Source organism: Thermobia domestica, chromosome 15, assembly GCF_964235325.1.
Source record: "Thermobia domestica chromosome 15, izTheDome1.hap1.1, whole genome shotgun sequence".
NCBI classification, from domain to species: domain Eukaryota; kingdom Metazoa; phylum Arthropoda; class Insecta; order Zygentoma; family Lepismatidae; genus Thermobia; species Thermobia domestica.
The window spans coordinates 37,648,669-37,770,564 of record NC_137468.1 but is presented as its reverse complement, the minus strand read 5'-3'; the positions used below and the strand labels follow the sequence as shown (position 1 = coordinate 37,770,564).

General features: G+C 36.2%; 1 protein-coding gene across 1 annotated transcript; it reads right to left on the bottom strand.

Moving 5' to 3' along the window:
• Nucleotides 1–11,354: 11,354 nt before the first annotated feature.
• On the bottom strand, nt 11,355–91,139 carry LOC145670976 (uncharacterized). Its single transcript, XM_081739596.1, has 7 exons — nt 90,924–91,139; nt 82,941–83,183; nt 53,418–53,517; nt 47,429–47,572; nt 45,206–45,456; nt 36,925–37,260; nt 11,355–15,395 (listed from the first exon to the last, which is right to left on the bottom strand). The coding sequence occupies exons 2-7, from the start codon at nt 83,103–83,105 to the stop codon at nt 11,481–11,483; spliced, it is 4,911 nt and encodes a 1,636-aa protein (XP_081595722.1). The 5' UTR covers nt 83,106–83,183; nt 90,924–91,139; the 3' UTR covers nt 11,355–11,480.
• Nucleotides 91,140–121,896: the final 30,757 nt, after the last annotated feature.

Genomic DNA, 121,896 nt, shown 5'->3' with positions numbered 1-121,896 from the left:
TAGGTTGAGGAAAAACAACTACTACCAGGGAAGCAAGAAAGTTCGTGCGCTTTTATACTATGGAAGAAAACTGTCAATTACAGGGTTTTAACGGTTTGTTTATTCGGCAAAATAGACTCCATTTGCTTCTACAATCTTCTCCCAGCGCTCAACAAGCTTGTAAATGCCAGTTTTGTAGAATATTTGTTCCCGAGACTCGGAAAACTCAGCAACTGCATTTTTGACGTATTGTTCAGTCTTGAACTGCCTGCCACGCATAAAGTTGTCTATGGCCAAGAATAAATGGCAATCCGAAGGGGCGACATCTGGGGAGTAGGGAGGACGAGATACAAGCTCCCAACCAAGTTCTGAGATTACTTCCAGCGCCTGTTTTGCGGTGTGAGGGCGCGCGTTGTCCTGGTTATAGAGCACACCTCTTTTGTTCACTAGTGATGGCTGTTTCTGGGTCAGTTTGGTGGCTACCGCTCTCAGTTGTGATGAGTACACATCTTTGGTAATTGTCTTACCACGTTCCAAGAATTTGTAGTGCACGATACCGTTTGCAGTCGACCAAACACAGAGCAAAACCTTGTGTTGATGGATGTTCGGTTTTGCAGTCAAAGGCTTCGGATCATTCGGTGATAGCCAATGGTATGACTGTTTTTTATTGTCATACATGACCCACTTCTCGTCACAAGTTATTATACGGTCCAAAATTGGACAGATTTTGTGTCTCGTCAACAAAAATGAACAGATATTCAGTCTTAGAACTTGGCTCATAGCGGTCACCTCGTGAGAGACCCACTGACCCAGTTTTCAGGCCTTCCCCAACTGATGCAAGCTTACCCGAATAATTTTCCTGCTTACCTCGAATCGGTGAGCAAGTTCCTCACATGTTTGACTGGAATAATCTTCAATAGAGGCCTTCAGGTGGTCCATATCCACTGATTTAGGCCTCCCAGAGCAGGCTTATCTTGAAAGGTCTCGTCACCAGTTGAAAAGGTCTGGAACCATTTTTGTGCTGTACATTTACTTATTACACCCTCTCCGAGCGCAACACATATTTTTCTAGCTGTTTCTGCACCATTTGTCCCCAATTTAAACTCGTAAAGCAAACAAGCTCTAAAAACTTCATTTGACACTGACATGATCACGAGCGATTTTTACACCCTACACTGACAAATGCGTTGTTATATTCACCATGGCTGATGCGCCAATGAATAAGCTTTCTCAAACAGTCAAAACTTTCATGCTACGGGGACAGATGTCGCCGCAGCAGCCAAATGGAAACGGGAGTGGTTCAAAAGCGCAAGAACTTTCTTGCTTCCCTGGTAGTACTAGCTGCTGAGTATTTATCGAAATCAATCGCTCCTTTCTTTGATGTCAATTGCGGCTACAAATGATCAGTACTAATCTGAGGTTCGCTGTTGTATTTGGTAGTATTGGGAACGACGGTGAATGCTTCAAACTAGACCGGACATAGGTCATATGTTTTGTCATTTTTGTGGAGGCCAACGATTTCTTGGCGCATATACATTCATTTAATTTCCCCTTAGCTCTTAAAAGTAAAGACCATATTTTTTCGGAACCTCCTTCCGCGATTAGAAAGGAACTGGTTCCATCCCATATTGCTTTGCTCAAATTGTATCCAATCGACAGACTTCGAATTGAATTTGGAATTTGGAAGGTAGAGACAAGGCATGTGACATCTTGAGGAAAAATCACTGCATGTTCAGAGCGTTGTTTTCCATTATAGAAGATATTCTCAGAAAATTTGATACCCACGCCCCGAAAACGCAAATATTTTAAAAGAATTTAGACATCATTCGCGGTAACAGCCTGACGACCAGCTGTTTAGTGAGATTGTTTTGTTTTGAAAAGTACATGAAAATCAGTCGTTTGTTCTTCATTAGTACACTATTAGTGAGTATATTATTGATCAAAAGTAGCGTATACCCGCGTACTTCCTAAATTTTAGGTGGCTATACGATAGTTTCCAAACATTAGAGGTGGGTATACGCCGTATACCCGCGTATACCCTCCATTACATCCCTGCTCTCAACATATGTAATCGTAACATTAAATGTATACTTTAAACGACTTACATGAGACATAGTGATTGCAAGAGGCAAAGATATTATTAACATGTTACAAGGCCTAAAAGAAAATGCCACATTCGTACAAATTAAAATGAAAAATCTTCATAAAAGTAGATAATCTTAATAGTACTGCAGAAAAAAAAATACCAAGATTTTGTTGTGAACATAAAGCGACTAACTTAAGTGTGTTGCTTGGTTGCCTTTGAACAAACACATTTGAAACAATTAGAATAGAACAGAATATTTTTTTTTATTGTCGTTAAGTCTATGATTAGGCAATGGACAATGTCAAAGAATTGTACATGAATGCTTTAACACAGCGTTTCCCAGCCACGAATGGACCGCTGGTGTGCAACGAGGAAATCGAAACAAAATTATTAATTCTATAGCAAACAAATTGCAAGACAGGAAAAAAAATGTATATTTTTGTATTTCACATTACTATGAATTTCTACCATGGAAAAAATTACTGTAATTGTAATATATTATTCTACATCTATTACTGTGTAGCAGACAGTATTTCGGCTCGTACACATTTCCACAGTTAGCTGTTATGTTACGCTTCAATTGAGAGTCATACTAACACCGAGAAACGGAAGCACTTGTACGGTACGCGTCAAGTGAACATTCGTAGAACACTCATTCGCACGTGAATGACAGAACACTGTTCAACGGGTGTGTTTTGACTTCGACGCATCGCAAGCTATGTGATTGCAATAATATGCACCGGATTTGGTTAAAACAGCAAAGTTAAAAGTACAAGACATTTCTTTGTTCGTTTGTTATTTAGTGATCTTTGTTCTTAGTGAAAGGTTGGGTACAGTTTTCGAAAAAGAAAGCGTATTTTTAAAAAAGCTGAGTCCTATATTTCATTGCAATTGTTTTCTATTTTAAAATTAGAATTAAAAAATAAGCATAATGAATTAGCATAGGGGAAAACCAGTGCTCCAGCTTTCATCTCTGTGAGAAGATGGTCAGTAATAAAAAAAAAAAAAAATACATGGTATTTTATATTTGCAAATAATAACAATATCTATGAGTGTGCCGCGAGAATTCAAGTTACACGCGTAGTGTGCCACAAGTTGAAAAAGGTTAGGAAACGCTGCTTTAACATATTACACTAGCTACTTTCATACTTTACAATGGATACATATATATTACAATAAGTTTCATATTCAAAGATATCACCAGAGGACAAATAATTTTTGCGCTTCAAAAAACTCATTAATATTATAAAAAGGCAAAGCCACTAAACCTTTAAACACCTTATCTTTAAATTTCTCAATAGGCAAATAGACTAATGAATATAAGTCGGTAACATATTCATAGATTTTATCACGGGCATCTCTGGCGGGGGGACGAGGGAGATGCGTCCCTCCAATATTTTGAAATACAAAATATTCAATATTTTATTCTAATGTAATTTATATACTAACGACAGAATAACATATAAATAATAATAAATATATTTATTTGGAATATAATATTCAGGCTGTGAAACGATTATAACAGAGTTCTTGATATACCTCAGGGGGTCCGTGAAGGTAAGCAGAAGGGTAAGAAATAAAATCGAAGATAATACACAAGTTGGGGTAGGTAGTATAATTTAAGTCACTTTTTTTATGCCCCCCCCCTAAATTTTACATGCCAGAGACGCCAGTGGATTTTATACCAGCAATAATATAACTGTCTTTAAATAATCTACTACAAGGTGTATTAATTAGTTTGCTCGATCTTGTATTATATGTATGTATATCTTGTCTATATAATATAGTTGGAACATTCTGTGTAGATCAGTACTAGATAAATGTAAAGATTAATTATTGTCATTATCTTTACTTCAACAAATAGTGGCATACAATTTTCATTGAAGGATACACCATTAACTATTCTAACAACCTTCTTTTGTAATAGTAACATATCTTTTATATAACTTCTGTTACCCCAAAATATTAAACCATATGTAGTTATGCTTTGGAAAATTGCAAAATATGCAGTTCGTAGATAATTATGTGGCACTGTAGTTCTTAAGGATCGCAACAAATATATTGTTCTTGATAATTTACGACACACGTGTTGTATATGTGGTTCCCAGGTCAACTTACTGTCTAACATAATGCCAAGAAATTTTATGATGTCCATACTAATATAGTGTAATCTTTAAGTGTAAATGTTATCTGGTTAGTCTTATTTTTGTTTAATAGAAAACCATTATTTCCAAACCATTCTGTGGCTTGTATTAGTGTAACCCTACCTTGCTCGTCTAGGTCAGTCCAATTATTAGCTACGTTCAGAAAAGTTGTATCATCATCGTACAGGCTAGAATCAGCTTCAATACTTAATGGTAGATCATTTATCATAAGAATAAAACTAAAGGTCCTAAAACAGAGCCCTGAGGTACACCATATTTTAGTTCAGCTACTTGTGAGAATTACCCATTCACATTAGACGCTTTGTGTTCGAGCTTCTAAATATTTTTTAAAGAAGTTCAAACAGTTATGCTGGAATTCATAACCTTTTAGTTTTTTTAAAGTAAAACATGGTGGTCTACGCAGTCAAACGCTTTACTTAGATCGCAAAAGATAGCAAGCCCGTATTCTTTATTTTCGAAAGTTTTATAAATATTTCTTATCAACGCATCTATTGCGTCTACAGTAGATTTAGTACAATTAGTTATGCTTTAGAGGTTAGAAATTTTAACTTTCATTTCAATGTTTTAATTGCTTATTATTTTTTGATAATGGCAAGTGAAAAATATTTATTTTATATTGTTCTATGAAACTAAAAATTTTGTGGGTGCTGAAGTCCTGGAGCACCCGCGTAGTAGGCGCGCATGCTAAAGGAGGCAAAATGTTGACCTTCAAAACACTGCGAAAAGGACCACGCGCTTGTGCCCCCCTCCCCCGCCTGTTCGATTACGTTCACAGGTTCCTTCTTACGAGACGACATTGCACATAAATTCAGAACCGGTTCTGGAACCAGATCTCAGGAACCGGTTCCATACCTAGATCCGAAATCCCGGTTATAGAACTGGATATTCTAGAACCGGATCCGTTCAGAGTCGAAAACCGGTTCCGGCCATCCCTAACTTTTTACTCTATTGTGAGACGGGTAAAATTTGTCTCGTTCTGAATGAGATCGTCCACTAACTATAAGTTTCGCGATAATCCTGTAGTAGACCTGCATATGACACCTCACTAACACGCATACCACACAAAACTGACAAACTACACTGTATTACTACTTGAAAGAAACAAGTAAAAACGGATATAGATTTATATTTAAATATAAATTCCCTAAATCATACACACAAACTCAATCACTTCACCCATAACAACACACATCAGCGTACTAATGCAAAACAGTAGTGATGCAGCGCACTAATGATTGTGTTATTATATGTTTTTACGGAAATAACTGTTTTAGATGAAAAAATATTTATATATATATATAAAAAAAACTATGCCCCACCTAGGGCCTCATTCCGTATCTGTCCTCGCCAAACTTGTTGATCGCAACACACACACACACACACAAAAGCAATTATAACTGCTATGCCGTTTATTGCAAACCAAAATCAAAATTTTGCTTTGCGATAACGCAAACCAATACTATTCATAAGGTATTCATAATCATAATTTTATTCCTTTTTTTTTTTTTTCGTTGGAAGTTCTTACTGAATGTGAGCTGCTTAAATTTTTCATAGTCTTTCTCTTTTTTATTTCCTGTCAAGACCGCGTCTGTCGCTTTTCTCTTCCCGAACACCCGCAGCATTCATCCAGTTTCCTTGCATCGTGTTGAATTTCTGTTTAACACGAATAGTTTTAGTCTGTAAGTAGTTTTGGTCTGCTGAGAGCGATGGGCGAGTGAAGGTTGCCGCTCACTCTTACCTGATTCCGTGTGAAGCGCTCTATTCTAGGGGAAAATAGCCTGAAATGCGATGTTTCAGAAGCTCTACCTCAAAATCTATTAGTATTCGCTTAATGTTTAAACAGCGCATTGTAAAATAAATCACTTTTAATAAAATTTATTGTATCAATGGCTAAAGACATTATTTGAGACTGATGTATGAGTATTTGGATAGGCTGAGCCTTGAAGCCTTAATGGACCCTACGTCCCTGAAAGTATCACATACAAAGTGAGTCGAGCCGAGCCGATCTCAGTCACTAAATAAGGCATTTTATTCACTTGGCCATGGTCTATTTGCTTACTAAATTTGGTTCTGATCTGACCAGTAGTTATCGAGAAATAAAGTATTGTGAACCGAGTCGATCCCTGGCTGAGCCCAGTCACCAAATATAACATTTTTGTTCATTTGGCCAACAGTTATTTGCCCACCAAATTTAGCTCAGATTTGGCCAATAATTATCGACAAAAAAACACCACATAAAAAGTGAGCCGACTCAAGCCTGTTCCAGGCCAAGCCCGGCCTCCATATGTAACAATCTTTATTTCCTATATGAAGAACTATTTGTCCACCGAATTTCGTTCAGATCTGGGCAGTAATTACCGAGAAATAAAGTACAACATGCAAGGAGAGTCGAGCCGAGCCGAGCTGTGACCTTTATTTGTGTACGTGTGTAAGTACAGTTTTATAGATATCAAATGATTCTGAATCATAACTACTATTAACCCCCGGATACCCATGATATGTTTTAACTCCGGATTCCCAACAGGGGTACAGGTGTACCCCAATAACAAATTTTTGCAATTAGAAATATCCTTATTTGCGGCATCGATAATATTGGTATGTTAGTTTATGTTTGGTTAGCTTATGTTGGTTTTGTTAGTGTAGGTTAGTTTAGGGTAAGTTTAGGTAGGTTAGGTTATCGAAACGGAAATTTGTTTACATATTATAGAACAGTATTAATTTCGTAATATTTTTGTGGCAGGAAAGGTTTCAATATTGCAATAATATATTGCAATAGGCTCTAATATAACCTCTTCTTTATTTTGCTCTTTACCATAATAAAATACAACAATAAAATACTTGAAAAATATGGTAACATAGATATCCAAGGGGGTACAAATGTACCCCAGTGTAGTTTTAGTCACATACGTAAGCAGATCACCTTACAACATAATTGTTATTAAGGAAATAAGTTTCCTTACAGTCCGGCCCATAATGTAAAGAACGATAGTCAACTTCGGGTGTCTCTGACATAAAATATGCAGAAAAAATAATAATGGGGTACATTTGTATCTCCCTTGGGTATCCAAAGATTATAAAATTAGTTTCATTAAGAATTCTAAACTCACAAATGAAACAATTTTTTAAAATCTCTAAGTATCATTGATTTCGTTATCCCCACTCGTAGTCTTCAATTTCCTGGACATACTCTAAATTGCACCCTGTTTCGGTATCAGAGAAATCTTTATTCTTCTCGATTTTCACGTGGATCTACTGTTGTCTTTTTTCCAATTGAGGTGCTTGCTTTCTCCTTGTCTCTTCCAGAGTCAGTGTATAGAGAAAGTTGAACGGTTTCAAGATACCGACCAAAATTTTCCATGTGCTTTTTCAGTATCATTGGTCAATACAAATTAACTGAGAAACATAGTTAAGTGTTAATTCAAGAAGAACATGGGTACAAATCTCTTGAAATCTATTAGGGTCTAAAACAACCCAGTTTTAGATTAGTGGTTCTTTGCTTCAAAATGATATTGCACATTTGCTAATTTTATACTATAATTGGCACTTGTTAAAATATTTATACAATAATTCAAACATAATTACAATCTATATTTTCAATTGCAAAAATTGCCTAATTACAAAAATTGTTACAAAATAATACTGATAGCTGACTTCTTCAATGGTTTGGAAATTTGATCAGGAAAAGAAATGACAAATGGAAAATTTTTGAAGATGACTATATTTCTCATGACCTACCACACAAAAAAATTTCCTACATGTAACTACTAGATCTAGGGTAAAGAAACTAAATTGACCAGTGAAAGGTTCAAGCTACAAAATGAACATGCAGAGAAATTGCATGTATAATTCTTTTGTCTTCCTTAATTTTAAAATAACAATTGAAAAATTAATAAGTAACTAAGTAGAAAAGGTAGATAGATAAAGTGCATACATAAGTTGAAGAATTGAAGTGTGTAGGTTTGCGTGGCGTAAATTTGATGTCCATAAAATGAATGTCTTTGCTAACACTTGCAATAAATAGTTACAGGATTTTTCAGAGGAACATTCGCTGTGTCCATATTCAGTAATGGTACCCAATATAGAGTTCGTTTCATTCTAGAGACGTATACAACTTACGGGTTCTCGGTATACATGTAATATTCCCCCTCCCCCTGATCACAGAATATGAATAGAGTAGCTGTTAAAACATCGGCATCAAAAGAACCAAATATTACCACTGGTCTATTATCTTGTGTGGATTCTATTTTAGAAATTTAGGTGGCCCCTGGTTATTCTCAAGGTTCAGATGTTGAGTAACTCATAGTACTATATTTAATGCAAATAAGACGTTATGCAAATATCACTTGAAATTCATTTTATATTTTAAATGTGCGTAGGTATAGGCCTGCCAAATTGAAGTCCTGGCTTTTTTCATTGTGTACAGTGAAACTAAGCACCATAAAATCCATTTTCCTCCCTGATCCAGCAGAGAAAACAAGCTACAAATTAAGTTTTTCCAATAATTTGACCCACTGTTCAATTAGGTGCACTGAAATTGCGCAAACTTTCAGTCCCTTATCTGTAATGAGCAGGCAACGAAATTAGAAATTGCGCAAAAGATATTGTGCAACGTTGGCGTCATTACCATAAGTATTTTGACTAACAGTCACCAAAGTGCAAGTCGATTTAGTGAACAAATACAAAGTAATGAATGACAATAACATCTTCAGTTATCGCTATTATATATGTGTGACGGGCGTCGTTAAAGAGGGAGACGGAGTGACATGTCTCAGTCAATAATTGTCTATATCATGTCTAACTGTAAGATTTAAAAACTGTAAGAAAATAGTTATTGGAAAACTGTAAGAAAACAAACATAAAATAAACAAAAATACAAATATTTCTAGAAGTTTCCTTTAAATATCGTGGACAGGTGTTCGACCAATTAGAGATGAGGATTTGTTTACATTTTCGAGTTTTGGCCAATCTCAAACAAGCTTTTTTTCTTTAACATATTTCAGATGTGTCTATCACGTATTTTAGTAACTGCCCTTTCACCTTTCTATAAATGATCCTTATATTTGCATTTGCATCTTATTTACTGATCTTAGGTTCTGTGAGAAAGATTTGTTACAATTATTGTATAAATTGTTACAAGAATGAGTGATCAGTGTGCTAGTTGCGGGTATAGTAAGACAAATAATATAACAAGACAATGAGAAACGAGAACCACAACGAGCCAATCAGGATCGAGAATTAATAGTAAATTTTAGTGAGGAGGGTACAATAAACAAGAAGTAATAAATTGGAGAAACATTAGTGAAACTTTCAAGATGGACTTTATATTGATTAAAACAGAAAAAGGTGTACCTTGTGTACTAATGGGAGGTATTTAAGTATCGTTTCTTACGCCAAGAAAAAGAAGACTCAAATTGGAGGTAAGCTAATGTAGTACATAATTTTTGTGTGTACGTAGCCCACTTTAGTATTTTTACTAGTCAGCCTGACCTATATCTTTAGTAAGTAGTGTAAGCCTTTATAAATTTTATGGCGTTTATACATTGTATTTAGGTGCAAAATTTCACACAATTTCCTGAATCCTGTTGTTGGCAACGTCGCACTGGAAATTTGCGTAATTTCAGAATTTTCTGCTCTTTGTTAATAAGCTATAGATTACAGAGATTATCATCGATCTAATCCTTCGAAAAATTTGCGCAATGTCGTTGCACCGCATCAATTTTAAGTCATGTATTCCAATTCATAACAGTTTATTATTATTATTATTATTATTTGAATAAACATGGCCTCTTTCCACTATCTTATTAACGTCCTTTGTTCCAGACTTAATGCTTCAATCTTGCACCAATTAATCTGATGTCTCGTGTCCCTCACGTGCTTAAAACTGGCATTTCTTTCCCTTTCTAACCTTACATCATCTTTGTGCTGTTTAAACCGTTCTTTTAGTTTTTTTCCCATTTCACCAATATAACAACTATTACATTCACTATTAGTCTCACTTTTGTTTCTTTTATTATGATTGGCTGGGTCCGTCATGACCAACCAGTCAGCGTTCATGTTATATTTAGATGCAATTCCCTCTTGTTTGTTACAGTGTCTGAAGAAGCCAAATTTCAGTCAGTTGGAGAAACTGTCACACATTATTATTTTCTAATAAACGTTGTTTTATTCAGTGAATTGTATTTCTAGTGTAAGTTATTTAAGATAGCAAAGCTATTATGAACCAGTTGATTATTCATTTTTAATATTTTCTCGGAAACTACGCATGGGAATTTACCCCTTAACCATATCATTTCAATGTAATCTATTGACTGATATCTTATAGACAATATTATCTTATTGTCCTGGACAATATTTAAGTTAAACATAAAATTTTTAAAAAGTTTATGATAATTTTAGGCTATATGCCATTAACTACTACTATATATAGTCATGCTACTAGCGTCATAACGAAGAACTTAATGAATTTATATTGCAGTATCAGTTTTACATCAATAAGTAGTATGGTCATAACGAAGAACTTAATGAATTTATATTGCAGTATCAGTTTTACATCAATAAGTAGTATGGTCATAACGAAGAACTTAATGAATTTATATTGCAGTATCAGTTTCACATCAATAAGTAGTATGGTCATAACGAAGAACTTAATGAATTTATATTTCAGTATCAGTTTCACATCAATAAGTAGTATGGTCATAACGAAGAACTTAATGAATTTATGTTTCAGTATCAGTTTCACATCAATAAGTAGTATGGTTATAACGAAGAACTTAATGAATTTATATTGCAGTATCAGTTTCACATCAATAAGTAGTATGGTCATAACGAAGAACTTAATGAATTTATATTTCAGTATCAGTTTCACATCAATAAGTAGTATGGTTCTCGTATGGTCATCATACATCAATTTTTAAGTTTACAAAGAAATTCGTTTTCCTTGTACAGTATTTTTGTTGTTGTTGTTGTTAAACGCTCATAAAATTGTAGAAAAAATGTCAAGTTAAAGCGGTATGTTATGAACTTATGTCTGTATACTTTCAAGTAAATGTTCTTGTTTTTATGTGGAACTACTTTATTACAATCACGGAATAAATTAAGATTACAAGTGCTCTAAATAAATTTATTAGTTATAAAATTTTACTTATAATACACTTTCATATAAATATCACGAACAACAAGTATCATACATAGTTAACATAAACACAGGTACTTTGAATTATTATATTCTTTGACGTCATATTTTTGACTGTTTAGTTATTGATACGTTCCTCTGCCTGTGGGATATTAACCAATGAAGATGCAGGACTGACATGTTTTCTCTTAACACTAGAGTAAGTTCTTTGTATAAATAAGATCCACATATTTCTGGTAGTCCTATCAAATAAAATAAAGAAAATAAACAAAATGAATCCTTGTAGCGAAGCTGTCATACAGAATAAATACGAAAATAATAATGTAACTTCGCCTACTGCCATGATGCCAAAAATCCACGTGAGTCCGAGAAGAAAGAACAAAAGAACATATAATCTAAATTGACGAACTGCTACATTGTACTCGCTCTGATTTTTACGTAAATCAGAATTAGGTTTCCTGCATAGTACATAAACAATTGTTAAAAATATAGAAAGGTTTACAATAAGGGTAAGAACTATTGGGAGTAAAACAGCCAAATAAAATCCTAAATCAACAGGATAGCAAAATGTACTGTACTCATTCTTATACAATGTTGGATCAACACATAACAATCCAAGGACAGGAATTATGGGAAAGCCCCAACCGAAAATAGAAACTTTGAGCAAAAATTTTGACGATCTCCCGCGAGAGTACACACGAACAAACCTGTAATATTGAAGAACTCCAATAATAAGCATCCAGCAAAATGAGGACACAACAATATAGTGTAAAAGTGCTCCAAGAACAATACACGTTGTATCATTTTCAATACCTGAATCCATAGCAACAGCAAGAAATAAAATTATTTCAGCACCAAGAACAGCTGTTAGGCTAAGAAGAATTTTACTACCCAGTCGAAATCGCCACTGTTTGAATGTGATTGCTGTTACAAAAATCCCAACGACACCCATCAGAGACAATATGCAACCTAAAATTGTGAAAGCCTTCAACATGGATATATGATGCTCAGGTATTGGGGTTTCTGGGTATTGGGGTAAATTGATGAGTTGAGCAAAGTGAGTCAGATGAGCACAAACACATACATCCAGACCCTGAGAAACATTTCCGGTGTAAAAACAACCCTCATTAGACCAGTTGCCATGTCCATTGTTTAACTCAAAGTCCCAATATACACAATTTTTTTCATTGGTCGGTTTACTGGTGTTATGGAATGGTTTAAACAAAATCGGAATCGGTTTGGGTAAGTTAGAAGATTCACGTATTCCTGGGATAGACACGCCTATTATTCTACTATTAACAAACATATTCTCGTCAGTTTTATTTGTACGTTGTGACTGATTATCGAACACTTTAAATGGCACGTCGTTGTAGTACAGAGAAATTACTATTCTAATCCGCTCATTATCCTTGAAGTCAAAATCTTGTGGTAAAAAGACGGCAACCTCAGGTTTTAAATCTAACAGTTGTTCTGATGTGTTAATGGACTTCAAAGCAACTAAAGAATACGACGAAAGATCATTTTCTTGGTGAGCGGATGTTGTGTTCCGTACAAGTGCTACTCCAGTTAACTTCTCAGATGTGATATCCGATACGAGAATAGCTACATTCTGCTTAATTACTTGGAGACTACCACCATAGTTATCTAAATTTGTGCGACGAAGAATGGATTCGAAACTGTCCAAGACCATATTGGAAACATTCAACTGTTTCTGAGCAGTAAGCACACGCTCCTTTCTAACTTTTAGAATATTGTTAAGAATCGTAACCACGGTCTCTACAGACTTTTGAGCATTAAGCGAGTGTGAATCTTTATCTATTTTATCAAGTATTAATGCAGCGTAGTAGAGATCAATCGGAGTTATTTCTTCATATTTTGATGTAAGATCAGAAAGATTTTGAACTAGATCATTGTATGTAGTTTGATTTAGATAATACAAGGCATGTAAATTATGTGTTAATTCAGATGGCGATGTTTTACAGAAACCAGAAGGCACGTCCCAATAACCACCATATGTAAAGTTCCCTTGGCAAGTTCTTGTAACTGGCGTTCCAGTTGAATCTATACATAACTGGACAGGTGTAACGGTTGATCCTATCCACGTATAGTTCCAATCTAAATATCCGTTTGGTGCATTAATTTCTGATTTTTCCATAGGTAAACATCCTTGTACGTTACGTACTGAAACAAGGACATAAGGTATTCCGTCTCTCTGAATTTTTCTTACGATAGCATCAAAAAGACGAAAATATGCTTCTTTTCCGGTCCATTTATCATACGATCTATTTAACCATACATGAAACAAAAATGTAACAGTTCCGTTTCTTATATCTAATATCCGTTTCATAATAAAATCACTCCGAATCCATAAATTTTTTTCAAGTTTGTTTAGAACATTCTTGTATATTGAAGAATATGTGGGCTCACATTCATCTACCCAACATCTGTCCTTTCCGTTTAAAGTTACTGCAAATCCATGTTGCTTCTTAACAACTAAAACTTTCCTTGTCGTTACACGTTGGAAATCTGATATGTGAAACCCTTCACACCAATAGTACCCTGTACCATCTTTGGGTTTAAATTTAAAAACGGTTTTCCGTACTTGTAATGTTATGGCTTTGATATTGTCATTATTGAATCCTACAAGATCCGACTTAGTCCACCGTCTGTCCTCAACATATTTGTTTATATCTAATTTCGCAATTCCTTCTTCAGTGTCATCTGTGAAGCAAAATACCTCTGGATATTTGGTAGATGGTTTCCACAAACCATGAAGTCCGTAAACAATCAACAACAACATATCCTCGTCCGAATTGTATTTGAGAATAAGTCGTGTTTCAGGAAAGTTTATTTTACGTTCACAAATAACACAATCCAAAAAATCTTTTTCTGACAGCATAATCCAGGAGCCATTGGGAAATATTGCTCCTTTGTTCAGCGAAAAATTTACATTATTTGCCCAATTTACATATTTAAGTTGATCTCCTGATGTAGACCAATAAATTATCCCATTTTCATGTCTCTCAAGGCCAAACCAACAGGGCTTCTGTTTGTCTTTGTTCCTAGCTTCTTGTGCTAGAAATGTGTAAAACTTATTCAGATATGGCGAGGAAATTTCCATTAATGATGATCCTTCTGGGCAGTACTCTGTAGCTCTGTCCCATGGTACATATTCTTTTAACTCTTTGTATATATAACACTTACTACTCTGTTCAAAGTAGCTACTAGTATAGAAGCCTTTGGGACAATGCCCTTCAATTAGCATATCTTCATCAAGGTGCAACAAACATAGGGCAGGCTTAGATGCTTGACAGTCGTCCATTTTGAGAGTAGGCTCAAGTTTACCAGAAACAGACATTACGAGACAATCTCGATCCAACCTTGGTTCCGCTCCAGCCCACGGTACAAAAGCATGATCCTTTAGTTCTTTGTACGGAACTCCAAACGTATTTCGATCACCAGGTAACATTTTCAATATAGGACCATACGGAAAAGCTCGCCGCGCTTCTAACCATATGGATTGTATACGTAGAACTTTTAGTTCCTTCAGTATCTCTTTGAAAATGTATTCACTGTTGTTTACAAGATCAAAGATGTCTAGAACACTATAAGAAGACCCTGATTTCTGACACTCTTTAATTGTCTCATACCATGAACCAAAATCAGTAATCAAAATGCATATATTAGATATGTTTCGAAAGGGATGTGGACATTTATTGGTACCAGCAAAACTTGGTTGAACGTAATAACAAGATGGATGCCAAGTAACTGATCCAGATTCATTACTGAACACTTTTGATGGATTCCATAAAGCCCCCATTGTTTTATGCAGACTGCACTTTCTGGTAATTAAAGAATAACTCTCGGTAAGACAGAGAGGTTCAGCAGAAATTTGGTTGAGAGAGATTGGATGTCGAATCCAACTGACAGTAGCTGTTTCATTAATCCTGGAGTTTATTACTTTAAACGATTCCTCAGGACATTCGTCTATAAATTTCAAATCGCTACGGTTTTGAATAGCTTTTTGCATCACCTGAAAAGAGAGGAGAAAAAATGTACAAATTAAATATTATTGAAATAAAGCCATAGATATGTAAAGAAGTATTTTAATTGTATTTTTTTTACATAGTACTAGTAGTGTATGGAAAATGGTAAAAAATATACTGAAACTTATAGTTAAACTTGAGGGAAATCTAGTACTGAGCAGTGACATAATCAGAGTTCAGTGTTTGTTGCATTCCTCAGCAGTGCCGTGCTGTGGGAGGGGGCGAGCGGGGCGACGGTCCGGGCGCCGAAGTAAGGAGGCGCAAAATTCAGGAGAAAAAAGAAAAGAAAAGAAGGAAAGAAAAAAGAGAGGAAAAATTACTTGGAATATCACTAGTATATACTTAAATCCTCTTCCTGCTTTAGGAAGTGCTCCGATAATATTACTCATGTTGCGAAAATGCGTTTGTACATGTACACTCATGTCCAAAATGATTGTCGCACATCTATAACTGTCTTCTGTAAGAATATAAGTTGATAATATTTTGCAGGGTACTTTTAATACTGATATTATGTGTATAATCGGGAAATGTATATTTGTGGTAAATTTTATAGGAAAAGAATTATAAATACGAAAATTATAATGAGTAAAATAAAATGTTGCTAAATGGATAAGAAAATTTTATTTTCGTTTTATTGTTCTTATTTACTTCTCTTTCGACATGAAATTTGTCACATACATGTCTTTGCCGATTATACACATACCAACATTATAAGAAATACCGGGCGAATTCGTTATCAAATTATATTCCTAGAACAACATGGGAGATAGACATGACTTCTGGAAGTCCGAAGTCCTGTCATCTCTGAATACAGGGTATGTTAAACTCTACTAATAAAGGGAATCTAGGAAGTCCGGTTTCCTTTAAAGAAGTGATAGCACTTATAAGTAGAAAATTTACTTGTTAATTTCTGTAGCAGTTATTTTTCTTATTCTTTTATTTTATTTTCATTAATATTTTGTATATTGTTATTTTATAATTTAATATGTTTATGTATATTCTTTAATATATTGGATACATCCAATATATTAATTTTCTTCTTTAAATAAATAAATAAATAAAAAAACATATTTATAGATATGGGACAATAATTTTGGACATGAGTGTACATATATAAAATGGAAGGAAAAAAGTAATAAAAAGTGCTCAAAATCAAGGAAAAGCAGGGTTATTTTTGAAAATTTTCTTATGGTTCACGCCAGCCATGGTGGCACTTCGCGGCTGGTCTGTCGACTTGAGTCATATGTACGTGGGCGCCATCGTATACTCTCGTCCCGGGCGCTGATTTTCCACAACACGGCGCTGTTCCTCAGGCCTGAGAATAACTTCATGGCATCTTGAAATTACTTTATGAAGGCAATCTGTTGTTTTGTAGATAATTTGGATTAAGATTTTTCTGCTTTAAACGAACAGCAGCTATAAAAAGGGATGTAATGGGGAGTATACCAACTAAATATTTTTATTAGCCAGCATATACTCACCTTAAATTTACGAAATATCGAGTGTATATAGAGATGGGTATACGCTTTATTTTTGAAAACAATCGAGTATGTATCTTCCAAAAATTTTAGTGTTTCATCACTGGATACAAATCTTAAATTGTATTAAACAGTAAAATCTCTTGTAACCGACAACAAAGAGGCTTAGAAGTTTCTAGATGCAAGAGTTTGCCGGATAATTTGACATATACTATATACAACACTGGTATTTAATGGATATACAGGATATAACATCCAATTTTATATTTCCCAATCAATTTTATATTCCCACTCCATATCCTGTCTGCTAGTCTCTTCAAGTTTCTGTAGGAACTATAGAGAGATCTGGGGGTTTACCTAGAGAGTTGGAACTGTATTTTGATCTATCATGCAAGACTTTATGAGACATTAAATAATAAACGATCCGTTATAGTTTAAAACTAGGGAGTTTCCTTTCTCATTGTAAAACTATGATAAACTTCCAAACTGTGAGCTTATAGTTACTATTAATGATATAATAAATAAATAAGAAAAAGCCAGGAAATTTTAGGTATTACAAATGATCTAATAAATAAGTAAGGAATAATCTTTAATTTAGTCAGGAAGGAAGCTATGTTATTCAGACAGCGAAGAAAGTTCCGTAGGAGCTATAGAGATCTGGAGGTTTACCTACGTGCTTGCAATTGTATTTTAAATTATCGTAAATTATCCTTACATGTTCCAAAGGTTTGACTGCAATCATTATTATTTTAATAATTTTCTATCCCCTTATTTTGGCTAATATTGCTAAACACGTTTGAAATTTACGAACAAAATCTTAATGTTTAGGAATTTTGTTCTATATAAAATTTTGGAAATCGTGCTAAAATGAATTAAATTTAAATTTAAATTTTGTTTTCCCTTTGCAATTTAAAAGCAATTTCACGGTTCTTTTTTTTTTTTTTTAATTTCAGCAGGTATTGATAGTCTTTCTCGTCTCTAAGGAAGAATTTGGGAATCGTTGGTCTATTGGAGTTACTAAAAAAGAATATGGAACATTAGTGCAGAAGCTTGAGCACCCATTAAGAAACTTAAAAATCGTCGCCTATGTCATAGAGCATTCAGTTGGACATGACTGGAATACAGGGTTAAAAGAGAAGATAGAACATATTGTTGCTATACTGAATTCACACACACACACACACACACACACACACATATATATATATATATATATATATATATATATATATATATATATATATATATATATATATATATATATATATGTATACATTTCTCGTTATCTCTTACCATTTTTGATCGATTGAGACATACAGTAACCGGAGATTATAGTAGATTTCCACCACTTCAGTAGAGTCATACGGGTAGGCATGAAACATTCTTAAGGCGGCGAATTCTTTATAAAAAGCAATTCTGACTATCTATTGCTATTTTTATTTCTGCTGATCAATGTTAAAACCGCAAATGATTGATTTCTACCACTTTCAGCCTGAATAGATGGTAAATAAATAGATAAATAAATAAATAAATAAATAAAAATAAAATAAAAAATATAGAAATGGAATCTATTCTTGAGACACTGAACCTATATTAGAAACTACTTTCCGCTTTCTCTTATTCTTTTTGTTCTGATTCCTGTAGTCAGATAGACGGACGAACGGACAGATGAATGGGCATACCCGTTCTATAAGACCTTCTGTTATTTATACATAGCATAGTTTGTAAGTCCAAAAGATTACCCTATATTGAATATATAAACTAAAAGAGAGAGAGAAAAAAAAATAGATTTTGAGTAAAAGTAGACTCTGAGTAAAAGCTTTCGCTAATGCTTCATCAGACAGAATATGGCGTGGTAAAAATGCAAAGAAAACAATTACTAAAGAAAAGAATAGTAGTCAATGAAAATCATATTAATTCCCAGACTCAGAAATCTTGAAATGAAATCTTTGAGTTTAACGTCCCACGATTATGCTCTTTAGGCTAAGGGAGATGGTTGATTAAGGCAAGTAAATAATGACGGAAGAATTGATGGAATGAGAAAGTGAGAGTAAACGGAGGTACCCCGATGAAGCCCACGGGCACGATGTTGTCCATCACAAATTTACTTGTCCGGGGGTCGAATCAGGGACCTCACGCACCAGAAGCAAGCGCTCTTCCACTGAGCCACCGTGCCCCTTCCCTCTCCAGATTCAATTACACAGTTTTCCTAGTTAGATTTAGTCGAAGACGATATTCACATAACGAGTTTGTTTCTAAAAGTAAATGTACGACCACTAATAGGGAAAAAAGGATCTATATATAACAGTAATGAATAAAAATGAATAAAACATAAAAAGTACAAGGTATATAAAGCATTTTTATTTTCTTTTAATAGCAATCAGCGACAATGTGGTTTGAGGATAGTGTCGTTAAAATGTCCTCTTCCGCTTTGGTGGGTGGAATGGATTTAAAAGTTCCAATTTTGCTGCACCAATTTTGCACAAATTTTGAGTAATAAATTCGGAATGTGCACTCAATGTTCTCTTTCAGTTCACGAATTCTTTGTGGGTTATCCTCATAGACCTGATACTTGGCAACCCCATAGTAAATAATCCAAAGGAAAGAGACCACATGATTTGGATAGCGAGTTTATATCACCATTCTCGACAGAACGAATCCGGAAATCGTCTCGTATAGTAAGTCCCGAGTAATTCATTCTATTTGCAGAATCAAAAACATATATATAAACATTAAGAGACGACACCTTTAGGAAAAAACTACAAAAACTACAAAAATATTTTTAAAAACTACAAAAAAAAAAAACACTTTTTTCTTAGTGGGTCTTCCCTCTAAAAAGATGCCTATAAAAGAAGACGACGAGACGAAAAAACTATCAGTTTGAAGATGATCGCTTACCTACTATAAACCTTTTCCGAGGCCGCTATGGGCTACAGAAATTTCTTTTAATACCAACTATTGAGGCTGCTGTGAGCTACGGAGTAATTCCGATCTTTGTCTGAGGCTGCTGTGGGCTAAGACAATTATCCTATTCCGAGGCCATGTTGTGTGTTGAGGAAACATTGAAGTTATTGTATATTGAAAACATTTTAGAGAAAATACTTACAAGAACTTTGTAATTTTTTTAAATAAAACAATTATTATTTTTTAAATAAAAGATGAAGGGTTAAGCTCCGTTTTACATTATTTAAAGACTCTACCAAACCAAACATTGCTGTATTTACTTAAAGACTGCTCTCGTTAACACACTGAAATCAGAGACATTTATTTATTTCAACTTGCTTATTTAATTTATTTATTCATTTCACTGTGCCCAGATTTTTTAATCCAGGATGAGCCTCAGAAAAATCTTAATATATTTGATTGGGACATTAAATATTCAATAGAAAATCTTGAATAAAACAATATATCAAAACTAGTGGTGTACTAAATCAATATAGCTATGTTGATGCTATATAGTGCTATAGTGCTATATGGCTATTATAAAGTCCTTGCTATAAAACAAATTCTTATATTTAAAAAAAAAAATGAAATCTTTGAGTTGTACGTCCCACGGTTATGCCGGATAGGCTAAAGGAGACGGTGATGATGAGAAATGAATGAAATGGTGGAATAAAGAAAGTGGGAAAAAACGGGAGAACCCCGACAAGCACACGGTATTTGTCCGCCACAAGGTTCACTTGGCGGGAGCAAGGTTTGAACCCGGGACCCGATGCACCAGAGGTGAGCGCTCTACCACTGAGCCACCGCGCCCCTTTTTTTTTAAAAAAATAATGATATTGCAGTGAAATAAATGTTAACAAAATGTCATCTATGAATCGAAGCCAAATGAAAGCTTGAAGAGTGGTGACAAATGGCAAATTTGTTGTTTCATACTAGAATGGCGTATAATGAGACCATGTGAGTAACTTTACTTACAAAGTAGCGACTATGAAGTTGTTTCGAGGAATTGTGTACTGGGGTTTGAATATTCAAGACGTATATTTAAGAACGTTTCAAGGTCGCAATGGATGGCGACTGGAATGTAGTAAATAATATCTATGAGGATAGGATAATACTTGATGGCAGCAGTTCGATAATGGAACAGAAAGTATTATATTAGCATTAGTGCAGCTATCTTCTTGCGCTGTCTCCCAAATCAAAATATCGCGCCCATAACAAGTACCCCTATTCACTATTCACAAAGCTACCGCATAAATTTTGAGAACTTTACACTTCAACTCCACATATAAAATTTCTAGATAGGTGACATTTCATGTAAAAATGTGTTGTTTAAAAGTGACATGATTCTTCTTCTTCTAAAACTATAATAAAATAATAATAAGAATTCACTTATGGAGAACATTTTGGATTTGGTAATTAACTTCAAATATGAACTTAATGCTTACCTTACTTATTCAAGAAATAATTAAGATTTGTGATTTACTTTTATTTTCAGTTTCACTTATATTTTTATTTATTTATTTAGTTTTTTTTAAAGGAACCTCAGATGTACATTTAGCATTAATGTACATTTGAGACCATGTAAAGTTACTATAATTGCCACTCATAAATCTTTTTTCAATATGAGTTGATAGAGGTTGTTCAATATCAATAAATGTTTACCGAGCGAAGTAGCTCAAGTGGTAGAGCGTTGGCTTCGCATTCGGGAGGTCGTGGGTTCGAATCCCGCTGCCGACCATCCTGACTGAGGTTTTCCAGGGTTTCCCTCAGTCCTACCAGGCAAATGCCGGGATGGTACCTACTAAAACAGGCCCTGGCCGATACCTTCCAAAATCCTTTCCATTGTTATTGTTGTTGTTGGATATCCAGTGTAAAATGGCCTCGGAGCTGTATCTGGTGATTGTTAAATAAATAAATAAATAAATGGTACAAGCCACCACACTAAACTCTCTCACTCCAATCCCTTAAACTAAATCATGTTGTGCTGCAGTTTTTAATGAAACGTATTTATTTATTTATTTATTTATTGTGAAATACGAATAAAATTATAAGGCATTTTGTGAAAACTTCACCGAAAGAAAACTCGTTCCCAAAGGTTGACTACCCATCGTAGATTTTTCCTTAAGAAATTACTTATGCCGTGTGTTAAGATTATTAATGAAATATTTGTTTAAAAAATAATAACAAAATCATAATATTTTACAAAATTGTCAAAAAGCTCACCTCAAGACTACCAAATACCAACGGGACCCACCAGACGTCAAGACCATTAAAACATGGTTTGAGAAGTTTTTAGCCACAGGAAGTATCAACCTACCGCCTGGCTCGGGCAAAGCACGAACATCTGAGGAAACTGTGGATGAGGTCAGGGAGGCCTTCACTAGAAGGCTAACAAAATCAGCTCACAGAGAGTCATGCGAGCTGAATATCCCATGTTTAACAGTCCTTAAGGTGCTTCATAAACGATTGCGTTTGTATGCATATAAGGTGCAAATCGTTCAGGCGCTACAGCCCGATGACCTACCAAAACGAACTAGGTTTGCAATGGAGATTCTGGAATGGATCGAGGATTTACCCGATTACTTGGGGAGAGTGATTTTTCAGTAATGAGGCAACCTTCCACACATTAGGCAAGGTGAATCGTCATAATGTGTGCATTTGGATTCCGAACCCCCATATGTTGTTCGTGAATATGTCAGAGATAGCAAGAAAGTGAATGTGTGGTATACTTTGGGACGCGACAGAATTATCAGACCATTTTTCTTCATGGATCACACAATAACTGGTCCCGTTTATCTGACCAAGCTTGAACACTTTGCTTTCCCACAACTACTCCCTTTAAAACCAAACATGATATTCCAACAGAATGGTGCCCCACCGCACTGGTGTTTAGATGTTCGTAGGGTTTTAGACCGAACATTTCCACAGCGATGGATTGGACGCGATGGACTCAATCCTTGGTCACCGCGATCTCCCGACGTGACTCCTATGGATTTCTTCGTATGGGGCTATGTCAAAGATAGAGTCTACGCCACACCTGTACGTGTATTCCTGCTCTTCGTCACAAACTTGATAAGTTATCAACTCGATCATACCGGACATGCTACACAACACATGGCGGGAGATTGAATATCGACTGGACATTCTGAGAGCTACTAACGTGGTTCATATAGAAGTGTATATATAGACAAAAAAAATGTTTGAGTTGCTCTTTAAGATGCCACAAACCGTTATTCTCTGGCACTAATAGTTTCCATGCAATTAATATTTGTAATCAGGGAGGTTTCATGTGGACACCTTGTACATTAGTAGACAATCGATTAAAATATATTCAATTCTCAAACTCAGGTAGACAGTTGCTCCCTGCTTCCCTGTATTGTGCGTAGCCCCCCGAAACAAAATCCTAAATACGCCATTATGGAGAGGATATAGAGGTCAAATAAAATACTTCTTACTCTAATTTCACTCGGAATCAACAAAGTCAAATATACGAAAATTATTTAACTATCAAATGCAAACTGCTTTGATATCTTAATTCACTATACACAAAACTTGTTCAGCCACATATTTAACTTTTAAAACGATGTCATTTTTGCTTATTATACTTAACACGTTCGCTGCGGCAGTATAAAACTTTTTTTTTTTTAATCTTAATGCTATACGAGTCACTGTGTGTCTCGCTGCAGGTTTGTCCGTCGGTACATTACGAGTCAGCAGCGACTCCTGCACAGATCTTACTTTGAGCTTTTCTCCACAGATGACGACACGGTGACCGCACAGAAATGAAGTATCGCACGAGCTACCGAACGCAGCGAACGTGTCAAATGCACAGTTCAAAAATTGAAATAAACTTTTTAAATTGAATATGAGTAATTGTACTAGATCTAGTGGTTGTTTAAGAATTAACTATCCACAATTGTTTGAAGAACAAAACCTTACGCAACTTATGGCTTCAATCTTCACCTTTAGTATGAAAATTCTATCCCAAAAAAACCGCTAGACAACCGTATCATCACGAACACGCCTGCATTTAACATATGTACTTTTGTATGAAAGCAAACTCCAACAAGATTAAGAAAATAGTTCACATTCTATTTTCCATCAGTAAGAATTTTTGAACTCTTTTAAAACCAAAACGAATGTTGTTTTGATTTTAAAAAACGCACTTTCTCACATAAGAAAAACTAACAATATGCCGTGCATTCATTATCATGACACGATATTGCACGAATTAAGCACATCGAAACCATCGTATTCCTACTTACCTAATCTAACTACTTTTATGACGTCACAAATACGTCAACGCAGAAGTATAAATAATTATTTTACACACAACTTGTAAGAGGAAAATCATTGTGGCAAAATGAGATAAATGTTGAGGTTGTCACAAAGAGCTTAATAATGAATATCTGTATCATCAAGAGGAAGCTCAGTGATAAATATCTTTCACTTCTAGAGGATCATAACAATGAATATATATGTCTATTATTCAGAGAATCTCGATAGTTAATACCTATATATTCTAGATGATCTCAATGATGAATATCTATAACATCTGAAGGAAGTCATTGATGAATATCTATATCATCTAAAGGAGCTCAATGATAAATATCTATATCATCTCAAGAGCTAATAATGAATATCTATATCATCTAGAGAAGCTCAATGATGAATATCTATATCATCTGAAAAACTTAATGATGATTATTTATATCATCTAGAAAAGTTCAATGATAAATATTTACATCATCTGAAGAAACTCAATGATGAATATCTACATCATCTAGAGGAGCTCAGTGATGAACATCTATAACATCTGAAGAAACTCATTGATGAATATCTATATAGCTCAATGATGAACATCTATAACATCTGAAGGAACTCATTGATGAATATTTATATCATCTAAAGGAGCTCAATGATGAATATTTACATCATCTGAAGAAACTCAATGATGAATATCTATATCACCTAGAGAAGCTCAACGATGAACATCTATAACATCTGAAGGAATTTATTGATGAATATCTATATAGCGCAATGATGAACATCTACCATCTGAAGGAACTCATTGATGAATATCTATATCATTTAAAGGAGCTCAATGATGAATATCTATATCATCTGAAGGAACTTAATGGTGATTATCTATATTATCTAAAAAACTTCAATGATAAATATTTACATCATCTGAAGAAACTCAATTATGAATATCTACTTCACCTAGAGGAGCTCAATGATGAATATGTATATCATCTGAAGGAACTCATTGATAAATATCTATATTATCTAGAGGACCTCAATGATGAATATCTATATCATCTACAGGAACTCGATAATGAATATCTATATCAACTGAAGGAATTCAATGATAAATATGTATATCATGTGAAGGATATCAATAATAAGTATCTATATCATCTAGAGGAGCTTTGATGAATGTCTATATCATCTGCAGGAACTCTATTATGAATATTTGTGTATCATGTAGAGGAACTCAATTATAAATATCTATATGATCTAGAGAAGGTCATGCTATGCTTTACTATTTAACTATATTTTTCTAACCATTTTTCTAACCGTATGTAATTTTCTGTCTACTAAAACACAATATTAATTAACTAAAACATTCTCAGAGCCTATTAAAATATTTCCATCGTGTCTTCCTGTTTCGCAGAATGTATTCGGCTACTAAATTATCGCACACCTGGACAGGCGGCCATGTTCGGCGAATCAGAAATTCCTGTTTGGCCGAAAACTAGTTAAAGGGAATTTATATTCAGAAGGAGATTTTTCCCAGCAAACTCTTAATTTTTTGTAGCTTGATTTGTGCGGTGTTGCCAATTTTTATGAAGGGTTAGGTTGATTGAGGAAACAAAATACTCCATTTAGGGTTAAGCGTCGAAAACATTTTATTTTTCACAAAATTTTAAATTAAAGGTAAGAACTTTTGATTAATTGTTATTCCTTATTAACTGTATTTAATACAACCAGAGAAGATAGGGGACCAATAATGGCTTAATTTTTCGATATAATTTCGGTACTTTACTTATATACTTCGGTTGGTCATTTATATACTTTGATAAGAAAAAAGGATTGTGTGGTTAAACATATTCTTATGATTGCTGGCCACGAGAATTGAGCTTTTAAGGTTCTGCAAGGGTACAAAATTAATCTCAGGAGAATGAAATGTATACTTTTTCTAATGCATAATATTAATCCTCATTGTAGTGGACTAGCCAGAAAATATATAATTATTATTGATAATTTTTAGCTTAATCTTGCTTTAACTAACAATTTAATAAAATAACCGAATCTTTTCCCCAGCACTTAGTATAGTAGATAAAAGGGTGAACCCGTAATGTTTGTTCATCATCCTCTAAAAAATATGTTTGTTATCCAGCAAGTTTGTACGATAAATTTCAAAATGGCTGAAGTTGGAACTTTTCAAAAATTCGTAATTTTCGACCTATTCCACAATCTATATATATAAAAATGAAAGTGACTATGTTTGTAACTTAATGACTTGAACCACCTGACTGGACTCGATCAAATTTTCAACATAAATGAGTTTTGGAGTGGGATGTTTTTTATCATTTCACTTCGAAGACGCAACTTGGGGATATATATAAAAATGATGGATATTAGTGTCGAATCCATAGTTTTCGGGGTCGCTGAGATGAACAGTGACACTTTCAGAATTCATCCCCAATTTCTACTCCTAAGAGCGGGTGGTGATAGGTAAAAATCATTGAAAATTACCTATATTAGTTTCAAATTAATCGTTTATGGGGTCCCTAAGATGATTGGTGATAATTTTGGTGCCCTTTATGCTATTTTCCCCATGCGAAGAATGAGTAGTCTGCTAGTTATTAACTAAATCAAACTTAGCGTGAAGGTAGTTATATACAATGTTTCAGTTGTGCGTTTAAATCAACGTGATTCTTCAAAATATTTTAATATGGCAGCTGTTTTAAAGAAATATATCTTTTCAGGCGGCTTTGTGTCAAAAGATTTAATGAAAATATCTACGGTCAGGGGTGTCCACAAGGGGCGAACGTGATTAAAATTTTGGGGGCCATTTTGTTTTTAATTTAAAATATCTAAAATTGCCTCATTTCACGCAAAGACAAAAATCGTAGAAACTTGTTACTAAGTCAATTAATGCATTATTATTCCAAAAAGCTAAAATGGTCAACCTACAGCAAATCTAAAGATGCGGCTTTCTGCGTGCATTACATGCTATTTGCACACCAAGAAATCAAACTGTATGGACTACAACGGGATACAAAGGATGGCTTTTAAAAATTGCTTCTAGAGATATAGAGCTCCCCAAAATATCAAAACGGTATTTGGAATATCAAATTGCAAGAATACAATGGTTAGCAGGAAATCGAATTGATTCAAGTCTTATGGTGCAAAATAATGAACTTTATAAACATTATCGGGAAGTAATGAAGGTTATTCTTGACTGCTGCAAATACTTAAGCAGGGAAATGCTGACTTTTTGTAATAAAAATTGTAAGATGGGAAAATTAATGAAACTATTTTGACTCTTGGCAGAACATAACCCAGACGCTCGAGTCTATTGTGAAAAAATACATGAGCCTAGATGAAAAGATAGGAAGATGGGCTCCAACCTTTTAAGCTACCTTTTAAGAAACATTTTTGACCTCATAGATGTTATGAGCACACTTGTTGTCTCTACTATTGCACAATGTATTTTTTCCTCAAAATACTACTCTATCAATGTGGACTTTACATAAGTGGCAAGTAAAAAAGAAGCAACTGCAGTCTTAGTTCGCTACGTGCAACATTCTTGGGTTGCAAATTTAGAAGCAAAACCGATGGAGCATTTGTTATCGGTTTTCACAAGTGGACACACAACTGACAGAAATATATTTAGTCGTGTAATTAACTCTTAAAAACATCTTATCATCTATCTCGAAGACATGATTGGTCAAAGTATGGACGGAGGTGGTACATGAGTTGTATGTTTGGTGTTACGTGCCCAGCTTTGCATTAGTTATTAAAAAATCCATATATATTTGTGCAGAAATGAAGAATATGTTTTCCTTAATAGAGGAGCTGTACGTTTCCTTTTCTGGTCATCTCCGATAATCCAAACTTACACACAACTTAGAGAAGTCTGAAGAAAAGACGAACAGAAGTAAGAGATTAAAAAGAGTGGATACTACAGGATGGACAAATAATAACGATGCTCTAAGAACTGTGTTGTCTTGTTTTGATGTCGTCAAACAAATTATTTATGAACTGAGTACAGACAAAGATCCATAAGGCGATACTATAGCTACATGTAAAGGTTTGCTCAAACAACTTATTATGAAGTTGCTGCTGCAATGTATATCTCTAATAAGCTATTTAAAGTTTTAACCCTATGACTATTTGTTTTCAAGGCACCACAGTTGATTATAGAATAGTTTATTCAGTGATTGATGGAATAAAAAAGAAGCTTAGTTCACTAAGGAATGATGAATCGTGGAATAATATATGTTCAGAGATAGACACATTTGGTGAAAAATATGAAGCTTTAAAATAAAAGGTGCAGCTTCCAAAAGGGAACCTTGTCCTCAGTGTTGGGAAGTAACGTAACGCAAGTAACGCGTTACTTGTAACGCGTTACATTTTAAGTAACGTTTCCTAGTAACGCGTTACATTTTTTCCAAAGTAACTGTAACGGTAACGCGTTACAAATTTTTAAGTAACGTACCTAGTTTGCGTTACTATTTTCGCGTTACATTTCGGATGGGTAACTACAATATATGTATATAGTTTTTTTTTTCGGAAACAAATGTTTCTTTCCTGTAAGTGAATTTCTCAGAATGAAACAATCGAGCATGAACTACGTATGTCAGTGACCGACAGTCACAGACACACAGAGAAACAGATAAGTTCGTAGTGTCACTTGCTTTTTTTTTTTTTTTTTTTTTTGAAGATGAGGACAACCTTAGGGAAATCATGTGTACTGATTGCAAGCACCTGGAAGATTTTGTAGTAGATTTTGACAGCTCCAAATCAATACATTCAGTGAGTGAACTAGGAGTGAAATTATACCGGTAGTCTATTTTACTTTGATTGGTGTTGTTTTTATAAAGATGGATATCGAAAATATTTTACCGTTCGAACATTTAAAAGAATACTTTTTTCTTAAAAGCTGAGGATGATGGTTGACAGAATTTAAAAGCAAAGTGTCTGAAGTGTCCCGGCAGAAAATATTTATCATCAACTAGGGTGCCACAATTAACGATTTACAATAAAGGGTTAATATGAATAAACTGTGTTCTGATGAGCAGGCCTACTTTATTACTAGAAAATAGTTTGCTGATGGTATGTAATATTGGAGTTCTTTCAGATCAGTTTTATTATCCTACAGTCCAGTTGATTATAGAGTAGTGTAATGTTTCTCTATATTCTTTATTTTTAATTTTACATAACAACATTGTCGAGTTTCGAATTCAAGTCGAGTTCAGAGTCAAGTCAAGGGTAATATCCTCAAGTCGAGTTCCGAGCCGATTCAGTTTTTCGCATCGAGTTTCGAGTCCAGTCGAGTTTGATAAATGACTCGTTCGTTTTAAGTCGTCTTGAAATCATGGCCTGATTACACTGGAAAACGAAAGCCATGAGAAATGTAAGCTAAACAGTAATATGGATTACTTTTAGTGTTGCTCACGAGAGGGGACACTGCTTGCATCTCGTCTCGTCTCGATAGCGAGACCACAAGAGATTTTTTATAACAAGCTCAGCTCGGCTCGGCTCAACTGAGAAGATGGCTCGAGCCGGCTCACTTGGGGTGAACCATCTGCTCGAGCTGGCTTGGTAGGGATGAGCCATTTGCTCGGTTCGGCTCAACAGAGCCTTGGGCTGTAGCCGAGTCGGTTGGGTGAGCTGTTGGCTCGGCTCACTTCTCGGTTCGGGTCGATAGTGAATGAGCTGTGAGCCGACCTGCTCGAGTCTTTGACAATTCTAAACCCGGGCCGAGCAGCTTTGAAGATATTTGGCCAGCAACCTATAAATTTCAACATTGTTTGGCTCGAGCCCGAATACTCAACCTAGACCCTCAACCCAAATTCAGAAGCTCGTGAACAATGTCCTTGACTCCTAGATTTCACGACTACCGAGGATGGCAATCAACTAGTTTTTTAGTATTCAACTATAAGCCGCCTATCTTTCATTTTTGTATACAGTGTTGTTATAATAATAATAATAATAATAATAATAATATAAGTAGTAGTAGTAGTAGTAGTAGTGTCATTGATAATAATTATGCTATGTAATATACTTGAATGTATTCGACACTACATACCGGATTTGGCTCGAGTCGACTCGAAACTCGACCCCAATTCGAGTTGAGTTGGAGGAAACTTTTGGAGTCGAGTTCTCGGGTCGAGCTCAAAGATGTATGTTTCTAGTCGAATCGAGTGTCTAAGAAAACTCGCTCGCACTCACTCGTGTCCATCCCTACAAGTAACGCAGTACGGCATTTTATTAATGTTACATTATATGAAAATGTTCATGTATCAAATAGAAATTTGTCCTTGCATTTACATAAAGGGATTCAGAACGTGCATTATTATTATTATTATTATTATTATTATTATTATTATTATTATTATTATTATTATTATTATTATTATTAATAATATTAATATTAATAATAATAATAATAATAATAATAATAATAATAATAATAATAATAATAATAATAGCGGTAGTAATAGTAGTACGGAAAATTGAAGTCATATTTTTTCACATTTTTAAAGTTTCGGACCTAAAAGTAACGCGTTAGTAACGCGTTACTTTCGAAGTAAAGTAACAGTTACTTTTTGGGGGCAAGTAACGCGTTACTAACGCGTTACATTTTAAGAGAAAGTAAAGTAACTTGTAACGCGTTACATTTTTATAAGTAACTTACCCAACACTGCTTGTTCTTTACAATCCTCAAGAAATCGTGTCATATAAACCGAAAGTAAAAAAAAAAAAAAAAAAAAAAAGTTCTACAACCATGAACACATTGTATGTAAATAAAAGTGATCTTTACATTAATAAAATCAAGACATTAAAATAAATGTGCACATACCAACAGTAAATTGAGAAAAGTAAAATTATTTGTGGTCACAGCCACTAATCTTTTAATCCTTTAAATGCATGTAATGCCCTTTAAAAATGTCCCAACAAACATGGGCTAAAAAAAATTACTCTTTTTACAGTTTTACAGTTGTGCTGAAAATGAGAAAAATCACACGTTAAAACTTCTTCGCTTGAAAACTATAGGACCTATTATAAAGGGTCGAAGGAATCACACAGGAAGAAGTATGCGTTTTATTTAAACACCCATGTTTTACAATCTTTCAGTACCGGATGAATGAATTATAAAAGAGGTTGTTATTGAGAAAACTTCTTTTAAGATAGAATATGTTGTGTGGGATTTAATAACTTTTAAAAATTATATTGACTGTTTCATTATAGAGAATTGATATAAGTAATTTTCGATTACTAACAGTCATGAAATGATTTTAAAATAACATCTACTTGAATACTGCCAATAATGTTCCTTGAGTAGTTAAAAGTGTATCCCCTTAAGGGTTCGATTCCCAGAGGGATCACTCGGTCGAAAAGTTGTAACAGCTTTTTCGGGTCAGCTATCGTGAGTGAAGTTGTTGCTTGGTTTTCCCCATTTACACCAGGCAAATGCCTTGATAGTACCTAACATGCAGGTCCCAGGCTGCTTCCTTCCCTCCCCATTCTTTTCTTCCTTTCCAGAATAGTGTTCTTGCCGGAAACATCATACTTTATACGTGACGGGCTTAAGATTGTGAATGCCGATAATGACCACACATCTGTATAAATAAAGTAAATGAAAAATGTACAACCACATAAATTTCTTGAAGATGGGAAAGTCAGGGAAATGATAAGCAAAATTAAAACTTTAATTATATGCTTCCGCTTGAAAATTAATAAAAGGGGAGAATCAGGAAGTAGCACACATAATTTGGAAGTTTCCTGAAAAGAAAAAAAAATATATTCTGTACTTAACACCATCTGAGTGGAGTGTAACGCTCGACGACGGTGCACATGAAAATTGACAACATTGCACAAATTAACCGTAAGAGAATAAAAACTTAGATGAGAAAAATCCCTTTCTGTACGTAAATTCCCCTTTAACTAGTTTTCGGCGAATTAGGGATTCATGTTTCGCCGAACATAGCCGACTACCCACGTGTGCGATAATGTCATAGCTTAAGGCTTTTGGCGAAACAGGAAACGGAGAAACAGGCAGGAATCATTTCCATAGTCAGAGCCTACTTACGACAAATAACGGGTGGGATCTTGAAGCCTCTTGCAGGTTCCTTCACAATAATAATGAATATATTGGATAGTGATTTATACGTATTATTATTTATTTCGAAATGATTCAAATGTTGCAATTGTTAAAGTAGTATGTTGAAATTAATTTTGTGAGAAGAGTGTTCTGTAATAAATGTGTCAACTTTACAAGACAAAAGAAATCAAAATAATGTAAAAGTTTTTCATAAAATGAGATAAGTTAATTATTGTTTTCAGTTATTACTTAAAATGATTATTTCCTAGCATATATAACAGTTGTTAAGCAATATTAATATTGTCTTTCTCCACATTGTTTTAAGTCAACAGTATCAGAAAAGTCATTACGATAGGTTATCCGGAATCATTCAATAAAGCGCTTTATGCTTTTCCGTGTAATTGAGGATTTTAAGCGGAAATTAATATGGCAAATATTGTTCAAGACATCTGTATGTCAACCGTGATTTCATTGTCCTTTAGTGTCGTACTTATCAACAAGATAAACTTACTGGAGGTATTGGTTTTTGTTATTGTTACATCAATTTTGTAAGTACTGAATAAGCAGTGTTATGACATTTTAAGAACTTTTTACTTTTCGTAAATAGTGAAAATGCATGCTATAAAGTTAATATAAATTCCATAAGAAATTGAAACCACTCAGGTACTTCTGTTATACACGTACATTAATAAGACAAACCACTATTCTAATTTTCCTAGTATTCTCTTAAAATACAAGCGGCCTTAACTATGGTTTCTTCCTTATTATATTTAATCTACATGTTCCATATATGGTTATTAAGTTAGAACCAGGGATATTCGTAGGATTTTTTTCCAGGAGGAGTATGTGTGAGAGTCGGACAAAAGACCGACATACAAGCGAACTCGCAAATATATACACTTAGATGAATATGGTATTTCATACATAACAACTATTATTGACGCACTTTCCGTAGCTCTATAAATTACACTGTTGTGGGTGAGTATGCAAATGTATTATGTTTTGACATATAATTCCAAGAACCAAACTCTTTCGAAAATTCAGGGAGTGGCAATTGCTCGTCTTGCCCTCTAATGCGGGCGCTCATGGTTGGGACTAAGGTTATAGTGTGACATCATGCTTTCGTTGGTAAGATAAAAAATAAAGAAATCCATCAGTGCCTACTCTGATTATCAGGATAGATAAAAATGTAATGCCTCTCGCTATAATTTTGTTTCTACTAAAGATACTGTATTATCTATCATGATATTATAGGTGTAACCTTACTATACTAATTTAGTCTTTTCTTTTGCAGATTGACTGATTAGAACCATGGAAGCTAAAGAACTGTCATTGAATTTCTGGCAAAAGAAGGTTGCCCTCTTAAGGAAATTCACAATCGTTTGAAAAATGTTTAAGGGGACAGTATGATGGACATCAAAAATGTGTGCCGTTGGGTAAAAAAGTTTTGAAACTGAGAAACAAATTGTAGATAAATCGAGAAGTGGGTAGCTGACAATATCAGTCACAGATACAAATCGAGAACGTACTGTTGAATTCATTCCAGGAAACAGGCGCATTGTAACTCAGAATGTTGCTGATACATTGAACGTCTCGTATAGCTCTGCCCAAGGGATAATTTCTGACTTAGGATATCACAAAGTTTGTACTAAAACAGCTTTAAAATAATGAGCTAAGAAGCAAACATCTTTTTCTTTTCTTTCTTTCTTTCTTTTTTTTTTTTTCAAAATGGTTTTGATCCCCGGATTTGACGATAGCGCAAATGTGTTTAAAATCATGGAGACTATGTTGAACGGTGGGTTTCTGTAGTAGATAGTTCAAGCTATGATCTGTAATATCTTTTGCTGTTATATGTTCATTAATGCATTTTTTATGTTACAGAAGGCATTACTTATTGAACTAATTTTGTACATATTCAGAATATTGAAGATGGGATGTGAATTTCGTTCATATTTAGCAATAACAATTTCAGTTACTGAATGCTGAATGCAGGGAACATATATATATATATATATATATATATATATATATATATATATATATCATACTGATTGTTATATTTGGTAATATTATTTTCATTAACCTAAGCCTTTCGAACCACACTAAGAAAAATCTTTCACCAAAGGAATCTTTATCATTGTGATACCACTTTTACTCAATTATTTTGAAACCTTACCACACACTGAGGAAGAACCAAGTGCGGTTCGAAAGTCTTAGGTGAAATTGATACAATATTACGAAACAAGTAAGTTTAATACGAATAAAGATTCTGTTTGTTAAACAAAAATTAAATCTTACCAAAGCAAATATTATTAGTAGTAATCTATGTTACAGTTTCGGCAACACATCATGGTCTTCATCAGGCATGTTATATTGTTGATAAGGATAAAAGAGGGACTGCGTAGAAAATCAAGATTAAATCCGGTAAGCTAGTGTGTCAATGAAGATACTGATATACGCTGAAACTGTAACACAAATTAGTAATAACAATAAGTATTTGCTTATGGTCAGATTTTATATTGTATTTATGTTATGTTAGAATGAGCCGTGTCTTGTGTTTGTTTAATAAAGCAATATACATTTAAGTAAAGATTGTACAAAATACTGTCACAAACCCGCTAGGAAGAAAGAAGAAAATGTAAGTTGTCAAAGTGACATTAAAAACAACTTTCTGATAACAAACGACCCTACTGATTAAAATAAATTTATAAATTTATACCCTGGAGAAAATATTAAATTGTTATAAGTGAAAACTAGAATGAAAATAAACTGAACCAAAACTGGCGAGCCAAATCATTACCCGCATGCTAACGCCCAATCTTCGGTAATTGGTCATTAAAATAAAATTTGAAACTGTAAATAAACTTAAGTAAAAGATAAACTTTTAAAATAAAAGGATGGGTGGAAGCAGCGAAGTTCATTCATTCCTTCATTCAGTCATCAACCAAACGAACAAGAGAGCCGAACATCTCACAACAACAGCTCTTCTGAAAGAAGAAGGACCATGGGACTAGATGTGGGTTTGCATCGTAAGTTGTCTCCCAATTCTGTCTTTTCATGATATTTGTTGAGCTGTGGATTGGGTAGCATAATCGGTATCACGTGAGGGGATAACCTTTGTACCACCGTACATCTTGATTTTGTAATCTGCAGCTGTTCATAAATCTTTCAGTTCATCAATCAAAAGATCTAATGTTATAATTCAATAGCTGACCTCTTTTAGCTTTAAATATCAAAGCCATTTTTACAGTTAAAAGATAAAAACTTTTGAAGGTTAAAATAATACTATTATTAGCCGCGTGGCATGCTACAGAGGTATGAACCGTTAAGCTCATGATCGCAAGTTCCTCTATTGCGGTTTAAATTCTGCTCAAAATATGGATATACATATATTTTTTTTCTTGCCATTCTTTCAGTCTCATTTATTTCTTATCATCTCTTTTAGCCTGAAAAAGTAACTATAATCAGTAAAACTCAAAAATAAATAAATGGCCCACCCTATTTATTAGTCTGGGAAAAATCTGAAAAGAGTAATTTTGTTCCCCTAAACATTGTTGTATGTGAGCTGCGATTTCCATATAGGTGTTGAAACATTATTTAAAGATTCTATAATCTTATAAATTTGAAACATTATATACTCGTAGATTACAAGCAATGATTTGTAAAAGTAAATAAATAAATATAATAAGAATACATCGACAAACTGGAAAAAGTGATAGTAGACATAAAATTAAGGAAAAAATTGTCTAATGAACATGGGTCGAAACCAACACAGTTTTCATGTTGAGAAACCGATGAAGGTGGATATATAATGCCAATATCTCAAGGTCACAGAAAGACATCGCTGTTGAGTCAAAAGATTTCACAAGAAAATGGAATGACGTACACATGGGAACAGAGCGGTTTCTGTGAAATAAGGATCTTCATACGTATCTGAATTCACCATCTGTCTAGACGTTTCATTGTCGCACACAACCGCTCTGTTCCCATCTGTATGTCATTGCCTTTGTCAAGTGTGACTGTCTTCGTAATCTTATGACCCAACAGCGATATCTATTCACGTTCACGAGATATTCGGCCTTGTATCAACGGCATCGCTGATTTTTCAACGCCTCTCATTCAAAACCGGAGCCGCTTTTGACCAATGTTCATGAGATTTTTGTCCTTTATTTCACGTCTACTATCACCTCCTCCAGTTTAAAAATGAAATGAAATCTTTGAGTTTTACGTCCCACGGTTATGCCGGTTAGGCTAAAGGAGACGGTGATTATGAGAAATGAATGAAATGGTGGAATGAAGAAAGTGGGAGGAAACGGGGAACCCCGAGAAAACCCACGCACATGGTGTTTGTCCACCACAAAGTTCACTTGGCGAGGGCTAGGATCGAACCCGGAACTCCAAGCACCAGAGGTGAACGCTCTACCACTGAGCCACCGCGGCCCACACTCCTCCAGTTTAGTTTGTCGGTTGTTGTATTACTCTGTTCTTATTACCCTGTGTATGTATATATATGTAAACAATTTACTGCATCCACTAAAATAAAAAACATTCATGTGAGTTTCCCAGAGCTGCTGACGAAGGCAACAGCAATTGCTGAAACAATTTAGTACAATCAAACTGCATTTGAACACAGTAACTTGTTATCTATGTTATACATATAAAGCATAATTAATCTAATCTAATATATGTATTATATTAAATATGTGTCAAATCAGATTCTCATATAAATATACAAATAATGATATTCGTACTAACCTCCATGTTGCCACGCAAGAACAAATGATAAATAACTTCAATGCTCCGTCCTTCTCTGGCGACATTAACAAATTTCCAATTTACGTTTGTAGCTCCATCTATAGGTGGAAGTTTATTAAAGACTTCTCCAAGAAAATCATTGCTGATAGTGTCATCCCAAATAGTGTACAATGCATAGTCCATGTTGGATAATTCGTTATCTTGCAACGTAATTGTCGCAACGGCTGTTAACGTATCGTTATCCAATATCAGTATTGGTTCCGATGATATTGTTTGGTTTGAATAAGGTATCCATACCTCGCACCAATATATTCCGGGCACAAATCTTTCGTATCCCTGTCCAGAGAAATTATTCGTGTTATTAGAAAAAGACTACTAAATAATATATATATATATATATATAGAGTGAATCAAAAGTCTGGACAAGGTGGAATAAATCGAGAACTTAACTTCGGATCGAAAAATCAAAAAACACGTGTTTAGTAATATTAAAAAATCTATCTGATGAAACCAAACTTGACCCTATAGACCCACCCCCTGGGGGTTGGAGTGGGGTCAATTTTGAAATTTCTAATGGAAACCCCAATTTTTGATTGCAGATTTGGATTCTACGGCCCAAACTATGTAAAGTTTCATCAACACTTTTCCGTCGATGCATAACATGGCGCAGTAATCGGGGAAAATAAATGGCCCCTAAATACTCCCATTTCGTTCATGAGCTTGGTAGTATTTCGGACTCATGTTCTCGTTCAGTGTCACTGGTTCATTTCTCTGTTTCTTCTCGTCACTGGATAGAAGCACACTACACACAGACAGAAGACACAGAGAAAGGCACACCTTCTTCATTCGGGCTTCGGGCAGTATCAGTGTTGCAAACCAGAAAATTCAAAAGCGGCGAGTAGAGGACAAAAAATAAAACAATTAAAAGTAAAAGGAAAATTGAAGAAAAGTATAGCTATTGAAGTATCTGCTTATTGCACTATGGTGTTTTTTGACTTCTCTGTCTAAGATGAAAATGTATTGATATAACTGTTTTCTAATCGCTAAAATATGACATTCATTAGAGTCGATTGTACCATTCTCTGATAAAGATAAATTATCGGAATGATCCAACCTTGTCGCGGTAGTAGATCTCATCTTACACAAAATAACACATGACCACTGCGACCAGTGTTATCTGACGATTAAAAGATATCAGGATAGTGTAGAATTGGCCCTATAACGTGCAAATGTTCGAATGGTGTGAAATTATCAAAAATAGCCTGTAACTGTCAAGCTAATTTATGTTTGAAATAACGGGTGAACCAAAAGTTTGGCCACGGTAGAGTAACTGGAGAAATACACTTCTGATCATAAAAGCGCAAAAAAACGTATTTAATATGTTTCAAGAAGCTATCCGATGATATCAAACGCAACACTCCGCCCCACCTTCTGAAAAGGAGTGGGGGGGGGGGCATTGATTTTTCAAATGGGAACTCCAATGTTTTATTGAAGATTCGGAGACTGCATTCCAAATAATGTAAGGTATAATCAAAACTTTTTCGTCGATGTGTGATATCATGCTGTAATCGGGAAAATTAGATGCTCCCCTCTTCGTTTATGAGCTTGATATTAGCTCCGACCGTCTGTACAAGGTGCAGTATTTTGAGAAATACGCGTCGGATCAACAAAGTTATTCAATGGTACCAAACACAATACCGCACCCTCCCGCTAGGTGGGGTTAGCTGAAAGATTTGAAATGGAAGCTTTTATTTCTTATTGCACAGTCGGATTCTGCGCACAAACCTGTATAACATTTAGTCGAAACATCGTTGTCGCTGTGTGACGTGGCGCTGTAATGGCGAAATCAGGAGAACTTCCTATATGAACTTTAATTAGCTTCAATGCTGTAGACGTGATGAAAGAAGTATACATGTGATCAAAAAACAAAAGAAAATGTGTGACTATTGGGTTTGTTAGGGTGTTTATCGTTCCTTTTTCGCAGTGGGACGAGAGAGACGGGACCTACAGTTGAAAGTGAGATCCGAACCTCTATTAGGTTTTGGAACCGAGACGTTTCCCATGAACAATTGCCGTCGAAGTTTGTCCGACCGTCGTCGATTATTGGGTGACAGCAGCGAAAAGGGTGTGCTAGTGCTGGTTCAAAGGCGGCTGCCTATTTGTCGGCTTGGCAGCGAACACCGTGACGGCCATCATTTCGCCTGATTTGTGCGAATAGTCGAACTGCGACTCACGAGACTGCTCGCAGTCTCGCATAGTTTTAGATGGGTGAAATTATTATTGAATTCTTTCTTTACTTCTTCTTCTCCTTATTATTATTATTATTATTATTATTATTATTATTATTATTATTATTATTATTATTATTATTATTATTATTATTATTATTATTATCTGCTAGTATTACCTGACCAGGATAGCAGTGCGGTTTTGGGAGGATGGCGCTGCTGTTGTGTTTACATCAGTTTCTTGGCAAGCGCGGTGGGACAGGGGAGCGGAGAGTTTCACTCTGCAGTGTATCCAACGGTTTTTAAAAGTTGCAGTTTGGATGTTATGCATAGCCTAATCTCTTTCCGCTTAATAAAGAACGCCGTAACATGTGTGGTTGTAGTGAACCATTCCTGCAATAATGCAGATGTATTGTGAATAGTGATATATGAATGGAAATTACCAATTTAAGAAAAACGTAGCACAATTGACAATTCAGTGAGCTACTACCGTGTATTACGCAGATTGTATAAAAATTGATTACGTTTTATTCGGTGTCATTATAAAACAGGAGCAACCTGTAAAATGCTGCTCGCTAGTTTGTTCGCAAGTTAGTATGGAGGGTGTATTTTTGTTGTAGCTTTTTGGCTTGTTACCTAAGATGTTCTGCAGGAAACTTCAATAACTTTTGAAACTGTTTGTCTTAACTTGAGCCAGGGGCGGATCCAGGCTGAATGTTTCGGGGGCGGTCGTTAGAAGTCAAATCAAAGTAAGAGTATATTGCAAAAAAAGGGGGGAAGAAAGAGAAAACAACTTTAGAAAAGGAGGAGTAGCTATTGTCTGCAATTTCTAGAACAGAAATGACCACCAGCGATTTCGAAGGTGGACATTTTATTTTTTTTTAATTTTTTTTTAGCAAGAACGCCAATGTAAGTAATTTATGATATTGTAATTTATTGCTTTATTTGACTTGTGCAACGTAAAACAAAAAAAGTAAGGCCTACCTATTTTAGATTTATAATACAAAGGTGAAAATTCTTAGGTTTTATTTTTAAAGTAAAAAATATCCTATTCTGGGGGGGGGGGGCAATCGCCTCGTCCCCTGGATCTGCCCCTGTCGAGCATATGCATGAAGTGGTTTATTACAAACTGGACAAAAAGAACTGTGATAGATTGATTGCAAGTAATCCGGTTAGAAACACTGCTGCTTGCATTTTAGTTCCAAAACCGGCCGCCCGCACTCGTTCGCTGGTCAGGTAATAGTAGTTGTAGTAGTAGTAGTAGTTGTAGTAGTAATAGTAGTAGTGATAGTAGTAGTAGTCTGTAAAGGGTAGTAGTCTGTAGTAGTATGTTTTATTTTTATTTTTAATCCTTTCATCCTTTAATTTTTAAATGTCTATAATGTGCAGTGGCGTATTTAGGGGGGTTGCTTCCGGGCTTAAGCCCCCCCCCCGAAATCTTACTTAGTATAGTAAAGTAAATGAAATATCTTGCAGAATTTTCACATTTCCAGGCAAAGTCCCCCCGAAAGTTAGCAAAGCCCCTCCCGAAACAAAATCGTAAGTACGACATTATTAATGTGTCATCAATAAATTGATCACATCGGACCCTAGACAAGATTAGATTCTGTTGTTCCAATATAATTTCAAAACTAAAGGAGTTACCACTAAAGAGCATTGTGTGAACAGAGTGCACATTTCAATACATATGTACGGTACCACCTTAATTTCGTGGCATGGATGGGGCCACGGTGGCTCAGTGGTAGAGCGTTCACCTCTGGTGCTTGTGGTCCTGGGTTCAAAACCTGCTCCCGCCAAATGAACTTTGTGGTGGACAAACACCGTGTGCGTGGGTTTTCTCGGGGATCTCCCGTTTCCTCCCACTTTCTTAATTCCACCATTTCATTCGTCTCTCTCATAATCACCGTCTCCTTTAGCCTAACCGGCAAAATCGTGGGACCTAAAACTCAAAAATTTCATTTCATTTTCGTGGCATGGAGTCATGGCGTGGCATTTCAGTTTCGTGATCGAACTTTCGTTCGGGATAGACATGAGGAAGGTTATAGGCGTAACCTGTAATTTGGGCATTATAGTGGAGCATTTGTACAAGAAGTGATACCTGTGTGTGAGTGTGTGTATGTGTGTTATTCGTTTCATTATTGTTTTCTCTTCTCACATGCAACGTATGGATGTGTGAATTATAACACGTTTAGTGGCACGTGACATGGGATTGCAACATTGGGATGGCATTGCTCAATCGTTCATTCACATGTTAAAGCGACGTTCACCTGAGCGATTCGTTTATAAGTGGCAGGTCGTTAACGGTGACGGATCTGTTGGTAACGATTCTCGGTCTAACAGCAAAATGTCTTCTTTTTCACCCCAAACAGTTAATTTACTTTCGCCGATTATGGCGTCATATAATGCATCGACGGAAAAGTGTTGATGAAACCTTACATAGTTTGGGCCGTAGAATCCAAATCTGCAATAAAAAATTGGGGTTTCTATTTGAAATTTCAAAGTTGACCCCACCCCAGCCCCCAGGGGGTGGGTCTAGAGGGTCGAGTTTGGTTTCATCAGATAGTTTTTTAAATATTACTAAACACGTGTTTTTTGGATTTTCGATTCCAAGTTAAGTTCTCGATTTATTCCTCCGTGTCCAGACTTTTGATTCACTCTGTATATATATATAGCGATTTTTAAACAATGAATTTAAAAAAAATACACTGAAAATGAAAAAAATAATTCTTTGGTGGGGTAAAATTAAGAAAGGAACTAAGACTAAAAGCATTGGGCTCTCTTCCTAAGGTTGAAGGCTCAAGATTTTGTGGATTAAACATTAAGTAGGCCTAAAAATAAAAGCATTGGGAGCTCTTCCTAAGGTCGAGGCTAAAATTTTTGTAGATTAAACATTAAATGGATCTAAGACTAAAAGCATTAAGCGCTCTTCCTAAGGTTGACGCTAAAGTTTTTATGGATTAAACATTAAATGGATCTAAGACTAAAAGCATTAAGCGCTCTTCCTAAGGTTGACGCTAAAGTTTTTATGGATTAAACATTAAATGGATCTAAGACTAAAAGCATTAAGCGCTCTTCCTAAGGTTGAAGCTAAAATTTTTGTGGATTAAACATTAAATGGGTCTAAGACTAAAAGCATTGGGCGCTTTTCCTAAGATGACGGTTAAAGTTTTTATAGATACCGGTTGAAACTTCCGGGCTCTTTAACTCTAAAGGCATTGTCTTCAGAAACGAAAACAAGAAGAACACCACAGTTTAAAATTGCGTCCTAGTGAAATTGCTTACAATAGTGTGCCACTACCATCGGGTAAAAACACTAGAATCAAATAGCAAGCCTAATTGTTTACAGTATTGTGTGCAGAGGTTCAGTCTTTGACTATGTGTTAGTAATCTTACGGACAAACTTACAACACACGCCACAATTGGAAGAATTTCGGAAGCACAATATTAGACCAGCATCTCAACAAAAAACAAACAATGGCCACCCTTCGTTTCTATTTAGTGCCTTCCCCCGGTTAAATAACTGAGTGTAAGCAAACTGTGGGTATTTCATTCAAATACGATTAGCCGTTGTCAAACTACTAAACTGAAATCGGACGAAGATTTTATAAACACCCTCTATATAAATTGTTGATTTTGATCTTTCGTTGTACAATCTACGGCAAACTGGCAAAAATATCATATTAACAACTGTACATGTAAGGTTGATTTAAGGTAAGATTTTGTTTTTTAAAATAATATAATAATTTGTAAGGATTACCGTAAAATCATGGCAACTATAGTTTTCTTTTTAACGAAAATGGGAACGAAGATCTGAGATATATAAATGGAGGGTTAGTATATATGCAAACGTTACATGTAGGAAGTTGGATGAATAGACATATCCCCATCAGGATATAGCACGAAAAAAAAAATGAGTACAATGAAGCGTAAGTTTTACCTCAAATTGGAACATTACAAACCATTACAACTGCAATTATGCATAAAGCCCAGAAATACATACCAGTGGCCATGCGCGCCGACTACGTGGGTGCTCTGGGGCTCCGGCACCCACACAAATAATTTTGTGGGTGTGGCGCACCCACAAGATTTTTAGTTTTTATCCCGGTTTGAACCCCTTTCTCTTGCGTTTGAGTCAGCCGTGTTACTACCGACTGAGCTAAGGCAGCCCCAACTTATCCTTATAGTACCGGTATATTTTACTTTATCACAGCACAGGCCTTTATGACAGTGTTCCAAAATAAATCAATCAAACATCGACACTTCTTTGGTAACATATAGGCTAATACGACCGGCACTGATATGCACCCACATAAATTTTGGAAAGTCGACGCCGTTGTCAGTGGCTATTCGAGAGAAACGTCCTGAATGTCTACGCGATGCATTTATTCTTTAAGATAACAAGACAGTCTATATGGCAGCGTGTGTGCAGAATCACCTTTATCACCTTGCGATTTCGAATTAATACCAAAACTGAAGGAGCAATTACATGGGACCGCGAAGATGTTTCCCCAGTAGTGAGCCTTGAAATCAGAAGATTTGTTTATAGTGAGGCCACGGGTATTCGGCACCTTCCACATTGTTGAAAGTGCGCGGTGGATTTTTTTGTGAGATTACCTCAAAGGACTCTAAATGCCTCTGGTATGTGTCTCTAGACTTCTGATGTTTCCGGTACTGTAATTGACTTGTAATGGTTTGCAATGTAGTTCGAGATAAACCATGTGTGAAACGGAGATTCGTTGCATTCATTTTTCTCGTGCTATATCCTGATGAAGATATGTATGTATTTATATATGTATGTATATATGTATTTTCAGGTTTATATGCAATCTTTTAACAAATAATTTTATTCAGTTCTTTTCTTTTTTTTATAAATAAATAAATAAATAAATAAAGATTTATATTGTTTCGGAAAATTGTGAACATATAGCTTATATAAAATGAATCATGCAGAAGGGATTCGAAGATGCTACTAGACACCAGCATGACTGGTGACGAACTCTGCTTGAATTACAATGAAATAAAACTCCGTTTTATGTATATCGCTGCATTGCATTTATGGCACACGAAGCTTTTCTGGAGTTAGTTGTTAGCGATCCCAACTACAGTTTAAACATGCCCTAGCGTTTCCACTCGCATCGTTATTTCTGGGAATATAATTCAAAACTTTTGATTTGAATCATTACCTACTCTGTTCTCCTAAGGAGTTTCGCATGTGAAATAGAAGGAACTCTTTTTCGTGAAGTAATACTTTCCGCTCCAAGGAATGCTCCAGGATGTGGAGGCAAAATAAGATATTAAAAACCGAATTCGTCGATATTTCTCATACTGAATTTTTTGCTCTTTAGATTTGAATTTTCCTGGAGAAATCGAATTTATTTGCATTCTGGCACTGATTTAGGACAAGAATTTGAAAATGGGTGAACTGAAGTCCAAAGTCCAAAGAAGATGCTCAAAAACTTGTTCACAAATGAGATGCCCCTGCTACTCCACGTGTGCAGCCAGGTCGAATTTGTGGTAGACGTGATCTTAGCATCGTCGACACTGGCGAACTTGAAATACAGGAAGCACCCTGGACCTTGGATCCTGTTTCATCTGTATATTTCGGCAGTACTTCCTCTTGCCAATCATCGGTGATCTAAAAGAATGGGTGCGATCACCTTGGGAAAATGAATATGTAATATCGAAGAATTAAGACTGATTAATTAAACGATCTTGTGGGATTAAAAATATTATTTCAGTACTACCATTTTCTAATATTTTAATTTGTTGGTGAAAAATACCCTACAAATTTATTCAGAATACAAGTATTGTGTAATAAAAAGTTCGGCCATTAAAATTATTTTTTTATTGTAATAACCCCCAAAATAAGCAAACTTGATGAAAAAACAAAAATCAAAAATAGTTGCGTTACAAGGGCTTTAGAGTTATGAAGCGTGACTAGTTGAGAAAGGGTAAAAATGGGTCAAAATAGCGTTACATAATATGTGAACGGTCCCTTACTCGTGATAACATTTTTTTAAGGATCTCGTGTAATAGTGAAGCTATTTGCTTACCTCATGTGCACTAGAGATGTTTCCGTAAGGAAGATGGTTATTAATGTATAAAGAATCGCTCCTTCCTAGGTGAATTCCATCACGCACAATGTAATATTGAAGGTTTTTGGTCTTTCCAACATCACAGTTCAGTCGCATCGTTCCGCCTTGGAAATTCTTATTAATTTTAACTCTTACGAGGTAGTCATTACGCTTCACTTGCACTCCAGGTGGAAAAATGGTTCTAAGAACAGGTGGTTTTACAGTTGTGTCTGCAAACAAAATATGTTTCTAATTTGTAAATTAATTATTTAATGACGTTTTTATTTATTTATTTTTGCCCTAGTTTGGAAAACACGTTCTACAAAATTGAAATCCATAAACAATGTTCTTAAGGAAAGAAAAACTTGCCACAAACCATTCAGGTTCTCTGCACTGCTGCATCACATAACTAACACCACATTTTAAACCACGGTTTCTAAAACTACGTTACAAAAATAACATATTGTCGTATATATGATCTGCACTTTTCTTTTTGAAAAATATAATCAAACATTAAGGGTGTAGTTTACACACGCGAATGATAAAAAATATGACCATTCGTGCAAGACAGAAGCGCTTACTTGATAATGTGTATCTGAAATTTGAGATCATCAAAATAAAGAATACGGCTTATAGACGCGACTGAAAAGGAACATGTTGACTTACATAGAACAAACAAGCGGAGAAATACTTATGGAAGAATTTCGTAGCTCCGGAGTGAATTCGCTTCCACCGTCCCGGAGCCAGCCCCTAAAATGATTACTGACTACTGTTGTACGCTCTTTCAAGGGAGGATTATTTTATGAAAGCATCTGCTTTTACTACAAGTAATTTCAGATAAATAACGAGTATATATAGGGCTCCCATATTTCTGGACTGGAAAACAGGGACGCCTTACAAAAATTTACAATATTTTTGTATTTCATACGAGAGTTATGCATTTACTTCTTGCTGAAATATCAGAATTAGTTAATTAGTTGTCTGTTTTCGTACATTTCCATATTCAACACGAGACAAGAAATTTCTTGAGTCTCGTCTTAGATTTCAAACACTGTTTTAGTTTTACATGATTCATAGTATAACAACCATAAATTGATGAAGTGATTGTACGAACATAATGAAAAGCTTTTTATCAACATTTAAAGATACGCAAGTCGTTAGACAATATGCACACGCTGCACCCAATAATGAAAATGGTTGAAATGTTGTTATAGCACACCCTTCGTGATGTGGAAGGATTTTGGTAACTTGTAGATAAAAGCAAGAAAGAAATTCAGGACATAACTTTTGTACATAAATTTACAAAACGAAACGAGATCGGAGGTCTCCGATAATTGAGACAAAAACGAGACTTCTACAAAATTTACGAGACGAGACGAGATAATTTCATTCGTCGTCTCTTGAGTAACATTAACAATAACCTAAAAGAAACTAATATAATTCTACAGTCGAAGTTAACCGAGTATAACCAAAATGTTAACCTACAACGCTTTTACAAATTCAGATATTGTGCCGTTACGGTCTCTGTAGAAGTCCGTCAATGATGTTAAGTTAGTTTTTTTTTAAAAAAAAAAAAAGCCGTAAAAACCACGGATCATAATTTTTTGACTACAAATTACATAATTTCTATAACAACGGGATTATAGTGTTGCCGGACAAAATGACAGAAGGTCATCAAACAAAATGGTGCATACATGAATTTATAATGTTATTTTCAAATCAATAAATGTATTCCCAATTTTGACCTTCAAAGGTTCATTATTTTTTTTTAACAGACCTGATATTAATAAATCAAATTCAATTTAAGTAATATGGAATATTATAGAACTATAGTAATGCAAGTGCATTTTTGACAAAATAAAGTATATTTAACTAAACTTGAAGAAGTAATAATTAAAATCCGAATTGATTTCACAGAAAACAGAATATTCCTGGATATAAATCAATTGTGTAAAAAAATAAATAAATATGTCGGATACTCAGCTCTCATAAGTGTTTCACAACGAATAGATATTTTAGTCCATAGTTCCAAAATGGCTGTAGTTCTTCTGATCTTATTACACCAGTGCCATCTTGCGACAATTTCACAAAATACGGTACTTGAAGTATGTGCCTGTCTCGTTGTATTGTACAAATAGCTGTTGTTTATCTCTAGGTTACCTATGATTTTTAGGTATGACAACTACAATTCAGCTGACTTACTCATTGGTTCATCCGTCATGATACAAACAAATTTATGTTTAACGTAGCATTTCTCAGGAAAAATTGTCCCATCCGTAAACACGGAACACTTTCGTCTAGATGACCATGTCCCTCCTTGGATAATACTATAATAAGTTAATATACCTGAAAAGAAAAGAAATACCAATATTTTTTGCTAATTTTTATATGAAAGTAATTAGGCATTAATGTTTTAAACAAAAAAAAATGACAAAATATTTTAATTTTAAATCAAACAAACATACAGAGTGATCGAAAAGTTACCGTATTCGAAAAGCATTTCGTTATTGACTAAGGATATTCAAATGCCCTCTACGTAACGGGGACAAATAACCTCGCCGATTACACCATACCCGATTACACCATAATTATTCATTCATTCATTCAAAAAAAAATCTTCCCCTCTTCTACACGTCTGAAGAAACTTCTACAATGTTGTTGAAGACCTTCCGTTGTGTATGTGTGTGTGTGTGTGTGTGTGATTTGGTTTGCTAGGCATATATTACAAAGAAGTAATGACTTCAGAAGATTTCTTCTAAGGTGGAGTTTGAATAAACCGGGGGTGAAAGTAAGGCTTGCTATACATTATGAGATAAATCCTAGGAAATATCTTAAGATTTATCTCGGAAAAATGATACGACATATCTCGTAGGATATCCTATCCTTTTGTACCACACACGTAAAGATTTTTCCTGTCTGACCTGATTAAATGCTTAAGAAGTTCAACTTTTATTTCTCACGAAATATTAAACTCACAGGTGCAGAGCCCACATATTTGGATTTCTTGTGAATTGTTCTTTCAAAATTGTATTATACATTTCTTCCTTAAATTTCACAAATTTGCGAGATCTAAAATATGATAGCACCAGGATAAAAACGCCATGTTTTTCAATATCATGAGATAGTTCTATTTAATAAAATTACAGACTGGATGCATTCCTATGCTAACTACACTGCACATTCTATGGATACTGATAGCAGGCGCTATATTGTTAAATTGCACACCTCTAAAAAAAAAAAAAAAAAAAAATCTTATCTGATGTCGCTTACGATTTTTTTTTCTGAAACAGACCGTGCTCTAAACAAGAAAATCTCATAGGATCGCTCAGAACATAGGAAATGTATGCGATCTGATGCCATACACGTTGAGATTTTAACATAGCAAGGCTAATACTCTGAAAATACTGGCAACCCAGGTTAAACCCGCTGGGAGAAATTCATCGGGGGATTCCACCTCGGGCCACCCCTTGAAATAATCACTGTTACTGAGTACGATACTTAAAACAATGCACAGCAACTGTTTTTGACACCTTGAATAATTTAGTAATGAATAAAGAAATAACACTGGTCAACAAATTTTGATCGAAAGTATGTAAATTGTTTAAATTTATGATTTTTGCATTCATTTAAGCATATGAGAAAATGTAATTAGTGCACTATTATTCTTAGCTCTGGCTATGAAAAAAAAACTATCCTTGTACAACAGTACCAATATATTTCAAATATATTAAAATTTATGAAAACATTTAACCAAAGTAGTTGTAAATACCGAGATTAAGGTATTTTTACATTCATTTAACAGTAATGTGATAAGTTTGGATATAATTAAGACATACACTAGCCCATAACTTTTATACCCTTGTACATCCATACTTTAAAATGCGCAAATCAATGTTATATAGCGAGCTTCAAATTGTGGTAGAATAAATTTGTACAAATATGTTTTTACTACATCAAGTAAAATCAGCACGAAGTAGTCCTAATTTCTTTATAGTTGAATAAGAATTCACAATTACCTAGGTAGTATAGACAAAATCCAACAGTTCCAAAAGAAGCAAAGTAAAATACAATATAAATTTTTAAACCAACAACTCCACCACAATATAGGCAAAAGTTTTGTGAGATCCCTTGTACAAAATAGATTCCATGTTGAATTCATTTTGAGCGTCTTCGCTTGGCCTACCTTTTATACAGTACATCTGGAGTGTCCCTTGCAATAATCCAACAGTAGTCTGCTAACATCTTAGAACTCTACTTGCCCTCATATCTCTTCTCTATGGCTGCAATATCTTGATGAAAACGCTTACCATGTTTGTCACTTACCGCTCCACAATTATCAAGAAAGAAGTCGAGATGGGAATGAAGAAAGTGGAGTTTCAGAGACACATTGCAACCAAGTTTCTCGTAGCATAACAACAACTCAGCCACTATCTGTAATTTGTATCTCGGTGTCTTCCCAAGAACTGTGAACAAACACTTTTCAAGCTTTCCCACGCAGCTTTTTCCACACCTTGTAGAATTTCATCGAACTGATGATCTCTGAATAGCTGTCGAATCTGTGGTCCTATAACGACGCCTTCTTTAACTTTGGGGTCACTTAAGCGAGGGAATTTTCCTCTTAAGTACTTATAGGCCTCACCCTCTTGGTTCATGCTCTTAACAAAATTTGCTTACGATCTATACGTGGTTCATGTTGCAATTTTTTTTAATCCCTGGCTGATGAGTTTCTCTTGTACTCCAGTCACTTTTGCCGGAATGAGATGCATGACCTCTACTGCCACACTCACAAATAAAGCAACAATATTTTGCATACCCTAACTGCATACCTAACAACAGCGCTATCACTTTGAGGTCACCGCAAATGAGCCACTGAAAATCACAATATTTAATGGCTTGAAGTAAACGTTTCAAATTTTCATAAGATTCTTTCAAATTAACTGCATAACCTACTGGAATTGAAGGAAGTTAATTTCCAATATGTAAAAGCACTGCCTTTAAACTCGCCTTTTGACGAATCTATGAAGAGCCTCCACTCCGTAGGATCGTGATTAATTTTGAAATCCTTCATGAGACCACTTATATCTATACATGCCACAAGTATGTCTTGAATAGTAGAACATGAGGTGAACTTCTTTCCCTGCAATAAATGCCCTTGTTGTAATCGTGACGCTAAAATTTCTGCTTTGCTTTTTGGTAGGTCTAAATCCCTGATTAGATCACTTAATTCTTCTTGAGTGAGTCTATGTGGCTCACTTGGGGAGTCGTTTACCACAAAGTCAGGGTCGTTAGAAAGTATTTGGTTCAGGAGCTACAACTTCTTGGTCATCATCGGAAGAAAGATCGTATTCTTTGGGTGGGTCAGGAACAGGTAGTCCTTCTCCATGTGGAACTGGTCGCATTGCAGAAGGAATATTAGGATATACCAAGGTCCGCTTCTTCTTCCTGGAAATTCCCTTCTGGACAGAAGGAACCATACAAAAGTAACAATCTTTTATGTGGTCGCTTGGCTTCCTCCAAATCATAGTCACTGCAAAAGACATTGAACGTCTCTTCCCATTAATCCAGTTTCTCAGATTACTTGCACAAGTGTTACAAACAATGTGGGGTGCCCAAGCCTTATCTTGGTCTCCAATTTTACAACTATATTGTGAAGAAAATGTTACTTCTCCACACACAAGTAGCAGAAATTGTCCGCCCTATTCACACAATGTCGCGGCATTTTCGTCTATTCAAACACTCAAAATGTCATTTCAAGCAACTCAGAGGAACTGTTCAAAAATATGCTTGTAAAACTGTGTCTTTTTATATGCAGCACTACAAGAAAATCACATCAACAACTCGGATAAACTGCAATAATGTTGTTGTTTCGAACAATAGCAGAACACAACTATGATAAGGAGTAGAAAGAAACGAAGCGAAAGAAACGAATATTTTTAATTGCTTATTAGTTTTTGATTATGTTTTAATTGCTTATTATTTTTTGATAATGGCAAGTGAGAAGTATTTATTTTATTTTGTTCCTATCAAACTAAAAATCTTGTGGGTGCTGGAGCCCTGGAACTCCCACGTAGTCGGCGCGCATGATCCCAGGTCACTGTATGTGATAACATCGAGTCCCTACAGACTTAACCCTAGTCACAATTACTAGTATCAATGGAATAAATACGAGGACGAGTCAAAACTTGTCTACACTTTTGTCATAACTTTTCTTACATTGTGCACTTTGTTTTCTGTTCTCGCACATTTTATTGTTATACTGTTGTGGTAATGCTGTGAAAGTGTGATCTTAATTCCTCCATTTTTCTTCCTTCTGTGGCAGATATATCATGGCTGCTCCATTAGAAGTTTGCACCAAGGAGAAACAACGAGCAATGATCCGATTCTTCTGGTCGGAGGGTGTCAAAGGGTCAGACATTCATCGCAGACTATTATCACAATATGGGAGAAGTCCACTATCACGTAAAACTGTTTTTGTAGCTCGGGAAGTTTAAAAGTGGTCGAACAAGTGTAACGCATGAAGAGTGAGCAGGACGGCCATCAACCTCCACTACAGATGACAACATTCAGCAAGCTCGAGAGATGGTTCTGGAGAATAGGCGAATCACTATCGATGAGCTAGCAGCGGCTTTGAACATCAGTCATGGTTCTACCCATCAAATCATACACGACGAGCTCGGTTTTCATAAAGTCTGTGCACGGTAAGTACCAAGAAAGCTTACTGCAAAACACAAGCTAACTCGTGTTTGGGTCTGTCAACGCTTACTCACTCGCTTCAACAACGAAGGTGATGCATATTTAGCGGAATAGTCACCGGCGATGGAACATGGGTTAATTACTATGAGCCAGAATCAAAGCGCAAGAGTATGCAGTGGAAACATCCTGGATCTCCGACGAAGAAAAAATTCAAGACTGAGCCATCCGCAGGAAAGGTTATGTTAACTGTGTTTTGGGACTCACAGGGGTTCATAATGGCAGAGTTCATGAAAAAGGGAAAGACGATCAACAGTGCAAGTTATAGTGCAATGTTGGAAAAGAACCTGAAGCCGGCAGTTCGCAACAAACGCCGAGGTTTGTTGTCGAAGAAAGTTTTGTTCTTGCATGACAATGCACGGCCACACACTACTCGTCACACTATTGAAACCATCAACAAGCTGAAATTTGAGTTATTGGAACACCCTCCCTACAGCCCAGACCTAGCTCCATCTGATTTTCACTTATTTGGGCTATTCAAGGTTGCTTTGCGTGGTCGTTTATTTGCCTCAGATTTAGACGTGCAAAATGCGGTGCAAAAGTGACTTCACGACCAACCGAAAACCTTTTATTTGAAAGGAATACGTAAGCTCGTTGACCGTTGGGCTAAGTGCATTGATAAGGAGGAAGGTTACGTAGAAAAATGATGTCCATAGTATAACCCTAGCTTCATGTAAATAAACTGTAGAATGAAAAGTGTAGATAATTTTTGACTTGCCCTCGTAATAATAATAATAGCAATAGTACGTACAGTTACTGTGTTGATCACAGAAAAGGCTGTTAAATTATTTTAATGATAACACTGCTTACATGATTCATAATGTAAAGACTATAACGTTGATAAATAGATTGTACGAACATAATGAGAAGTTCTTAACAACGTTTGAAAGATACGCAAGTCATTACAGAATATACTCTAATAATAATCTTAATGTTATTACATCACACCCTTCTTGGACCTTTCGTGACGTGTCTAACTTCTAGCTGAAATTAAGAGAAAAAATGAGGGCATAAATTTTGTATATAAATTTAGAAAATGTGACGAAAAACGAAATATTTTCCTGGAATCGAGACGGAACAAGAACAAATTCTTCGAAAATTGAGATGAGACGGGACGAGACAAGAAGACCTTATTTCTTATCTCATCTCGTGGACAACACTACAGTAATTATGTTCAGCGAGTAGTATCTGGAAAACTACTGACTACCCCATTTGTATTTTGGTTTGCCTATTGGTACTAACTTTTATCAACGTTTGATTTCTCGCGTATTTTATAATTGGTATTATTATTTAGTCATGTAGTTTAATGAGAACTGTAACGTCACAGAGCATCCAGTTGTAAATCACTACTATTTCTTCGATAGTGATGAAAGTTTAAATTAAGATTAATTTTAGTGAATGCAAACATAAGAAATGTAAATAAAGACCACATAGTACTTACGAGACTGTTTATCTTTCCATACCATATAACCATTGGAAGATCTTGATAATGATATCCAGACTGTTGTCTCACCCACGATTCTTTTGATATCATTTAAGTCCTGAAAAGAACACCAAGTAATATCAACTCAGAGTCGTAATAATTGGCAGTGCAACACACTAAGGTCCTCAGACTCAAGGGCGCCGATTTCTCCTTAAATTTGGGGGGGGGGGCATTCAAATGTAGAAGGTATATATATGAGGTTTTTAAGACAAATTACAGTCAAATTATGTCAAATATTGTATATTCATAAATACAATAGGGCGACCAAATGAGCTTTGGGGGGCCCGGGCCCCCCGGCTTCCCTAGGATCGGCGCCCTTGCCCAGACTGAGAGGGTCCTCATCTGTTGTTTGTAACTCATATTACTGAATATGCAAATTACGCTGTTACTCATTTTATGAATGTGAGATTTGTACATTATAATGTTTCATATTAATAACAAACTGATTTGGTTCCCTATCCGATATTAAAATACAAGCGATGTTCAAAAAGTAAAGATCATTTAAATATTAGCAGCAAAACAACTAACACAGCTTTCATTGTATATACAAAGCACAATATCTTGCAAATTGCCAGCTTAGGGTAGAAACTTGAATGCATAATAGCAAAGGAGTTACTGCAATGACAGTCACTAATATAATGGCTGTATTTTTATAATTATCTAAAAACTTTATGTGAGTACGTCTTTGTTGAAATCGGAAGAACTAGTAAGCTGACTTGTTTTATTTTTATGGTGTTAGATTATCAGTTCATGACAAAGACAGAGCTAGCTATTGGTACAACAAGGGCCCTCGAAGAAAAAAGGCAACACAAAACCAACCAGGGAACCATACACGTACATCAATCCAAGAGGGCTCTGACAAGGAAATGAAGTTTCAACCGTTACGTATTCAAAATAACACTCTGGTTGGGGAGGGTACAAATATCCTCTTCCACAGGGCCCAGCTCGCTGTTTCGGGCCCCACAAATACCCTTCTGCACCGGGGTCGCAAAGAGGTTTGTTACATCTGTTCTATTCACTGTTTAGGTCCCCACAAATACCCTTCTGCACCGGGGTCGCAAAGAGGTTTGTTACATCTGTTCTATTCACTGTTTAGGGCCCACAAATACCCTTCTGCACCGGGGTCGCAAAGAGGTTTGTTACATCTGTTCTATTCACTGTTTAGGGCCCCACAAATACCCTTCTGCACCGGGGTCGCAAAGAGGTTTGTTACATCTGTTCTATTCACTGTTTAGGGCCCCACAAATACCCTTCTGCACCGGGGTCGCAAAGAGGTTTGTTACATCTGTTCTATTCACTGTTTAGGGCCCCACAAATACCCTTCTGCACCGGGGTCGCAAAGAGGTTTGTTACATCTGTTCTATTCACTGTTTAGGGCCCCACAAATACCCTTCTGCACCGGGGTCGCAAAGAGGTTTGTTACATCTGTTCTATTCACTGTTTAGGGCCCCACAAATACCCTTCTGCACCGGGGTCGCAAAGAGGCTTGTTACATCTGTTCTATTCACTGTTTAGGGCCCCACAAATACCCTTCTGCACCGGGGTCGCAAAGAGGTTTGTTACATCTGTTCTATTCACTGTTTAGGGTCCCACAAATACCCTTCTGCACCGGGGTCGCAAAGAGGTTTGTTACATCTGTTCTATTCACTGTTTAGGGGCAGTAGTAGAGCGCTTACCTCTGGTATGTGGGTCATTGGTTCGATCCCCGGCCAAGTCAGTGCACAACACAGTGCCTGTGGGTTTTCTCAGGGTACTTCCGTTTCCTCTCACATTCTCATTCTATCAATTCTTACATGATCATTCATTTGCCTTAATCATCCGACTATCTTAGCCTAAAGGTAATAATACGTATAAATTACTCCTAAGATAGGAGAGGGACAAGCGGAAGCCACGTAAGAAAGTAATGCGCGGCCTACTGTCACGAACCAAGCAAGCAGTCCGTCTAGAAACTTAAAGAAAAAGAATTAGTTTTGTTTCAAAGTTGTGAAACTACGATGGATTTACAAACTATGATACGAGGAATGATCAAAAAGTAAGGTTACAAAGCCTGCAGTGAAACGTGCATATAATATTTCATACAACCAATACTACCAGCATATATTACATACATTAGGTTATTTTTTGACATAGTACATATCGGTTCAGACATTCGTCGCATTGTGGGATGAGTTTGAAGAGCTCCTCCTGGTAAAAATCCTGTCCTTGCGTCTTCAGCCACGTTGTCACGAAGTGTTTCATCTCCTCTGCTGAACTGAAGCGACGGCCTTCTATGTGTTCCTTCAAGTGCGGGAACGGGGTGAAAGTCTCTTGGAACGAGGTCCTGGCTATAGTGAGAGTGGTCGATGATGTCCCAGCGAAACTGCTTCAACAGCGTGTTGGTCTTCTTAGCTGTATGCGGGCGCGCGTTGTCGTGAAGGAAGATGCCCTCAGTGAGAAGTACTAGCAGTAAATCTCTACCAACTGCTGGTGAATTTCAGCTGCGGTTACCGCTCACAGAAATCGAATAACTGAGCCGACTTCTTCGCGAGATCAGTTTCACAAACGAGTCACTATTTCTGTTTACCTACAGCGTCGTAGGTATAATGATCACCTAGGATCAGGACAATATACACTGGAAGAATGAAAAAAATATAAAAACTTTTCTTCTAATATTAAACAAAATAAACCTGTGTTTTCCTACAAGTCAACAAGAAATCGTTGGAAAAGTTTCCGTGGCTGCATTAAGACAAGGAACACAAGCTAAAAATTAACTTCCTAAGTAAAATTTAGCTACAGAAAGTAGCTCGTGACCTGAAACCAAGAACAGCAAGCAGTATTTATACTTCGGGTTTTGAGGTCACAGGGATCGTTCTCGAATGGTACGCAAAGGTGCTGCACGTTCGCCGATGAATTCTTGATTAACAGGCTGCCTCGATTTGGGAAAAGAGAGGTCCTGAATTCCAACTCCATAAGCCACGCAAAGAGGTTTGCTGTGGGCTGCCACTGATGCTATTCTTAGAGGTCCAAAGTTCGATCCTGACTCCGTAGCCACACAAAGAGGTTTGTTGTGGACTTGCAATCTGATCGCTGCTCTAGGCTTGGAAGAGGAAGAAGCGATGAATCCAGTGATCTATAGTGTCTATAATTAGTGCGTGATTAAACTCATTATCGTGTGGTATGAATATAAGACCAGAAGCTGACTTCCAAGACGAGGCCGAAACATGTAAGTAGCCAGTAATGGAATTCAATGCATAAATGATAGATTCACTCTTAAGACATTTCTAAGCGATATAGCCCAAGGCTTAAGTTACGCCTGGCGTATTATTTCAGATCACCTTGCTGATATTATGATTTTGTTTGTAGGTCAGATAAAATCTATATTATTTAATTAAACTCTATTAAATTAACTTTTATGACACACGGAGTTTGACCCTGGTTTAGCAGATAAGCAATAGTGACCAACAAATTCCCTTTTGTTGTATATATAGCTTATGTAAATAAACAATCATCATCATTATATATTTTCTCTCTTATTCCATTTTGCAATTCTTAAATAAGTTTAACGAAAAGTTGTTAGAACTAGTAGCATTATATTAGCGAAGGTTTACCAAGTAGTTTGTAAAATAATTACGTCATTATTTATGATGGAGTTGCATGGGCTCATCGTCCAGCCCCGTTAGGAAGAAGAAGCATATATGGTTTATTGCATTGCAGATAGCATACCCTACAGGGGAATCGAATCATAGGTCACTCTCTATCACTGCTACCACAACGACACTAATAAGAATAGTAATATTCTAAGACAAGAACCATTATCTAATACTATAGGGGATGGGTGGCTGAAACTTTGAACAGTTGCCAACTCCATATATTAAAATTACCGCACACTCCACATTTCTCTATAAAGACGAATCTCCAGAAATATCGACCTTAACCCTTTCTCGTAATTCAATATTAAAAACAGATCTATAACTTCCGGCTGCAAGCAAGGGATAGAATGAAATGAAACTTCTTAAGTAAAAAATTACTACTACTTCCGGTTTTAATAGAGATACATGCAAAGAATGAATCTTTTCTTAAAACGCTGAATCCATTCCAAAAAACCCCTTTAGTCATTATCTGTTACCGTTGTTTGTTCTAGGGCGATCAACATTGAAACCGGAAATGGGTGATTTCTACTACTTCCGGTTTGAATAAAGAATTAACAGAGATTAAACTTACTCTTACCGTTAGGACGTTTAATCAATTAAAAGAAGAAGAAGAATGCTTCTCGATATCTCTGACCGTTTTTGCACTATGTAAATCATTATTGACACCGGAAGTACTAGTAAATTTCAACCACTTCTGTTTATAGCAGTTAACTTCTACCACTTCCGGTTTCAGTAGAGGGTTAATGGATATGTACCTATTCTTGGGACACTGAATCGATTGTAAAAGACCACTTCTCCATATATATATATCTGACTGTTTCTGTTTTAATACATGTTAACAGACGAACAGATAGATATAGCTGTTCTATGACTTCCGACACTTATGCATAGCATAGTTTGGTTGGAAGTCTAAAAAAGCAAGAAAAGCTTATGTACTATGGCGCAAATCTGTGCAACAACTGAAACTCTGTGAACGATTTGAGATTTTAATCTTTGATCTGTAATTTAAAGAATGTTGTTGCAAACGAGGAAGGTAAATAAAGCTTATCTGATATTGCGATGATAAAGCTTCAGATACTGTGTGGTATTTATTTCCTTTTTAGAAAGACCCATTAACGACTGACCAATGCAAACAATTAGCGTAAACCATTCATCATTCGTTACACCTCACGTATTGTTCTCATTTTAGTTTGATAACATGTGGAGACAATTGTCTTTCCTCTCAAAATATTGTTTCTCATTAAAAAAAAAAAGTACATAATACCAGAAAGAGTTCGTTCTTTCTAGCGTTTCAGTACATAATAAAGCCTTATATTTATACTATTAAATTAGGAGATATATGGTTAACTTAAACGCAGTTCAGAATTATGTTGTATGTATTTATGCTGTTCATTTTTTTACATTTAACCTATAATGTTTTAGAAGTAGAGAATGCTAAAATAAAAAGAACATACATATTTTTTTAAATAAATATATATATATATATATATATATATATATATATATATATATATATATATATATATATATATATATATATAGTGAAACCCGTCTAAGTTGACACGCGCGATTCCTTCGAAAACTGTACAAGTTAGAGGGGTGTCCAAGATAAATAGGCAGAGACTTGTGTTCAACTCATGTTACGTAAGAAACAATATCCAGGGCCGGCCCTAGGCAATTTGCCGCCCCGTGCAATGGCATTATTTGCCGTCCCCCCTTTCTCTAGAAAGAACAAATCTTAAAAGCCACGATTTTAAGCATGCTTTCCTATCATGAACAACGAAGGGAAGGGAAAGGGCACTCGCATTCAGAAAGACCTAAACACTGCAAATACAATCTTGTTGGTGTGTTTTTTCTTTAAATAATAATCTATTATGTTAGTGAAAGACAAAGCCAATACACAAGCAGAAGAAAGATGTTAATCCTTTTTATAGAATTCAATATCGAGCTTCAATCTCAATAAATCACTTTGCAATTACAATGGAACGAGCTTTTTTATTTTCATTTCTTGATTTTCCTTCTACATCCGTTAGTTATTAAGAAAAACCTTGATTCCACCTTCAGTGATAAGGAACTTGTTTGTGACAAAGACAAGACTAGTTTTCATATCGAAACTGTGATAACTAACTAAATGAAACAGATATTCGACTATTCACTACTGTTGGGAAACTGAGTTCTTGTATTTGACAACAATCAAGCAATTCATGCTGGGGTTTGTTTGACCATTTGTTTTAGCACTGTCCATGCCACATTAAACTAATGCGACCTAAACATGACTTACGCATGTAGTATTCAAATAGGTCAGTGTGACAATTACGCTCACACACTTAAGTAATTGTTCTTATATTCAAATTAAAACATCTTTATATGTAAATTCAATTTATTTTAAAAAGTCAAAGATTTTATTTTGTTTCATTTAGCAGCCAAGCGAACCTCTTTCATTTGTCCCAGGTAAAGAAGTTTCTCTGCTTTTCAGAAAAAAAAAAAAACATAAGACGGTAACCGCACTAATAGACCACCCAGTTTTCTACCTCGCCAGTAAACGGTAATGGAATCTGCTATTGTTACTCCAGCCATACTGTCGCACTACCTAAGTACCTCCATATCGCAAATATCACGTCACAGACACACAGGAACCAAAATTTTTTATCTACAATCTTCGCAAGTGCTTATGAAACTCTTTAACATCACGTACGAGCCCAGAACAGACGCTAGAAACCCAAGCCAAATTATCAACCGATTTTTGGGAAATGGTGTCACGAACTTAAAGCGGCGAATCAGAATCCGAAATTCAAAATTCACAAAGAGAAGAATGAAGCGTCTATTTTTTTAAAAAAATAAAGAAAGCTGGGAGAACGCCTACACGGAAGAGAGGTTACTCTAAGACGACACTTCATCGTGAAAACATCACCAACACGCGATTCATAAGCGTACGTCAACTCATATGTACATATATATATATATATTTAAGTGTTTAAATTTCAGAAAAATGGCTAGCTAGACACCCGTTAGCAGCCAGTTACTTAAATCACGCGTTATCCACAGCAACTTCGTCGTTACAAGATTATTTATACAAATATTTAAAACATCGACAGATAATTCTTATCATCTTACGGTAACGCTACATAAATGGTGATGTTGAAGTGAGTCTGTGATTCTATATACGTTGATTTCCCGCATAAAGTGCAAAGACAGGAAAAGTAGTGCGATGTATGGCGGATATATATATAAACTGTGCGAGTGAAATTTAAGTGCAGATGGATTTGATAAGTGACGCATCGTTGCATTTCAACAACATGGAGATGAAGGACGGAGACACGGGTTCGATCCCCAATACTCGAGACAGATGCCTTGCCACAGGAAGACCCAGACGCTTCAGACAAACGTGGACCTCTTCTCCGGGAGTTGAATCCAGAGGACAGCGGGGTCTGAGAAGGGACATTAGGAAGCATTGTGACGGTCAGTTAAGTACAGTGCAGTTTTCTTCTGAAGTGTGGAAATATAAGCGGAAGGACTTATTAAGGTAGGACAAAGTATTCTGCTATTTTCTTTATTGAAGAAGGACTATGGCCAATATTTCCGTGATTCGTGATCTCCATACTCACCTTTTCCTAGAAACTTCGGGACATTGTTTATTCATACGGAACTGTCCGTAAACATTTAGAGCATTTTTTTTTCTTTCTTTGTAAAAGAAGTAAACAAATAGCCTAATGCCTTGGTTGCATTTCCAAAATTAATTCACTGATATAGGAACTGTTAATTTCATTCTTGAATAAGTACCATAAAATTTTTGATTATTTTACTAGTGAAATTTGTATACTTTGATTTGATCTTCAATCATGCATTTATTTGTAATCGTAATGTGTCAATATTTAGATCCTTGAAGCCGTCATTATAATCATTTATATGCAATCCAGTATTTATTTATATCAAGTATGGATTATTTCTCTTTTAAACATAAATCGCGTTTAAGATGTGTGAATGTAATGTAATTTCTGTTTTGAGTAAACTATGATTTAGCGTCAAAGTCTAGTTTTTCAAATTTTAACATTTGTATAGGTTGTGTTAGGGAAATATGTGTCAGAGCGGTAAACAGGCTTAATATGATTTTATTATAACTTGTCAATTTTTATTATACTCATTCTTAAAAGAAACAATCAATATAAAGCTTCCAAAGACGTGCTATGTTGAGTAAGTTTCAGACAGATAAGTGTAAACATTCTTATCCCGTAATATCGTTAGAGTCTCATAAATAAGGTAAACAACTTAAGATACTCGAGTAAATCCCTTCGGAGGTACCTATCTGAGCAACGAACGCAGATAGGGTCCATAGCTATGGAGAAACGTTTATTCGCAAAATAAGGAATCAGTGAGAAAATCAGAAAGCGTCGACAATGTAATTATTTTGATCAATTGGCCAAATTATAATAATAGTAGTACTATATATATATATATATATTTCTGTGTAGTGTATTTGAATATGAAATATTTGTGTAGTTAGTGTTGTGTAACGATTTTTATTGTGAATTGTATTATTTACCAACTGATATAGTATGTGTACAAAGTTATGTTTTGTTTATGCAAATCTTTTAATATTGAAAATTCATTAGAGTTCATTAGAAACAGTGCACTAAATTTTCTCAAAAGCATACTATCGCTTCTAAACTATTTCTCCAGTAAGTCTTGCAAGCAACCTAAATCATTAATTCTTTCATTCCGCAATCCGATTCTTAAACTTATTTCCATTTCTTTTATTAATAAAAAGAGGTAGTAACTGTGGGCGAATTACTTAATAGTCGTTTATGTCTATGGGGAAAACAATAAATCATTTTGCTAATTAATATTCAGTTTAATAGAAATTTTTGTTTGTATAACTACGTCATAGTAATTATAAAGAATCGAATATTGTCAGTTTAGTTGAGTAGAAATAGATTGTTGCTAAATTTTACGGTCAAGATTGAATAATTTGACTATTACGTTGTACAGTGAAGAATGTGTTAAGAGAAATCATATGATTTGGTCAAAACAGTCAAAAGTCTGATTCATTTTCAGTAAAGTCAATTAATTCATTTTTTTTTGTAAATCCAAATTAACTTTCTTGTTGATTTTTGTAGATATCACCTTATTTCTCGTTAAATTTATTAAAAGTCTATTTGACGTTAGAACCAAAGCATTTATGTGGTTATTATTTCAAAGATATGCCTATTTCTTTAACCGGTATTAGCATACCTAGAAGAACTGAAAAAGTTGAAATACGGTTACATTGACCATCAGAAATTTTTTATCTAAATTAACTCATTTTTTTTAACTTTAAATTAAACTTTCCTTATTTGTTGCTTTTTTTTTTAACTATTTTTGCTATCTCCACACACTTCGGTGACAGAGTGATAGTCAGTGTAGCCAACTGAACAAGCCATTAGCGAAAAATCTTTCTTTCAGCTTTGCAGCTTGTGAGATTTTTGCTCCGCATGTTTAAATCACTTAACTATTAACTACGCACCTGTTTTCCTAGCGCCTTGGAGACACCGTTATGGGGAAAACAGGATCGATTAGACTTAGGTCATCTTTCGTTATATATATCATTTTTTTTTTAATTCCTAACCATCTTAGCAAAACTGTATCTTTACCTTGGAGAACTGAAGTTCGAGCCCCGTGGAGTCAACTTCAATTGTCCAAACTCTCATTCATTTTTTTTATTTGTGTAATAGGCAGATGAGTTGTCGCTCATCAATACCATTCACTTTTCAAGTACAAGGTCAGGTATTCATTTCTCTGATGCATATTAGGCTCATCCGTGAGTGCCTTAGTTATTCATTCTAGTTCAGATTAAATATGCAAATTAGAGATAAGGAATCGAATTCCGAAAACAATACGTTTCATATTCTTCGTCGCCCAAATACGTAAGATCTGCTTATTCGTAAATATCACGCAGTAATTCTATTTGGCAGCCCGAGCAGAAATTTTCCTTTAATTATTAGTAATTTTCTATCGTTGCAAAACTTAGCGCCCGAGACAATAGCATTATCATTACCAAACTTGGCTTCCAATACCGGAACCCCCAGTGTTACAAGAAATGGCGCAACCGAACTAGGACCAAAGTACAATGTTACAAGAAATGGCGCAACCGAACTAGGACCAAAGTACAATGTAACAAGAAATGGCTTCCCGAACAGGGACCCGAATGCGTAGTTAATCTTATTTGAAGGACCAACATGCGTAGTTAATTTTATTTCAGGACCGAAAAGCGTAGTAAGCGTTAAAAAAAAAAGTAGGAAATTTAGTTTGGAGAAGCATACATAGTAAATTTCGAACAGCGAACGAAAACAGTAATCAAGTCTATTACGTAATACTAAAATTAAGAATGGGAAGCGTGATAGGAAATTAGGTAACTTTGTATTCAAAGAATCATTATTTCGAGATTACCCGTAGGGAACGATTAAGCGTTCTACTCCCCCTCGCAACCAATTTTATTTCATGTCAGCACATGCGTAAAAAAAAAAAAAAAAAAAAATAATAATAATAATTGTTCTTACCTCATGTTTGTTTGTTGGTTTGTTTGATTGGAAGAGAAAGGAGATACACCATTTTGTTTGTTTAAAAAAAAGAGAGAAGAAAAGAAGGAAAGAAGAAAACAAAAAGGTAATGCACCAGGTAAGCGACTAATATAAGTGAACATGCAAATTCTTGGCATATTGATGCATAAATTTAGCTAAGTTTGTTTCTAATGAATGACATTAGTATTAATATAACTATATATTCATATATAGATATATGTTTAGAATAGGTTAGATTTAATACTTTTATTTACACATGCATTTTATTACTTACATATTATTGTGTTTTAGACATGTTATCTGTTAATTAATACACTATTTGTATATACACATAAATATCCATATGAATATAGTAAAAAAAAAAAAAAAAAAAAAACAAGAATGAACTAAGTTGTTGTGGAAAACGTGTGGTGATAAAGTAGCTTGGCATGCTACATTGATGAAATAGTAATATTTTTGCGTATTAAGGTGAACTTAGAGTACGAAATTTAGAGTGATTGACAGCATAGGTCAGACAATTAGAATTCATTTTAGACAAATTTTAATAAGAATCATTCTGACAATCCAGTTATATAAGTCTACTTGCAGATGCCACAGTTGAGGCCATCTACCTTGAGGCAACGACCAAGAAACAGGATGTCTGCCATGGAAGAAGCACAACGTTGTCGCACGTGTGGACGTGACCTATGGGAACAGGATTTGGATCCCACGGATGAGGCTCAAAATTGTCCTGAATGTGGTGACCAGAGGAATACAAGTCCAGTTATGGAAAATGTCACTCAAGGAAGTAGAGACAACACTCAACAGCATCACAGGCCGAACAGCACTAATGGCGATTTTCAGGAATCTCTTCTATCAGCGTTACATGAGTTCATGAGACAACAAAAAGAAGAAAACAAGAAAAACGAAGAATTTAGAGAAGAACAGAGGAAGAATATAGAAGAACAGAACAAGAAAATCGAAGAATTTAGAGAAGAACAGAGGAAGAATATAGAAGAACAGAACAAGAAAATCGAAGAATTTAGAGAAGAACAGAGGAAGAATATAGAAGAACAGAACAAGAAAAACGAAGAATTTAGAGAAGAACAAGATAGAAAACTTGACAAGCTCATGGAAAAACAAGACCATCTGGCACAAGACCGAGAAGAACAAGATAGAAAACTTGACAAGCTCATGGAAAAACAAGACCATTTGGCAGAAGACCTCTCGAGGAAACTACAGGAGCAAGCTAGGAGGCTGGACGAACACGAGAAGTCAAACACGGAAGCGCTGGAGGACTTCAAGCGCACCATCTCCCAAAGTCTGGAGGAACAGAGAGAGCGGCAGCACAGGCAGTTGCAGGAGACAGAAGAACGTCTCACGGCACAAGCTGGCCAAATGGAAGAGAGGATGGTCAGGCAAATGGAGGAAAGACAGGAACAGGTCCTAGAAGATATGCAGCGCATGCGGATGGACTTGGAGACGCAGACCCAAGCACAAAGGATAGAGCTGCAGACAAGGATGGAGAATATTGAACATTCCATGACTGTACGACAAGAGGAGCTAATAGAGAGCCTCACTAATCAGAGCACCAGGATTGAGGAACTCCGGCAAATCCAAGATGTCGAACGGGAGAAAGCAGGAGCTATTCAGCAGACGGTGGACCAACTGACAGCATCCCTAACGGAGAAGATGTCCGAGTTGGTAGAAAGGAGAGTTGGGGAAGCAGTAAGAAACATACCTCAACCCGCTTTCTCAGGAATGGAACCACCTCGAAGGACTCCGACACCTCCGGTTTCAAATCCAATTTTAGAAGACCTCAGTCAAGGGAATCAGGAGAGTGGAAGATCTGTGGACTCTCACGCTAGCTGCAGAAGTTTTCTTCGAGCTCCTAAAATAGATGAATTGCCATCGTTTGACCCGGATACGGATGTGGGACTGCCATCAACCTTCCTTGAGCGGTTGTTGGATGACTGCAGGCTATACGGAATAGCGCAGGAAGAACTTCTCCACATAATTCCACGTATCCTACGTGGAGCAGCAAAGATGTGGATAGACAATCACATCCAACAGTTCAGAACTTTTGAAGACTTCCGTCGTGCCTTTCTGAGGAATTTCCAAAGCGAAGCCATTATTCAGCGAAAGCTCACTCGCCTCAGAAACACACGCTATAGGGCTGATTCACGTAAGTCCCTGCGTGAATTCTTTTGGGAGCAAGTCAAGGCGTTCCGGGAACTAAGTCCTTCTATGTCAGAAGCGGAAGTTCTCTCAAACGTGAAGAACATGTTACCGTTACGTATCCAAAGGCAGCTCATCGGAGTTCAGCTGGAGGACACGGAGCAACTGTCAATGATCCTCTGGGACAGCGAAGAGCTGGACAGGATAGAGAGTTTCCAGAGAGACCGAAATGCCCAAAGGAATAACAGGGGTACGACAGGCCAACGGAGAGTACAGCATGTACGTAGGCAGTCAACGGAGGAAACCGTATATAGGGACTCCGGAAATAGAAGACAACGGAACCATCCTTATCGAAGAGAGGACAATCGATTGCGCAACACTCACCAGCCATCACAGCGGACAGATGAAGACAGTTCCGGCAGCGAGAGAAGTACAGGAGCACCGACAAGAGGTCACGCGCAGCGCCGTTTCCGCCGCAATCAAAGAAACAGAAGAGACAGGCCAAGAACTGAAGAGAGACAAGTCCGACAAGTGACCACGCATCGAGGGAACAGCTCGGAGCGAAGAGGTCACACCAGAGGAAACAATCGTGGGTCACGAGGGAGAGGTAGCAGTACACCAGACAGCATCAATGCTACCAACCCACTGGTCCTGCAGGCAGAGCAGCAGCAGGAAAACTAGAACTTGACCGCCAACGGTCCAGGGTTCGGGTTGACGGTCAGTCTCAGTCTGCTAGAAAGGAACCCAATAAAGTAGTTGACACCGATGTGGAAGGAAATGAAACAGCAGTGAAGATAAGAATTAATGCAGAAGGCAGATGTTGCACAGAGACTAATCAAAGAAACGTTGTAGAGCAAACACAAAAGAATACTGAGCCTCAGAAGATGAATGTGCATGTCTCTGCCACTTGGCTTACCTCTGATGATAATGAGAATGAACAAGAGGAAGATGAAACACAACGATATCAAACACCCAGGATAGAAGTCGTTATAAACCAACATACCTTCGAGGCAATTCTGGATACGGGCAGTGAAGCTACGTTGATTACGGAGTCTACTTGGAAAAAGATATCGGCAGATGTTCGCAACCCGACATTGCGACAAGCACAGGAGATCAGATTAGTGGATTTCACGGGGAGGTGTCAATCCAGAGCAATCGGTCGTGCAGTTATACCGATTGAGCTCTCGGAGATGGAGATTGCGTTGGAAGTATTGGTAGTTAAACGACTCAACGCACCCATTCTCCTGGGCGTGGACTTTCTGTACCGTGTACGCGCCGAGCTAGATTTCAATCGCTGTGAGCTGCGAGCGGATGCAGAACCCGCCAACATAATCCGCAAATTCCTACCTATGTCAAGAATGGAAGAGGAACTTTGCGTCGAGAAAGATCTTCAAATTTCAAATGTAACCAAAGACGAATTAATGCAAGAGATTGAAGAAAAAGTGCGTGCAGCCAATCTACCCTCGCACATTGAGGCACAACAACTTCAAGATATCCTTCGTAATCACTGCTCAGTATTTTCTGATCGTCCAGGACGCTGTAGGGTGTATCAACATGATATTGTTGTTGAAACAGAGGAGGCCATAGTTTCAAAGATATATCCGGTTGCATTAGCACACAGAGATGAAGTGCGTACGCAACTTAAGCAAATGCTTGAATGGGATATTATTAGGCCTTCAAAATCCTGTCATTTGAATCCACTGCTGGTTGTACCTAAAAGTGATAAAACTCTACGTCTATGTGTTGACTTTAGATCCCTAAATAGGCATACCAAGGTGTTACAGACACGACCTCTGGAAATTCAGGAGATACTGCAGAGATTCCACGGTGTGAAGCATTTTGCAAGAATAGATATGAACTGTTCTTTCTGGCAGCTAGAACTGACTGAACGCTCGAAACCCTATACCGCCTTCCCATTTGAAAACAAATTGTATGAATTTCAAGTCATGCCATTTGGACTTTGCAATGGGACTCAATCTTTTACGAATGCGATGAATTTGGTATTAGGGGATGAGGTTCAGGACTTCACCATTTGTTATGTGGACGACCTCCTAATCTTTTCTAGATCGATGGAGGAACACCTGCAGCACATCGACACCGTTTTGGCACTTATCAGCAAAGCAGGAATGACGGTGAAATTGAAAAAGTCGGAGTTCGGATTAAAAGAAGTTAAATTTTTGGGACACGTGATTTCACCAACCGGTATTGTAAAAGATAAATCGAAAGTAGAAGTCATATTGAACCTGGAGCCGCCTCGCACAATAAAACAAGTGAGAAGATTTCTTGGCATCTTAGGATATCACCGCTCATACATACCAAACTTCTCGCAAGTGGCGCAACCTCTCTTTGAGTTGCTGCAAAAGGGTCGAAGATGGAAGTGGACTCAAGCACACCAGAAAAGTTTCGAAGACTTAAAGAGGGCTATCGCGGAGGATGTGATGCTGTACCATCCCAACTTCCAGGAACCCTTTTACGTGCAGTGTGATGCATGTTTGTCAGGCCTGGGAGGCTGTTTGTACCAGAAACAAGGGGATGAAAGGCGAGTGATCCAATACGCCAGCCGAAGTTTAAGAGGAGCAGAGAAGAAGTACGCCATCAATGAGCTGGAATGTCTTGCCATTCTTTGGTGCATACAGAAATTTCGCATCTACCTCCTTGGTCGGCGCTTCACTGTGATCACTGATCACAAAAACCTGCAATGGCTGCACCGCAGCAAGAACTGGAACAGTAGGTTGACCCGCTGGAGTGTACAGCTGCAGGATTACGCTTTTGATGTAGAGTACTGCAAAGGCAAGGATAACACAGTTGCAGACTCCTTGTCACGCTATTACGAGGAAGGCCCTGCAAACACTTTCAGCGTGAATACTGTGAAGCAGCAGACCTTGGTACTTGCAGTCACCAAAGAAGAGCTTGCGAGACAGCAGAGAGAGGATCCTCAGTGGAAGGATATAATTGACTTCCTAATAAAAGGCGATATTACGGATGGGAGCACGAGGAACCGGAATTGGAGTCAAAGCTATTGCTTAGCTGACCAAGTTCTATGCCTCAAGAGCTTTCATGCTCCAGAGATGCTGACAATCTGTCTTCCGAAGACACTTCAAGACAAGGCACTCCAAGACATCCATGACAACGGCGGACACTTTGGCTTTTACAAGTCGTGGAAGGCCCTGAGCCAATCTTATTTCTGGAAAGGAATGAGGCGAGACTTGAAGAAATGGATAGCCGATTGTGAAGTGTGTGCTCGATCCAAAGTGGACAGACATCCCCCTCAGCGAACAGTAACCTCTTACCACGCAGAGCGACCCAGAGATATTTACTATGTCGATCTTGTAGGACCAATGACACGAACACCCACGGGAGAAAAGTATATCCTCACCGTGATGGACGGATGCACGAGGTATCTCGTAGCCATTCCCTTGAGGAACAGTTCGGCTAACCTCGTCCTCAAGTATCTCAGCCGTTACGTTCTACCCATCATTGGGGTACCAAATGCCATATTGAGTGACCAAGGACCACAATTTACCTGTTCAAGATGGAAGGAAGAAATGGAGAGACACAACATCAAGGTCTTGTACGCACCTCCATACCATCCGAAGTCAAACCTGGTGGAGAGAACACACGCTGAACTTCACCGACTATTCAGAGTATTCTGTGCCAAAAATCACACTTCTTGGGCAGAACATCTACCAAGCATTGTCATCCTCGTAAATCATGCGGTGACAGAATCCCTCTCTTATACTCCAGCGGAATTATTTCTAGGAGCAGTGCGAAGAAATCCCATCTTGGAGCATTTTGGTATTCCGAGGGAAGAACGAGAGACCTGGGAGGACAAGCTGTTCTATGCATCCCGTAGGAACATCACCTTGAAAAGGCGAAGAAATGAAAAACTCACCACTAAAGGTCCGGTGGTAACACCTGGGGACTTAGTGTTCCTGAAAGCGCACAGGTTAAGTGCTGCTGCAGACCAGACCGTGCGGAAGTTTTTCGATCTTTACCAGGGTCCGTACTATGTGAAGAAGAAGGTTGGAGCTAATACCTTCGCCATTATTGACTGTAGTACAGGAAAAGAATTGGTCCCACAACATCTGGAGAATCTCAAGACGTGGAAATGCTCAGAAGAGAGAAAGGAAGAATGGATCCAACGCATGAATGAGCGACTCTCACCCGGAGCATCCAGTAGCCAGAAGTAATCTTCAAACATGACATTGAGATTATCTCTCAGCTTGCACGAAATTTTACCATTAGGGTTCGGATTTTTGGTGAATTTATAAATTTTCTTCAACATAGATTAGGGTTAGGATTTTCATGTATTTGTACTTTTTGTTAGAATTTGAACTTTTATATTTATCAAATGTTACTTCTCCTTAGATGCAGCCGTGCTTCACTCTGTTGCAGCACTTGCTACATCTTGGGAGGGGGGTATTGTGACAATTACGCTCACACACTTAAGTAATTGTTCTTATATTCAAATTAAAACATCTTTATATGTAAATTCAATTTATTTTAAAAAGTCAAAGATTTTATTTTGTTTCATTTAGCAGCCAAGCGAACCTCTTTCATTTGTCCCAGGTAAAGAAGTTTCTCTGCTTTTCAGAAAAAAAAAAACATAAGACGGTAACCGCACTAATAGACCACCCAGTTTTCTACCTCGCCAGTAAACGGTAATGGAATCTGCTATTGTTACTCCAGCCATACTGTCGCACTACCTAAGTACCTCCATATCGCAAATATCACGTCACAGACACACAGGAACCAAAATTTTTTATCTACAATCTTCGCAAGTGCTTATGAAACTCTTTAACATCACGTACGAGCCCAGAACAGACGCTAGAAACCCAAGCCAAATTATCAACCGATTTTTGGGAAATGGTGTCACGAACTTAAAGCGGCGAATCAGAATCCGAAATTCAAAATTCACAAAGAGAAGAATGAAGCGTCTATTTTTTTTAAAAAATAAAGAAAGCTGGGAGAACGCCTACACGGAAGAGAGGTTACTCTAAGACGACACTTCATCGTGAAAACATCACCAACACGCGATTCATAAGCGTACGTCAACTCATATGTACATATATATATATATTTAAGTGTTTAAATTTCAGAAAAATGGCTAGCTAGACACCCGTTAGCAGCCAGTTACTTAAATCACGCGTTATCCACAGCAACTTCGTCGTTACAAGATTATTTATACAAATATTTAAAACATCGACAGATAATTCTTATCATCTTACGGTAACGCTACATAAATGGTGATGTTGAAGTGAGTCTGTGATTCTATATACGTTGATTTCCCGCATAAAGTGCAAAGACAGGAAAAGTAGTGCGATGTATGGCGGATATATATATAAACTGTGCGAGTGAAATTTAAGTGCAGATGGATTTGATAAGTGACGCATCGTTGCATTTCAACAACATGGAGATGAAGGACGGAGACACGGGTTCGATCCCCAATACTCGAGACAGATGCCTTGCCACAGGAAGACCCAGACGCTTCAGACAAACGTGGACCTCTTCTCCGGGAGTTGAATCCAGAGGACAGCGGGGTCTGAGAAGGGACATTAGGAAGCATTGTGACGGTCAGTTAAGTACAGTGCAGTTTTCTTCTGAAGTGTGGAAATATAAGCGGAAGGACTTATTAAGGTAGGACAAAGTATTCTGCTATTTTCTTTATTGAAGAAGGACTATGGCCAATATTTCCGTGATTCGTGATCTCCATACTCACCTTTTCCTAGAAACTTCGGGACATTGTTTATTCATACGGAACTGTCCGTAAACATTTAGAGCATTTTTTTTTCTTTCTTTGTAAAAGAAGTAAACAAATAGCCTAATGCCTTGGTTGCATTTCCAAAATTAATTCACTGATATAGGAACTGTTAATTTCATTCTTGAATAAGTACCATAAAATTTTTGATTATTTTACTAGTGAAATTTGTATACTTTGATTTGATCTTCAATCATGCATTTATTTGTAATCGTAATGTGTCAATATTTAGATCCTTGAAGCCGTCATTATAATCATTTATATGCAATCCAGTATTTATTTATATCAAGTATGGATTATTTCTCTTTTAAACATAAATCGCGTTTAAGATGTGTGAATGTAATGTAATTTCTGTTTTGAGTAAACTATGATTTAGCGTCAAAGTCTAGTTTTTCAAATTTTAACATTTGTATAGGTTGTGTTAGGGAAATATGTGTCAGAGCGGTAAACAGGCTTAATATGATTTTATTATAACTTGTCAATTTTTATTATACTCATTCTTAAAAGAAACAATCAATATAAAGCTTCCAAAGACGTGCTATGTTGAGTAAGTTTCAGACAGATAAGTGTAAACATTCTTATCCCGTAATATCGTTAGAGTCTCATAAATAAGGTAAACAACTTAAGATACTCGAGTAAATCCCTTCGGAGGTACCTATCTGAGCAACGAACGCAGATAGGGTCCATAGCTATGGAGAAACGTTTATTCGCAAAATAAGGAATCAGTGAGAAAATCAGAAAGCGTCGACAATGTAATTATTTTGATCAATTGGCCAAATTATAATAATAGTAGTACTATATATATATATATATATATATTTCTGTGTAGTGTATTTGAATATGAAATATTTGTGTAGTTAGTGTTGTGTAACGATTTTTATTGTGAATTGTATTATTTACCAACTGATATAGTATGTGTACAAAGTTATGTTTTGTTTATGCAAATCTTTTAATATTGAAAATTCATTAGAGTTCATTAGAAACAGTGCACTAAATTTTCTCAAAAGCATACTATCGCTTCTAAACTATTTCTCCAGTAAGTCTTGCAAGCAACCTAAATCATTAATTCTTTCATTCCGCAATCCGATTCTTAAACTTATTTCCATTTCTTTTATTAATAAAAAGAGGTAGTAACTGTGGGCGAATTACTTAATAGTCGTTTATGTCTATGGGGAAAACAATAAATCATTTTGCTAATTAATATTCAGTTTAATAGAAATTTTTGTTTGTATAACTACGTCATAGTAATTATAAAGAATCGAATATTGTCAGTTTAGTTGAGTAGAAATAGATTGTTGCTAAATTTTACGGTCAAGATTGAATAATTTGACTATTACGTTGTACAGTGAAGAATGTGTTAAGAGAAATCATATGATTTGGTCAAAACAGTCAAAAGTCTGATTCATTTTCAGTAAAGTCAATTAATTCATTTTTTTTTGTAAATCCAAATTAACTTTCTTGTTGATTTTTGTAGATATCACCTTATTTCTCGTTAAATTTATTAAAAGTCTATTTGACGTTAGAACCAAAGCATTTATGTGGTTATTATTTCAAAGATATGCCTATTTCTTTAACCGGTATTAGCATACCTAGAAGAACTGAAAAAGTTGAAATACGGTTACATTGACCATCAGAAATTTTTTATCTAAATTAACTCATTTTTTTTAACTTTAAATTAAACTTTCCTTATTTGTTGCTTTTTTTTTAACTATTTTTGCTATCTCCACACACTTCGGTGACAGAGTGATAGTCAGTGTAGCCAACTGAACAAGCCATTAGCGAAAAATCTTTCTTTCAGCTTTGCAGCTTGTGAGATTTTTGCTCCGCATGTTTAAATCACTTAACTATTAACTACGCACCTGTTTTCCTAGCGCCTTGGAGACACCGTTATGGGGAAAACAGGATCGATTAGACTTAGGTCATCTTTCGTTATATATATCATTTTTTTTTAATTCCTAACCATCTTAGCAAAACTGTATCTTTACCTTGGAGAACTGAAGTTCGAGCCCCGTGGAGTCAACTTCAATTGTCCAAACTCTCATTCATTTTTTTTATTTGTGTAATAGGCAGATGAGTTGTCGCTCATCAATACCATTCACTTTTCAAGTACAAGGTCAGGTATTCATTTCTCTGATGCATATTAGGCTCATCCGTGAGTGCCTTAGTTATTCATTCTAGTTCAGATTAAATATGCAAATTAGAGATAAGGAATCGAATTCCGAAAACAATACGTTTCATATTCTTCGTCGCCCAAATACGTAAGATCTGCTTATTCGTAAATATCACGCAGTAATTCTATTTGGCAGCCCGAGCAGAAATTTTCCTTTAATTATTAGTAATTTTCTATCGTTGCAAAACTTAGCGCCCGAGACAATAGCATTATCATTACCAAACTTGGCTTCCAATACCGGAACCCCCAGTGTTACAAGAAATGGCGCAACCGAACTAGGACCAAAGTACAATGTTACAAGAAATGGCGCAACCGAACTAGGACCAAAGTACAATGTAACATCAGCTTAGTAAATTTAACTATCATCAACATGAAGTTTGTTTTCAACAAGAAATATTTGTTTTAAGTAATACTAGCTGAACTTGCGCTCTCTACACAGCGCATCATTCACATATAAGCATGAATCTCCTAGTTATTCCTCACAACATCTGTGCATGTCCCTTTACAGACAAAGTGAAAGACGTATTGATAAAAATCGGCAAGGGGTATCATAAAGGGGAGATTTTTTCGATGATTTTTTTAATATCTCGCAAAACACTCCAAACAATAAAGATTCATCTCAGCTTGGAGAAATGGCTATACTTCGTTTTTCATTATCCTTTGCCCATGAAACAAACGCCTGAGAGATTTACAACTCCTGCATACAACTATGTTATGTTGGAATTGTATAATTCATAGGATATGATTAATTATTTTTTGAAAATTTCAATACTTCCAGTGTATCTTTTAAAAAATGTAATAAAGAAATAACAGCCATGCTCTTTTAAATATTCAATTACAAGTGGACAATCCACACAACATTTGGAATCGACCAGTCAAAACGGCACGTTTCTAGTACTTGAGGTTTTCGAGATCTCATTGTCGAAAGGATTGGAGACAAACATATGAACTTTTCATTGGAGACAAACAATAAATCTAGCATTTTAATATATAGACTAGCTGAACCTGCGCTCTCTACACAGCGCATCATTCGCATATGAACATAAATATCCTTCTCATTCCTCACAACATATGTACATGTCCCTTTACACACACAAGTGAAAGACGTCTTGATAAAAAAAAAAAAATATATGCAAGACGTATCATAAAGGGGAGATTTTATCGATTATTTTTTTCTCAATATCTTGCACCGTTTGCAAGATTTGAGCCTACTTCCGGTTGTAGTTTCTAATTCACTCATGACCAGTGTTTTCTTTCTTCTTGTATGTAGTATGTAATAAGGAAATATATTACATACACAATTAATTATAATGGCAGTTATTTATGGTGTGCATTGGGCAAAACACTCCAAAAATAAAGATTCATCTTATACTGCAGAAATGGTTATCCTTCCTTTTTCATTATTTGGCCATGAAACAAACATCTGAGACATATGCAACCCCTATATACAACTATGTGGTGTTGGAATGTATAATGCGTAGGATATGATGCTTTAGTTTTTTTTAATTTCAACGTTTCCAGTGTACCGATAAAAATGTAATAAAGAAATAATTGCCATGTTTTTTTTTTAAATATTCAATTAGAACTGGACAATCTACGTCAAATTTCCAATCGATCAGTGAAAACGTCATCTTTCTAGAGCCTGTAGTTTCGGAGATCTCATTGTCGAAAGGATTGACCCCAAACATATTATTTATAACTCTTGAACCACCCGACCGATCTTGATCAAATTGTTCGTGCATAGGATGTTTTTAATCGTTTTACTTTGATGGCGCAAGTAGGGGGGTGGGGTGAGATGTATGAAAATAAATAAAAATGAAAGTGATTACGTTTGTCACTTAATAACTCGTAAACCACATGACCGATCTTTATCAAATTTTCCACATAGATGAGTTTTGGGCCTGGGATGGCTTTTATCATTTCACTTTGATGATGCAACTTAGGAGAGGGGTATATATATATATATCAGCGGCGTAGCATAAGGGAACCCCGGTATGCCCGGCATCCCCTGTTAATAAGAAAAAGTACGTATTTCATTATATATAAATTGTTTACTCTTTATTATCACAAGTATTTGCACTGCAATGTTCTGAATGCCCTCTCTCGCCTTACTTTGATAAGCGGAACCTACGCATGCGCGTCATTCAGCTGCACATTTTCTGTCTTTCCTCCTGTCGTATGCTATGTTCCTTGGGCTTCCAGGCCTACTGCAAGCATCGGGGTTTTCGTCTGCTTTCTGTCGAATGCGCATGCCCAACTACTTACTTTCTCACTCCTCCTCACCCCTTGCAACTCTACATTTTGCTTTAGATATAAGCTGGCATATTCTCAAGTATTTCCAACTCCATCTGTTTTGAACTAAGCTATAGTTTCCGTACGAGCGCTAACGTCAAGGAAATAGAACAAAACAGAAATGGCTACTTCAATGCCTCTTTGAAGCATGTCGGTTATGTAAATAATAATATAAAAATAGTTATGCTTTAATCGTAATTAAATGCATCGTAATTATAATCGTAATTAAAGGCAAACTATTAATCTTCATCATAAATAAATAGTATGCCCAGCGGCGTAGCCAGAAACTCTGAGGGAGCTCAAACCAGCATAAATATAAAGCATTCTGCAGAATCACTGTCACCGATCTGGTAGGTCATGAGAACCAGCACTCCCCACTCCTCGCAAAGATTGCTTGGGCCCTTCAATCTCTGGATATCTGGCAATGAAATAGACACAGGAACAGACTCCCTGAGTTGTTTTAAGTGTTTTCTATTTGCATCTTCAAATGATATACGTATACACTTGCGCCATATTCACGAACGGGCGTCTGAATTCCGGACCCAAGATGACAAATTTCTAGGGCCGATATATCTTTTAAAAAAATAAATAAAAAAAAGAACGAGATTGAAGTATGGTATGCGAAGAAAGAAGCTGCCCACTAGAAAGAAAGGGAATTATACTGGAAACAATGTTCATAAAACAGTGGGGCGGAATTTTCTCGTCACAACGGTAGTGGTAAGAAGGGGCTAAGACAATTGCATATTGGCTTCTAACGTAATCCTCGCAATTAGTTCTGTATGCTCCACTAGGCCACCAAAGAGGGTGGCCTGCCCTCCCTAATTTTTTTTTTATAATCCTATATTTCCCCTTGTAATAGCTATACATTACTGATTTCAGCACTATTGTATCACACAAGTGACTAACTTTGGCATTCCCATTTCGGAATACTACGCTACGCTACTGATATATATATATATATATATATATATATATATATATATATATATATATATATATATATATATATATATATATATATATATATATATATAAACACCTCATGCGAAGAATAGGCATTCTGCTAGTGATAAATATTTGCAAGTATGGCGACAAAAAAGATGTTAACAAACATTGAAAAAACATTTAGAAGTCATTTTATGGTTTCTCCATAAGATGTGTTTATCTTTAATATGACCGGAAAGTCATTCATTATGAAAAAAATTAGCAATACTTTTTTTTTCAGCACATGAAATTATCCTTCCTTTTGTTATCAATATTTCCTATTCTAGCACGATGAGGTGCTGGGACGAAGTGCGGATCAAAAGTTAATTAGAAGGAGAGTACACTGTCTATTGTGCACGCGAATTGTATACTTCGAGCTTGCATACTCAAAGCGTGCGTGTCGCTTTTGGGCATGGCCTTAGTCTACATAACCGTCAAAAGAGGCTTTAGATTTCTGGGCTTTCGCCATCTATGGCCATTTAGCCCGTCACGTTTGAGGGACGACGTCCCTCGGCGAGAACAATATCCGGGGAAGGGAAGGAAGAAAGGATTGGGGAAAGAAGGAAGCAGCTTGGGATTTATAAGTTAGGTACCACCCTGGCATTTGCTTGATGAGGAGGAAAACCTCATTCGGGTTGGCTGACCTGAAAAAGCCTTTTACATTTTTTCGACCGCGTGCTCTCACCGGGAATCGAACCCGGGACCGCTCAAACCGAAGGCGAGACCTAAAAGAGTTTAACCAAGTCGGTCCCTGCGTTCCCCACAGGGGACATAAAGTATGACGACATTATTATTGCTTTACAACTTTAAAATCACACTGGCAACATTGAAAACTGTTTACAGGGGATAATCATAGATGGATCATCCCTTGTAAACAGTTTTCAATGTTGCCAGTCTGTTTTTAAAGTTGTAAAGCAATAATAATGTCGTCATATTTTATGTCCCCTGTAGAGGACGCCGGGACCAACATGGTTAAAATAGAAACATTAAAGTGCAGCGAAAGCGATATAATTTATTCTTATTATTATTAGTTGGTCAATTGATTTCGAGTTTGGTAATAGGTAAATCTAAAGCTTAACTTCGGATTCCCTCTATATATAGACTCCCACTGGTAATCGAAAACAGGTCTTCTGCGACAAAGCACATAAAATTAAAGCTACGAGTAAGTTTAATTTAGAATTAGTTTTAATGTAAACAAAATCAAGGTTTTCTCCAACTGGGTGAACCAAACATTAGACCAAAAGAAAAAAGTAAAATTTCGTTGAATTACGTATCACACATTAACGTTAACAATCTCAAACGGGTACAATTAAAACAAATAATAGATTATACCAGAACATTCCAACCTGTGTGTCGTGTGGTTGCAATAAAAGGGTCGCGTGATTTAACGCTAAACCGTCCGCATATTGACTACAGGACAGAACAGCCGAGTCGAGTTATACCACTGTGGGCAATAGAACGAAGTTGTACTATACATTCACTAGAACACGTGCTAGACAAAGGCCTCTCCATCGTTGTGATTGAGGCACAACGTCTATGCAGTGTTGCCAGATTGGGCTACAAGTAGCGGATTGGACGATCTTTTAAGAGTCCTCGCTACAAGAATTTCAAATTGGACGAGACACTTGTTTTCTGAGCTACTTTTAATTATCTGCACGCTATAACACTTAAGAATACGCTACCTTTTTATTTGCATACATAAATTCACTAAATATTATTAGTTTCGTATAGTACAATAAAGGTTTTGTTAGTTGAATATTTCTGTTCGCAATGAACTATACCTAGGTAGTTTTACTAAAATTAACATGTTTAATACTACTACTACAAATTTTTTAAAGTGTAGCCTATTTAAGCAAACATGCATCTCCTTGGAAATCAGAAGGGTCGCCTATTAAACACTATCACTCACATTACAGTTCTCTTGACCCTCACGTAGTACAGAGTTTGCCCTAACACACCACCACCAACAGCTTGATCGCTGCCAACTCAAGGTATTTTCATTAAATTGATACCGAGTAGAGTATAAATACATAATTAGTAAAATTGTGTAGTCGCAGAATAATTTTTTTTAATGTTAGGGCTACTTATAGTTCAAATCTGCGATTTTTTTTTAGCACAATCTCGCTACTTTTTAAACTTTATATCTGGCAACACTCTGTTTATGCACTTAGCGCTCTCTTTCTCTTCGCATCACCTGTCTCACTCCTTGGTTAGGCTGTTCTGCCGGCCCTCTGGTAAATGTGCAACCGGCCTCATTTAGGTTAAAACAAGATACCAAGAACCAGATGATGTAGTTTCTGTATTTTTATTCAAGATTGTCCTCACCTAAGTAAACCAGTTCTCTTCGTTTTATTACATTTCTCTATCAGTTTTATGTCCAATTGTTATACCCTTCACGCTAAAGAAAACGAATAATTAATGAAAAAATTGAAGAAAAAAAACGGAGTATGCGGAGAAACATGATTACCCTGACGATACTCACAAACACCATGGGAAGCATCAGGGAAGATATTTCTTTTTCAAAACAGCGTTGATCTATTTTTTTCAATTGCTAGAGGCTAGGAAAATGGGCGTAATTGGATTTAAGATTTAATCGATGCTACTGTCGAACACCAGTCCCAAATTTGCAAAGTTTTGGAAGAAATGTGTTACTTTACCCAAAAAAAAAAAAAAGTGCCATTGTCATGAAGTTGTGCACGTTGATATGACTAAGAATGCATAATTTTGGGAAAGTTATACAATGTGGGATGAAAATAAATGTTAGAAAAACGAAAGCCATAGGAAACGGTAGTTGCCAAATATAGAAGTAAGCTAGAAAATAGAACAGGTGATTAGTTTCCGATACCTAGCAAGTATTATTATTGATGATATGCAGTGCGAACGTGAAATAAAAGCCAGGATAAGAATGAAGAAAGAAGCCATTAGGAGAAAGAAAAGACTATTTTGTGGGACCTTGAATAAAGAGTTGAGAAAAAAGACTCATAAAATTATTCGTGTGAAGTTTAGTATTGTATGGGTCAGAAACATGGACATTACACCAAAAATTATGAAAAACGACTGTTTTCGAAATGTGGGTGTGGAGAAGAATGGAGAGAATTAGCTGGGTTGAGCTCGAAACGAATGAAAGAGTGTTATAATGGTGGGGGAGAAAAGAACAATTTACGTATTATTAACAAGATTAAGAGAAACTGGTTGGGACATTGGCTAAGAATGAACTGTATCATAGGAACGTGCTAGAGGGTACGGTGGCAGGAAAGGGAGGGAGAAGGCGAAGGAGACTACAATTGATGGAGGATATCAAAACAGAAAAGTCGTATGTAAAGACGAAGGGGTTAATTGAAGAACCTCCTAAGTTTTTCAGTTGCGCCAAGTGACCTGCCAAGGATAGCAGAATAGTTATGATGATAATGATGATATACAATACCCTGCTTCTCTTACTTTTTATAAAATATCAGTGAAGTTTCTACACCCTTTGTACGTCCGAACATATTCTTTTCCATGTTAATTTATTTTCTTGTATTTTTACTTTCAAGCGTTGGTAGGAGAGACGGGAATTATGGAATTCGCGAAAATAATCGACTTGGAGATAACTAATTTACACATCTCATGACCCCTATGCCCAAAAAGTTATTTATGTATGTCTGTTCATCTGTTCATTCCTTCTTTCCGATGTATATGCACTCACCTAGAGTCCATACCGTTCAACGTATCCAGATTGGATTTTAAATTTAAGGATTCAACTTTGGAAGATTCTCTAGAGTTTCTAAGAGCGTTTCCCGAATTCTTCTCCTACCCCTAAAAATAGGGATAGTTGACTAGAGGATGACCAGAGGGATCAAAATTTGCGATTTTCTCTACAACAGTTCCAACCCCTTCCAACAATTTTATTTATATTTCATAACTCAATATACCACTAACGCTCCTTAATATGTTAAAAGTCATTTTTCTAAATATATATATATATATATATATATATATATATATATATATGGTTCCTCACACCAAGATAAGACAAAAAGTATAGACCAACCTGGGTCACAAATGCTTCCTTTCGGAGTTATAGGCTGCCGAAAACATAAAAAAATGAACTTTAAAGGTCCATAGCTCCAATACTATGGGACCTATCGTAGTTGGGTCCAGACTTCACTTAGGGATTAATATGTACCCTATCCAAATATCTATGTTTCAGAATCCTGCGGTACTTCAGCAACAATTTTTATAGACGTGGTTGGTGAGTACCTCAAATTATATGCCCGTAGCTAAACTCTCTACAAAAAATTGTTGCGTGAGTACTGCAGGATTCTGAAACATGGATATTTGGATAGGACACATATTCGTTCCTAAGTGAAGTCTTGACCTGACCACGGTAGGTCCCATAGTATTGGAACTATGGACCTTTAAAGTTCATTTTTTTTTCCTTTTTTCGGCACCCTATAACTCCGAAAGTAAACATTTGTGCACCCAGGTTGGTCTATACTTTTCGATTTATCTTGGTGTCAGGAATCGCCTCCCAAACGTTGTCGGTATTGTTTTGAAACACTATATATATATATATATATATATATATATATATATCCGAAAAAGGTACGGTTTAATTTTTATCATTGGCTAAAAAAACGGATCCTGTAACGTGACGTAAACCGTTTTCCCTGAAAAAGTGTAACAGAGTTAATGTATTCTTGGGGATGAGATTTTTTTCCAACATGTCTCAAAAAGTTCTCTGGCGATTTTGTTCATTTTTCATAAATCTAACCCTATAATGTGACGTAAGCAGTTTCTTTTGAAGATGCCCACAAACGGATAGTTTAATTTTGCGGTAAGTTTTGTCATGTGAGCTCTTACCGGGAATAGAATCCAGGTCTCTCACGCCAAGTGCATCCGAGTCTTCCTAGGTGTCTTTAGCGTGGAAGAGTCGCGTTCGATTCCCGGCAGAAACTTATGTGTTTCGGACTATATAGCTTTACTGCTGAAAGTGGTACTAAACTCAAACAATTGAATCTAAATCTTGTTTTCATACGGCATCCTTAAAAGCTCCTTAGTCAATTTTGTTCCTATTTAATAAACAACTCTGGAACTCTATAAACAAATATGTGCTGTGAATCGTTTCTTCTGAAAATTTATACAAGGCTCATCCTTGAGGCTAGGTTTTCAAACAATTTTCTGAAAATAATACTGAGGCACTTTTGCTCATATTTCATAAATACACACAATAACAACCCTACACTATGCCACATATCATTTCAAGTGAAAAATCTACAATAAGAAGCTTAATCTTGAAGGTAAGTTTTCTTCGAAATTTTCTGAAAACGCCTATTATACAGAGTGGCCCAAAAGTAGATATACAGACCTACATATATAAAACATACAGAACTGTATACCTACTTTTGGGCCATTCTGTAGTTTTGTTAATATTTCATATCATTTTTGCCTATGTAGATCAATATTGAAACCGGATGTTATAGCGGACTTGTATCACTTCCGGTTTTAGTAACAGATTTAAAGACGGAGATGAAATTGAATCTTCGAACGTTTAATCGATTGCTGGAAATTGCTTCTCGTAATTAATTTTAAAACCGGAAAATGCTAATTTCTTCCATTTCCGGTCTGAATTTCACTTGTAGCAACGAACTCGATTTCTAACCTTTGATTCTTTACATCGTGGCTAAAATTGATGGTGAACTATCAAGTAGTTCCTGTTATTTTTCTCGTCCCGGCCGGACGGACACACGAACAGTCAGAATAAATGTACCTAACTATAAAGGAGTTTTGGTAAGCCAAACGGTCTCCACTTGAAAAAAGTTTGAGAAACACTGTGTTAAAGAAGTGTAATACAAAATATATATATTATTGACCTTGGTTTTCCTAAGATTTTGAAAAATAAATGTTAAAAATGTAATAGATTTCTACGAATATTTACATACAGAAAATTAAACCCACCTTTTCTCCTGGAAGAAACCCGCCGTTGCTCCTGCAGATATTGAATGCATCCTCCCAAGTTTCTGGGTCATCAACTAACGGTGAAATATCATCTTCACACGTAGATTGCAATATTTCAGTAGACACGATAATAACATATATCAGTCTGACAAACAATATATCCATTTCAGATTCAAGTTGTATAAAAACAAATCCAGCGATCTATGACATTCTTTCTTGTAAGCGACTTCAAGTATCTGTGCTCTAAAGGAAAGAACAGAAGAATAAAAATATCCAGTATTTGTAGCAAAGGTATTGCGAAGCTGAAAAAGAGTTCCAGTGAAAAAAAGTATCACCAGAAACTCAACTTTACACATAGATAAGATCGCAATATTAAGAATCATGTAAACATTATATAATCTCAGGTTGTATATTACTTGCAAACGAGCTGCTTGTATTCACGGAGATGTTTGTAATGTGAAAGAGAGGCGGATGGAGTGAAAAGAGAAAGAATTCAGCATTGCCATTTCATTTTCTTCCCTAAGCACCCAAAGATTAAAAGATTCTGTGCGAAAAACAAATTCTATTAGTCCAAATGCTAATAACTGGAAATATGGGAACAATGACTACGCGAACTTTAATTTATTGGAAGCCGGAGAAGGGTAGAACATATCTTTTTTTTTTTGAGGGGGTGACGGGGGCAGTCTTTATTTGTTTATTGTATGCCGAGAGGGTAATCAGGGTGGGCCAAAAGTAGGTATACACCCCTGCATTGATCAAGTATAACATTCTAGTTTATGGGTTTATTTGCTTCGGCTCTTCCGAGCTTAAGATGTAAGTAAAAACACATTAAGAACAAATAATAAAGAAACTAAGTCTACCTGATGGATAACAATAAGAAATCATACAAAATGCAATGAGCTGATCAGATACTGTTTACCTATTTTTGGGCCACCATATATTGCTTGGCCTTCATCACAATGCATTACGTTTGGGGGTCGCAGGCTAAGGCACTCGCCCCCCGTCTGGCGTAGTCACTGAATGAAGGTGAAAGTCAGGAGCGCAGTCACCATGGCAAATATGGAATCCTGCCATGGGTAAACATCCTTCCCCGCTGGTCTAGTGGCTAATGCGCGCGCCCTTGCACTACGGGTCGAGTTTGATTCAGGCGCATAGCCAGCCCAAAAATGAAGGGGGGACTGTAAATGTTAGGGGGGCCCGATCCAACTATATTATAGTTCATCACCATATTATGGTTCATTTGCAAGACCACCGTGAAAATTTTAGAGGGCCAGTAAAAATTTATGGGGAGCCCGTCCCCCATGCCCCCCGTGGATACGGGAGTAGTTCGATTCATTTGGGAGAGTATATTGAACGCAGTACGATATTTTAGATTACACTTAAGGGGGAGCAAGAGTGAATAAAAGCTCTGATTTAACACGGTATATTGCACACGAGGCGAGAAATAACGTTTCCTCTTCTTGTATCGTAAATTTTGTATAAGTTTTATCTCGTCTCGATTCTTGGGAGGATTCTTTCACGTCCCGTCTCCATTTTCGAAAGGATTTTCCCGTGTCATTCATGTGCGTGACTTTTGGAAGTAGTATTGGTAGAATTTTGCATTTAATAATAGCAACTTCAAATGGTAAAGAGAGATAACTGTTTAATAATAATTAGCATTAATTATAGAAGGTATATATCACCCAGGTTCTTTAATCAGTTTTAAGGTTGTAGTGGCTCATTGGGAGAGCGTTCACATCTGGTGCACGAGTTTCTGGTTCGATCCGAACCCGCGGCAAGTGACCTTTGTAGTAGATAAACACTGTGTGCGTGGGTTTCTCAAGGTTCTCCCGTTTCTTTCCACTTTTTCATTCCACCATTTCATTCAGCCTCATCAGCATCATCTCCTCTAGTCTACAAGGCATAATCCTATGATTAATTTTTCTTAATCAGTGGTCATACCCAAACGAATATAAAAGTAGTTCTCAGCACAGAACTGCTAGTAACTACTGGCGCTTCTAGAGTTCTACAAGAGAGAAGTAACATCGACAATGACCGTGAAACTGACTTTGCATCCCATCCCCTACACCGCGTCGCAAAATAATCCCTGGCTTTGGGGCTCCAAAATGTTTTAGTTTAAAAATAATCTTTAAATTCTGATATTAAATACAAATATTGTAGTAAAAATTCACCATTGCATAATCATATTCAATATATATCTTACAAGGAATTATTTAACTTATCTTGGATATGGATATTTAACGTTCAATTTTTCATGATTTCAGCAGCCTATAACTCCGAAAGAAAGCACTTATGCACCCAAGTTGGTCTATACTTTTTGTCTTATCTTGGTGTCAGAAATCACCTCCCAAAAGTTGTCGGTGTTGTTTTGAAACACCCTGTATAATTCAGAGTGTAATTAGAAACGAGTACAAAAAGTAAGTAATAGTGGAAAGTTAACTAGCTACATTTGTCATATAGTATTTATTTATTTACTTCTAAAATAGATACATGATTATATTTTCATGATGCATTGAAACAAATATTCATCGCTTCTGAAGCAATTGAGTGATTCATTCGACTATGTGATGAATAAAGTAGGAAAGCAAAAGAGAGCACCGGGAAAAAAACATGTACGTGATTTGTTCATCACAAAGCCCACTTGCCATGAGTTGGGATCGAACCAAGGATTTTACCATAAGTGCTCTACCACTGAACTACTGCGGCCCCTGTAAGAGAGATGTATTTTATGCTTACAAGATTAGGGTTACTATAGCAGGGCCAACAAGAGATGGTCTCTGACGTTTCTTACCACATGCGGAAGGGAAAATGCAGCCCCTACTTTGGTACTATAGATATACCACGTTGACTTGACACCTCGTCCTCCGTTCCGAGCGCTGCTGTCGGCTGAAGAAATTCCACTCCCATTTCGCTAAGGCTCTCTCGCTTAGCAACATCTGAATCCTTAATGACTCAACGCGTGGGTGTGTCAAGGGTGTGAGCGTTAGTTAGCATTTTTGTCACGGCTCAAGACATTTTGGCATCACTATAGTGTTGACAACCACGGTCACTCAATCTCTTACACCATTAATTAAATTGCCACTATAGATGCACCGATAAAAAGCTTTGACACGTGAGTAGTGCAAACGTCACTGTGACGTGTCAAAGACCTTCTCTTGCTGGTTTTCCTTTAGTGTGAAAACAGGAACGTACGTAGAAATTTATGTCGGGGGAGATCCAAATTTAATATCAGCATAAAGTATATTAAAATTTGTAAATTACAATAAAATTAGATTAAATTTACAGAAAAGTCGGGATTTCGGGGTGACGGATCCCCTGTGTGAAACCATTACAAATGCATTGGGAGTTGTACTATTGTTGATAATTATGAATACTGACTTTAAGTTTGCAGAATATAATTTGTTTCTGTCATGAAAATTATTTTCTACAAGTTCAAACATTCCGAAAAATGTATTAAGGCATAAGTAAATATAACGTATAACCACGATTATAGTACATGCTAATTGCACGCCGAATACTATAATTACAACAGTGTTGTACAATACACACTGTTAAAACTCTCAAACGGAGTATAATTCTACCGGCACCTTTCAAGTATTTTGTTTTGGAGTAGCCTATTGAAAAGCTTGTTAGGATAATAAATGTGACGAATGCATGACATTAATTCCTGGAATTTAGTTTATAAATTAATTTCTCCGTATTGTGCAAAGCGAATAAAGAAGAAAAAGAGTACATAGTAAGCAAGCTCTAATATGAATAGTGACTGTCTTGTAAGACAATCTTCATCGCGCATACACAAATCGCGCTTACCAATCGCCTGCTTTCTACGAACGCAATCCCCGTGGGAGCCCACCAGTTTGGATCTGCTCTCAACGGAAATATTTACAATTCCTGCTCATAATAACTATTTAGCATAGATTAGTCCATGTTTTCTGGATGAATATATATATTATCAATTTGTATTAAGGTGATCAGACGTACTGATTTTCGCGGTACAGTACTGTTTTTCAAAGAGCTGTCCTGCGTGTTACAAAGACCCCTAGAAAATTGAGAAACGTTCTTTTTAAAAATGTCAAATGAGAGAGCAGATAGGGAGATTAATGGTGTATATATACTTGAGTAGTTTTTGTATCACTCAGTGTACGTCTGATGAGGATCTTGGCTAGAAGATCGAAACGTCACGTGTAAATGTGTTTTTATATTAAATAAGTGCAGTCTTGTTCAGCAGTGTGTTTATTTTTCTAAAAATGTCCTGCAAAATGTCATGATTTAACTTATTTGCAATACTTTAATGTTTTATTCTTTATTCACAACATTTCGAATCATAAGCATTTTTTTCTGAATCGATTTTTAAGAAATAACTGTGTTCATTTTATTGAACTGAGTAGTGGTCCATACCTTTCGCAGACATTAACATTTTGAATTGAATTCTTAACTCAGTAATTGAAAGGGATAATGTCCAGAGCAGCTTGAAGTACACTAATGTCAGGAAAAGAAACAAACGATTCCTACCTGTTTCATGAGATTACACTTGTAAAAAGAAAGTATGCTGCTTCTGAAACACTGCTCAAGTAAAAGTAGATTTAAGAAGGAATGAATTGTTCCAGCATTTTAAAGAAAAATCCATTCTATATTCCCAAGTATGTGATAATATGGAGTTCAGTGCATGCCTCCCTTCCACAAATGTTCCGACTAAAAGGATATTTTGTGTAATGAGTAATTTGTAGAGTAATGAGAAATCTCAGTTAAAACTGAAACTCTTTAACTCCTAATAACATACATATGTAACCATAATTGTAGCTGTAGTGGATTCCATGACATGATTTTGCAAAAGAGCAAGTTACTTCGCATTATACATTCAAACGAAAAATATGTCACCAAGCACTGTACTGATCTTAAGTTGGTATGTCACATACAGGGTTTGTATGATAAGTAATGAGACCAGGTCTGGAAACATTGTTTTATTGATCTGATCTGTACAGGGACTTAAAAGCTTTCGAAGTACTCTCCTCTTGCGTCGATGCACTTCTGCAATCGATGTTTCCACGCTGCAAACGCCCCCTGGAAGTCAGCAGCCGGCATGTCCTTTAGAAATGTGGTCACGGCTGCTTGGATGGCTGTGACGTCTGCAAAACGGGTTCCTTTCAAGCGTGGCTTCAGCTTCGGGAAGAGGAAGAAGTCGGCCGGGCTCACATCTGGGCTGTAGGGTGGTTGTGGAAGGACTTCCACCCCAATCCGGGTCAAAAAGGAGGTCACTAAGAAGGCGGTGTGGGCAGGGGCATTGTCGTGATGCAACTTCCACCGGCTAGCGATCGCCGGTCTTTTCCGCTTGACGCTCCTGTGCAGTCTCTCAAGGACTTGTTTGTAGAAGGCGGCGTTGACGGCTTGTCCTTGGGGTACAAACTCCTTGTGGACCACCCCCACATTGTCAAAAAAAACAATCAACATTGTTTTCACCTTTGACTTCGACATTCTGGCCTTCTTGGGGCGCGGGGACGCAGGAGTGTGCCACTCCGCGCTTTGACGTTTCGTTTCAGGGTCGTACTGGAACACCCACGACTCGTCACCTGTTATGACGTCATCTTCAAAGTTAGGGTCACTGTTCATGAGGTTCAACAGTTCCTGACAACAATCAACACGTCGTTGCTTTTGTTCGTCAGTCAACACTCGCGGCACCAGTTTCGCACAGATTTTTCTCATTCCCAATTGTTCCGTCACAATCTTGTGCACTGTTGTGTGGTTCATATCGAGTTCATCAGCAATCAATCTCAACGATAATCGACGGTCTGAGTTCAGGAGATCCCTCACTTTTGCCACAGTTTCGTCCGTAGTCACTGTTATCGGGCGTCCAGCCCTCTCCAGATCCTCAACGCTTTCCCGGCCGTTCCGGAACGCACTGTGCCAACGAAACACCTGGGCTTTGGATAGGGCTTCCTCTTTGTAGGCCTCCGTGATGAGAGAAAGCGTCTGAGTAGCCGTTTTACCCAGGCGAACGCAAAATTTGATCGCATAACGCTGTTCGATGGAACCCTCCATGTTTGTTGATTTTCCGCCGTGACAAGAATGTTCACAAGGGCTTTGTCCAAGGCTTGTCCGCGCTCCACTAAGGCTCGGAGCCAACTGACGCGCGGTGCGTTGCTTTGCTCGGACCCCCCCCCTACATCCTCCATCACCGACAAACCCGCTCCAGCGACACGCGCGCCGCGGCGCGGCGAGTCTCATTACTTATCATACAGACCTTGTATTAATAAAAATAATTTGTTAATATTTTTGATTAAAAAGTTCGAAAGGTAATGGATAAATAACTAAGACGAATCGCGTTATTATGTTTTATTAAAATTTTATGCTTCAATATACTTAAGTTTTGTTTTTCATTAAAGTGACTCCTTTATGTTACTCCATCACATTGTTTTAAATTGTTTCATCAATCTTGTATTTGTCATTTGGAATATTTGGAGTTGCGTTAAATTCCTTCAATGTTTTTGTTGAGTACCACCTTTTTCTTAAATCAAAAATCAATAATTAATTTAAGGTTAACGTTAAATGAAATAAGGACATGTATATTGCCGACGCAGTAGGCTTTAATTTACTATTATACTCAGTGGCGTATTCACGATTTTGTTTCAGGGGCCTTTGCAAACTTTATTCTTGGAAATAAGAAAATTCTGCAAGATATTTCATTAATATAGTAAATAAAATTTGGGGGGGGGTCTTAAGCTCGGAAGCGCCCTTCTTAAATACGCCACTGACTATACTTGTGTCCTAGTTTTTGCCTGTCAGAATCTGGTCACCCTAATTTGTATGCAATTACGTCTTTGGGAATGCGCCAAGATACAGAGAGAGAAATAGCCTAAAATGTATTAAGACATTATTTGCATAAATTCTAATTACAGCCAGAATTTTTTCCTAAGAATTCATACTTTTTGATAACTAAAGCCTAATTTTAATTAGGTTAGATTAGATTAGGGCTTGTGTATAGCCCGCTCCTCCCAGTTCTTTGTCACCGGAACTGGAAGAGTCACTACTACTACTACTGCTGCTACTGCTACTGCTGCTGCTACTACTACTACTACTACTACAACTACTACTACTACTACTACTATTGCTACTCCTACTACTACTGCTGCTGCTGCTACTACTACTACTACTACTATTACTACTCCTACTACTGCTGCTACTACTACGACTACTGCTACTTATATCGAGAACAGAACCCAACCAATCCCTGCGGAGCTTCTAACCCGTTCCTACTACTACTACTACTATTGCTACTAACTACCACTACCTCTACTACTATTGCTACTTACTACTACTGCTACCACTACTACTACTACCGCTACTACTACTACTATTTATACTAAAAGAGCTTCCTTACCGCAAGATTTACATCTTAAATCTTTATAACACGCGATTCCGATTCATTATGAATTAGTATGAATCGTTAGAATCACTATGATTCGTTAAAAATCACTGGGGGGAGCGGGCTATACTCAATCCTAGATTAGCTTAGGTTAGGTTATATTACATTGTATTTACCTTCATGGTTTGTATTGGCCCCCGTAATTAGAATTAACCCCATTATTTAAAGCAAGAAAGCGGATGCAAAAGAAGTTTATAGAGCATACTACAGCTCGTGAAACTATAGGATTAAGTATAGCCCGCTCCTCCCAGTGATTTTTAACGAATCAGTGATTCTAACGATTCATATTAGTTCATAATGAATCGGAATCGCATGTTATAAAGACTTATGAATTGATGAATGCGGAATTACGTTACTGATAAATGTTATCTTATCATACATTCATCTACTTTTGTAATCAAATGTAATTTAATGTTGTTGCCATTTCCATTTTTTCTTCGTTATACATGTAAATATATATTCAGAATGTCTAGATTCGCTTATTTAGTTTCAAATTATTGATAATAGTAAGCAATTCTATTACTTTCTAAAAACGAACTAGAAAAATACGTGCTAAAATATACCTGTCCAAATCCTGTGTTTTAGTAGCGCTTTGATTCATTTTCTTCTGCTCCAATTCGAAGATGTGATTTCCAGAAGGTGCAGACCATTTAGTCCGTGTCACCTGCATCCCTTAAATTATTTAAAACAACTTTAAATTGCATTTGATTTGATTTGATTGATCTTTCGTTCTGTCCTCAAGAGTCTTGTTCTTTCTCTTCACCTGCAAGGTACAAATTCGTTTATAGGTTGTTTGATGATCATATATGAAGATATTTGGATATTTTAATTCATCTTAGTAACATGTAAGAAACTTAAGTAAACGATCATGGAGACATTTTCGATGAATCGATGTAACTATTTGATAGATTAGTAGATATTCTCTGTGGTTCTTTATGGGGCGTTTACACTTAGTCGATTTGCGCTCGATTCAGTTGAATTGACGTCACTTTCAACTCAATCGACCGTGTAAACAGGACTTCAACTTAATCGCTTATTGATCGAAAGCGACTAATCGACTAGCAACTGAATTGAAAGACGTTCTATTTTCTGTGGTCGATTCTATTTTCTTCTGCTATAACACCGTAAATTGTACCAATTACTTTTTGCTTGGACATCTTTAAAATTGCCAGTCGATTTCGAAAATGAAATGAAATCTCTGAGTTTTACGTCCCACGGTTATGCCGGTTAGGCTAAAGGAGACGGTGATGATGAGAGATGAGTGAAACGGTGGAATGAAGAAAGTGGGAGGAAACGGGAGAACCCCGAGAAAACCCACGAGCACGGTGTTTGTCCACCACAAAGTTCACTTGGCGGGGGCTGGGATCGAACCCGGGACCCCAAGCACCAGAGGTGAACGCTCTACCACTGAGCCACCGCCCCCCCCCCCAGTCGATTTCGAATCGACCAGAGGAGAGCGAGTCGGCAAGCAGCATTCAATTTCGGTTGAAACAATTGAACACATCCATCGATCTGATTCGGCCTAGTTGCTTCGATTTAGTCGCAAATGCAGCGAGTCGATTTAACCGTGCGACTAAATCGACCAAGTGTAAACGCCCCATTACCTGGAATGTTGCTACCAGCGTTGCCAATGTGTGTATAATTGCACAAAATGTGTGCAATTTTGGCCTGTTTGTGCATTTTGTGTGTAATGCCAATCTGTGTGCATTTTGTGTGTAATTTGGCACAATTAAAAATTTTGATCATTGATGATTTTTACAAAGTTCCTTTCATTCAAATATTCATTATTTCCACCATTTTTTTTTTTTTTTTTTTTTTTTTGAAAATTGGCTTCTAAAAACTACGAGCTCCAACGCCTGACTCCAGGCCAGCGCAATAAAACCACAGAGAACAAGTTATTTGTTATTATCGTTAATCTCTTGTTATTTTCTCTACGGTATGATAAAACCTATCTTGTTTCCTTGGTACCTCAATTTTTGTTTTTCAGAGGCGGGTGTCATGACATCCCCAAGCAAAGACGCTTTGTTCAAGCAAGTAATGTGAATGAATGTTGACCCTCGATGTTGGCCAAAACATGAGGCGGAGGTGGTAAGAAGTCTTTTGTCTTCTCACCACTTGTGAAGAAAATGCCATTTTGCAAACAGATGAACGACAGAGTGGCCGATGTCCAATTAAAAACATTAAGTACGTCGAAAGCAATGGCGCAGACTTTCCAAGATTTATGTGGGTGCATATCAATGGCGGGTCATATTAGCTTATATGTTTTCAGGGAAGTCTCGATGTTTGATTGACTTACTTTTAGTTAAAATATTTTATAAACATTGTCATAAAGGCCTGTTCTGTGAGAAAGTAAAATATTCCGGTACTATAAGGATAAGTTGGGGATGCCCTAGCTCAGTCGGTAACACGACTAATTTAAACGCAAGAGAAACTGGTTCAAACCCGGGTTCAAGCTAAAAATCTTGTGGGTGCGGTGCACTCACAAGATTATTTATGTGGGTGCCGGAGCCCTGGAGCACCCACGTAGTCGGCGCGCATGGTTGAAAGTAAAATTATAAATACTAAAAATAGAATGAGTACATCAAAATGTTACTAAATGGACAAGAAAAGTTTTTCTTTTCGATATATTGTTCTTATTTACAGATCTTTTGACATGAAATTTACCACATACATGTCTCTGCCGATTATACACATAGTAAGAGTGTTAAATGTGCCCTGCGATATCATTATCCAAATATATTCGCGCAACATGCCTGTTATAGATATGCAACAATCATTTTGGACATGAGTGTACGTATAGGTATGTACGTCATTAGACATAATATACATATAGTTAGGTAGTTATGTATTGTGTAATGTTGTGTGCACTGTCTTCCAGGGGTCTGACTTCATCGAGGGAGTAAAAATAATTACTCGAGGAAGTGGAGGGACTAAAAGAATTCATTCGAGGGAGTAAAAATATTCACTTCAGGGAGTCGAGGGAGCAAAAATATTCACTCGAGAGTGTAAAAATATTCACTCGAGGGAGTAAAAATATTCACTCGAAGGGGTCGAGGGAGTAAAAATATTCACTCGAGGGAGTAAAAATATTCACTCGAGGGAGTCGAGGGAGTAAAAATATTCACTCGAGGGAGTCCAGGGAGTAAAAATTATCACTCGAGGGAGTCGAGGGAGTTGAGGAACTCGAGGGCCTCGAGGGAGGCGAGGGAGTAAAAATAATTACTCGATGGAATCGAGGGAGTTGAGGGACTCGAGGGAGTCGAGGGAGTAAAAATAATTACTCGAGGGAGTCGGGGGAGTTGAGGGACTCGAGGGAGTCGAGGGAGTAAAAATAATTACTCGAGGGAGTTAAGTGACTAAAGCAATTCACACGAGGTACTAAAAATATTCACTCGAGAGAGTCGAGGGAGTAAAAATAATCACTCGAGGGAGGCAAGGGAGTAAAAATATTCACTGGAAGGAGCCGAGGGAGTAAAAGTATACACTCGAGGGAGTAAAAATATTCATTCGAGGGAGTCGAGGGAGTAAAAATATTAAGTCGAGGGAGTCGAGGGAGTAAAAATATTCACTCGAGGAAGTCGAGGGAGTAAAAATATTCACTCGAGGGAGTTGAGGGAGTACAAATACTAACTCAAGGGAGTAAAAAAAATCACTCGAGGGAGTCAAAGGAGTAAAAATATTAACTCGAGGGAGTCGAGGGAGTAAAAGTATTAACTCGAGGGAGTTGAGGGAGTACAAATACTAACTCGAGGGAGTAAAAAAAATCACTCGAGGGAGTCGAAGGAGTAAAAATATTCACTCGAGGGAGTCGAGGGAGTAAAAATATTCACTCGAGGGAGTAAGACTATTCACTCGCGGGAGTCAAGGGAGTAAAAATATTCACTCCAGTGAGTCGAGGGGGTAAAAATATTTACTCGAGGGAGCAAAACTATTGTCAAGGGAGTCGACGGAATAGAGATAATCACTTGAGAGAATCGTGGGGGTAAAATGTTCACTCCAGGGAGGCGAGATAGTAAAGTATTTAGTGGAGAGAGTCGAGGAAGTGAAAATATTTGTACGACAGATCCAAATAAATTAGTATAATCTTCATTAAACTTCATGTTGTTAGAAGACCGTCTTGTACCACCAATGTTAATTGGTTTTTGGGGGTTCAAAATATACTTTTTGATCCAATATAGATAAGGTACTACCCTCTTCATTTATAATCATGGTAAATTCTTATTGTTAAAAATATTGTTTTGTTTTCATCTTCTAAACTGTTAATTTTCTTTTCTTTTTCTTTTTTTTTCTTCTCTCTTCAAGTTGTACTAGCACATAATTACTAACAGTAATCAAGTGATCTCTACCGAGTCTCTAATATTCTAGACAATTTGGTATTCTCTCGTACTATATGAAATTCATCATTAGGAGAGTTACATGGATAACTTTTGATTTATTTGTCTTTCTATACGTCTGAATAATTACATTTTAATTTTACCTTTTCTTATTTTTTAATATTACATAAATCTATCATCTTAAGCGAGTTAGTCGAGGTGATATATTCTATGATTATACTCGTATAAATGAATGTGTTTCTTATTATTTAAAAAAATATACATGAAATTTAAAATTTCATTATTATAAAATAAACTGTAATGCAGGGTTAGTATTCATCTTCACTCAACAGAATCATCTTAATTTATCAAAATTTATTTTTTTCTTTCGTGCTACATATAACGGCATTTATACATTGCTCCTATTATGGCTTACATATTTAACACATTAAGTCATTTGCGTTACAAACTATACAGGTAATAGAATTAATTTATGTAGAAAAACTGTAATACACAAATCTTGCAAATTTTCAATGAAATACGCTGACTTGGTAACAGTTCGGTTTTTACTGTACACATACATATTTTATAATTTTTAACAAGTTTTTATACACTAAAAGGAAATAATCAGAACACATAAACAATAACGAACATAAACAAATCATGAACGTGAACTATATACAAACAATAATAATGGATATATCTTATATACTGCATTCTGATTACCGTGTACTCCCATGAGATGTCCGCATATTTTTACACAATATTTCAACTAAAATTGCAGGATGCGGACATTAGACGGTTCTTCCAGTTAGTAAGTTTAAACACAGGTACTCGTAGCGTTACTGAAGTAAATCAGAGATGTTTAGAAAGGGAAAGAATGCCACAATTGAATATTTCTAACTGGGTACACCATTTTGAGCTGTTCGCCATACATACATGCGTGTAACAGCAGTTACTTAATAAAAAAAAGATTGGATTGTATAAGCGGAGAGAGGGAAATAATTAAGCTAATATCGTATCATTGTAACGAATGAGTAAACTGATAGGAGATCACATGTGAGAAACTAGACCTCCTAGACTCCCTCGAGTGAATATTTTTACTCCATCGCGTGAATATTGTTACTCCCTCGACTCCCTCGAGTGAATATTTTTACTCCCTCGACTCCCTTGAGTGAATATTTTTGCTACCTCCAGTGAATATTTTTAATCCCCCGACACCCTCGAGTAAATAATTTTACTCCGTCGACTCCGTCGAGTGATTATTTTTACTCCCTCGAGTGAAAATTTTTGCTCCCTCGAGTGAATATTTTTACTCCCTCGAGTGATTCTTACTCCCTTCAGTGAATATTTTTACTCCCTCGAGTGATTATTTTTACTCCGTGGACTCCCTCGAGTGATTATTTTTACTCCCTCGAGTGATTATTTTTAATCCGTCGAGTGAATATTTTTACACCCTTGAGTGATTATTTTTACTTCCTCGAATCTTTCGAGTGAATATTTTTACTGCCTCGACTCCCTCGAGTGAATATTTTTACTGCCTCGAGTGATTATTTTTACTCTCTCGGCTCCCTCGAGTGAATATTTAAATCTCTCGACTCCCTCGAGTGAATATTTTTACTCTCTCGAATGAATTATTTTAGTCCCTCCACTCCCTCGAGTAATTATTTTTACTCCCTCGATGAAGTCAGACCCGTCTTCCAGCTTGTGTGTAAAATTGTGCAATTTGGACGGAAGGTGTGTGTAATTTTGCTTGCCGTGTCTGGCAACACTGAGTGTTAGACAATACCGTTTTAGCCATAGGCAGCAGGCGCTACAGAGTTCATTTTAACGACAGGACCAGAAAGATGTAGCCTACAATTATAGATATTTTTCGCTTTATTTTGATTTGAATAATAGTGGTTTGTAGTCTGTGGGAGCTATTTTTAGAACACAATTATATATATATATATATATATATATATATATATATATATATATATATATATATATATATATATATATATATATATATATATATATATATATATATAACTACAGGAAGTATATTTTCAGGTCTGTATGTGATAGAAGCTGTTCAAGATCTGGTATTGATACATAGACAAAATGTCTTTTATTGGTGCTACGTTGAAGATGCAGAGACGTACACAGAATTTAATCAAAGGGGGATTCAGCACTCAGTCTCATATTCTTTAAGGACACATATAATTTTTTGTATCTTATATTATACATTTTTATTATAATCAATTTCCTTATGGAATTTTCGATTACGAAATTGTAGACTTTGCCTTTATTTGAAAACCATACGTGTGATTGGAAGTTTTAATTTTTTTTTTTTTTAAATAAAGACTAAAATTTTCAATCTTTTGTAATCTAAGTACTGTTTATTGGAAATACATCAAATGATCGTAGTACTCGGCACTAAGGTACTTTAAATTTGCAATGTCTCATCCATCACACTTGCGTTATGATTATTATAGAGTCCTCGAGAATTTAGATACTGTAGTGTACTTACTTTGGTAATTTAAATCTGATATTTTAACTTCTAGTTTAACCTGTAAATTTGAAATATGTAATAATCTAAAGTTGTGCTGTTAGAAAAATATAATTTTATGTTGGGTGGACAACACTGTTTGTCTGGTGGTATTGGAGAGTATTGAAACAATTTGCATCGTACAAAACCTCAACATATTTTTATCTTTATACCTATATTGTACGAGTAAAATAGCGTGAATGTGCAAACAAATCAAAATAAGTATTTCTTCTGGATAAATAAGGGTATGAAGTAATACTATATGCACTAAATAAAAGAGTACAGCTAAGAAGGTTGCGTCTTTTCTTGGACCAATGATGTTCAGTTATCAAGATATCTTTTTATTTGAATTATTAAATAGGTATTTTAAAAATTATCCAGATTTACAATTGTCACTGGGTTTTCAACAAATTACTATGTCCTATGAACATTTCTAGTATCCAACTTCTTGATTATATCTAAATTTATGTGACACTGGAGTGTATATGTATATATATATATATATATATATATATATATATATATATATATATATGTTCTACGTTTAAGTAATGGTGCCATTCAAATCTTTTGTACACCTATTCTATTATTAGTATAGTAACTTGATTTGATATTATGATTCTTCCAAAACGCAAACATCATTTCCTATGGGTTTGTGTCAGCGCAAAGAAAAATTTGGGTTTCTGACAGAAAACCAAGCACATGTTGCACAAACGAACTGTGTCTGCATATCTGCAGAACTACACTTCCATTGATGAGATATTGCAGTAAATGAAAATGTGTTTCAACTGCATCATGTCTAAATTCTTTCTCCATCCAAATCTGTTTGTGTTAATCTTTGATTAAAAATGTAATCTTTGACAGTGTAGTTCACTGAATAGAAGTTGGTGCGGGTTTCAAGAACTAAATCAATTCCACGAAAGAATCTGCAAAGGAATGAATAAAATGTCACCTTTCACGAATGCCTTTGTTACTCAAGTGCAACCGTGAAAAAAAAAAAAAAAAAAAAAAAAAAAAACAGCCTCTCATATGTATGTGCATTGTAAGAGATGGTTTATCGTTGATCATTTCCTATGTTGAATGAGTACAGAAATATATTCGAAGAAGAACATAACTTAAAATGTATAATTGTTACATTTTGAATAGTTTCCGGTTGAGTAAATATTTTTAATGGGAGCCAAAATTGTCATCAGCATAAATATATTTAATAACAGCTGAAATTATCGACGGCGTAAATAATTTAACAGGATTTAAAGTTGTTAGCTATATACATATTTTTAAACTAGCTAAAATTTTCTGCAATGTAAATAATTTTAATAGGACCTGAAATAGCCAGCAATGTAAATATTTTCAATAGCGGCAGCGTAAATATTTTTAACAGGAGCTAAAATTGTTCGCTATGAAAATATTTAATTAGCAGCTACAATTGACGAGACCATGACAAGTGCTACTGGAATTCATATCATCGCGAAAACCCACTTCTTTTCACTACCCTCGCTGACACCTGTATACCCTTATAATCGCTGACGCGCTTGCTCCCTTCGGATACACACTCGCGCTATCGCGCAGGTTCACCAGTTTCATTCTGCACTGACTTTGCTAGATAACATTCGTGTTTTCTATTGGTCTGCTAGCAGATGTTGATCTGTTTTCTTGAACTGTAGTTCTTATGACACACACCTCAACCAGTGAAGCCATATCTAGCATCTTGGTGCTAGATCTAGCATAATCTACAAGCATTTAGCATCTAGCATCTTGACTTTAGCATCCTGGCCAAATCTAGCATAATTTCATTTTATCCTTTGTTAAAAAGAAAAAGAACGAAAATTTAGATGTTTTAAAGACCGTCGGGAATTATTTTTTTAAAGTTGAAGCGATGGTTGGAGCAATGAAACCAGTCAGTATTTCTGCGGTTGTAATTTTTTGTTGAATTCAGAGCAAACGCAAATGTTCAAAAATAGCAAACGTGACTGCAAAACATATTTACTTACCCATAGTTTTATTACTGCCAACTGACACCTGAATGTGTGATTATCTTGGATGTTTCTGTTCCTTTCAATTTACAACTTGAGAGGGGAGGGATTTGAGCATCAGGAAACAACTAGTAATACACTAAAGGAAATACTTCAGGGCTGTGTCGTAAGCGGCATGTTGTATATATATTTCTTAAAATGTTATCCATTCATAAAATATAAATTCGACCATCCTCCCCTATAACGTGCCATTTATCATCATTCCTAACAGCGTCATATTAAATTTGTACATGAATACAGTTAATACACTTCATTAAAATAATGAAGATAAGAAGGGGCGTGTCTTTAAAATTAGTTAGGAAAGATAATTTGAAAATCTGGCATAATTTACAAAAATCTAGCATAATTCAGACCCGTGTTTGGCATCATCGCAAGTCTCGAGTGTGGCAAGCCTGATCTCAACGCTGTATTTATTCGCAAATCATAAAAGAATTGTAATTCTCAACAATTACTTCAGTAGCGTCTCCTGACATAATTTTTTGGTAGTTCTCAACCGTTAGAAAATTCTTATTCTTGAATTCTTAGTGGCCACCGATATTAACTGGTGGACACTGGCCAAACCAGTGGCCAGTCAGACAGTGGCCATCGGTTGCTATTTGGTACCGAAATATTCACCATCCTATTAGATATTGATCGACACCAATATCATCTCTCTATAACTTATGGTTCCTGAGATATGGCTCCTTAAATCTCCGGAAATCGGCCATTTTTGGTCAATATCTCGGGAACGGTAAGAGTGACGCGAAAAATTCCATCATTTCCTCACAGTTTTTGACGCTCGATCGAATGGACGGCTCAAAATTGAAAAATCGCAAATAACGACAGACATAGAGACTTCAGTAACGAACTCTTCAAGTTCGTTGAACACACAATAATGATGGTTCATGTAGAACAAATATGAAGCTCACATTAATTAGTGGGATGCTTTCTTTTTCAAACATTACTGTTTAAAAATTATAGAGGCATCAACTTTAATCGAGTCCTCTATAACACTAGTTTATAACTCGATTCACGTAGTTATAATTACGGGATACCCAACTATCAAAATGACCCAGACATGCGTCGGAATTTGCCTGCTAGTAGTAAACTAGTATTTAAAATTATTTAAATTGTCGATATTAACTCAAAATGAAAGCACGAAGTAGATTCTGAATGCAGCACACATTACAAAGATCATTCTAAAAATTTTTTTTAAAAATAAAAAATATAGTCAAATAAAAATGGCTTAAATGTTGATTTAATAATCGTAAACTAGTATGGTCGCCATGTTGGATTACCTCCTTGGTCAAATACTTAACTATAGAATATCAACCATATGCTCAATATTACCAGTACCCAGAGTTATTTTATTTTTTATTTGTTCTTTCTTATACCCTCTGATTAACAGCTTTAATGAAATAAACATACATTTATTTTTTTCTTGTTTATGTTCCTTTATTTCCTGAATGCGTGACTAAATATATTGAAATGAATGCAAATCTTTTATCGTTCACGCCATGGTAAAATTAAGGTCGAGGATACGAAAAAATCTAGAAAGAATATATTTCAGCACTTATTAAAAACCAGAAAAAAATGCATATGATACTATAATTACTTGTAAGCCACAAACGATTAAAGAAGAAGAAGAAGAAAATAAAAGATTCGTAATTTTATCACCTTACCCTTGACCCATTTGAAACCCAACCAACAGAATTCCTAAACCTCAAAGAAAAATCACATCACGTTTCGGGATTTTCTTCCCTCCCCCCTCTCCTTTTTGTTTCGAAACCACACTGAAACCTTTTCTTATCGATGTTAGCTATCGACGCCATCTTTATTTTTTGACCATGAATTTAGATGGGGATTTTTTTTTCTGCTTTCTTGGAAATGAACAAAGGTTTCAATGGTTTCACTTTATTGGATTCTTCTGTAAGTCTAGTTAAATGTCCGTTACTTTTTCAAAATGAATTGCATAATGAATATATATATACGTAAATTTAGGAAATTATGATGGCTCAGTACTAGAGTGCTTACCTGTGGTCCGTGGGGTTCCTGGTTTGATCCCCCTGGCTAAGTAAGTTTGTGGTAAACACTAACCTGTTCGTGTGTTTTCTTGGGTTCTCCTGTTTCCTCCCACTTTCTCATTCCATCAATCTTTCCATAATCATTCACTTGCTTTAATCATTGTCTCCCTTAGCCTAAAGGACACAATCGTGGAACGTTAAAGTGAAAGATTTCATTTTTGCGTAAATTTAATATTACTGAAATTTTTTTCCTAGTAAGATAGTGAAATCGGCCCTTGATCCAAATTGGGTCGCTATTGACCCAAAAGGTTACCCTTGACCTAAAACTACCTCCAAAAAAAAAATTGACTCCCTACCCCCTTCCCTTACTGAATTATCGTATCATACATGCTCAAAATTGAATATATATATATATTTAAAATTTTGTTGGAGGTGGTCGAAAAATTTTGAAAGTTTTACAGATTGTAGATATAATCTAGATGTAAATGTGCAGTTAAAAAAAACATTGATGCGTATTTTCTTTATTTTTTTGCATGTTGAATTTTTTTTAAAATGTAGAATTTTTTTGGGGGGGGGATCACGTCGCTGATTTTTTGGTTAAAAAATTTGTTATACCTTTAGGTACAACATATTTTTTTTTCGGAGCCTGAAAGTGGTGGCAACATTGTCAAAAAGAAATAAAACTGAAAACAAACGTGTTTTTCGCACTGTTTTCAAGGTGAGGGCCTCTTCAAACAATTCTTTGCCAAAGTTCAAATTTTCATTTCTCTTGCATCCCTTCTGCTTCTGTCGTCCTTTAGCTGCTTCGATTGTGTCCATTGCGGAACACAAACAACAAATATATTTCCGTAGCAGTGCTTCCACTTCAACTGACTCTTGCACAACAAAGTTCAAAGTGTTTGTGTCTGATGAAGAGGACGTTAGGTCCTTGAAACTGTAACACATTGTAAGTATAGTTTTTAATATATTTCATTCTGCTCTGGTCAGAACTGTGTTTTATTTGTTACAACAAAGTTACACACAGCTCGCGATAGAGAGCGCCACTGTGTGCGGCCAGTGTAGCAAGTACTGATAGATACGAGGAGCCGACGCCAGGTGTGTGTAACTTCGTTGTGCAACAGTCGGTTGAAGTGGAAGCACTGTTACAAAGATATATTTTGTATCTCTATTCCAAAATTGACACAATCGAAGCAGCCGAAGGACGACAGAAGCGAAAGGGACGCAAGAGAAAGGAAAATTGTGAACTCTGGCAAAGGATTATTGCGAGGGGCCCTAAAATGGTGGGGAAACTGCGAAAAACACGCTTGTTTTCAGTTTTATTTCATTTGACAATGTTCCCATCACTTTCAGGTCCCGGAAAAAAAATATAGGCCTATATGTTGTACCTAAGAGTATAACAAACTTTTTAACCAAAAGAACAGCGACGTGCCCCCACAAATTTTTCCTATAATTTTTTGAAATTTTCAACAAGCAAAAAATAAACAAAAAACGCATCAATGATCTTGAAAAAAAATTGCAGATTTACATCTAGATAGTATCTACAATCTGTGAAACTTTCAAAATGTTTCGACCACCCCTACCAAAATTTAAAAATATTCAATTTTGAGCAAGTATGATACGATAATTCGGAAAGGGGAGGGGGTAGGGAGTCAAAAAATATTGGAGGTAGTTTTAGGTCAAGGGTAATCTTTTGGGTCAATAGCGACCCAATTTGGATCAAGGACCGATTTCACTATCTTACTAGGAAAGACCCTTTGCTTACTAATGTCCGGCTGATCTTACTCCCGGCCTGGCCCCACCTATTTATTTACTCGAGCTGATTTGGAGACCACGTGGAGTTAATGCTGTGTTTGCAATTTAGCGGACATCCTCTGAACTTCGCCAATCAGTTACAGCAGTACTGGTTTTGCTTATTGGCGTATCCGTGTGTATTCTCTAAATTCTTGTATTATTATTTTTGTTTAGACTCGGTTACTCGTGGGGGTGCGGTGGCTCAGTGGTAGAGCGTTCACCTCCCGTGCTTGGGATCCCTGACTCGATCCCAGCTCACGCCGTGTGGCCTTTGTGGTGGACAAACACCGTGCTCGTGGATTTTCTCGGGGTTATTCCGTTTCCTTCCACTTTATTTATTCCACCCTTTCCTTCATTTCTCATCATCACCGTCTCCTTTAGCATAACCGGCATAACCGTAGGACGTAAAACTCAAAGATTTCAAGTTTTTTCAGTTACTCTTATTATCTTTTCACACAAATATTAATTATTGGTATGTAGTTGAACAGGTTAAAAAATTTTGTGCGTATGGTTCTCTTTGCCAGGGCCGCCCACAGGGGGGATGTATGGCGCAAGCTGCGCCATTGAGAAAAATTTTGGGGGGGATTTTACTCTACTTTCGAACTTGCAATTTTACTGTCGGAATAGCATTAAAACACGATTTTGAGAAGCTAATTTTCAAAAATTTTCCGGGGTGAACCCCCGTACTTCCTGCTTCGATACTCGATGAATGAAGTGCCGCGCAAGTAGCCGTATGAAAGGAAAGGTTGGTTTGTTTTAAAAGAGAAGGGCCGCCCACAGGAGGGATGAATGGCGCAAGTTGTGCCATCGAGAAAAAAAATTGGGGGGAATAAAAAAATTGGGAAATAATTTTACTCTAATGTCGAATAAGTAATGTTGCTGTCGTCAGAATAACATTAGAACACGATGCGATTTTTTTTTTTAATCTCGAGAATGAATCCCCCTACCCCCCTGCTTAGAAACTCTATGAATGAAGTACCGCGCAAGTTGCTATATGAAATGATGGCGCCAAGTTCTGGTGAACAACAGTTACAAACACTCAAGGAATCACTTTCAAATTTAGATTTGAAACTTGCCTATGTTGTCTGTTGAAAATTATAAAGTAGTTTGACATAATTGTGAGCTAGTGGTAACCATACAGACAATAGCCAAGTTTCAAATCTAAATTTGAAGTGAGCCAGTAAGTGTTTGTAACTGTTGTCCACCAGAACTTGGCGCCTATTTTTGTGATTTCAATTCTTTTTAAGGTCACTCGTACTTGGCTCTTTTACAGGAATGTTTTTTGTTGGATATCACTTCTTTTTGTAGGCTAATTTCGAGGATAACATTTTCTTTTTGTATCAAACTCAATAACTTGTAACTTGCGTTTTGCTTTTCATGTACAAGGGAATTATATCAGTATTTTGTAAAGAAAAAAATACTACTAATTGTAAAAAAGGAATACCTGTGCCATACACAGTGTGTAGAAGTTTTTATACCCTTCAATATCCTTATAGAACATATTTCGTGTTGTACACTACCAAGACTACTAATAAAAGTAATGCCATTTTTATAATTACTACTGCCCCTACTACTACTACAAGTATTCTATAATACTATTACAGGAAATAAAAACAACAACAAAAATAACAATTACTAGTACTATAAAAACTACTGCTACACTGGGCAATTGTTTTTAGGGGACTTGAGTTTTGAGGAGGGAAGAGATTATTAGTTTTTGGGGGGAGTGCGCCATCAGCTTTGGGGGGGGGGATGGGCACCCCTGCTCTTTGCTACAGTGTTTCTAGAATATGAAGTTATCAGCAGCTAACGACAGTCTTCTTCTTTAAATCGTACTGCTATGTGATTGGGAGACGATTCATACAGTGACACGACTATACATATTAAAATTATACTAGATATGCAGTTTTCGCGAAGAAAATGACAGATAAAGTAGAAGTAGAAATCGGTAAAGTTAAAACATTAAAATTCTAGTTCATTGGAAAGAAAACAGCAAAAATTTTACAATATTAGGGGAGACGGGAATAATGCGTATCACTTAAGGAAAATTTTATATCCGATAAAAACTTTTTTTAAAGTGTAATGTCACCTGTTGAACACAGTCCAACTCTGGTTTGAAATTAAATTTCTAGTTTGACGTTCCACATGCACTGAAGCTAAAGCAGACGCAAATGATAATAATCAATGAAGAAAATGAGAAGAAACAGATCAATGTCAAGAAAATCTACGTACATGACGTTTGTCTGCCATGGACCCCATTTGGACCGAGATAGGATCGAACGAGGTACCCCACGCATCAGAGATGAGCGCTATAGGACTCAGCCACCGCGGCATTTTTTTTTTTTTTTTTTTTTTTTTTTTTTTGTCTTATGCACACGTAAGATATGGTTCAGATTTACCAACAAGTAAATAAATCAAAAGAAGTATGCCAATTACATTGATTCCCGTATACAAGAGACCATTCCGATTTGGTGAATTCAATTGCTGAAAATGATTGCTAGCACTGGATTCAACATCAAAAGAAACATAGAAAAAGAGGGTGTTTAGTGGCAGACCGTATACAAAGTGGGAGATAAATGAGGGCAAAGTGCGAAGATAGGACATAAAAATGTCTAGAAATACCAAGTTAATTTTGAAACGAGTAGAGGGATTGAGGTCGATTGTAGGACATGAGGAATGTGTGTAGAGCTCCACTGAATAGACGTAATGTGAATCATGGGAGACATCTGAAAAGCCGCCATGTTGGACTTACGCAAGAAGAATATACGGGAAAGGAGTCATGTGGCGTATGGCTCTTGACAGACGCCGTCTATTGAAATCAATAGATGCCAATACAATTTGAGACCTCTATAACAGAAGGTGTTTCAAGCTATGGCAATGTATCAATACTGCGTTGATTGAGTCGATTTTGAGTTTAACGTCCCGTTCAGCAGCGAGGCTATATGAGACGTGGACCTACTGATTAACGTGGATTCCGAACCACATGAGCTCCCACCGGGAATCGAACCCGGGTCTCCCACGCCAAAGGCGCGTATGCTAACCGCTTAACCACGGAGGAGCTCCAATGTATCAATACTGCCGTAAAGTGACGAGAGTGAGGAACTAGAAACAGTGCAGTACGGTCCATACGGTCCATGTATGCATGAGGAGTAGAAAGAGATAGAATCGAATCCTGGAACATCAAGAAGAATGTTTGCAACGTGTAATGGAATGAGAACAAGGTCGGCTTGTCCATATAGACAACCTAGGCCGCTGCCTAGGGCGGAAACATTTAGGGGTTGAATGGCAGGCAATTTTCTTAAATGCAGTTTATCAATATTAGCCAAAACGTACGTGCACCAGTCCTACACAGTTAGGAAAAGGATGTTAATGAAAAGTGGGATCACCCAAGATCGATTACTGCTCACCTATATGGTGCGGGGAACCATAATACGTTTCCGTGTTCACATAGTTCATTCTATGACTAAAGATTTCCTGCGTTATCTGAATATCCAGACTCCGGATGCTCGCAGAAATGTCACTGACTTAAAGTTTCTACATAGGGTAGTCAATGGAAACTTAAAGTCTGAAGACCTATTTCAAGAATTATCCCTTCACATTCCTATCCGTGTAGCACCAAATACTCACCTCTTCCATCTTTCCCGCCCTACACTGTCATTATTCAAATGTCCTTCTTTCACAGAGCATCAAATTTATAGAATCAGATAGATAACAACTGACGTGAACATTTTTAAAGCTACTCAGCTTTTGACAGAATAATTACACAAATTCAAAACACAAAGCTGTTTATAGTATACCTCTTGACTTTTGATTTACTTAACAGGCAAAAATTATATTTTGGATACATTGCAAGCACTAATCACGTTTTCTATGGATTTTTTAAAAGGAAGAATTACAACTACCTTGTGTTTTATATTTACAATAGACATCGACATGGTTTACATTAAAATAAAACTTTAATTTCCTGTTGCCCTGTGGTTATATCAGTAAAATTTCATTCCAAATGCCATAGCAATATATATATTTTTTTAATAATTGGTTTATAGATTACTTATTAATACCATAGAGAGAAGCTTCTGAGTAAGTTTTATTTTATTTAATGCTTAAATAAATTATAACAACGTGATGATGTGGTGAAAATGTCAGGGTTGACAAGGCTTCATTTTGGTTTGGTTTTGTGGGAGAAGGAGATGATGGGGGCGCAGATATGTTTTTGCCTAGGTTATAAAATATTCTAGAGCCGCCCCTGAATGAGTAGTTTCACTGGGTGAATGCTGGCGTGGTATCTGGCACAGACACATGTCCCATTTAGGGTTCTGATACACTCATTAACGACCCCCCCCCCTACAGCAAAACGTGCCGGTTGTAACACAGGTGATTCTTCTCACAATCAGTTACATACAATTGATAGTTAAAACACTGTTCACATTATGCTTATTCAGTGGAGCTCTACATATACTCCTCATATCCAACATTTGACCTCAATCCCTCTTCTCGTTTCAAAATTAACATGGCATTTCTAGACATTTTCTACATTCTACCTTCGCACTTTGCCCTCATTTATCTCCCATCCTGTATACAGTCTACCACTAAACACCCTCTTTTTCTTTGTTTCCTTTGGTGTTGAACCCAGTGCTAGCAATCATTTTTAGCAATTGAATGCACCAAATCGGAATGGTCCCTTGTTAGGGTAATTGGAATCATTAATAATCCTATAATAATAGCCCAGTGAGTAGAGATAAAGCAAACATTCAGTTTCTTCTTTAACTATTGAGACTGAAATTTTGACTGTCGAAATCACCATTCACCATAAAGCATTAGTAGTAGTGGTGGTATTCACGAACAAAAACAGTTCAGGTCAAATCAAACATTAGAAAATGAAATCTTTGAGTTTTACATCCCACAGTTTTGCCGGTTATTCTAAAGGAGACGATGATGATGAGTAATGAATGACATGGTGGAATGAAGAAAGTGGGAGGAAACGGGAGAACCCCGAAAAAACCCACGCACTGTATTTAAGAGCCCAAATAAATACGATATTTGTTTATGGGAACAGCCATTTTTCAACTCATTTTCTTACATCCAAATATTGGAGACTTGTTTCGTGCTTACTAAGGTCACGTGAAAAGATGGCGTGCTTAACGAGTTCAAAATGCATCTTAATCAGTGTTCTACATCTACAATTATTGTTACTTTGAATTCAAGTGCACTTATTCCATAATTAAGGATTAAACTTAACCTTCTTTTTTTTCTTTTTTTTTCTATGAAGGAATTGCAATCTGATTATAACGCACAAAGCATTGGTTATCTAATCTTTATGAATGTTATCTTATGCAGTTGCTGAGATTTTTTTTTTTCCTAGTAAATTTCGTTTATTAAATTTTACGATATGTTACGTACGTAATATATAAGATGCCTATATTGATATACCTCTGCTTATGGCAGAATTTCGCATTTGATTTTAACAGTATTTATTACAAAAATACAAGCACAAACCATTAACTATTAGCATAGAGTAATGAATATTCATTAGTAGATCAACCCACGTTATGTTTTATATACAAGTACTGTAGTAGATGTGAAACTGAGTATGTTCGTCAAATCTTAGGAAAACACAATAACAAAATTTAAAAAAAAAAAAAAAATATTACAAACCGACAAGTTAGTAAATTGCCTCCAACTTCGTAGGCATGAGTGTAAATAGGAGTCGTCTGTCCCTTCCATTTCAGCCTTTTCCTTCAATTTGCCCAACATTAATCTACGTGCAGTTTAGCCTTCCCACTCATGCTAAATTTAAAACTATTTCCGTGTGAAGCATTTCTTCATCATTTTTTGATCAGATATGATTAACAATTCTAATGTTTGATCAATTTTGTTAGTATAAATATAAGCTATTCGTGAAAGATTACATACGTTGTTCGTTATTTGGTCTAAATGCCAAATATACCGCATAAATCCTTCTCACAGCTAAAAATAAAAAGTAATACGAGCTCTCAATGCCATGTTCTTCAAGGCAAGGCATAAATTAAAGTATATGTGTATCTCTGATACACAGGATTTTGAAGTAGTTATGATACCTTTGCTAAATCATTGAAAATGAAAGGCTGATCGCTGACAGATAATATAGTTACCAATATTAATACAACAATGGCTTGCTCTCACTATGCAATCTTCCGCGTGAGTAATAACACAGGACATATATTGAAAGAATCCTGGGGCTGATCCTATTTTGATATTCCTTCGTTCATTCATCCAGTTCTTTAACATCACGACGTTGTTATTTTCACTCTGGCCCTTTGCCAACTGAAACACCGGTCTCTTTGGTTTGCTTTTGAATTTAACGTTCTTCGATTATGCATCGAACTAAAGACCCCAGGATATGGATTCAATGTATTTTGTTACTCAGAATCCAAATTTCGAAACCCCAGGACGATTGACCGTGTTAATTTTTTTTTATGGGTGAGAAACGAGTTATTTTGGATAGGAAGGATACACGCAACAGTCACACAGAAGAAAAAAATCTGTGCAGCGGATCCCAGGGTGTGGATTCAATGTATTTTGTTACTCAGAATCCAAATTTCCAAACTCCAGGACGATTCACTGTGTCAATTTTTTTATGGGTGAGAAACTTGAGCTATTTTGGATAGGAAGAATTCACGCAACACATACGAAAAAAAAAAATGTGTGCAGTGGACCGCAGGTATGGATTCGATGTATTTTGTAATGCCGAATCCAAATTTCGAAATAAAAGACTGTGTTAATTTTGTTTTATGGGCGAAAAACTTGAACGTTTTTGATAGGAGGAACACACGTTTTTCGGCCATAAAAATTTGACACAGTAAATCATCCTGGGGTTTCGAAATTTGGATTCTATGTAGCAAAATACTTCGAATCCATACCCTGCGATCCGCTGCACGGAGCTTTCATTTTTTTTCTTGTGTATGTGGCTGTGTTGCCTTTAAATGAATCAATTTTAAAGAAGTGAAAATCCATGGCTTGAACTAATTAAACTTACGCGTAGTGATTTAAAAAAAATGTACTTTCTTTTGCTTTTTACTTTACGTATAACATGAGAACTAAAGGTTTCACGCCATAATATTTCAGAAGTTGTATAGGATTCTAAGGTTGACCCAGGATAGATGATATGTAGTGTCCTTATTGGTTGTCAGAAAAAACAAGTAGAAGACGAAAGAGTAACTTTATCCTTGAGCCCTTTTTCTACTTGGCGCCAGGCCCGCAACCAGCCACGGAGGTTTGAGGGGAGCATAAATATGTTAGGGGGGGGCCAAGTCGTCAAAAATTATCTTACATAGGCCTATATCTAAATTCTGTTTTCTGAATTAATAAAAGAAATTTGTATTGAGGCCTGGGGGGCCACGGAAAGTTTAGGGGGAGCCAGGCCCCCCTAGCCCCCCACTAGTTGCAGGGCTGCTTGGCGCGCTCGATTTCTTATGTACCCCTTCCGTCACACTTGTTTGGAGTGTGCGGATACACACCTCCACCACTGCATTTGCCCTTTCTATAGGCCTATCACAAGGACGTGAAAGTACTGTAATTCAGAAATAAACGCTGTATCATGATCTAGCCTCCAGAATTATAAACAATCTTATCGAAATGTTGCTGAAAATGAGCATATTAATCAACAACAACAACAATAACCCTCCTCTATTAGAATCGATTTGTAATATTCTCGTATTACAAAGCAGCTATAATGTTGGTAGATTAAAATGTTCACTATTCATAAAGCACTTCTCTATTCTCCTGCATACCGCAATGATGAGCAATCGTGCGATATCAACTTTGGTAACAACAACGCAGTTATCAACTTTGTAGAACGCTGAACCAAACAGTTGTCTATCTTCGTTTGTTGTATCATGTTTCATTTGCGTGGCTGCTAAAATGGGCGTTTGATTGCAATGAGGAGATAGTGATTAGGGGCAAAGGACCTTGTAGTAGTTCGAAAGAAAAAAAGGTAAATCTGAGGTTAATACAGGGAATTCCACTTCCAATTCTCTCAGGAATTGTTTTCTTTTTAGCAACTTAACAATTATGAAGATAATATTAGCGAAATTTTAACTAGACATTAATTGGAATTTAATATCTCACACTATACTTACCTTTGGAATGTAAGAAAAAAGATGGCATCATAATATCGATTGAAGGTGGTTACATTTTAAGTTTAGACAGAGTTCCACTCACGTATATCAAACTATTTCCAGACTCAAACTAGTTCTCACAACACCCATACAACTTATGTCCAATTTCTAAGGATCCCACCATTAATAATGCAAATAAACCAATTATTTGTCTGTATTAAAGGTCCTCCCCTACAACACAGTTGCCCTTTGGAATATCGTTGAACCACATGTAAGTTCCTTTCAATTCTCAGAAGTAACAAGTTATGTCCATCCATAAAATATCCTAGTTACTCATAACTTGCTAGAGCTTATCAAACACTTCTTACCAGTGGCGTCATTCAAATCATTTAACAAGAGGTTCTATCATATGATTAGCATAGTAAGTTGACTTAGTATTAATGCTATTGTTATAATTATATAACTACTAATTTCCAAACTATGCTATGTATGAGTGTGGGAAGTTTTACAGAACGGGTTTGTCCCACCGTCCGTCTGTCGAAAGGTATGAGAAAAAAAGCTCTTAGAGATATGGAGTTTTTTTTTGGGGGGGGGGGATGGAATTTGCTTTGCAATGAAAAGCTTCATATTCTCTGTTAACTCTCTATTCACACCAGGAGTGGTTAAATTTAATCATTTCAGGTTTCAACGTTTATCGCCATATAACGAAAACGGTAACATATAGCGAAAAGCTGCTTTTTGCAAACGATTCAGGGTCTCAAGACATTTATCATGACTATCCATAACACTCTACCAAAACCGGAAGTTGTTCAATTTTGACTATTACTTCCACTTCTGAAAAATGATTTCCCCATAGCAAAAATAGTAAATACTATAAAAATGCAGTTTTTTCAATGGAATCATTCCAGAGAATAGGTTATATCTCTTCCATTAACCTCTATTCAAACCGGAAGTGGTTTAAATTAGTAATTTCCGGTTTCAATGTTTATCGCCTCAAACAAACACAGTAATAGATAGCAGAAGCATTCTTTTGGAAACGATTCAGCGTCTCAGGACAACATATCATAACAATCCATAACACTCTACCAAAATCAGAAGTGGTTCAAATTTACTGTTATTTCCGGTTTCAATACTAATTTCCGTAGAGCAAAAACAGTAAAATGTATTAAGAAGAGGCTTTTTTCAATCGATGAAGGATGTTATCCTCCCTTAGCTCCCTATTCAAACCGGAAGTGGTTGAAATAAACTTTTTATTTTCAACCTTTACTACTATAGAACAAAAACAGTGAAGGATAGCGAGTAATAATGGCTTTTTGATAGGTTCAGCGTCCAAGGAATAGGTTCTACTTTGATCTTATTATTCTATTGCAATCAGTAAAGTAAAGGAGATAAACATGAAATACTATTTTTATTTTTTACATATAGTTAGTTAATATTTATTGAAAGAGAGAAATTGCTACCAGCATCCATATGCATTGCATATGTACACTTAGACAACCAATTTGTAATGTAGCAACGTTATTTCCTGTGGCAAGTTGAATTACGTAAGAAAAAATGGGACAATTATGAAAACATAACTTAATGTTTGAAAAGGTCGACAAATATGGAATACCTGACGCTGTGAAACATAAGATTAGAAATAAAAACAGTGCATAGAATAAGGTATAACTAGGCGACAAAAGTGTCGCCTAGTGAACAGCCATAGCGCGGGCAAATCGACGTCATCTTTGAGAAAAATATTAGTTACTCCTTTCTTTTAGACAAAAGAGAATGTATATACAATTACCCATAAAAGTGAACTACATTTACAAAATGTCGGACTTTCGAGGAGCATGAAGAAAGGCACAACAGGAACACATGTATTGGAAATTTACACGTCATTTATCTGAAACCCTCACAGTAAAATACAAAAACATGAACGCCTGTGTGAAGTTGGCCCCCCAAAAGTTTGGGCTACACGAGTTATTTATTGGGCCAGGAAGTACTTCAGTTGGGCTGTTTGGGCTAGCAACTTTTAGCGTTTGGGCTACACTGGAAACAAAGTTACAGCCTCCCAAAGTTTGAGGGGCCAACTTCACGTTAGCCCCCCAAGAGTTTGGGCCAGACGAGATTTTTATTGGGCTGGGTAGTACTTCGTTTGGGCTGATTGGGTCAGCAACTTTTAGCGTTTGGGCTATTATAGTTTCCGAAATATGGGCTATTAAACCTTTTGAAAAGTGATTTTCCTGCTTCTTTTGTCAGGGCCAACTTCACTAATATGATATTTCTGACAAACATGTTTATTGGAATTTACAGTACTTTGTGTCGACTAGCAGTTTAGGAAGTTTCAAGATTTGGGCTGTTTTCGAAACAGAATTAAAGCTTCACAAAGTTTGGGGGGGGCAACTTCACGTTAGCCCCCAAGTGTTTGGGCCAGACGAGGTTTTTATTGGGCTGGATAGTACTTCGTTTGGGCTGATTGGGTCAGCAACTTTTAGCGTTTGGGCTATTATAGTTTCCGAAATATGGGCTATTAAACTTTTTGAATAGTGGTTTTCGTGCTTCTTTTTTCGGGGCCAACTTCACTAATATGACATTTCTGATAAATACGTTTACTAGAATTGGCAGTACTTTGTGTCGACTAGCAACTTAGGAAGTTTCAAGATTTGGGCTGTTTTCGAAACAGAATTAGAGCTTCACAAAGTTTGGGGGCCAACTTCACATTAGCCCCCAAGTGATTGGGCCGGACGTCATTTTTATTGGGCTGGGTAGTACTTTGTTTGGGCTGATTGGGTCATGAAATTTTAGCGTTTGGGTCTTTATAGTTCCGAGATATGAGCTGTTATATTTATTAGAAATTTATATTTCTGCTTCTTTTGTCTGGGGTAACATCACGAATATGAAGGGTCTAAGAATCTCGTGTTTTGGAATTAGTGTCACTTTGCGTCCACTAGGAATTCGGAAAGTTTTTAGATGGGATTTGAAACAGAGTTAGACCTTCACGAAGTTTGACCACCAACTTCATTGTAGTCACTAGTGGACTAGATAATACTCTGTATGGCAGTGTTTCTCAACCTTTGTGAAACTGCGTCCCACCAACGTCTCCAAAATAAGTCCTGCGGCCCATCACAAAAAATTACAATTATTAGTTTTATTATTTTGTCATATTTAGCAACTAAGTCGACTATTGATAGTGTTCCTAGTGTAACTGCATGTGATCAAAATTCTTCGAGAAATGTAGTCGACAGTGACAGTAAAATTGAAGATAACGTACAGGAGAACGGAAGTGTATCCAATACAGAGAAGAAAAAGCATGTCCCTTGTAAGTACAAAGAAAGCTATTCGAAGCATGGTTTTATTCAGTTTCCCGGCTCAAACAATTTGCCGAAGCCTCAGTGTGTTATCTGTGCTGTTGCTCTGGGTAACGAAGCTATGAAGCCTTCTCGTCTTTAAGACACTTAAACACAAAACATTCGGACTTTAAAGACAAACTGGTTGAGGTTTCCATGCGTAAGAAAGATGCTCTGAAAACTGGAAAACATGGCGATCTATTAAGCTTCAACTACAGATACGGCACTTTTAAAAACATGTTATTTAGTTGCTCTGCAGATTTCTAAGTGCAAGAAACCCTATTCTATTGGAGAAATCGTTAAACCTTCTTTAATAGCAGTATGTAATGAGATTTTAGGACATTCTGCAGCTAACAAAATTAAGGAAGTAGCTCTCTATCAAATGATACGATTCAAGACGAATTTCCGATATGGCAGATAATACAGAAGCCTAACTAATTGAAAATATTATTATTATTATTATTATTATTATTATTATTATTATTATTATTATTATTATTATTATTATTATTATTATTATTATTATTATTATTATTTTGACATACAACTTGACGAATCAACAGACGTGCACAACAACAGTATATTACTTTCTTCTGTACGATATATTGATTACCGTTGATAACATAAAGGAGGACTTACTCAATGTATGTGAGTTACCAGGTCAGACTCGGAAATTTTCAATGTGTTGGATCATAGCCGTCTTTAGGAAGGCCCCGGCCTTCGGTGTGGCAACGCTGTTCCCCACACCACTCGACGTCCATCGCGAGCAATACCAGGACAAATCTTTTTCTGCAGGTTGTTTTTCTTTCTTTTTTTTCACTTCCTTTTGTCAACTTTTTGTGATAGTTTTGTCCGATAAACAAATGGAATATACTTGTCGAACGTAATAAGCAAGAGACTAATATAGCAAATTCTACCTAAGTTAGTAATAAGTAATCAAAGAGTGATTGACTAATACAATATAATTAGTAAGATACGTTTAAAGTAGAAGGATCATGACAACAAATTGACTAAAATAATATAAAATCCATTCATAAAATAAGATTACAAAATATATTGAAAGATGTAAGTCAAAGCAAGAAAGGGTAAACGAACAGTAGGATAGGCTTATATAACTAAATTGACAATTAAATTGAAGTTTAGCGTCCTTTTCAGCACTGAGGCTATCTGTATGAGTGACGATGATACATACATAAATTCCTATTCTAGGTTTACGTTTATATAAGTATTCATAAAACATAGGCGCACGAAGGTGGGGGCAGGAAGCCCGGTGCCCCCTGGTTCACGAAAATTTGTATTATAAAACAACTTAAATTTCTTAAGGGGCTGCGATGGCTCAGTGGTTGAGCGTTCATCTCTGGTGTTTGGGGTTCCAGGTTCAATCTCAGCTCGCACCAAGTGAACTTTGTGATGGACAAACACCGTGTGCGTGGGTTTCCTCGGGGTTCTCCCGTTTCCTCATATTTTCTTCATTCCACCATTTCACTCATTTCAAATCATTACCGTTTCCTTTAGCCTAACCGGCATTACCGTGGAACGTAAAACTCAAAGAGTTCATTTTAAATTTCTTAAGGTTTTCTTAAAAAAAAAAAAAAAAAGTAATATAACAACCAGAAAGATGTCTTCTAGAAAATTTTCTTCGGGCGCCGATGTTCTTAAGTACACAGTACATTTACAAATTTGGTAGAATTGCCAGAATTTTAGGTCTATTGGAGGCCGTACTCATGCTGAAAAGGTGTATAACTTCCTTCTATTTCTTTCTTTTACAACAGCTTGCTTCATTAATTTTGAATAGTTATTTAAAAGAATATTACACAAACAATGTTTCCTACCAATTTTTCACTGTCGTGGTGGCATGGATTTACAATAATATTATATAATCAAGTATCAAGTAGAATTGTCAAACTTATCTTGGGATTGCCTTTCTCAAAATGATGATGTTAATTGTGCTGTTTCAAAATTCTACGAAATGATTTATAACGTATTCAGCCGATGCGTCCCTGCTAAAAAGCACGTCAATGCCAGTTATCCGTGCTGGTTTACCTATGATATAATCAAAAAAATCAAACGGAAATCTTACCATCGTAAAAAGTGGAAAGAGGGGCTAAATAATATCGCATACCATCGGGAACAGTTCCTGGAACTACGAGAAGAAATTAAATCAGAAATTTCGAGAGCGTACAAGGCATTTATTTCACATTCTGAATTTACTGTAGAAAAAGACACACAGCAGTTCTGGTATTTTATTAAAAGTAAAACCAAGCATCTTTCGTCAGATTCTCTAACATATAATGGTAACGAGTTAAAACATAACAAAGAAATTTCTCAGGCATTCGCGCATTATTTTTAGTCGGTATATAGTAGTGTACCCGCTAAATACGACACAGATTATCTAATAACAAATAATTCTGAATGTAGTATATTAGACACCTTTCATATAAAGGAAATAGAATTAGAAGAAATTGAGCAGGCTATTAAAGCGCTGAAACCCAAAACATCTTGTAGTATAGATGACATTCCACCGTATGTGGTGAAGGGCTGTTTAGATATATTCAAGCATCCACTCCACATTATCTTTAATATGTCCATTAAAACCAATATATTTCCGAATAAATGGAAAGAAGGTCTCATTTGCCCTATTCCTAAATCTGGAAACAGGAATGAGATAGAGAACTTCAGACCCGTAGCCATCCTATCTCCCTTTGCAAAAGTTCTTGAAACCATATTATACAACAGAATTTTAAACCATGCAAAGCCTGTCATATCTGAACATCAACACGGATTTTTAAGGAATAAATCCACAACAACCAATCTAGCAATAATAACGGATTACATAGCAAGAGAGTTAGACAAAGGCGGTCAAGTGGACGTCATTTATACGGATTTCAGTAAGGCTTTCGACAGAGTTGACCATGACGTGCTACTACAGAAATTGGTATCTTTCAATTTTTCTAAACGAGCAATAGAGTACTTCGCTTCCTACTTGTGCAATCGAGAGCAAGCTGTCTCTTACAAGGGATATATTACCACGAAATTTACCACATTATCAGGTGTTCCTCAAGGATCCCATTTAGGTCCGCTATTATTTCTTCTTGTAATTAATGATATTTCAACCTATGTTAAAAACTCTCACTTTCTGTTGTTTGCCGATGATCTCAAATTATATTCTAAAATAAGCACAATAGATGACTGCACACAACTCGAGCAGGATTTACAGGGTGTTGGGCAATGGTGTGCCAAAAACAAACTTTCATTGAATATCTCTAAATGCAAGTCTTTATCGTTCTCAAGGAAAGAAAATCCTATCAATCATCTGTATATAATTAATGGCATATCTCTGTGTAAACCAAATTCAGTTAAAGATTTAGGAGTAATTTTTGATTCAAAATTGACCTTCTCTCATCACATTGATGCAATCTCCAACGCTGCATTCAGAAACCTCGGTGTTATCTATAGAATGGGTAAAGAGTTTAGAAACGAGTCAACATTCATTAAACTTTATAATTTGTACGTAAGGTCCCGATTAGAATATGCGTGCGTTATTTGGACACCGAATGTAAATAAATACTTACAAGCGATTGAAAACATACAATTTAAATTTCTAAAAATGCTTACGTACAAGAAAACAGCTTTCTATCCCAAACAGATTCCCTACGTGGACTTAGTAAGGAGTTTGAATTTCCTAACGTTGACGAATCGACGAAAGATGTTTGATTTACTATTTTTATATAAAGTATTAAATAATATAATTGACTGTCTAGAGCTACTCACGAAAATATATCTGAGCGTTCCAACAGGCAGAACAAGACCAGGGAATACTGGTATATTTTTCTGTGAAAGGGCACGAACAAATATTCTCAGTAAATCTCCGCTGTGGAGAATGTGTGACTCCTACAATGAATTAAGTCATAAAACTGATGTATTAGATATATTCAGTATGTCAGAATATGTATTTAGAAACAAGATTACCGAGTACCTGACACTCGAAGTGCATTGATTAATTGTACGGGTAAAAGTGTATATGTGTATGTATGTATTATACGACACTATAATTAGGCATTAAGCCTGTTGTGTTGTTTTCTAAATAAATAAATAAATAAATAAATAAATGTTATTGTCTCTGCTTATCCCTAATACACTTAAGCGATGCAAGACTAATTTCTGATTATTATTTGAAATTGTTTTCATATTCTTTAGATATTAACACCTGCATAATTGCAAATAGATGTTTGCATACTCTTACAATAAAATCTGACGGTACCGACAATTTGCTTCTATTTACCTTAGTGAATCAAAATATCATTACACGCATCACAGTTAAGTTTGTGTGCTGTCTTGAAACACATATGTACAGCCACAGAAATGCAGAATCATCTAATGTAACACTGTTCAAATAGTCTTTGTTTAGAACAGCGTTTCCCAACCTTTTTCAACTTGCGGCACACTACGGGTCTAACTTGAATTCTCACGGCACACTCATAGGTATTATTATTATTATTATTATTATTATTATTATTATTATTATTATTTGTAAATAGAAAATACCGTCGTATTTGTTTTCTTTGATTACTGACCTTCTCACAAAGAATAAAGCTCGATCACTGGTTTTCCTCCATCATAAATCATTATACTTACTTTTCATTCAAATTAAAAAAATAGAAAACAATTCCAATGAAATATAGAACTCAGTCTTTTAAAAAATACACTTTCCTTTTCGAAGAATGTATCCAACCTTTCACAAGGAAGATCACTAAATTACGAACGAACAAACAAATATCTTGTACTTTTAAAACAGAATTGCGGTAATTTGTATGAGTGTTTGCTTTGTCGAAAGGGTATAATGAGATTTTAAAATTTCAAGTTACGAAATAATCTGTAACAATAAAGAAACAATAATGGTCATAACAGTGATAATTAATACTTTTTTCAACATTAAAAATGAACAGATAAGTAACACAGTGTGAAACTTATAATTTATTAACATGGTTAATATACGTCACAATTTTAAATATTAATAAAATTCTGTTTTCGAAATACAAGCTATGTAGTAATAATGTATGTAAAATAATATATTACAATTACAGTATTTTTTCATTGTAGAGGTTCATAGTAATGTGAAATTTAAATACACATATTTCCTGTCTTGCAACTAGGTTCCTATATAATTAATAATTTTGTTTTCATTTCCTCGCGGCACACCAGCGGCCCATTCGTGGCACACCAGTGTGCCGCGGCACACCGGTTGGGAAACGCTGGTTTAGAATCTCAAGAAAAACTATTAATATAATCTTTACTGTTTACAAATTCGTAATGATCATCCAATATTTCGCTTGAGAATAGAACGCTTTGGAAATCGGAAACTCTTCACATATTCTTCCTCCTTAATTGTTTTAGTGTAATTACGTTGATACCCAGGCATAATACATTTATCTGGCATTCTGTCCTCTAATTCCCATAAATGTGACACTTTACAGTATCTAAATACCAACGCCTTTTACTGACAGCGTGCGATTGTCACCATTTACCGAAAGGCAAATGTTCCAGCCGATAGGACGTTCGCGCTGCGTTGCCAAGTTTCTATGGCGGGGCCTTCCTAGAGATAGCTATGGTTGGATGCGTTTGTTCGTATGAAAGGGTTGGATTGGGAAAATTGTGTTGGGGTGTGTACCGATGATGCCGCTTCTGTGACTGATAAACAGTCAGGGGGTGACATCAAGAATAAAGGAAGTAGCAAATCATGATATCATACTAACTCATTGTTTCATACATAGAGAACATTTAGCTTCGAAGAAAATGACACCTGAACTGACACCAGTTCTTTCGCAAGCTGTGAAAATAATTAATTTTATGAAAAACAGCCCTTTTAGCACACGATTGTTGAAACTATTGTGCGAGGAACTGGTATCTAATCATCAGCATCTTTTCCATACAGAAGTTCGATGGTTATCAAGGGGGAGGGTTCTCAGAAGGTTGTACGAATTGAGAAATGAAGTTATTTCTTTGCAATAAGAAAAGCACTTATAGTCAATATCTTGAGGACAAAGAATGGGTAGCCAAGCTTGCTTATTTAAGCAAGCTTGCATGACATTTTTTCCACAATGAACTGAATTTAAGTCTTCAAGGCTCACAAACAACAACATTCAGTGCCTGCAACAATACAGAAGCGTTCAAAAAGAAAATTGAATTTTGACTCAATATGGTTTCTGAAGAAAATTTTGAAATTTTTGAATCGTTCTTCAGTTTTATTTCTGAAGTCGATGTTGTTGACATGATGGAAACAATAACTAGTCATCTTCATGATTTGAAAAGTAGGCCTATTATCCTAAAGATAAAGATCCTCGGGAGAGCAATTTGTGGATTATAAATCCTGTTGTTGAACATATGCATTCATCCCTTTCATACAAAGAAAGAGTACAGTTAGCCGAATTATCATCGGACAGAGAGCTTCAATGTCTTTACAAATCTACGAGTATTTACAAATTCTAAATAAAAATGAGGACAGAATACACAGAAATACATGAAAGAGCAATACCATTTCTTCTTTGCTTTTCCTCGACATATCTGTATGAAACAGCATTTTCGGCAATTACTGTTCTCAAAACAAAGCAAAGGAATCGGCTGCAACTTTCTCATTGTTTATATTTGGCTGTTACTTCACTTCATCCAAGAGTCAATCAACTGGGCAAAAGGAAGCAACAGCAGATGTTCCCTTAACTTAACTTCATTGCGAATTCATTAACTTCCTCATCTTTAGTTCCAGTTGTATACATAAACGATTTATTATTTTAGTTAACACTTAGGCTATCACGCATGAATATTATTTGTGTTTAGTGACTGAAACTAAGAATTTAAAAATCATTAATTTTAAATTCAAAATTGGACAGGCGATACTTAACAGTGGCTTGTGCAACAATGCTTAAAAGTATACTGTGTGTGGATTGTGCGTGTGTGTTGAATGGTGATGAGAAGTTGCGTTTGGACGTCTTTGCTCCAGCATCTTTCAAACAGTGGAGATGATGAGTCAAAAGTAATTTTATTCTTACTTTTACTAGTTTATTAGAATACATTTTCATTGTATTAAATCTAGCATTCATTACAGATCAGATGAATGAACCTTTTCAAGGGATCAAAACAAATCGTTTTATCATGTTAAATGTGCAGCAAACTGAGATTAGCAATTACTTCCAATGAGTATTCACGTATGCAGCATTATATTTTACCTTAGTTGCTAAATATGGCAAATTAATAAAACTAATAATTGTAATTTTTTGTGATGGGCCGCAGGACTTATTTTGGAGACGTTGGTGGGACGCAGTTTCACAAAGGTTGAGAAACACTGCCATACAGAGTATTATCTAGTCCACTAGTGACTACAATGAAGTTGGTGGTCAAACTTTGTGAAGGTCTAACTCTGTTTCAAATCCCATCTAAAAACTTG

Bases quoted from the DNA above. Each gene is read 5' to 3' on its own strand.
- LOC145670976 (XM_081739596.1), bottom strand. From the start codon at position 83,105: ATGGATATATTGTTTGTCAGACTGATATATGTTATTATCGTGTCTACT. The intron at 47,573-53,417 runs GTAAGTACTATG...TTTTCTTTTCAG, and splicing joins ATGGAAAGATAAACAGTCTC to GTATATTAACTTATTATAGT. The intron at 15,396-36,924 runs GTTAGTACGAAT...CTCTCTTTTCAG, and splicing joins TCTTGCGTGGCAACATGGAG to GTGATGCAAAAAGCTATTCA.